The 144179-nt window shown below is 33.2% G+C and overlaps 3 protein-coding genes and 1 long non-coding RNA gene across 15 annotated transcripts in view; 2 read left to right on the forward strand and 2 right to left on the reverse strand.

Annotated features, from left to right (window-relative positions):
* Nucleotides 1-17546: 17546 nt before the first annotated feature.
* Nucleotides 17547-23081, reverse strand: LOC148600354 (uncharacterized). Its single transcript, XM_088558687.1, has 4 exons — nucleotides 22410-23081; nucleotides 21908-21973; nucleotides 19947-20119; nucleotides 17547-17864 (listed from the first exon to the last, which is right to left on the reverse strand). Exons 1-4 carry the CDS (start codon nucleotides 22543-22545, stop codon nucleotides 17757-17759), a joined length of 483 nt encoding a protein of 160 aa, XP_088414813.1. The 5' UTR covers nucleotides 22546-23081; the 3' UTR covers nucleotides 17547-17756.
* Nucleotides 23082-30895: 7814 nt separating this feature from the next.
* Nucleotides 30896-43252, reverse strand: LOC148600355 (uncharacterized). The gene is made up of 4 exons (XR_015917844.1): nucleotides 43162-43252; nucleotides 33402-33470; nucleotides 31582-31810; nucleotides 30896-31413 (listed from the first exon to the last, which is right to left on the reverse strand). It is a non-coding gene; the product is annotated as an uncharacterized LOC148600355 (long non-coding RNA).
* Nucleotides 36565-108839, forward strand: LOC148600356 (uncharacterized). 10 transcript variants are annotated; one of them, XM_088558002.1, is made up of 36 exons: nucleotides 36565-36883; nucleotides 38068-38112; nucleotides 43522-44687; nucleotides 57559-57777; nucleotides 58785-59073; nucleotides 62235-62383; nucleotides 64566-65192; nucleotides 66357-67004; nucleotides 67386-68024; nucleotides 72403-73014; nucleotides 73563-73988; nucleotides 76849-77256; nucleotides 79592-79875; nucleotides 81088-81219; nucleotides 81927-82079; nucleotides 82675-83377; nucleotides 85522-85710; nucleotides 86181-86401; nucleotides 87395-87427; nucleotides 88600-88623; nucleotides 89773-89881; nucleotides 90241-91011; nucleotides 91518-91634; nucleotides 92351-92707; nucleotides 94430-94528; nucleotides 95803-95923; nucleotides 97238-97446; nucleotides 98150-98448; nucleotides 99218-99229; nucleotides 100029-100061; nucleotides 101810-102074; nucleotides 103271-103461; nucleotides 104579-104773; nucleotides 105209-105364; nucleotides 106515-107135; nucleotides 107584-108839. In XM_088558002.1, the coding sequence occupies exons 3-36, from the start codon at nucleotides 43964-43966 to the stop codon at nucleotides 107830-107832; spliced, it is 10284 nt and encodes a 3427-aa protein (XP_088414128.1). In that variant the 5' UTR covers nucleotides 36565-36883; nucleotides 38068-38112; nucleotides 43522-43963; the 3' UTR covers nucleotides 107833-108839. The 10 variants fall into 10 exon arrangements, with proteins under 10 accessions (XP_088414128.1, XP_088414129.1, XP_088414127.1 ...); XM_088558003.1 differs by lacking the exon at nucleotides 38068-38112; XM_088558001.1 differs by lacking the exons at nucleotides 36565-36883; nucleotides 38068-38112 and adding an exon at nucleotides 40735-40872.
* Nucleotides 108840-113020: 4181 nt separating this feature from the next.
* LOC148600357 (neurexin-3-like) overlaps nucleotides 113021-144179 on the forward strand; it is a 55482-nt gene continuing 24323 nt past the window's right edge. For 2 of the 3 annotated variants that reach the window (XM_088558012.1, XM_088558013.1), the window contains exons 1-12: nucleotides 113021-113541; nucleotides 118305-118606; nucleotides 120588-120611; nucleotides 125860-125991; nucleotides 126326-126478; nucleotides 130920-131640; nucleotides 132523-132714; nucleotides 133879-134099; nucleotides 138791-138899; nucleotides 139565-140335; nucleotides 142024-142140; nucleotides 143166-143519. In XM_088558012.1, coding sequence (XP_088414138.1) covers nucleotides 113490-113541; nucleotides 118305-118606; nucleotides 120588-120611; nucleotides 125860-125991; nucleotides 126326-126478; nucleotides 130920-131640; nucleotides 132523-132714; nucleotides 133879-134099; nucleotides 138791-138899; nucleotides 139565-140335; nucleotides 142024-142140; nucleotides 143166-143519 — 3148 coding nt within the window. In that variant the 5' untranslated portion in view covers nucleotides 113021-113489. The remainder of the gene's footprint in view (nucleotides 113542-118304; nucleotides 118607-120587; nucleotides 120612-125859; nucleotides 125992-126325; nucleotides 126479-130919; nucleotides 131641-132522; nucleotides 132715-133878; nucleotides 134100-138790; nucleotides 138900-139564; nucleotides 140336-142023; nucleotides 142141-143165; nucleotides 143520-144179) is intronic. The other variant, XM_088558015.1, reaches the window with a different exon arrangement.

Raw genomic sequence — 144179 nt, forward strand, 5'->3', positions numbered from 1 at the left:
TTCAAGAATAAAAAAATAACAAGAGAGAAACATCAAATTCGTGAGAAAAATAATACCCATAATACAAAAAGTACAAGAGACGAAGAACGATTTGTACTAGTACGTGGATAAATACCCAACGGGCATCCCATCAACTTCATTATTATTTCCAGGTACCCTTATACTTCCTGCTTACGGACAATTTTGTCAAAAACAATCAAAATAAAATATTTCATGTATATCTATTCACTTTTATTCACCTAATTGAGCCAAAAATCTAATTTTTATTTTGCCTCATCAAACTTCTACTTTTTACAGAACAAATTAAATAGACATATAGTTGTCATCAGGCAGTCACGTGTCTTAGCTGATAAAAGCTTATACAAGTTCTAGAAATTAATAGCATGGGTTTATTTAAAAACATACTGTATTATATAAAAACTTGTTTGAACAAAGGTAAAAAAGTACAAATAACGGATGAAATATATGAAAATCTGAAAATCTCAAAATTCCCTAACGATTATACAACAGCAAAACAGAGCGTCTGAATGAAGTAGACGTGTTGACATAATTATAAATGCCAAAAGTATTGTCATGATGTAGAAATTAAATTATCTGTCGAATGATACCAAAATTCGAAACGTTTCCTTCATGCAATAATTTTTTATTCGAATTTATTCGACCCTTTATGGAAAATGCAAACATTTTTGATAAATTCGTCTACCCCGGATTTTTTTATGAGAAAATCTGCAGGGCTTCCTAGAAAATCAGAAAATGTTTACGATTCCCGTGCACTTGCTCAATGCCCCCAGTTTTTAGTGGAGTCCGAGTTGCTCATTTACATTTATTTTTTTTTTTTGTACGTATTATTTTGGTCATTTCATGTTCTTTGGTATGTCTGTTTTCCGTGTCTAATCTTCATCCCTGAATTGTATTTTTTTTTGTGATTTCCGCTAGAATTTTGGTTCCCTTGATTATTTTCCAGAAGAATCCGAGATGTACCAATTGAGATAGGACTAAAATTAAAAAACAAAATTAGGCATTTTTAGTAAAGCATGAATACCATAGGGATTTTAACATTGACATATATGTCAATTCAAGCGATTTTTTCCGTGGGGTAAAGGTACATTATTCCGAATTTTACTCAAAACCCATCAGTATTACCAGCAATTCATGGTATCATTGGAAAACTGAGAACATGATGATTTATTTTCTTATTTAGTGTTTTCATTAATCATGTGCCAGGAAGACTTATCCGAGAATATCATTTAGCGACAAAGACATTCGAAAATACGTGTTACAAAGGTACATGAAAAGCATGAAATTGATGATTATGAGATACACGGTAGATTCTCCCAGTCCGTAGCCTATAAGATACAGTAAACAAACAGCGTGAACAGTACTAAAATCCAAGGGTAAACTAAAGTGTTTCGACAGGGTGTGCGGCTTTCAAGACTCCTACCATGCTGCCCGATTAAGATTGAGTCCGATAATTTTTGTAAATTTGATTGAGAATCAACATACCAAACAAAAGAAAATGAATACATACAATTCTTTTAAGCTGCTGAGGATTTCACCGAGACGCCTGGGTATAACTTTCAAAGGATTATAGTTTAGTGTCCTAAAATGTATTATTAAAAGTTAAGTATTAAAAGTTTCGCTTAAATAGTTTATTACAGATTTATTATTCTGATTGTATAATGCTTAATGATTTCATATGTCTAGAGCGACCCAGTCAGATGAGCATGCATGTTCTTGTATCATATTCGTCATGCAGTTTTAGATACCCTCCTATCTTTGTGGTAGTGTGATATTTTGGAATTCACTACTGTTTGTAAGTTTGCTTGTGTATTTTTATAGAAGTGATTATGTTAAATTTTCAGTACAAACAATATTTATATTGTTGTTTTTTTTTCATTTTATCATTGATGGTATCATCAAACTTACAAATTTGGCAAATGCAAATGATCAATTCATTTACGATGAGTACAAACCAGAGATCATCCCTTGACTTTGTATGATAGCACTAATTTCTGAATCTTAGTAGGAAGTTTTATTTAAAAACTTGTCAAAGCTATTAATATAATTGATGACTTAAGTGTCAGTCATTGTAAGAATCAGGCAGTGTGTGAAACATGGTATTAAAAACACAGTTATGAAAGTTTAATTTTACTATTTTCCCCATCGGAATCGAGGAAAAGGGTCAAGAATTTTCATACTAGTATCATTTGGTTAATTGAGTTTTATTTTCACAATAACATTGAACATCTCAAGAGCAGATAACTCTGTAAAAAACTCATTTTCTTATATTATATTGAACATTTTCTGAGCAAATCCATTGGTGAAGGGGTCAAATAATGGTCTTTTCAAATGAGAATTCATCCTTTAGTGAAATTATATTGCCAGATCTGTGGGTTTCTGACATGCATGTTTCTGGTTTTCCTATTTTGCCCGATTCTTACATAAACTTACACTTAGTTAAGTTCTTACAATCCTTCAGGTGTGGTTTTCACTCCATATGACCCAAATGTTTCTTGAAAGCTAGGCAACAATTTGTCTTCAGTAAAGTCAAATTTGTTGTTATCTAAATTGCTGAAAAACACACATTCTCAAATCTGCATTTTCTGAATGATGTATCAGTATAATCTAACAATTGTTATGTTAGCCATTAAATTGTTTGTTTGTTGGAGTTTAACGTCCGAGCAGCAATATTTCAGCTATATTCAGACGATGAACATGAAATTGATAAAATGAACATGAAATGATGATGAAATAAAAAAGGGATGAGACACAAGGACAATTGGGTCGACAAATTTTGATTGCCACCGGAAATAGGGAGAGGTGGGTAGGGTCGGGCAATTTAGCCTCCTGTGACGGAGCCCTATGGTTCCTACTCCGGGAGAATACCACAGTAGGGTTTTTTAACGTGCGAGGAACGTGGCATCTTTCCCAACACGGTGCACCACTATAGTTTGCGGTCGGATTTTCCGTATTATAGCCTGACAACCCCAGCATGTAACACACCAGGGGTACCCCATTCCACCACCTGGGGCACACATCCCTGTTGCTCTGTGGGCAGAGCGCCCTAGCCCCCGGCTACGGTTCTGAGCACTATTTAGTCGCCTTTTACGACAAGCTTAACGCTGCTGCAGGCCTACTCTTTTAACACCCGGACTTGCACGGGGCGCCATTAAATTGTGATGTCAATCATTTGACTTTTAAATTTACGTAATCAATTACAGTTGACCAAGTGTGAGATGAATTAGTAAATTAATGTTAATATTTTCAGATAGCCATCAAATTTTGCAATAGGGGATTGATATTCCAAATTATCATCAAACAGAATTAACGTCGTAAGGAAAATGTTTTGACGTCTTGACGGAAGGAAGTTAGAGAGTAAAATCAAATGATTTATAACCATTTGAATATCGACTTAACAACAAAGTGGCAATTTTATGAGGCTCATTTGTGTTAAGTATGCAGTAATGAATGCGGGAGGTTAAGCGCAACAAAACCTGGTTTAACCCACCTTTCCTATTGGAAATACCTGTAGAAAATCAGGATCGTTATGGTGGTTTTCAACTTTCCGGTTGATACCCTGATATTGCCATTTGTTATACGGACTTTCCTTTTATCTATTCCTTTTGAACATTGTCTCGGATTTATCAGTTCGGTAATGATGTTATTACTCTTCATATTGAGCATCTATATAATAATGTAAAAATATCTTACTCACTATAGTGTTCTGTCTGATGGCATGCCTCTCGGTAGCTCAGTTAACTCAAGTCTCTCACAGTTTACTTCTGTTGTTTTTTCATGCGACGAATAATCATAGTTTATGTTGCAAATACATTGTTTGTTAAAGTCACAAGGCTTGTCATGCGAAATCCCCAGGAAATAACATATCGGTGTCTGTATCAGTAGTAACAAAATAACCCGTTGCATTCTTGACAAGTGTCTAAAAACCGGTTCAGTAATAAATGTAAGTATAATCATAAACTTGTGGAAGATTCTTAACAAAAACATGTGCTGTCTGGATCATGAAAATCATTTAATCCCTAGACACTTAAGATTATTTCAGCTTTTTTTATCTTTCCTATTTTATATTAGCCCAAAACCTCTTTTCAATTCGAATATGACCATCGTTCATTCTCTTTCTATAACAATTCCTAGCATTCTATGTTAGGCGCAGATGTTTGAAATACAAGCAACATGGAATTCTGCAAATTAGCCTTTTTAATTATAGAACATTTGTAACCTCAAGACACTATGTTAAATATATCGCTATCTTAATTATAATTGCCCAAAATGTGATTTAAACATTTGATATCCAGACAATGAGCAATTCTCTCCAGGGATGGGGGTGATATTTTAATTTTTATGTGGAAAATGTTAAGTTCAAAATTAGTTGATAATGGTTAAGTGATGAAAATAATTTTTAAAAAATGATTAAAAATTGAGATTGTCGCGCAATAATGCGAAGGATCGAATTCCTGCGATTTTTAATGGAAAACATCGATGATCCCATTAGTAGCAATTTATTGTAAATATTGACTATGAAAATATCTACTAGTCATCGAAAGAGCCAACAACGTATCAATTGTGTTACTACAGAACATACAAAATACTCCTTTTTTAACTCAATACTATGGAGGATATCACATTGATTAATGATTAATATTTCAATTTAAACGATTTGTTTTCGTTGGGGTAGGGTTACATATTTTTACATATTTTTAGTGGAGTCCGAGTTGCTCATTTGCTTTTTTACTTTGTATGTATGATTTTAGTTACTTAATGTTCTTTGTTGTGTATGTCTGTTTTCCATGTCTGGTCTTTGTCCCTGGATTACATTATTTTCATTATCGATATAACCTTGGTTCCCTTGATTACTCTTTAATTAACTACAAAATGTGCTACTACAGAACTTCAAAATAAGCCGTTTTTTACTCAGTACTATGGAGGATTTCACATTGATTAATATGTTAATTAGGCGATTTTTTTCGTTGGGGTAGGAGTCCATATTTTTAATTTAGCTACAAAACAGTGCTCTCAGCCTCGATAATGCTATTTCAAATCTGAGGCATTGGCTTATATACGGATATATATCTATGTTAATTTACCTTACATGTTACTTTAGGACGACTGGACGTTCGAATAATAAAGACTCAAATATCTAGGCTTTTTGCCAGTACCTGAATATCATCATGAAGTTGATAAGTGGGGATTGCACGGTGGACCAATGAACTATTTACATGGTGATACAAATATGATTACATACGGTGTGTCCATAGATTTTAGATTTCTCTGATCCAAAAACTTTGGGCGTTAAGATGGACAAAGTATGTCTAAATAAAGTGTGTATATGGACATTTTGTCTACATCGAACCAAAAGGCTTTGGTGTAGACATGTTTTATCGCTCGATATAACCAATGATTGTCTAACTAAACACGTTTCCGTTAAGATGGACAAGATGACTGATATTTTACATTTATACGAATTTGGTAGACAATGTGTTTCTCATACACAGGTAAAGTGTTTCTTGAGACACTACATTTCTGTTTCAGTCTTAAAATGACTGTGAAAGGTCATATTAGTAACTATTAGAAGATGATCTGCTTTGAAAGAAATACCAATGTAATCAGTCAGCTCAGATTTTAAACTGCTGACAATCCATTCCAGTACAACAATTCGGACTATTCAAACTAATAAAACTATATTTTATCACTTTAAATGGTATTTTACTACAACGATGACGAGCCACATTGCACTGTATCAAAATGTGGAATAACAAATTGCAAAACATGCAACATTCTAATAACCGACTCTTTCTTAACTAGTACCCTTACGAACAAAACCTTCCACACAAGAAGTCATGATGACTTAAGTTGCAATTCGACGAACTTAATTTACCGATTAGAATGCAACTTATGTGGTGAAGTATATGTCTTTGAAACTCAATAACGATAAAACAAAGGAATGTGGGTTCATTGATCGGGAATTCAAACCACCAAATTACCGACGGTTTATGAACATTTTAATCAACAGAGTCATTGAATCTTCTCAAAGAAAGTTCGCTTTCTTGAAAAAATATACTATCAAACGAACTGTTCTATCCTAAGTAAAAACTATCGAACAGAAAGAGGTGAATACTGGATATGCAGACTTGGTACTGCAATAACTTACAGATGCAATGACAAAATCAAAAGTATAGGCAACCTTTCAAGCCAGAATAACAATAACGTAAATGTGATTAGTGTATTTGATAAAAATCTTAGACTAATAAGGAGCCATGGCCATCGCCGTTATACATCACTTAAGATGCATAATGTCTTCACAGATGGTCTTCTTTCTTTTACCGAGGATACTCACCAACCCAGTAGTCAGACTTGTCTGACCACGAATAATATCATATTCTATCTATCCTATTTATGAAATTTTGCAGTATTCCAAATTTCAAAACACGTAAAACACCGAGGCTTCATTCCTTGCATTGTATATGGTAGAATCTCTCGGTGATGGATTTGGCTTCCTCTTACGATAGTTTTGGTTATGAGTACTTCTAGTATACAACTAATATTTTGATTATGATCTTCCTAGATATTTGATTTTAATGCTGCCGATGAGAGGTTACTCCTTGAAACACGTGTACAGCATATCGAAATTAACAATATATAAAACTGGTATTTTTTTTTATTTTCTTTCATACAGAAACCTCTCAGCACATTCGAACTAACCCTTATTCTATATTGCTTACTTTACTACATTTCCTTAAAAACATGTCTTGACACTCCTGTTTCTGAACCTACCTAATCATTATACTGAGTTGTGGCCATCAATTTGGATGTTAGTCTCCTTAAACTAGTTTTTGTTAAAGGTCAAGATAAAGAAAAACTCATTTTTTTTCACTACCGTTTGTCAACAAAGGTATACATGCAACTACTAGTAGGTTGACTAACATCCTTCATCACAAAATGTCATGAACACGTTTCCCCCATATTTCAAAGAACAACCAATACCGATTATTTCATATTCCAATACGTAGCTATTGCATTAAAAATTTTCAATTATAAAAGACTATTGCAGGACCAATACATTGAGTACTTCAAGACTAAACATCCTGGCTGTTCTTCCAAAATAACTCCATTCAAATATTGCCCTTCTGGTCACGTCAATTCGGGAGATTTAAACATCATCGAAAACGGATATCTCCGTAAGGGCCTTTCTAAAGGTCCGATGTACCGTGAACCATGCTCCATGAATTGGAATTATAATTTTAAAATTGTTATTGGTGCCGTGAGTACAATTCAAGAAAATGGATAAAACGAGAACAAGAAGACATTGATTCTCTGCCAGATTGGGTAAATGCTGTGGGGTCTTTAGTTTTAAATATATGAACGGTTTAAGTAGGTCAATGAGGGTCATGCTACATCAGTTTTCAAAGACCCCGATGTAGCAAAAACATTGTCTACTACACTAGTTTCCGGGATGTTATACATCGCATCTGCCCCCAAACAAATTGAGATTACAGACACTGTGAAGTCAGCCTCATATCTTGACCTACACTTAGACATCGTTAATAAAGGAAAACTATTTACCAACCTATACGACAAAGGCGATGACATTTAATTCGTATTGTAAACGTTCCTTTCATCTGTAGCAATATCCCATAACACCTACGTTTGAAGTTTTCATATCAAAACTCATACCTTATGCCAAGCCTGCCTTAACTACGCAGACTCGTTGTACCGCGCTAGACTTCTTACAATTAGGCCTCTGGAACAAGGTTATGATACCACAAGACTGATGGTTTTATGGTCGCCATCGTGAACTCGTGAATCGTTACGATGTATCCATCTGCACCACAGGAACGAAACAATTTGTCCAAAGTTTTCCTTTCCTCTTTCTACTACCCAAGACTTGACTTTATATAAGCAACTCGGCGAGTGTTTTTAGAAAAGCAGAGGAGGCTTACCCCTCCGGTGCACCTGGTCCATGCTCTCAGTTTCAGTGGAGTCCGAGTTGTTCATTTACATTTGTTACTTTGTATGTAGTATTTTGGTTATTTTATGTTCTTTGTTGTGTGTGTCTGTTTTCCATGTCTGGTGGTTGTCCCTTGAGTACTCTTCAAAAACTGTGAACAAAGCTCGCTAACAGTTACCTTTCTTCCCCACATATGCCACCGTATCATTGAAATATAAACAAAGTCGTTAAACAGGGATTTGTAATTCAGTCTAAAATCGAATCTCACGATTTTGAACACCTACATACTATCAAGTAGCTGTGATAATTACTACGATCGGACGAAAAGAGAGTGAGTGGTATAAAGGGCATAACATCAAAACTTACCATTCATTAACACCTAGGAAACTTCAGCAGTTTTTATGACGTATAATTTAAACAGGAAAATTTCCGACTTTATTACGAATTAAATTATTCTATAGGGGCTTCCTTGTCGACGAATAAAATAATCTATAAGATATATGAGCATGGCTGCATGAAGTGTGTTTCCTGTTTCCCTGAATCATATTTCATATATTTTCGAAATATTTTCCCTGCAAATATATAGAATTTCTTCTATATAAATACACGATATCGAATAAACAGTTGCTGCAGTATGTTTAGTTTTATCGTCTTTTGTAACATGACTAATAAACAGTAAGAGCAGTGAGAAATTTTAATAATTTACATGTCAAGTCCAATCTTTTCATCTACAGAAAACTCAATTTGCACGTGAGTTAAAGTTGTGGGATATTTCGCTACGTTTGATCTGACAACACAAAGCACGACTACAAAAGTTTAATTTGACTCTGCTAGTCATATGTATGCTTGAAAGCTTTCCCCATTCTGAAGTAAAAGTGTTTGTACATTTGCTTTTTCAACACATATCTGATATCAAAACCAAACAAAATAACAATAAGGCTTATTTGGTAAAAAAAAAAAGCAATATCCTGATTTTAACCATATACTCAAAATCTCATTTTTATCATTTCTATCTTATATATCCATCTAGTAAATCTAAGCAATCCGATATGACATCATTCTATAAATAAAACAATAATTAATATCATGTTGGAGGTGAAGAAAGAATTCTCAACATAACTTTCATGATTTAAGTTTTGGTGTTATAGAGTGAAATCTAATTTCAATTTGTTTTTACTGAGGAAAGCTTACCTTAAAAAGATTAAAATAACACATTACCGAAGGTCGAACGACTAATTACATAATCAAAAACAATACCAAGACAAGATAAACAAGACGTGTACAACCAACGAAATACAAACACAAACAGTCTATAGCAAAAAGGGTAAATATAAAATCTATCAAGCGTTTCACTATACAATACAATGTCACATGACTTTCAGGACGCATACCCTTACTCTACCTGTGCACCTGGTCCATGCTCCCAGTTTTAGTAGAGTCGGAGTTACTCATTTGCTTTTGTTTCTTTGTATGTATGATTATAGTTACTTTATGTTCTTTGTTGTGTATGTCTGTTTTCTATATCTGGTCTTTGTCCCTGGAATACATTATTTTGATTATCGCTATAACATTGGTTCCCTTGATTACTCATTCATATGTGTAATCACGTGGTTTGATTAAACAGTAATTCATATTATGTAAGTACAAACGTTTTGACTACTATATAGTTTACATTGCAGTAAGATAGCATGTATTTCATTATTTTACTGTTGGATATATACTATAACATCTAGGGATTAATTCATTTCTCAAAACTATCTCCATAGAGTTTTGCAGGCATAAGAGTAATGGAATTCATCTCCGAATGTTTTACAATAATCACACTCTTTCATGGTTTGGGATACTTAACCACCTTCCTATTTCAACAGGAAATTTTATATTTGAACAACGGAACTTACACATAAAAATCTATTTGCTTTGTTAAGCCTAGTAAGCAAGGCTCCAGACAATGTTCATTTCTTAAAAAACTATAAAATACCCAACTAGAGGAGTTACACATATTTGAAACCATTATAGTATAAATTAACCAATTAAAGGTAAAAAAGGTTTAAACTTGATTCATAAAAGATATATTTTACATATGACAACCACTTGAAATTTACACAGTTGAAATTTTAGGATAAGTCTAGAAATTAAGCTAGATAGCTTGTTATCATGTTCTACGAGGCTGTTCCAAAAAGTTCTCAATAAATATATTTCGGTGTATTGTTCTTCAAGCCAAGTATATTTTTCCAAAAATATAAGTACTGTTTTCTATCCCCTCTTTGTTTTCAAATCCCCAGACTTCACAAGAGTGATTAGGTATTATTTAAACATCGAAAAGTTTCAATTGTATAGAAAAATGTATTGCAATATTTTGCAGCTTATGGGTTAATGCATAAAAAGCTTGTTTACCTGATCAAGTTTTCTTTCTACCAGCACAAAAATACCATTAAAGTTAAATAACAATCCTAAATAAGAGTAACAATCTACAGTTTCTAATTCTACTCCGCACAACTTTATTGGTTATATTTCCTTTTACTTAAATTTCCAATCATTACAATACTCTTGATATTTTGATGACAGTTAAAATTCATTTTCTGATTCAGTCATAATAATCATATCATCTGCTTACAATACCATAAAATAGGTAATAGACGATTAAAATAGGGCAAATACTCAATACCTTGTTCGCACACATGATTTACTATTTTGATACATGCAATAGATAACTTTAAAAATCTTTCCTTGTATATTTGACTAGCAATATGGTTTGGATGCCATTTTTTTTATCGATCTCGTTGGTGGTTTATACTTTGTCAAACAAAATTTTGTTGTATCAGATGGATTTACGTGTTTCCAAGTTTCCCTTTTTTAAGCGAGCTACCATTAAATAAAATCAGTTAAGAATTCAAAACACCAAAATCATTCTATACCTCCCGGATATATTAAAGAGTAATCAAAGGAATTTAGATTCTAGAGTAAATCAAAAGAATTTAATCCAGGGACAAAGACCGGACAGGGAAAACAGACACACACCACAAAGTACATAAAATAACCAAAATACTAAATACGAAGTAACAAAGTAAATGAGCAACTCGGACTCCACTAAAAACTGGGGGAATGGGCAAGGTTTATGATGACGAACATAAAAATTTTTGTAGTGATGACTTCAATCTTGTAGCAATATAACCCTGTTCCAGAAGACTATTTGTAAGAAGTCTTACGCGATACAAAAAGTCTGCGTAGTTACTGCAAGCTCTGGCATAATGTATGGGTTATGATATGAAAACTCCATACGCAGGTGCTGAAGGCATGTTGCCGCAGATGAAAGGAAAGTTGACAATACGGAATGAAAAGTCATCAAAAACAGAGGACACTTACATGTACCAACCGGTAAACCTGGTCCGTGCTCTCAGGTTTTTTTTTTTTGTGGAGTCCGAGTTGCTCATTTACTTTTGTTACTTAGTATGTATTATTTTGGTTATTAAATGTTCTTTGTAGTTTGTGTCTGCTTTCCCTGTCTGGTCATTTGTCTCTGGATTACTTTCTTTTGATTTCCGCTAGAATCTTGGTGATGTAATATTTACGTTATGTAGGAACATCTTTACATTATGTCGTTTTGTCTTTACGTTCTGTCATTTCGTCTTTACGTTCTGTAATTTTCGTTCTGTCGTTTTATGATTACGTTATGACGACATACATTTACGTTATGTGGATTTATCTTTACGTGTAGTGGTTTTCTTATAACATAAGGTCGTTTCATCTTTACGTTATGTCGCTCTCTAAATACTTTATGCGCATTTTCTTTTCTTTACGTACAGTGATTTCTTCTTTACGTGATGTGGTTTCTTCTTTACGTGATGTGGACAAAAATTTCATGATGACGTGTGACCCCGAAACTTTTTGATCGTGTAAACTTCAAATCAGTCCGGAAAAATAGACGTCACAACGCCAATTAGAAAAATGCTGAACGAAATACACTTGGGTAGTCTACCCAGTCACCCTAGAGTGTTTATTTCATAGTAAAAATTAGCTTATTTGTTATTTATGTTCAATATTATAACAATTGATACACCAGGGACTGTGTTGATGACTTGTGGCGATTTTCGTAGTCAGAATATATTTGTTTTAAATTCCAAAACCACAACAAAAAATTATAATAAAAATAAAAAATGCAAAAATTTTGAATCATTCGATAGAAATTAAATTTCTTGAATTAATAAACCACCATTAACTGATTTTCAAGAAAGACTTTTTTAAATGTTTAAAAAATTAACCAATTCTTTTTTTTCAGAATACCGTAGTTTAAACAAGCTTTTTTGTAATACAATAGATTTGTATAGTGTCTAAGCTTTCAAATCGGCCAGGTAATTAATATTTGAACTTTTCCAAGTCAAGTTGGTGCAAAAATTACCACCCTTACCCATGAAAAAATACCCAACAAGAACCAAAATATTAATTTTTAACATATAAACGGCGTACACTGGGCATGTTGCGGGCGATTGCTTTCATTATCGATGCATCCAACATATTTGCTTATTTCAGGGGCGTAGTCGACAACAATGTGTTTTTTTTTCATAAAAATGGATTTTTTTTCTTCCATTTCACCGTTAATGGAGTATTTTATTTCAAATACCGTAATTCAGAAGAGCTTTTGTAAATTACAATACAACTATATAGTGTAGTAGCTTTGTGATGAGCTCAAGATGTATAAGTACTTGAACTTTTCCTAGCCAAGTTAGTGCAAAAATTGCCCCTACCCATCATAAAAATACCTTAATACGACCCATCGCCTATGATTATTAGAAAGCTAAGATGCTATATAAATATGTTTAGATATGCAAAGGCATGTTCGAAGTACGGTAGTTAAAAAAATTGAACATACAAGGTTTTAAAATGAAAGAAAATATGAAATTTTAAAAAAAATCCACTCTTTACTATGAAAAACACAATATTTTCACATTGAAACTGGAAACAATACGCTCCTGAAATGAGTAGATATGTTGAATACGTCGATAATTAAAACACTAGTACCCAGCATGTCTTGTTAACATCGATTATATGCTAAATATAACATTTTGGTTCATGTTTAGGTATTTTTCTTTGGTAGGGGGTACTTCTTGCACTAACTTGACTTGGGAAAGTTCAAATATTTATAACTTGGGCTCACAAGAAAGCTAGTAAACTATATAGTAGTATTTATTTATAAATGCTTTTTTGAAGTACGGTATTTTAAAAAATATGCCAATTAAAAGTGAAATAGAAGAAAAATGATTTTCAGAAAATTCCCCTTTTTACGAAAACACATTATTGTCGCCTTGAAACTAAAATAATACGCTCATGAATTGAGCAGTGATGTTGGATATATCAATGATGAAAACTGTAGCACCCACCATGCCTATTGTACACCGTTAATAAATTTAAAATTTTGGTTCATGTTGAGGTTTTTTTTTCATGGGTAGGGGTGGTTATTTCTCACATTATTTGACTTGGAAAAGTTAAGTTATTAATTACACGGGCTCATTTGAAAGTTTAGGCACTATTTAGTCACTATATACATGCACTGTATCACACAAACACTTGTTTAAACTACGGTATTCTGAAGAAAGATAATAACGGGTGATAAAGAAATTCTGTAAAATCCCCTTTTCTTGATTTTATAGTAAATGCAATCCTGTAAAGAAATTCAAACGCCTGAACTGATCAGTTATGTTGAGTAAATCATTATCATTATGAATGCCTAAAATATGAGTTTCACTGTGTCGGTATGCTGTGAATGAGAATTTGGCTTGAAACTGATACCAGTTTTCTAGGGGGTAGGGATAATATTTTTAACATTTTTTGAAAATTCTTTCTTGAAAATTAGTTTTGGTAGTTTATTAATGTACAAAATTAAATTTAGTCACGCAATAACTTGTAGAGTCGAATTTATACAAATTTTCGCGGGAGTCGAAATTCCCATGTTTTTAGAATTCAAGAAATACATGTATATTCTGACTACAAAAATCGCCACAAGTCATCAACACAGTCCCAGATGTATCAATTGTTATAACATTGGACATAAATAACAAATAAGCTAATTTTTACTATAGAAATACTCTAGGGTGACCGGATAGACTACAGTGTTGTATTTCGTTCAGCATTTTTCTAATCGGCGTTGTGGCGTCTATTTTGCCTTTTACGGACTGATTTGAAGTTTATACGATCAAAAAGTTCCGGGGTCACACGTCATCATGAATTTTTTGTCCACATCACGTAAAGAAGAAACCACATCACGTAAAGAAGAAATCACTGCACGTAAAGAAAAGAAAACGCACATAAAGTATTTAGAGATCGACATAACGTAAAGATGAAACGACCTCACTTATAAGAAATCCACTGCACGTAAAGATAAATTCACATAACGTAAGTATATGTTGACATAACGTAATTATAAAAAAAAACGACAGAACGTAAAGACAAAATTACAGAACGTAAAGACGAAATGACAGAACGTAAAGACAAAACGACATAATTTAAAGATGTTCCTACATAACGTAAATACAAAACGACAACTTGTAATTATAAAACCACAGCAAGTAATATAAAATTGACAATACATAAACAATCGTGTATCTCATCAGACCATTTATGCGTTCCATATAAGTGTGCATGAAGGAAGTTGATACACCCAATGTTAGAAAAGATATCAAGCATCAACAATTGGACAATTCAAATACGTCACAATCCAATTGCATGGGCTGAATGTGAAAACAGGAAACAAGGAAGATCTACATATACAATGTAGCAAACTGAATAAAATAGATACATGTACATGTACCATATAAAACTGACGATAAGGAATTAAATATGTCACACAAGAATCTAAAGCACTAACAATATGAACTCCCACAAAAAAAGGAAGTGACATCAGTTGCTCCGGCAGGGTAAATATGGGTGAGCATGGTAAGCATGTCCAGCCAGTGGAATCTGTCATATTGCAAGTGTGTGTATTCTAGTATTAGTCTATCAACAAGAATGCAGCCTATGACAAGAGTGTTACAAAAACATCCAATAAAAAATCTAATGTTCAGTTTGACCTAAAAGGGATCAGTGAAATATTTTTACATTTATTTCATGGAAACTGTATTTTTGTTCCTCATTCTATCATACGTAATAAATGTATTATGAAATATCTAGATGAGAAGGAGCATTAGGACCTTTTGGTACCTGTCTGTAAACGTTTCGCATGAGTAAAAGAAAATTGAATTTATTCCACATAATTTGCATTGCAGGAGGGAATATTTATGCTCAGTTGAATACATTATTTTGTACAATATCATGAATTGAATTTAACACAAAATTATCTTGGTTGTTCTGACATTTCAAATTATGTTTTGAGGAGCTTATGGTAATTTTTGAGGAGGTTGTGATAATTTTTGAGGAGCTTATGGTGATTTTTGAGGAGGTTATGATAATTTTTGAGGAGCTTATGGTGATTTTTGAGGAGCTTATGATGATTTATTTTTGAGGAGCTTATGGTAATTTTTCTACTATTACTATTGCAGGAACACAAACAAATTTGGTGGATAAGTCATGTTTTGATATAAACGTATGAGATCTAAAGTAACTGGAGAACACGACAATATTTGCTGAATATGCAAATGCAGTCACACATCCATATAAAATTTGTGTAATTGTTCATGGAGCCAAGGTTAACCATTGTTAAATGTGGTATTGATTTAAGGGGTTATAGTCCACACTGTAAAAGTGTCTGCATCTTTAATTTGCCACATTTGCAGAAGGTTCTACTCCACAAAGGAAGATGTTGAGATTGATTTTGATTGATGCAGTCCACAATGTTTATGACTTAGGGCCCACAAGCAGTCATATTATAGAACTTAAGTACATGTATATTACATTGTCAGTGTACGTGGATGGATCTTCAAATTGTCACACTAGGTTCCACACTATAGAAGTCAAGCTTGGGTTATAACTTTCACCGTAAAAGAACTATGGACATAGACCAAAGGGCTAAAAGAACATTTTTCTGGTTTGTGTGCAATAGATTGAGTAAAAGTTGATTAAATCTCTGTGTAATGGTACTACAAGGTTCCATACCACAAAGAAGGAGGTTGTGATTGATGTCAGGGGTTCTGACCATATAGGATCTGATGGTCATTGGAAAGCATTTATTTATACTTTGTAAAAGTTAATATCCTTTGTGTTGTTTTATATTCCTTTGACTATCTAACTTGTGTGTGTGTGTGTGTGTAATACATTAAATTACTATCAGAATTTAGAGTTGTATCAATTAAGCTTAGTCTTAGTCTGTAATAATCATGCAAATTCTGAAATATGTGATACACCACTAAAAGGCTACATATTTTTATTTTTTAAATTATGTTGCTTTGTAGGTCTATATGATGAAATGAATAATTATTCATTCCAGTCTGTCTGCTCTTAGGAGAAACTCTATGTTGAAAATCAACAGTATTGTATTTTGGTGCCTTTATAGAGTTATCGCCTTAATTTTGTATTCTACAATGCAATCTATATATTGTTTGTCTCGTAAGAACAAGGGTTTGAAAAGTCACGTTAACTTCTGTTTTGCAGTGACATTTTAAACAAAATATCAAAAATAAAAATATGTAGGATTTCCAACTACGAATTACATTTTGCAGGATTCCTAGCTGGAGTTCTGTTCTGTTCTGTTCTGGTTTTAATCCATATGGGTTAAATTACAGATCTAATTACGACGGTAAAATAGGCAACGATTGTTAGTGTTCGAAAGTTCAATTGAAAACCATAGTAATTGGTCGTTAACAAAAATCTCTAATCCAAATCTGATGTTGAAAATATGATGTTTACTTATTTTTGTCATCGCATTGTGGTATCTGGAAGTAGCAGTAGTAAATGGAATTGGACTTCAGAATCGAATATTTTTATCAGTAGGAATTCTGTACTGATAACACTCGTTAGCGGGCCTTACAAAAGCCCTATTGCAAACTTATTAAAGCAATGACCCCCTACTTCTTTGTCTTCCCCCGTCCGCAGGTAAATATTGACCGGTCCCTAACTTCTGTTTTTCGTATGTGTAACCAAATTACTTTTAATGACTTTGTTCATTCCGATAAACAACAGAATGTTATGCAATGTCGTCAATAATGATTTTAATGCCATTTTGGCCTATTGAATAGTAATATATGTTTCTAATATTCATTACGAAAAAATATATTCATGTTTAACATAAAGTTTTGATCTATTGTCAAAGAGTAATCAAGGGAACCAAATTATTGAATAATAGAATAACTATTGTCATCAATGACGTATGAATTTTCTATGTATCATCTTCATTTGCATATTGCTGCTTTGATTATTTGGACGAACGATTTTATCCAATCACGAGTGGTCAATACAACGCAAAATCGTACAATAATTTTTGCATAGCAAAACATAAATTTCGTCATTGCCCGACCAGGGAAAGCTGAGAGTATCAATATAGTAAGCATTGTTCACAGTTTTTTCTTGTCATAATTATTATTGTATATTTTTTATCATTAGAAACAGAATCATTAATGAATCAACTATACTTTCCTAATCAAGGAAATGAAATCAAAGATAAAATGTTGCAAAACAAAGGTACTTTATTTGTGGTACATATGCGTAAAATGTTTGCTTAAATGCAAACAATATTCAGATCTACAAGTCATTTCCTATACATAATGTCAAATACAACTCATCAGAAAAATAAAACAACTGAATAATTTTTTATAAATGTTGTTTTTCCTAGTTACATGTCAATGTAGTATAGGTACAATGTACATTATTGCTAGTTTAATTCGTCGTTGTCTTGTGCTCCTCGTACGGTTATGGTCATGACATTGTCATCCTTTTCTTCCGATTTTGCCTTCTTAGATCGACATTTTTCTTTCTGTAACTGTGTTAGATATGTAAAGAGAAAACGCTTAAAAACCGTAAATTATCCTTCACCGAGAAAGTGGATTATATTAGCCAAATCCGTCTGTCCGTACAATAATTTCTACACTATTGCCACCATCGTGATGCTGTCGCCAGGGCTGATCCAAAAATGAATAAACGGGTGATGGCTTCAAGTAAGAATTTTTAAAGGGAGTTCCAGGCTATTATTTGTTCCCTTTTCCTACAAGTTTGCAAGTTAATAACGAACTTCTAACGAAAGGGGTCCAACCCTCAGACACCCACCCAACACCCTATCTCCTACCACGGTTTTGCCACTGGCATGTCGATTTCCATCATGAGGCAAATGTATTCTATTTGTCATAGTTTTCATTTTTCTCTACATGATATGAGCAACTTGTTGGGTATTTCTAGAAGCTCAAAGGACGATTAACCTACCCGTGAAAATACCCCACCTATATTCCGCTGTCATATAGACATTTTAGCACCATGTTGATAAGTGTGTAAGAATCAGGCAATTGATTTCTTATCATTTTCCTAAATTTTGTCTTTTTTCTCAGGAGGCTGGGATTTTATGTTGAGTTACAATTTTTTTAGCAGCCAAAGCTATACATTTTTTTTAAATCTACATTGTTAAGTAATGGGAAAAAATTGAATCATTTATTTTTTTAGTTTTCTGAAAAACAACCCAAAAATCAATTAAAATTTATTCTAAAGCATTCGTGACGTAGATAGTTTTGAACTTCATATACAGGGAAAAAGTGCAGGAAAATTTTCCGGACAAATTTCAACTAAATGACCTATCAATATCTTTAACAAGTACTATTTTATAAAAAAAAAAAAAAAAAAAAAAAAGACAGCCGACGCGGTAAAATTTTGTTCTTTTTAGTTCAATTTTCTACATTTCATTCAGGAAATAACACATAGCATGCATTTTCAATTTTCGATACAGATTTTTCGAACGTCACTAAGTTATCAGTATTTGGCCAATCGGGAAACAGAATTGCGATCAGGTGACTTGCGTTTCCATATAAGAGCATCTTTAAGGTCAAAGGGAAAAAAGCGAAACTATACCGACTGCTTCGGAAAAAGGTTAACTTTACATAAACTTTGATGGTTATTTCTGGAGGTTTTGAGATATAATACATAGATGATACAATTAAATATTTTCATGCGCCACACTGCATGATCATACAAATGCTTTTTAGACAGAGCAGTTCTTAAGGGCTTTGATATTAAGTATAATACATAAACATGATTTACAATATACCATGTCTTGTCAGACACTCTCATTATACAGGAAAAATTCAAACATGTTTTCATGTGTTTTTAAAAAGCATATGGAATATGTTGAGGACTGATGTGGAAATATATGTTTTTGGAAATTAAAGGTTTCTTTCTAAATTAAGGAGGTAGACCTAGGGTAAGGGACACAACTGTTACAAACCATTGTAACGTTTGTATTCACAACTTTACATCAATCTTATGTAAGCATCAAAGTAACTTGGACTGATTTCATCCTGGTTCAAAGGAAAGCTTGAAAGTCTTTAGTGAAATTGAATATGATACAAACATATCACTGATTGAAAGAGTTATTTCCCTTACCCTAGGTCTACCTCCTTAAATAAAAACCATACTTTTTCATACATTATAAAGTCCAGTGAAAGTCATATAATTACAGCACGATATTTGTTTAATTGTGTTCCATGAATTGATTTGTGAGTCTTGCACATGTTTTCCAAATGATTTTTATGACGGAACTAAATATCAAAAACATAGGAGAAACATAAGATGTTCAACTGTTCTCAAAACATATGAAAAGGCTATGCAAAATATTTCTCACTGATTTCTGATTAAAAGGAAAATTTACCTATTCTTCATATATTGACTATATATTATATTGTCTAAATCAATGACTTCTGAGGTTGATTTTTCATCATTTTCAATACCTGAACTTTTTTTTATTTAAAAATAACTAATACAGATTGAAAATTTAGAACATTGGATAATTACTGGCTCAAAGCAACGGTGCTGCTACAATTATATCACTTATTGCTGCTAACGTATCTGTAAATAAGCTTACATCATCTGAGAATTTCGTCAGCATATCCGCGACTGCATTGATGTTCATTTTATCCTCAATAGAACTGATTTCTGATTTAGACTTGGTTTGCATTATCAACTTGGCAATGGTATAGACGGTCATACCTCCAACGACACTTCCGGTTATCGCCATGACGCTAGATGCAGCAATACCTTAATGGATTCAAAAATTCTATACTCTCAAAATTTGGTTATCTGCCTAAATATTAAACATTATTTTCATATAATAACGAAAATGATCTGCACATGAATTGGCCAACTGTTTCTCCAGTAAATTGTCCAGAAAATCTGAATTTAGGTCAGACTTGAAAGAAGTAAATTAAGGTACATTTACGGATAAAATTGGCCCCCTTATTTTCCTGAATAATTGATGTTTGAATCACAGCAAACTTCTACTTCCTGAGCAAAAGTGTTAAACCCAAAGTTTAATTGTCAATATTTATATCTACACTGTACATTTAAGTCATATAGCTGATTTTCTTAAAATTTTACAAAACCGGTGAAGTACTAATTCAACATGAAATACAAGCGTCTGCGCCCATGTAGACCCATATAATATTTTGATATTCTGAAGCTTCTTGTCCATTTTATCAAATTTCCTGAATATTTGGTGGGTCTTCGTTGGCACAGACATCACATTAAAAAAAATGACTAATTTTGTACCAAATTTAAGATATTTTTGCAAAAAAATGAGTTTTTAACTACGTTCGACTTATCATTACTCTACAAGAAGTATCTGAAAAATTCTAATATGGTAATGTTGTTGTACTACATTAAGTCCGTAAGAAACATGCAGATTGGTAACATTAATTAACCATGTTTAGCCTAGAAGGGGACAAAAACACCCCTTAGTGTACCTTGTCCAATTTTTTAAAACAAATGTGAAACTTATCCTACAATGATTGAACTATGATTTGAGAAGTTATTAACACACTTTCCGTTAATTTGGAATGACTGAAACGTGTCGGGGGATTCCATTATTGTTGCTAGATAGTACCGGATTATATGCTCACTTTCATTATGGCGGGTGTGGCTGGCGGAGCTGGACATGCTTACGCTTCCGGAGCACCTGGTGTCACTGCTGTAGTTTTAATGTGAATTAATCATTTATTGTGTTTCCATTATCTTCAGTTTTTTATGTGTAGTGTTCCTTATTCGCTTCGCTACATTATGTGTGTAGATTGTCTAGATCACGTGTTTACGTTTAGGCCATATTTTCGGGGGGCTTTGATGTATTCGAATCATTCCAAACCTGACGCTTCGGTATTTGTTTGCCGATATGAATGAGAATAGAATGTACATTTTCAGCATGAATGACGGACGTCGACAAACTGAATTTATTTATATCAGTAATATACAATTACGGCCCTCTGAGGAGGTGAATATACACAATAGTCAACCCGAAATTGGGGTTCCATGAGGGCTTTAGCCCGAGGGGAATAACCGTAGTGATGTTGACAATTTTGGATATTCACCGAATTAGAGCGCCGTAATTGTTTTATTATACCGAACAAACAAAGGACTGTCAGTGACGAAAAATGATCGGTTATTCACCTGCTCTTATATTTTTGATGAGTTATTCACCAATGAATGATGTTATTAAATGATGGCATGAATATTAAACATTTATTGCGATTAAAACAAAAAAAATATCCAAATTAGTCTATGTCACGCGATTGTATTTCATCCAACAGAGAAAAAAAATATTTTGTAAGGTATAATAACTCTATTTAATAAATTTGTATTTCTCTTTCAATCAGATGAGATGAGCTGTCACGACAGTTATATTATAAGGCACAAAGAACAAAGCCTTTCACTCATGCTTTCGCTGAAAGCCACGATTTTAAACATGGAAGATCTATGTATTATGTAACTATCATTTGTTTTATTGTTACAACAATAATTGTGGAGATATCAGTACTTCTATTTATTTGAACCTACCTGTTGTGGTGACCTCAGCAGATCTGTTTACTTCATTTGCGGCAAGTACTACTTCCGGTTTCTTTTCTAATTGTCAAATGTTATATATAAACAGTATTTGTCGATATAAATGAATATAAACGTAAATGTCTCAGTAAGATGTTTATCAAATGCATACAATGTACATGTAATGATATGTGTTTTAATCAAGAAAAGTATATTGTCCTGTATTCTTAATTTTTTTCAACTTCCGGTACATACAATTTATACATTAAATTTACTTCCACTTTTAGTATGCTTTTCATTTCATCTTAGTAGGCAACGCTAGAAATTTGAATTGAGAAATACTTGCCTGCGTGTTGAAGTTTAAAAAAACATATGAAAAGGGCAACTAAATCTTATAATTAATCTCTCTTTCGGACGCGTCAAGATGTTCCATGTCACATATCACATTACAATTAGGATATTGACCAAATTTAGCAAAATAGGGTTACTCCTTGGATCCATCACTGCCAATATTTACCATCACAGATCAGCATCTGCTCATCCACCAGTTCACAGATATTGAACGTTTCGTTAGATTTTTCTGACATAGTGCATTCCAGGTCATTTATTACATTTTTCGATAGGCAATCAAGATTATATACCATTTTCCTCATTTCTTTTAAGACACAGTCACAAACTAGTGGGTTCCCTTCAAGTTTACTAAAATGATAAAATCAATTATTTATTACATGTATTTAATATAAATATTTATACGGTAATGCCGATCCATTAATATGGTTAAAGGGTTTTTTTGTGTGTTTGTGTTTTTTTTTTATTTTTGCCAAGTTAAGGCAATCAAGGTTGTATCGATATCAGCAGTTCATATTTCAAGGGGTTATATTTTTTATCATACTGCACACACAAGCGAGAAATATTTCCAAAACAATGCCTTAGAAATGTTCAAACAGACTGCCAATGTAAAACCCAGCCTGAGGCAGCTCCTGTGGTATGTGTGATACAGAGAACAGACTGTCCATGTAAAACCCAGGCAGATCCTATGGTATGGGTGACACAGAGAACAGACTGCCCCATCTAAAACCCAGGTAGATCCTATGGTATGGGTGACACAGAGAACAGACTGACCCATCTAAAACCCAGGCAGATCCTATGGTATGGGTGACACAGAGAACAGACTGCCCCATCTAAAACCCAGGCAGATCCTATGGTATGGGTGACACAGAGAACAGACTGCCCCATCTAAAACCCAGGTAGATCCTATGGTATGGGTGACACAGAGGACAGACTGACCCAAGTAAAACCCAGGCAGATCCTATGGTATGGGTGACACAGAGAACAGACTGATCCATCTAAAACCCAGGCAGATCCTATGGTATGGGTGACACAGAGAACAGACTGCCTCATGTAAGACTCGGGTAGATCCTATGGAATATGTGATACAGAGAACAGACTGCCCAATATAAAACCCAGGCAGATCCTATGGTATGGGTGATACAGACAACAGACTGCCCCATGTAAAATCCAAACAGATTCTATGGTATGGGTGACACAGAGAACAGACCGCCCCATGTAAAACCCAGGCAGATTCTATTGTATGGGTGATACAGAGAAAATTTAATCACTACATGTTCTTTGTTCCAATTTTACGTTTAACTAACTATGATGTAAGAAAGAAAGGGATTTTTCCGTATCAAAAGTGGATTGCTCAGAATATATGTTCAAAGTTTTCTTACAAATCAACTAAATTATGCACAGATCAAAGAGTTATTTCTCTTTAATTAAAAGTTTGTAGCGATTTCTATGTAGTTAATTTTATTCTTACTATTGCAGTAAATTAAAAACAAAGATCAGCTTTATAATAAAACAAGATTTTATGATCTGTTTCGGATGAAAATTATGTTAAAGCTGCATTAGCTGTCATATTCGTAAATTTTTTTTCTGTTGAAATATACCTTAACTTCGAATTATTTCAACTAATTTGTACTTTTCCTGTATAATTTCATTTGATATCCACACATAAAATGCATTAAATACATGGAATAGGTGTCTATATATTTATTGTCTTGCAAGACAAAAAATCGACTTAGATAAGTTCGTATGCATGTGATTCCTGGTGACCTTAATAGAAATGTGCTGTAGGGGTCGCTTCTAAAATAACAAATCTGATTGCAAAGCGAAAGTGGTTATTCAACCCCAAGGAAGACCGACGGACTCAAGCCGTAAAAGAAAAAAAGTTCGAATATAACGCAAGGATCCTTTTGAAATGTACGTATTGTGATATAAAGTGGCTCAATTATTCATTTGAGAACTAATCAGAAATAGATTAAATGAAATGAAAACAAAACACGTGCTTACCTGTGTAGCCGTTATTGTTAGTTTTAACGAACTTGAAGGTTAAAGTATTTTTAACCCACGTGTATGTCCTGTCGGCAATCTTCGGAAGTAATGGCGAAAAATAATTAGATCAGAGGTATCGCTCTTCTCTAATTGAAAAAAAACCTTATTTTTACAATATTCTGTAGGTATTATCGACATTGATTGCTCCAATTGCAATACTACAAATTTATTTCATTAAATCAGCAAAATTCAGTAGAATCAAAACTGAACAAATTTGACAGCTAATGCAACTTTAAACAAAAATTTGGCACATGCCATCCAATGCCTAGGTCTCCTATATGGACATCCTCTTAGATAATAAAAAATACTGGAATTTATTTCGCTCGGAAAGCACATTTATATCATTTACTATAAAAAAAAAAAAAGTAATTGAATCGAATTGTGTTAGCCACCAACCTACTTCTCCATGATTTTTTTTTCCTGATTTTTTTTTAATTCTATTTTTGACCGGCTGATATATGAGAATGGCGGCCATTTTTTACTTTTCAATATTGCTGACCGGAAGCCCATATTGTGGCTTATTGATAAGCCAAGTATCAACTCTCTACGATTGATTCCCTTTTTATTGATTTTTTTTTTCATCTTTACATGGCAGCCATTATGAAATGGTGGCCATGTTTGGAATATCAATATGCGCATGCACATATTCGAATAGTGTCCTATTTTTGTGCTGAGTTTAATTGGTTTCATAAGATTCAGCCGTTTTGAGGAGTTGCACAGACAAAGCGTGGCGACAAAGAATTGGAAGTGTCAAAACAATTATAACAACATGCTTCCTACTACGTTTGGGGACAATAACGAAGTATGAATTAGTAGTAAACTGAGATAAAGAGGATGTTAACTACTGACAGGATCTAACGAGGATGGGTAACTACTGACAGGGTCTAACGAGGATGGTAACTACTGACAGGGTCTAACGAAGGTGGTAACTTTTACCTGAAATAACATGGATAGTAACTACTTACAGTGTCTTTTAACTATTTATATAAGTTACTTAAAATAACGTGGACGTTAACTTTCACCCAAGATAACGTGGATGGTAACAATTAACAGGGCTTTTTTGCCTATAATAACGAGGATGGCAACTACTCACATGGCTTTTTTACCTAATATAACGAGGACGATAACTACTTCCACGGTTTTTTACTTCAGTAACGAGGATTGTGAAAATTAACAGGGCTTTTTATCTTAAATAAGGAGGATGGTAACAACTGTCGGGGCCATTTTTATCTGTAATAATGAGAATGGTAACTACTTACAAGGTCTTTTTTACCTGAAATAACGAGGATGGTAACAACTAAACGTGGCCTTTTTGCCTGTAATAAGGTGAGATAGTCTGATAAAATACTAATGTTGCTATTGACATATGAAAAAAATAAAGTTTTATACGTTAAAAAATACTCAAATATTGCATTTTTTTGCATATTGTTACATAACAGATTGATTCAGCTCAGCTGTGAATTATCGAATTATTCGGGACTACTCATGGGGCTTTTTTACCTGAAATAACAAAAATGGTAAATACTTACAGAGCCTTTTTACCTGGTGTACTGAGATTTCTGAATATCTTTCTTGGAAGGTAGGGTAAACGATTTCTCTGAAGCTCTCTATAAATCCATTAGCAGATCAAAGATATATCATGTACATGTAAAGTGAATATGAATAAAATGGGGAGAAATTAGACTCAAAATTTGTTTACAATAAGGTTGGCGACAATTATATCTTTAAATATGTAAGACCCGGACCCGAAATGGGACGTGGGGTACGATGGTCGCTCGGAATTCGATGGTAATACGCACGGTAATACGCTGAAGTGCGATGATTACAAATGATTGTTGACTTGCAATAGCAACGCGGAAATGTGTTTGGCATTATACGGAGGTGCATTATATATATATATTTTTTTGTACTTCACTGAAATGTCTTGACTCTTATGTCGTAAATATATAACATCCTTGAAAAACTTTACTTCGTGGCTATATACTAGTGAGGCTGCATATTTGATAGTACGAGTAAACCCCTGTGTTCTTTCATTAACATACTTCCAATTATTTAAGAAATTATAAAAAGCTATATTTATACTCTTTATTTTACTTCCATTTTTACTATACTATCACTAAGGAATACTAAAACAGTTACTAAAAATCTACAAGATTGAACCATGAGAACCGATCTGGTCACCATGTCATGGTTTTCCTTTCCCCTTTCGTCTACCGTACAATTGACATTTTGACATTTTATCACCAATTCGGCGGGTGTTTCTAGAAAACCAAAGGACGCTTACCCTTCCGGTTGCTAACTTACGTCTATTTCTTTGTACGTGTTATTTTTTTTAATTTATTTATTTTTTTTTTTGTTATTTCATGTTCTTTGTTGTGTGTCTGTTTTCATTGGTTTTTATCCTTGGATTATAGTCATTTGATTTCTGTTCTAATCTTGGTTCCCTTGGTTACTCAAATAGAAACAAAAACAAACAGAGAAATGACAAAAAGCATACAATACTTCCAGGTTCTGGTGGGTGAATGTCTCCTCGTGTATTGTTGTCAGCTGGTTATCATTCAACGTTCTGCGGAATTAAAAGCAAGACGACCATAATTGGAACAAGAAGCTTAGTATTCGTATTCAGGAGACAAAACTAAGACCAAACCTAAAAGGAATACACATAGACACAGAACGTCAAATAAGTGACCTCTAAACACTTGCACCGCTGGTGTACGCGTGTTTTGTTTACCTTTATAGACATCAGCTGTGAGCTGATCTGGTTAATTTTATTCTACTTCTCATTTTTGATTTGGTTTCTAAACTTGTTTTAATGTTTTTGTCCCAGTTTTGTAATGCCCTTAATCATTATAACCGTGGTTAGTCTCGATTTCAGTCATGTTGGGCCAACATACAATACAGATTGACCTACATTGTATTGAGATTTACAAACAGCTCAAACGTGTCTTTGCGTATCTCACTCAGCTTGCACCTGTTAAGGAACCTGGAAATTGAAAAAACCTGCAATCATAGGTTAAGCCTTTGGTTTGTAGGCTACTTTGAAAACTAACTAATAAGTGTCGCTTTAGTAGCTTGTTGGTCTGTCGTTTTTGTTTTGTTTTGTTTTGTTTTGGTTTTGTTTGTTTTTGTTTTGTTTAATTGCACAAATGTATATTTCGTGGTTTTTATACCCTGATCTTAGGCGTCCTTTGTTTTTCTGTCCACCTTTCTGTTACAGTGTTTCTGTGCAGGTATTTATTACAACCACTTGATAACTGACTGAGGGGGTTTACTTATTTGACTACCCTATAGCTTGCGGCACCCACACGAACAAAGTTCCTTGATATTTTGACAAGCTTTATATAGTCAAGGTACAATGTAGGCGTACACAGGCAAATGTGCTACACATGAGAATCATATGGTTTGCATCATATAATTATCATATAAATTTAGCACCATAAGACAATCATATGATTGTCATATGTTTTCAAGCAAAAATTAACATATGAGAGTAATAAGGTGGTGTCCGAGAGTTGTCATTGGTTGTATGGGTCATGAGGTGTGAGAAGCGTTTGTGATTGGTTGAACGTATTGGATGGAATTTCGACTCATAATAAACCATTTGATATTTAGCTAGAAATGAAAACCCTGCAAAATTATAAATAGTCATCATTCATGGAATTGAAATACAAAGAGGAATGCTGAGTACAAATAGGAAGAGCTGTCTCCAGATATTTCATTCAGGCCCTGGTGAATAAAAGGGGCAGCGGTTCCGATCAAAAAACTTATTTAAAGAATGGATTTCGGGCTATTATTTTCCTCTCATCTTTTGGCCAAATGTAGGGTATTATAAGCCCTAAACCAACCTGACGTATTACCCACTGTATCGTGTATTTTTAAGGTTACCGCCTCGTGACATCGAAAGCCCGGAGATGACAAATAAAAATGACACCTTGAATGGGCGATGGCATAGGAATTCTCGGGAATTGTATTAGTCAGTGTTCTTGTGATACATTTGGTTATTTTGGCCATGTGCATGTTATGATAATATAGCTGAAGGTGCTCCAGGGGCTCAGAAGTGCATGGCTAATGCATGTCTCCTGCACCAGCCATGCACAGTCGTTAAAATTATATTCTAATACTTTGGCGTTTATGTTAATGTACATGTCTCTGGTACTACATGTAGGTGTCCAGAAATTAAGCGTTCTTGCATGACACGTATTGGAAAACTTGTAGCACTTGAGCTTGAAAGCTTATCAACAGAGAAAGCAGCTAGTTGAGAGGAAAATGTATCTAAGGATATGATTTATTCACATGATTGCCGCTTACAGGTTAAATGATATAACAGACAGGCTCGACCTGAAAATGTAAAAACTTGGAAAGGGCTAGTAGTTTATAGTTCAATTCAATAAAAGTCAAGAGGGCGACTCATCCTTAAACTCTTATTCGAAAGACGGGAAATCCCTTTTAAAACTTGAACGAAAATACTCTTAGTTGATAACTAAGAGTACTTTCGTTCAAAAGTTAATAATCAAATATCGTCTGAATATAGCTGAAATATTGCTGCTCGGACGTTAAACCCCAACAAACAAATAAAACAATAATAATCAAATAATACATACAAAACAACAAGACTGCTTAAGAATTCTCCGAGTTCACTGGGAAATTCTTTCAATGGATTCTCGTTAAGGCTCCTGGAAGGAGTTTTATAATAAATGTAATGTGTTTATGCATATTTATACTATTAGAGTTGCTACTAGTCCCTCTTTATCATATACACTTCTAACACATCTCCAATTCTGTCAGGGTTTGATATCATAGAATTATAGTTCTAAACTGTTAGAACTGCCCTGACCCGCGACACATCTTGTCAGGATCTGGCAGGTCTTTGGACAAGCTCTGTCATAATTTGTTATGGGTCGTGACACTCCCCTGTCAGAAACTCTTCTAGGAAGAACTATTCTGTTTGACGTCATTCTGAATAGCATTACCTAGCCAAATTGATGAATCATAAGTTCTAAATTACGTGGATTAAAAGACTTCCTGACAGATTCTGACAGTCACCAGCTAGAAAATAATTCTCTGAGAGGATAATAAATGTACATGCAAAATAACCATGTACGTTATTCAGCAAAAAGAGGCGAAGCACCCGAATTTCGATTGGAACGGTGGAAAGGATGGCTTGAACTCTGTTTTTGTTTGTTTGTTTGTTTGTTTGTTTTTTTTTTTTTTTTGTTTTTTTTTTTTTTTGGGGGGGGGGTTGTATGTTTTCTTTTTTAATTTACGTACGGTATGCAGTACCAACAAAAAAATATTGGTACGATCAATGCAACGACTGTGAATAATTCGGACTGAAACTTATGTGTCATAGTAACATATATACCCACATGACATAAATATTGATATTTTTATTTACATTTTACACACAATTTTATACCCTTTTGTAAATCAAATGGGCTCGCACTCGCACATTTTGCCAAAAATGTCTTTTTAAGTCGCTAATATTGTTAGCGACTTTTTGCACTCGTAATTTCAGTTCTTTATATTCGCATAAAATTGCATAATTACATACATACTCGACGTTATGCTGCAGATCTTTGCCGTGTATATACCGCCATAGTGCCATAGTTCTACCTTCAATTTTCGATACAGTTTTTCGAACGCCCCTAAGCTATCAGTATTTGGCAAACCGGAAAACAGAATTGCGATCAGGTGACTTGCGTTTCCATGGAAGAGCGTTTTAAGGTGAAAGGGTAAAATCGAAACAATACTGACAGTGTTGAAAAAAATGAAATTTTATACAATAATTTTAGACCGTCATGGAAATTTAAAGTGCTCAGTCATGAATTTGCAAGAAATACAGTTGCGATCACTTCTAACCTCTCTTAAATTCTGTCAGAATCTGTCAGAAAAACTGCTCAACAGCAGATAGAACAGAAAATCTATGTACATTGTGTGACGTAATTTTTTTTTATGAAACCGGCCCGCGCTCAGAAAAGAAAATATTGTTTTCGATACTTACATTTTATAAATTCTGTCATAGACCTGTGATTAAATTTATTTATTTGATTACCGATCTATTATTCTGTTTTGAGTAAAAACAGTAACCGATAACTGTCAGATCTTTGTTAATTTTCCCGACGTTCGATAAAGTGATTGATAAAGTAATTTTTTATTTGAATTACTAAAGGGTCTTAATTATTATATAAAATGTTAAAATTGACAATTTTAGTTTAAATAGATGACTTCTACCTGTATATGTCTTTCAAAATTCTTTAAATGCTATTTTAGCAAAAAATACGAGAGTAAGCAAGATTCTGGCAGAAATCAGACCAGACATGGAAAACAGACATATACATAAAATAACAATAATGAAACGTTCAAAGCAAAAACGTAAATGAGCAACTCCACTAAAAACTGGGTGCATTGTCCGGGGGTAGACGAAAGAGGAAAGGAAAACTATGACTCGTTGAACGAATCGGTTCTCATTGTGCAGATGAATACACCGTAACGATGCACGAGATCATGATGACGACCATTTAACTTCTGTAGTTATGACTTCAATCTAGTAGCAACATAAGCCAATTGTAAAAAGTCAGAGCCGTACAAAAAGTCTGCGTATTTACAGCAAGCTGTGGTATAACGTATGAGTTGTGATATGAAAACAAAATATCCAGGTATTGAAGGGATGTTGACACAGAAAGGAAAGTTGACAATACAGAATGAAAAGTCACCGTGTTTGTCGTATAGTTTGGTCAATAGTTTTCCTTGACCATCGATCTCGAAGTCAGGATATGAGACTGACTTCACATTGTCTGTAGCATCCTTCATCATAAGAGTATTATATCGTTATTTGAACTGTGAACACGAGAAACATAAGTATCTTAATGATACATACAACTCTTATTTGTATTAATGTCATGTATTTTATTCTCTGAAAGATTTTTGAATGTTTAAGAAGTTTACAGAAATTTTGATATATCACCTGTTTCGATTTTTGAATGAATCTTATGTAAGCCTGTACTAAATAAAAACTATACTCGTACAGTTTCGTTGGTCCAGAATGTGAATCATTTAAAGCAAAGGTTTCCCGAAAGCTGGAGAATAGATTGCCGTCTGTAAAGTCAAAGTTGTTTTTGTCAAATGTGCTGGAAAAAAAAACATAAATAACTCCTTTTCGTAATGATGCATCAAAAAAACTTTTCAATGTGGTTAATATATAAGACCAATAACTTCAATTAACCAAAAGTTGATAGTAATTCAATTTTTCTGAAATAAAAAGGTACTTGTGATAAGCATTACAATGGTTTCCTTACTATTCCGAGTTGTCTCCGGGCAGGTCTTCCGGTAACGCTGTTAACTTTGCGTCTTCGCATGAAATTGTGCCAGGTATGTTATTTTCCCTGTCCAACCATGTTCCACATGTACATAAATGATTAAAGTCACAAGGCATCCGATAATCGCCCATTGATGAACAGAGGGGCGGTTGTTTCCATAACAACAATAACAGGAAGACAGAATACACTGTCGACATCTGGTGGGAAACTAAGACATGAAACCAGAAACAAAAACTCAATTTCAATGTTAATTTATGAATCATAGGGATTCATGAAACGTCTTAAGCATTTAGTTGAGATTTGTAATAGACCTTGACCATCTAAATCCTACTTCCTACTTGTTTTTTTTTTAATTTCGTACTTTTTTGGCGATGAGAAAAACATGTTTGTTTACACGGTCAGTAGAAGTTAATTTCATTAGAAATTGCATTGCAGTAAAAGTAATCATTTTTATTTCTTAAATAATTGATTTACAGTTCATTCACTGATTCCATTTTATAAGTGTAACTTTACATATGTGTTCAATATATGTCGAACTTGCGTTTTTTTTTCCGACGCAGTCGATAAAGTTTCACTTTTTTTACCCTTTGACCTAAAAGACGCTCTTCCATGGAAACCCAAGTCACCTGATCGCAATTCTGTTTCCCGATTGGCCAAATACTGATACCTTGGTGGCGTTCGAAAAAAAAAACTGTATCGAAATTGCTTGCCATGTGTTATTTTCTTGAATGAAATGTCGAAAATTAGTAGTAAAAAGAAAAAATACTGCGTCGGCTATCTTTTAAAGTACTTGTTTATTTTTATATGCGTTTAACGTATGTCTGTACACCATATGGTAGACATATGTTTTTGACATGCGTTTAACAAAAATGTGCACAACATATGTCAGACACACATTTGATGTTCCTTCAAGACACTATGTCGTTCCCTCGATATATTATGTTGTTCCCTCAAGATACTATGTTGTTCCCTCAATATATTATGTTGTTCTCTCGCGATAATATGCCGTTCCCTCAATATAACATGTCGTTCAAACAATACATATGTAGTTAAATGTAGCAGGACGGTCTGCCTGCGTTGTAGTAGGTAGTTAGATTTAAATAGCCAGTTAATTGAAATGGCTAAAGGATTAATTCTTTAGCCGAATCGGTTTGTCGTTGGCTTGTCACCGAGCGGTCTAGGGTTCGATCCTCGGTGGCGGAGTATAATTTTGTGAGTCAAATCATGCTCTCCCGTTATATATATATATATAGTTGCGTAATATCATAAGTGAACAAGACTTATTTCCAGTGGGAACGAAATAGCATCTTGTCGGACACATAGTATCTTGAGGGAACGACATATTATCGCAGGAGAACGACATAATATTTTGAGGGAACAACACAGTATCTTGAGGAAACGACATAATGTCTTGAAGGATCAAGATAATTTTCTTGCGGGAACGACATCTTATCTTGAGGGTACAACATATGTTGAGGAAACGACATTTTTTTTCTCCTGGCTTCATTCTCCCACTGTAGAATACAAATATTTTCATCATTTTTATTTTGCCAGCCAAGGGACAGTTACATTGAGGTATACTTTCAAGCATACTTTCAGTGGTTTTCGTTTAGATGTCACGAATCAGTAACGGTAATTTTATTTCATTATGATTCGGGTAACACAGTAACAAAAATCTAAGTCTCATTAATATTACAGACTACAGTTATTTTGTTTAAAGATTTGACAAATTGTAAAATAACAGACTTAAATCAATGCAATTACAAGAGCATTCACGGAATACGTCTTGTCTATCTTACCTTTCATACAGAAAAGACGTTTGTTCTCTGCCATTTCAATCGATTATTCAACTGCAGTGAACGATGTGACTTGAAATAAAATATAGAGAAATCTCTGTTTTAAAAAAATAGAACATATCAAATCAGTTCCTAATGTCATCTTGTATTATTGATGAATAAGGCATAGCAACATGCTTCTGGCATTTTCATCTTTTTTCATTTTTATTTTATTTTATTAGATTTCTATGTAAAGATGTATTCCTGTCATATATCAAGAACGCGTTCAAAGATTTTAGGACTGCCATCTTTCGGTGCATAAACATGGAAAAAATATATAATGTGATTTTCATCCTAAAATATTTTGATTTGTTTTGAGAGAATAAAGCATGTAACACAGTTCACAAGAAATCCATGATTCATACGATAAAAATCATGTTAATATCAGAGTTGACATGTACACTTACGTGAAAACGGCTAACATAGATGCAGCGAAGATTGTTCTCCATGAACAGTGACGAATCCAGAGAGGTGAAGGGGGTTGGCGCTCCCTTCAAATTTTCATTGGAAAATGTGTAATTCATTTTCATGTGTGTAAAATTGACAAAAAAATGGCACAAAATAAAAGTATCTGGATTTGACCGTGATGAATTTCTCGTAAAATAATGTTACTTCGTAGAGCTCCAGTCATTTGCCATTTTTAAAAAAAAATTCTGTTTTTGATGAGAAATAATGAATTCATCGTCGCGAGTAACAAATACAGGGTAAATCTATATTGTTTACCATGTTCACGTGGGGGGAATCAAATTTAAACCTAAATATGTCGATAAGTTGTCTAGATCAATTACTTTCATTACCCTGACGAAACACAAGTGATAATAGCAGTTTGAAACACATGCCCTTGTGAACAGGATTTTAAAAAAATTCATCACAAAAAATTGTATGAAATAATTTTGTTTCCATATTTGAGTTATTATGTGTGTTCTCTGACATGCCCGCTTGCTATTTAAGTACCATTCTGTGTAAGAATCAAGCAATGGGTGGCACATCATTTTCCCAATTTAGTAATGTTTGCCTAAAATATATTCAGTACATTTAGAAAAAAAAAACAAAAAGTTTTAAAGTTTATTCCGAAGCATTTTGTGACGTAGATATTGTTTACTGCTTATAAGGGGAAAGTATGTGGGAAAATTTTCCCGCCATTTTTCCGTAGCGCATTTCAACTAAATTTGACCTATCAATATCTTAAAAAGACAAGTTTTACAAACACTTTGATGATTATCAGGTATGATTAATTGATTAATGCAATAAAAGCTGTGTGTTTTTTCCTTCATGTGCCACAAATTATATACATTTTGCCCGATTCTTAGACGGAGAAGTACTTAATGCTGTTTATACTGTGCCCAATGTTATCTCCTTCTCTAACAAGGGCTGTAAAAAGGAGATAGATGATAAACTGGGCATAGTATAAACAGCATTAAATAGTAAACGGTCATGTCTTAGAACGACATATTGACTTAAATATGGAAACAAAATGATTTAAAAAAAAATATAATTAAATCCTGGTGTCAAGGGCCTGTGCTTTTAAAATTATAGTTTGTGTTATACAATTAAATTTAGGAGAGTAATCAAAGGACCAAGATTTAAGCGGAAATCAAAACAATACGTTCCAAGGATACAAATGAGAAAACAGACACACACAACAAAGAACATGAAATAACCACAATGACACATACAAAGACACAAAAATAAATGAGCAACCCGGCCACCACTAGAATCTGGGAATATGGATCAGGTGCACCGATAGGATAGGTACTAGTATCGCATTGCATATCCCTGAGCGGGTGTACGTCAAAACATGGACGCTATAAAAATGTAGTGCATTTTCTTTTTGCCTCTCTACAAACTAATGTTTTGTCAAAAGATATGAACAATGACGTATAAAATGGAGCAAACATCATATTGTAAGATGAAAATTTTTTTAAAAGAAAATCTAACATAATAACATAAAAATGTTCCACTGAAAAGGTTGGTTTTATGAGTGCAAAACGAAAGTGAAAGTAGAGAAAATGGCTATTTATAGTTCAAGACTACTTTTCTGTCCGATCTTCGTGGACTCACCCTATTTTCTTTGCGGGAAATCATTTTTCACTTGTCCTTAGAAATGCCACATAAGTGAGAAGTTTTATTGAATCAATTTACATATATTTTTTTTTAAATCCTAAAAATATGCACTTCACTATAGAAGTCTATGGGAAAATTAATACGATACTGAGACCGATGAGCGTCTTCTGCTTTTTTAGAAACACTCGCCATGTCTTTCGTAAAACTTGTTGAGTTGTCTTTCTTTTGATTGAGTGTTTATATGCTTACGAAGAAACTAAATTTTGCCTTGGATATACCGAAGATTCAAATAATTTTAGTGTTTATCAGGAGACAAGCATTACCGAAAATAGCGAAAAAAAATAATGAAAAACAATTTTAAAAAGATAAATAACCAGGGGTTAATATAAACACACAGTTCCTACTAACATCCGGGTTTTTACTTAAAGTGCGGTAATTCCTGTCTCTTTGAACGAACTTAATAAATATTTTCAAAATAAGAGGGCGTGTTCCAGCAGCCGGAACTCCCTCCCCTGATCTGCAAAGGCTATATATACTTGATGCAAAAGTTTAATACACATTATTATCTGTATTATATGCCCTACGTTTATAAAACTAATACATGCATATATGTAGATGTGTATCTTGGATATATCTAATTTGTATTTTGCATGTGATTTTATTTCATAACTTCATTTGTTATCTGTAAATTAGTACTTTACACGTGCATGTAGGTATTAATTTTTCATACAAACATTCTACCAATTTCAATCTCCGAGAATGTGATGAGTTATTTTTCGATAAGTCATTCAGTTCACCTAATCGGGGCATCACTCCATGTTTGTGTCAGGAATCATTGTTAAGGGTCGCTTTACAAAACATACAAAATTATTTCTACTTAAAATATTTGTCAGAATTAAAGTACATTTTCAATACATTATCGGAAGACACTACTTTGATTGACGGACATCTGAAGTGAAACACTTGTTGATACAAATTGCTATATCATTTTTTCATCAAATTTCTTTACATTATCACTCGCTCAAGATAAATATTACAGTCAATTCCCATCTGGAAGTCATTAATACCCCGTTGTGCAAAGTGTTTTACAGAAAATAATGAGATATCCAAACTAACTGATTGAGAAAGAATGTAGCAGACGACTTGTCACAACCCTCACTTGCGGATGTTGTTTGTTGCATTTTCACGTGCAGTTGGTTGCAACAGACGATAGTTTTGTTGCCGAAATATTTGAATAATTTCTTGTGATTAATTCAAGTGAATGGATTTAGTGTTGAAATATTAGTCATGTACATGAATATATGGTGACGAGTAATAAATTGTTCTGTTCTTACTCAAAATTTCAAATTGTAGCCAAACATTTGAAACACAGTGCCAACCCGGTAAGTTTTTTTTTCTGCCATCTTTTTTAATCCAGTTATAGGTACATGTGCACTCTATCAATGTTATAAAACCGCTTTTAAGGAACAACCATTTGATTTCCATGGAGAGGTAGGATAAGATGTTTACTGTTTTTTTTCGGGAGGGGGTAGAATAATTTCTTTTTTCAACCTGTCCCGGATTTACCCAATCGTTCATTACCGTACTGCATGCCTTTTTAATTTAAATTCTATCCTCCGTATTAAAAAAATCAAATGATTGCTCCCTTATATACCTGTATGTATTTTAATTTCATTGGTTGCATTCTAATAATATTTTCTTCTCATCTAAGATCGCATAAATAATATTAAGTCAGATAAAAAACTTTGTAATTAGTGAGATCAATAATAGCATTCCAATACTGGATGCACTATAATTATAATCTCACAATACAAAAAACAAAAACAAAACAAAACAGAAAATCCTAAACGTGAAACAACTGTATATTACAACATCGTGACTCGGGTTGATGAAATAATACAACAATGTGAACAGAAATCTGCAATTTTTTGCTTGTGTACATGTACATGTATGTCAGAAATATCCCTAGCCGTCCTTCAAATCAAGAACTGAATGTTACAGGAGATCATTATTTAATAAAACTGCACCTCAAAATACATCATCTTGCACATCTTATGCACATTTTTTGTGTAAGTATCACCCTGCAGCGTCTAATCATCTATAATTGAACATGTTAGGTTGAGATTATCGCCAATAATTACCCTAATCGTTCTTGGTTATGTAACAAACCACTACGGGACACACTACCCCCGTAGAGGTACACAGATGGTTCAAGTTAATCGACATATTTCATTAATGAGGCGAGTGATATCAGCAATAGGGCATCTCAGGAAGCTGAGCTATTAGATATCCTGTTTATCAATTATTATTTCCGATCCCTTGCATGATTTTTTTCCACACTAATTAAATTGAGTACGAAAGTAAGAGGCTGTAGAACTAAATGTTTTACATTTATTTTATAAAGGTATTAACGACTACAATCAAGTTTGATGTTTCTTAGGGGAGGGGTGGGTGCGACTCTGAATTGATTGCGTCCCGCTCGACCACTTTTTTAAGCTTTTAAATCTAAAATATGAATATTTTATAAAAACACAAATCTTGACTTAGCTTTTCGTTCAAATTTTAGCCACACGAGAATTTAATCCAGGAGGAGAACACCGAACTCCAAATGGTAAGTAATTGATCCCCATACTGACAGCCAATTCATAAATCAGACGTTTTACTGGTACAGAAGGGAGAAACAATTATGGGGCGTTTTCTCGTTACAGGGTTATTTACGATCTTTTTTGACAAAAAAAGATTGTTATTGTTATTGCTCTATGTTCTTTATACATGGCACATTGTCGATAAATTATAGGATGTGCCCGGAAGCTCCAATCAAAGGAACGTTCTCTGATCAAAAGAATAGAAAGGCATATATTTTTCAGTGTTTTCCATGAACGCGATTTTATTGTTTTTAACAATTGTTTTACTCATCAAATACCAAAGAGGTAGCTTTAACATTGTTCTTCAAATGTTCTTTAAAAATGATAAATTTGTGTGAATTAAAAGTAAGTAAGTTGCACTTTGCGCAGAACAGATAAAGCTGTACCCTTCCTCGCATATTTACAAAATGTAAAATCTGCATTTGAAAATTAAACATCAATTTTTGTTTGTTTGTTTGTTTGTTTGTTGGGGTTTAACGTCCAAGCAGCAATATTTCAGCTATATTCAGACGATGAACATGAAATTGATGATAAAATGAATATGAAATAATGATGAAATGGAAAAGGGATGGGACACAAGGGCAAAGGGGTCGACAAATTTTGATTGCCACTGGAAATAGGGAGAGGTGGGTAGGGTCGGGCAATTTAGCCTCCTGTGGCGGAGCCCTATGGTTCCTACTCCGGGAGAATACCACAGTTGGGTTCTTTAACGTGCGAGGAACGTGGCATCTTTCCCAACACGGTGCACCACTGTGGTTTGCGGTCAGGTTTTCCGTATTATAGCCTGACAACCCCATCAAACATCAATTTTTAGATGATTTAAAACTCGAATAGTCCGTCTGTCCGTATTTGCTAATGTTGCGTGATTTTTGTATATTTTTATAGACAATAGACAATTTTATTTGCACAAACACATTTACAGTAAATGGTCATGGCATGAACAAAAAACAGAACAATGTAATATACTTTACATAAACTAAATTTATGACCATGGTGCGACAGTGGTGTAAATCTGATCAAAACTGATCTGATTAATCTATAGTTCTAACATTATATATTAATATAATTTCTGTAAATTGACCTTCGATTCCAACATTCATTCATGAATTTGATAGTTATTTTTAGTATTTCTATAGAGCTACTCTTTAATATCTATGCTATGTCTCTTGGTCTGAGGTGAGGTTTTTATGAAGAGATTAAATTATGGTTGTCCAATTTCATTCTATAGGTGTAAAACCACTATTAAAAGACCCAATCTTTTTCAAAGTTTGTTAAAATGAACTTTAACAGGTTTTATCATAGAGGGGACCCTTTAAAGACTCTCTCTCATAAAATTTGAAGCATACCTTTAATGGCTTCTAAGAAAGAACGGTGAAGTGAAAGCAGACAGGTACTAAAAATACTACTTTCCTTTTAGAAATTTTACAAATCAATAGGCTTAAGATCTAGACTCTGACAAATTGTTCTCTACATCAGAGTTCAAAATTGTGGTATTCAGTGTGTACCTGACATGATAAGCTTTCAGATGATACCCAGTTTGCATATACTGGATAAATCACAAAAAATATACAATGCATCCTAAGAACTACTTTGTTTTTTTACGGACTACTTTCTGGTATGTGCAGGCGACTGGTTCCCATAGATAGACCCTTTTGTGGTAAGTTTGTGAGTATGCTCAATATACACTTCCGCGAGGTAGGGCTTAGGTAGAACAAAAGAATCTTCCTCGCGTAAGTGTATATTGAGCATGCTGTACGCATTCTCATTGACTACCCCAATGTTAGCACAAAAGGGTCTGTAGTGGTATTATACCTATATTGATTTGTTTGCGGTGTGTAGTGGATGCACACAGAGAAGAAATGATATTCATCCTCTATGTTCCCACTATCACATGATTTACAAATACGTTTTTTTCTCTCTATGTTTTTGTACCGGCCCCTTTCTATTTCTAGTGCATGTGCACTCAAACGCAATTTACTGATGATATATAGATCTTTCTATTTTAGATTTACATAAATCAATATATGGGGATCTTTTAGACGGAATAAATATTTTACGGAAAAATTAGTTTTTCACTCCTAGCTAGTGAGCCTACTAAATTTTGCTTAAACTGATCGTGTAGTCTTTGTTCGATTCTTTTGATATAAAATTGAAGGTTATTAAGTTGTAAGTTAAGATGACAGAACCCTAATTTATTTAGTATATTTTTTACATGGGACATCCACAAGTTGTTGTTTTTAACTTCTCTGAACATTTCGTAGACTAGTGTATCAGGGAATAATGGATTTATTTAAAAATTTAATCGTATTCAATTGAACTTTTAGATGTAGAAATGTTCTGTTCAGTTCTGCTAAGCATGCAATGTTTGTAGTTTTACTATTTATATAATAAAAATAAAATGAACCCGCGTTCGAGCATGATAACGAAAAAAAAACGTTTAAAAATGCAGTTTAATGAACAATCATGACACATTTTTTCGATGCTTGCCGCGTCCATTACTTTGCTTTTCTGAATCTACGGTCTGCTGCATTCGTTTAATGTCGAAAATGCAGAATGATTGAAAAATAGATAATTCAATTACGCATGACTTGTATTTTACACTACTCCTGCGTTCGATCAATAAACATTCCACCATGTTTATTTCATATTGATCGTAAATTTTCATTTTCAAAGTGTTACATACACACATGTAAAAAGACAGGTGAAAACGGGACAATCTGACACAGGTAAGACAAACTACGTCAATCAAATTGTCGACTTCTTACGTAATATGACCGTACTTGAACTTTTTTGTCTTCAGGCAAATTTGTTAAAAGTTTAAAGAGGCACTTTTGTTGTAAGTTTCATACAATTCTTTATTAAATGCCCTAACTTTCGTGTCTTATAGTAGGTATATTTACATCTTTAATTATCATGAAAAAGTAAGTGATACGATGCAGTTTCGTATACATGTACACATATTGTCATCGTCATGGTCATTTGAGGAGCAGCTCCGAGAGATGTTCCACGTAAGTGGATACAGTACATGTAAATACAAGAAAACTTGTCGCTTTGAGTGGTGCATAATAACAGAATACATAAAATGCAAAGTTCTTTGGGCAAAAGTTGATAATAATACGAGGTCTTACTTGGAAGAATTTCTACAAATGTACGCCGGATGGAATTTGACGACCAGTTGCTGGTTTACTTTAGGCTCCGTCAAACCGTAAGACCCTTTATCGTCTAGTAGAGAATGGCGTTTCTTGTCTTATAATTTGTAAAATTTAGCTAATTTTTACACACAAAAATATCATGATTTCTAACAAAAGGGGCTTTTCCAGGTACCCCATAACCCACCACTTATTCTAAAATGTGATTTAATCAGAAGTATTTTTTATTTTAATAAAACCATAATAATGATATATATTACTCTTAATAAGAATACAAATAAAAAATATTATATTACTGTTTTTGTTTAAGGGGTTGTTTTATTTATTTTTTTGTTTGTTTTGTTGTTGTTTTTTGACAATGTAAATAATATATGGGTGGTCATATCTTTGCATCTTGTTCTATGTGTATACATGTGTATGGCTGATATCTTGCACCAGCTCAACTTACGTAGCTTTCAACACCCATTCTTAAGAATAAATCAAATAATTCGACATAAATGGCCAGCCCGTGGTAAAACAATGGTAAAACGAAGTTTCCGTGATTAATTTCTTAATGTTAAGCTTCCGAATTTTTTACGCTAACTGTTCCTGCAAACAGTTTTGTTTTCAATACCATCCAAATTCTCCATTTCTCAATCAAAAAGTCTTTTGCATGGGTAAGATCTGGTGGTGTGTAATGAAATATGAAATACACTATAACAATCACGAACGTTTCGACGGAACCATGTTTGCTTAAGCCAGTGGACTTGACCAAGATAAACAAGCATGCCCTTCACGCGAATAACAACGATGTGTACATTTACTTTGGGGTCGAATTGGATACCTGTTAGCCATGTAAAGCATTGAACAAAAGTTCTCACTATTTACGTACATGTATAAAAGTGGTTTTTTTTTATCTATTTTTTTCTTTGTTTTGACGTTTTTTTTGTTTCACCATCATAAATAGAATAGTGTGAATTTACTAATCCGACGGCCTGCATGTTGGATAGTTTGAATAACTACATGTTTTTTTATTTTATATTTTGTTGTTGTTTTTTTGTTTGTTTGTTTACGTTATTGTTGTTGTTTGTTTTGTGAATGTAATATTTTGAGCTTCCTCCTGAGTGTACGCATGTACATGGTCGCTATCTTGACCAAGTCAACCAAGTGAAGGTTTCTATAAATATATAGGCATGCAGTAATAATGCAAAATTTTGTGTCTACAAAACACCAACGATGCATGTTTAATATGATAATTATACAACATTATTTTGACTATAAAATTGTTTCGCAGAACAGGAACATACACCCCTTGTGCAGACTAACCAAAATTCGTCTACCTGCATATAAACTCGGTTTAAACCAAGTACTGCTTGTTTTGAAACTCGGTTATGTTGTAAAAAGTTATGTTAATTTAAACTGATATATTTTGTTTACATACTTGTATTTGCTTACGACATGTAAAACCCACTGAGGTTTTTTCATCCTAAAATTGCATGGGAGAATCTAATCGTACTTTGATAAAGCTATGTTCATTCTTTCAACAACAACAAAAACAGGAAGGTACATGTAGATAGTTTCGGAAATTTCATATTGGTGAAACCATTTGATTTTCTGATAGGGGCAGTTGTTTGTTTTTTTTTTTCTGAGACAAAACCATCTTTTTTTACTTTGAGCAAAAAATTAACATAATTTTTCCAGGGTCAGTCCGAAGCAAACAACTGTTTTCACCTTCTATTGACAAAATTTTTTTTGTCATCTCACTTCTTTTTTTTTTATGTTTTAAATTAAGCAAACATTTATCTATTTATTATTATTTTACGTCCATGGGGAACAACAAATTACATGAAGTACTAACATAATATCTGTTACATAGATGGTACTTACACTGTGAGTAAACTAGTTTCACAACTTCCAAAAACATAACAATAAGATTAAAGCAGACATTATGATAATAATTGCTTGTTATTTATGTAATAGTACTCTAATCATTTCAAAAGTAAGTCAGGCGTAAAATTTAAATTTCTGATTCACAAAACCAGTACCGGTAATAATATAAATAGGAGCAGCTAGCGGAACGAAAAATTATTTATAGTTGTTCAATGGTGGGTGACATTGGTATGACAAACTACCGAAAAGGTGAACATTTTATCGAAAAGGTAAATCCCTAAACTCATCCATACATGAAGCATAGATTTGTTATTACTCTGATTTGTGTACATTCTACTTGATTTTGTGTATTTGCAGCGTGGGTGACGAAAAATAATGAACCACCTTCAAGATGTGCTTGGTTTTTGCAAGTAATGTTGATTTGATGAATTCGCAAGTAGAACTTTTGCTGTAGTGTAGAATTCACTGATTTGGAATTAGTTAACGGGTGTCTATCGTATAAAACAGGTATCTAAATTTCACGAGTGGATTTATGTAAGTGGAGTTAGACAATTAATATAAGGTAACTAAATATTGTGGTTTGTTCTTGTCTTAAGGAGTAGTAGATAATTTAAATTTTAAATATATACGTAAACAGTCGTCTGAAACTGTTTAGACGAGAGATTAATTTGCAACCTTAATTTATCAACACATCTGGCGAGCTAAGAGTTGTTGGTGTTAATTTATAATGAAATCCTTTTGAATAGAGAAATCCAAGAGTAGCTTCCTGAATCTAGACCCTTTTGCATCAAGGGCAAACATGGAAACTTTGCTTTATTGTGTTATCGGTGCCGTGCTCTTCGCGGTTCCAACTGTGTCATTCAGAATGTACGGAACTAAAGGAGCCTATGCTAGGTTTCCTAAATGGAATGCTTGTGTGAATGCCTCTATAAGTTTTGATTTTAAAACAGACCGACCTAATTCTCTTCTAATGTATACAGACGACAACGGAGCCAATATTACAAATAACTTCTTCCTGTTAGCGTTAGAGTCCGGAACAGTGTCCCTTGCATATAAAATCGACGACAAAATGGATGGGAGCGTCAATATAGAACTCGGCAGTCGGTTAAACGACAGTCGATGGCATACCGTAAAACTCCAAAGAAATCGGCTTGAAACGATCCTTCAAGTCGATGACATGACCGATAGCCGTATATCGCTAGACGAGGATATTTACTTCGCTAACATTCCGGAAAACAACGATGTTTTCTTTGGGGGTCTCCCAAACAACAACTTTAAAACAAACTTGCGAAACCTTGCGCTACCATCGGCGATGTTCAAAAATGTGTTCCGTGGAGAATTTAGGAATATCTTATACGTCAACTGTACATGCAAACCAATCAGAGGAAAGATGATAGAAAATCTCTATGTAGATAACAAACAGCCAGAATCTTGCGAGATTCGAAATCCGTGCGGCGAGGACCTGTGTGTTACTTCAGACAGGGGATCCCAGTGCAAGAGAGTCGACACAGGATGTGGAAGTGGTAAGTTTTATTGTGAAATAGCAAGTTCAAGAACAAGGCAATTGACGTAAATGTGCATGTATGTCTAGGGTATTCGGGTACCGCTGACGAAATAGTTGATGTCTAAGTTTGATGGGTCTTTTTCACACATTATGAACCGGTTTTAATGTCACATGTGGTGTTTATAAAAAGTACATTATCTTAATTATGCGCTTATTTGAATTTACATTTACTAGAAATCATTTAGGTGCATTTTTAAGTTACTAAACTCATTTAATAAAATGCGTTATTTCACGTGGCCAAATTAATTACAAATAATATGTTGTGTCATAACATAAATGCCTTTTTTATCGTGTATGTATATAATTTCGTTATTTATAACTATTTGCCGACCTCGACCGTATGGTATGAGAGAAATTTATGTTTATACAGCGGTATTTCGATTGATATGGTGTGCAAAAGCTTATATCCTCCATATCTTCACTAAGCTCGAAATTGTTATTGGTTGTCTGGTGGTGGAATAGCTTCCATGTTAGACATCTGACCGAAGTATTTGACTTTTCAACTTATTGGCATGTAGAAGCAGATTTTCTCTGACTACTTTGTTTAAAATCAGACTTCATTTTCGGTTGGTTGATATGCTTTTAGGACTGTGGACTTTCAGTTTCTTTCGATCATTACAAGGGTTTTAATTGAAATGAAACGTCAAACAGTTTGTGCATTCAAAGTAATTTCCGTTCACTATTCTGGTGATGTGAAGTTGCCCACAGTCCCACGAAAATGATGTCAACACATATTTCCTGTGTTTTTACAAAATCATATATTGCCGTCTAAATGTTCACTCCTTGTTTTTACCCTAATATATACTGCCATGTAATATCCTGTCTAATTACATGTATACATGTACATTTTCTTCCCTATTCCAATTCAAAACAAGAAGTAAATAGAAAGCCTGTATTTTTAAACCATCTTTCATTTCAATAAACAAAGGTCTAGACATGTATTTTAACGGAAGATTAAGTTTACATACAGTCAACATGTATAAAACACACTTATTCCTCGGTTCGCCTGCATTTGGTTTTGTGTACATATGATTCACCAATATTGCGTAGGTTTTGATAATACATGTAAGAATGTAAAAAAACATGTAAGGAGCATTAAAATTTTCTAATCTTTGTTTTTCTTTCATACCTCTAGGGTGTTGTTTGGGAATTTTAAGCTTTCAAAAATTTTGCATTTTCTTAGGGACTATAATCCCTGATTTACATGATGCAACGTCGGTGCACTCTTCCGTTCGTGTCACATGTTGTCCACTCCGATTTTATTTATAAACTAACATGCAATTCTCTGAGTCTCCCCGATATCACTTCTGCTATTCTATCAAGACCTCTTTGAGAACCCACTCCCTGAATCTATCGAGATTCTCCTTATTTTGCAAAAATTCACCAAGACACATCTAGTGAAAACACGGCTCCCAAGTGTTATACATTTATCATACATTTTGTTTCAAATTCTTCTGTCGACGGTTACTTTTCATATACGATTCAAAGTACATGCGCGTATGACAATAATATTGCAAAAGTGAAAGCTATAATCATTCTTTTATTATCTAATACTTTGTTATGCTTACTATCGAAATTAATTGACCCAGGACCACTATCACCGAAGTTTTAGGTTGGGCCTTGCTCATTGTCGTGCCGTTCTATACATGTATTACATGTACTTTAAAATACGTTAATGTACGTCTGTACATATATATAAAGGTCTGAAAAATTCCCAACGATGTTAGAATTGTCAAATTTGCGATGCAAATTTTTTGTCGTTCCCTCCGCGGGACTCGAACTCGTACTGCTGTGACATCTATGTAACACCGCCTGCACAAAGTCCAGCGCCCTAGACCACTCGGCCAGATAAAAATATAGCTTTCGCTGGCCGGGTCATTCCTCCTCGTAGGATTAATCTAGGGTTGTAACTTAGTACACGATCGTCACATACTGAGACGTTGTATATATATATATACAAGGAGCGTGTCGACATGTACATGAAACACATATGCAGTTGGTGAATTGGTTATCAGTGAGGTGACAAATATTGTCGCACCTGTAAACGTAAATGTATCTCCTTAACCTCGGTATCTTGTCAATCAAATAAGGAGGGGACTGAGAGAGATTATATTGGTTTAAAACACCTTTAACAAATTACGAGATTAGGAATTAAGATTCTAAACATTTATTTTTGCTTCTAAATCAGGTTTATCGCCCACCTACGGGAGCTTTATTTTGAGTATTTTTTTAAATCCAGATTATCTTTGAAGGCCAACGACGATACATGTACGAAGAAAGTATAAATACACAATTTGTAAGTGATTCAAGAAGTAAAATCGTCATCGGGTTAAATAGCTTACAAAGTTTAAGTACCGATTTCCTCGGACATAACTGAAAGTGAACTATAAAGAACAGAAAAGCTAGATCCAGAAACAATACTGAGGAACACAAAATAAGACCAGAGTTTGCCTGTCAATTACACTACGATTATGATAGTTAGGAAAAAATTGAAGGTCTACAGTATTGAAAAAAAATCTGCCTCGAGCGCTAAACAAAGCGATCACATACTTATATGGATCATCAGCAGTTTAGTTGCACTCGAAAGAGCTTATAATTTGGTTCCAGTATACTTACCCTGCAAATCAGTGGTCTCGTGCTAGCATGTTCACCTCCAGAACGAGAACGGGGGAGGGTTGTGGTTTGATACCCGAGTAAGTCACAGGGGACATAAAATTGGTAGTCCCCGCTTCTCCACCAAGCACGCGACAATTATCTCTTAATCAGAATATACAAAGTACTGTAGGGTGAAATATGTCAACATAAGAATTTCGACCTGTTGCTTCAACCCGACTCGGCATGTCGGACTACTAGTACAAAGCAAGGCAGTTCGCCTGACAAAAATCGTTCTGGTCCTGAAATGCATTAAACGTTAAACTACAATCAATCAATCAATTTCTGTCAATTAGTCGATTTTCTGTCAAAAGTGCACCATGCACAAATCTCAATATTGCAGTTGTACAAATACCAATATTTGGCCAAATATCGACAACAAAACTACCTTTCAAAAATGGTGTTTTGCTGGAGAGTGCTCGTCAGGTTGGCGTAGCAGTATATGCTTACCATTCCGGAGTACCTGATATCACTCATGAATGTTTTATCGTGGGCGTTCATGTTGTTGGTGCTTTAGTTTTGTGTGTGTGTGCCGTATTGTTTCCCTTGGGACAAAAAATATGTCTGTTTAGGGTGACATTTCTCCCAAAAATAGGGTAGGTCGGTCGGCATTTTCATTTTATTTTTTCTCGATTAAAGTTGAGCCGATATTTGTAAAATAGCATAGTCATGAAAGTGTATGGTAGAAAGTTTAATTTTTAACATACACACCTATTAATCATGTCTTTTATTACAATACACTTATTTTTTGTAGGAATTTTGAACAAAATATAAGTACATTGTATAAACGGGATATAAATAAGTCTCCTATTCAAACGCTACTGTGACCTGGTTTTTAACGTACTTTCGGTTATAGGCTAAAAACCACTAATTCCACTTCCCATAGGCTTCTATACTAATTTCACAATATTCAGTGGCTTCTCTGGACTTTACCTTAACTTTAACCTGCAGAGGACTATATATCAGCATGATTCTACATATGTCAGCTCACAATCCTCAGAATGGCATGTGGGGTTAGCAGACCTGCAGTGCAGTACTGGTCACCGGAAGTGAAGGGTCTATAAATAGCATGGGAAATCCCAGTGTTTTCACAAGATAGGGGTATATTTAAAAATCAATATGGAGATTAGGCTTCACATCACAAGAAGCAAAATGCACCTATAAAATGTACAGAAATGTTTTTCCTTTCAGAAACTGTTTAATTTTTATAAATAAGATGAGAACTTTTTTCACAGCACTATGAGGAACAGGGGTAATTTCTGCGTAGGACTATTTTTGCGTACGTTCCAAATGCTCATTGGTTGAATTGGTGGTCTGTAACCTTATACCGGAAATGATCCGTATTATACCGGAATTTGACGGAAGTTACCGATTTTGTAAATTTTGGAGAAAAAATGTATTAGAGTCGGGAGAAAAAATTAGGATCGGTCGGGAAACCCGAAACAGACATATTTTTTTGTGTAATCTATTTTATTCGGTTTGCTACATTGTATATGTAGATGGTCTTTTTAGTGGAGTCCGAGTTGCTCATTTGCTTTTGTTACTTCGTATGTATGATTTTAGTTACTTTATGTTCTTTGTTGTGTTTGTCTGTTTTCCATGTCTGGTCTTTGTCCCTGGATTACATTCTTTTGATTACCGCTATAACCTTGGTTCCCTTGATTACTCTTTCATGTGTCCAAGTACATACACAATGCGTTTAAGCCATTTTGGGGGGATTTTGACGTATTTGAATCATTCCACTGCTGACACTTCGGTATCAGTTTTTGTCGATATTTTTAGTACTATTATATACAATGTAGTACAGATCAGTATAGTCTTTTAAAATCTTTGAACTATTTATTTGGATTTCCATGGCACATTAAGCGATTTAACCCTTCATCACCCAGTGAATTAGTTCTTTAAGTAGATATGGATATAGATAATTATTCCTGATAACACTCTAACACAAAAGATGGTCGACGATTTAAATGTACAGCTTTTCAAGTTTGTTTTAGTTGATTGCATAACGTCTTTCATATTACATAAAATCAAAAGAAAAATAAATTGTATATTGAGGTAAATATTACAATGTATTTGTTCTCGATGTCTACTAACTGGCTGTCAACGAGTCATATCGTCCCTTTTTAACCACTTAACGTGACACCGGCTAGTGCTCCTAACGGAGTAGTATATAATAAATATAATAATACTAGTCGAGGCATATGTCGAGGCTCTTATGCATCAGGAAACCACTAGATCAATATTGGATGGTCACATTGGTAATAGATGGTATCTAGAGATATTTGATGAATTCACTAAACCTGCGAATTTTATTTAAGACTACAAGCATGCATGTAATCTGCCTCTGTTTCTTTATAGTTTTTACATAAATTCCAGTCATTTTATTACTCGGAAACATGTCTGTATCAAACTGCTTAAAGCTTGTCTTTCGCTTTGTGCAACATGCGCATGTAACCTTTGCCGTTATCTCCGCACTTTTACAAATAAAATCAGGTATCTTGTTTGTATTTTCTTTGATTTAAGCTTTGTAAAACATTAGAGCGGTTTGATTGTATGAAATACAGAGGGGAAGTTTGAAAGCAATCACTGATTACAATCTCAATATGGTTGTTTTTCTTATCTTGCGTCTGTTTCTGAGACGTCCTCCTGACAAAATATGCCCTGAAATTCTTATTTTATGCTGCATAAAGACTAGATTGATACATTGTAGGTTAGGTGAGCCTTCCTGTCAATATCACAATGTACCCGTAAGCTGTTCAAGTATTTATCATTATTTAACATTTTGCATTCGCGAATACTTCCATTTTTGTACATTGTTTCTCCTACTATGGTGGATCATTGAAGTCTACAGTAAAAAAAAAACAACCGGATAAAACACACATGCTGCACACTATGATAAAATCATGCAAACTGGAGAGAGGAAATGCTATCCAAAAATGTGAGTCCTCAAGGGCAGATCTACTGTAACACTAGTCCTCAAGGGCAGATCTACTGTAACACTAGTCCTCAAGGGCAGATGTACTGTAACACTAGTATCATGTTGACTTTCAATACAAGACCCTTTAATCATGGACAAAAACCTACGTAAACCTACGTAAACATTCGAATCAAAATGAAGTTTAGATATCTTAACTTTACTTTTAGCGGGTGTGTGTTTACTTAAATTTAAAAAAATAAAATTAGTATGATAAATAGATTACGTTGTTGCTTTACATGTCATGTTGTATTTAATGCTAGCTTATCTTTCGAATCTTGCTGAAAACGTATTTTTAAAGGGAGGGGCTCTAATTTCAGAGGTGTTTTTAGAAAACGTCATTCATTTGTTATGTTTGATTAAACTCGTGACATTTGTTTCTGACATTTTATGTTTAAAATGGAGGTAATTAAAACATTCATTCTGAAATGAACATCTGTGTTGTGAATTTCACATAGATGTGATACCTTATATACTAATTACGAGCATTCATAAAAAGTTTTACGAATCCCCAACTAGTACATACCTCTTAAAGGACCATTCTTTTTGTTCAGTTAAAGCAGGGTTCGGATTAGAAAGGTTCAAAGTGCAAAAATGCCGATCAGAAAATGCATGCGTTATCCAGGTTACTGGGTTATACAAGTTCGGTTTTAAATGTCGGTTTAATATGTGTCAAATAGCATATTTCACACGAGCATCCTGGCTTAACCTTACATGTTTTTATATTAGCATTATAAAGTTTTACCCATTACATCTTCCCACTTTTAACAATAATCGTCTTTACTACAGGCTAAAATGCATTTAACTTTCATCATTTGAACATAATTGTCCTATCTCATGAACTAGTCATGCCCATCTAGTATAAAAGATTTCTAACACACATAAAAGAGTAGACTCTCATTAAACATCCTTGATTAGCTCATTATTCGGTAGCATAGTCGTTAAACTGTAATAAACATGTAGGTTCCCAAGCTATAGATGGTCGATATAGAGAGAAATAATAGGACAGGGTTAGACATAGTAAAGAATCTGTATTACTCGGCAAAGGCCCAACAATATCCCGTCAATATGGACTAGACAAAGTTTAACCTCGAGATATTAGATGTATTACATAAGACTTGGCTATAACCTCCACTCAGTTGTATATTATCAAAAGTAAGAGATTTAATTGACTGTTTTGTATATTTTAAAACTAACATTCACTGTACTTTTGCACAGCAAGTCATTTTCCCTCTTTTTTTCATCATTATTTTAAATGTCATATTGCATACCAAAAATCTAAGTTTTCATCATAATTTATTTAATTGTTCGTAAATATTATTTGAGTACGAGCATGCACTATTTATACAAATTTGTCATTTAGTTACCTAGGGAACGGATTTATAAAAGCTTAAAGCTTGTTTCCGAATCCTTTGCTTACATTGTATTTATGTTATTATACTATTGTTTGAATCTCTATTTAAAATATGTGTACACTAACGTTTATATGTGCGCTTTTGCCATCACTCAAGCGAAAGGAGCCAATCAGAGGAAGACCATTGTAAACATATCTTAAATATACAAAAACCTGTATAATGCAGACCGTTGTATCAATTAAGTGTATTTTGAACCTGTATAAACTGGACAGATCTCTAATTCGAACAAGTTCTGAAGTATTTTACACTGAAAAAATACAACCACTTTTCATTTGGCGTACATGCGCACCGCTAAGACGCGGTTAGAATAGGCCAGGGGGTCAATAGCACATTCTCTGACCGAGTTTGTTAGTTAGGTAACCGAAAAGCTCGGCTATGATCAATTACTAACGGCCACTGATACAGAATCCTCGTAAGGGCCGGATGTGCGCGACCCAAAAGGGTAATTAAGATTATAAAATCCCCCAAACAATCCAAAATGCAGCCTGTACGTTAAAATGCTGCAACATGCAACAAAAATCTTTTTATTAAATTATTGAACTATCTGGTAAGAATGCATTGTTATACAGTTTATTACTTTTCTTCAAAGAAGTGTTTAATTATTAACAGATAAAGTTATTTGTCTCTGACGACATGCTGCCAACAAAAGCTAAGAAAAGAATAAACCATGTTATTACCACTCGCCGTTTTATGATGCTTTCTGACAGTCTTTAAGTTTTGTGTTTTCGCCGCTAGATTCTACTTCAATGATAAAATAGTACTGGTATATATGCTGTTAAGCTTTGATGTAAAATTAAAGATACTTTACGGATGGTCTGCATATGTTCATTGTATATTGTATTTTGTTAAATCATGTACCCCAAAATCGTAGGCATTACTCACATTCCCCGTCCTCTAGTCTTTTCATGCGATGTCAACCCTAGTTCCAGTGCTGATCGTTGTTTAGTTTTGTTTTGGGTTTATTTATTTATTTTTTGTCAAGTTCTTGTTTCGTATCATGTGTGAATTTGTCAGAGCCGGGGTCAGAGGTGAAAGTGTTACTATGTTTTGCTTGATTTTTTTGTATGCAGACATAAAATATGGTTCATGAAAAAATTACCAAGGTACGTTCTGATCCATTATGCATGCACATGTACATGTATGTTAGTGTATTATTGCGATTTGTAATAATGTAATATTCTCTATCAAATAAAACATTATCATCAGAAAGAGAATAGGACAGAATCAACAGGATGCCAGTTCTTCGCTGTAGTAGCTGGTTTTATTACATGTATTATCAGTTTGTGTCATCATTAAAAGAACGGAAGTAATTATTTACATGTATGTCTATATGGCATTCTATATCATTGATTGCACTCAGAAGACCTTTTGCTACACGTACATTGTACGAGTCCAATTTCACTGTAAAATGTTCTGTATGCGGAGACCAGTGAGTCGTACATGTACAAATGAATGTATGTGTACAGATTTATGCCAGTCATGTACATGTTTTTTTATCTGACGACTTTTTGGTTCTGATAAACTATGAAAAACTCTCGCACCCCCACCCCCTCCATTCTAACTATATGAAAAACTCCCGCCTCCATTTTAACTACATTTTTGTATAACTATATGAAAAACTTGCGTCTTCATTTTAACTAGGTAGGTTCTTCCGAAATTTACAATGCATATCTTAAGCTGAATAGAACTACTTTATTAAATGGCATAGGTTAATAACTTGTTTTAGTAGTTGCATCTCTATACATAGTAACTCCGGATATAATGGTCTCATATTTCTAGTGGAACTTTGACTCATACTTTCAATGTACCAACTATCAACTTTAGGTATAACAACCAACTCAAGATGTTTACTGTGTTTTGATAAACAGGAAGGTTAAAAGTTTGATGTATTCGAGTTGTCCCTTCGCCAAACAGATGATTGTCATTAACTCTCCGTAGTAATGTACATAATATTTTGTTTCAGGAATAATTACTATCATAGGAACGTTTTATCTACATTTATCTAGTCGTTCATTACATCTACAGCCTTTATGCTTTTTTCTTCATTAAGTTCTGTATTTTTCATATGCATGATAATGGTACAAATACTTCTGTTGAAAAGACTTGTTCCTTTTAGGCTAGCTTTAATTGCTGGTGGCAATAGCCGATATCCTTTCGTTAGATCGCTGCCTCTTTTTTGATCCTTTCATTACAACTCTTCTCTTGTAGAGAAAATATAATTTATTTTTTTCCGACGCAGTCGGTATAGTTCCGCTTTGTACCCTATGACCTTAAAATCGCCCTTCCATGGAAACGTAAGTTGTCTGATCCCATTTCTGTTTCTCGATTGGTCAAATACTGATAACTTAGGGGCGTTCGAAAAAAAAAAACTGCATTGAAAGTTGAAATTGCGTGCCATGAATTATTTCCTGAATGAAATGCAGAAAATTATAAGTAAAAAATAACAAATTTAAGTGTGTCGACAATCTTTTTTTAAAGATAGTACTTGTTTCATATCAACCCAGAGAGACTCGTATTAACCCAAGAGCTTGCTTGGCCAGGGGTTATTTATAGGACATTTGATATGTTCTCAATGCAAGACATATTCTATTTGTCATCTGCCCACTATCTGACGTTCAGTCTGTACCGAACGCATATGCAAAAAACACTATATAAACATCCGATAAACTGTATTCACTTAGAAGAGGTCTCTCCTACATTTGTACATATACCCACACATTGCATTTTTTAACGAGATTCCAACTTTACAGTGACTGCACTTGAATAGCTGAGATTTTGTCAAAAGTAACGTGCGGTTTCGATCTTAATATCAAATTATTCGTCAGATATGTAATGGAATCTTGAGGTCACCCAGGTATTATGCATGACATACTTAGTTTTAGTGATTAATTCGACGTATTTTAACTGCATCGGAAACCTAAGCTGATTCATAAACAACTATTATACTGAAAATCTGAAACCTATTCTGTGGGGAATTATTGCGAAAATGCGACCGTTTTAAATCGCAATAATGAAACATAGCATTGCGGAATTCAATTCAATGCAATTCAGTGCAAATCAAATTATAATTTTTATTGCCATATAAAAGCTAAGTTTTCGTGACAAACGTAATCGGTAATGTTTTTTTTCTCGCAAAAAATCGCAATAATTGATGCACTCAATAATTTCTGAATTTATAGTAATGACATAGTCGCACTGGTATAACAAACGGCTTACATAACCAAGTATAAATTTTACCACAGAGGCCAAAGACGGATTGAAAAGCTGTGCTCTTTGTGCTAATCAAGTCCTTGTCCTGAACAAGAAAATGAGTAAGGCTGGTATCAAACGTGAAGTCTCCCAACCTCCATGCCAAACCCTCCCACCAGTCCATTTGAAAATCACCGCACTCGCATTAATGGGATCTACACACCACGAATGTATTCATGAATGTGTAAGAGTAGAAATAATGATGATACTGACATAATTATGACATAAAGTCGTGCAAGTTATCTCCAGAAAGTAATCAATGGAGAAGTTGTTTTCTCTGTTAATTGGCAACTCGTAATGAGAAAGTGTTACAGAAATAATGAAGCAGTAATCTCGAGTGACGGATTCTTTGAACACTGGTTTTGTGCACTGGTTGGTTTTGCTTCCAGACAGTTCTTTTTGTTATAAACTGAATCATGATGTTAATTTCACCAAAATTTGTCTCTGACATCAACAGATATAAAATAAAACATACATGGTTTTTTGATTGAGTCTTTAAGCAATGTTTTTTTTTTGCCCGAGACGTAGTCGAGGGCGATATTCTTTCCTATGTGTGTTGATCCAGTATACCACCCTCAACTGCGGGCAGTATGTTATATTATACTGAATATCTTTTTAACCAGTATACCACCCTTCTATTGATAAACACATATCAAAAGATCCATTGACTTAATATTTCTCATTGTGAAGTGTTATTTTTTTTCTCTGCAAAACCATCTTTAAAAATGTCGTCTGGTGTTTTTGTTTTGGGTGGAAGAGTAATCAAGGGAACCAAGGTTATAGCGGTAATCAAAAGAATGTAATCCAGGGACAAAGATCAGACATGGAAAACAGACATACACAACAAAGAACATAAAATAACAAAAATCATACATACAAAGTAACAAAAGTAAATGAGCAACTCGGACTCCACTAAAAACTGGGAGCATGGACCAGGTGCACCGGTTGGGTAAGCGTGTTCTGCTTTTCTAGAAACACCCGCCGAGTTGCTCATAAAAAGTCAAGTCCGGGGTAGACAAACGAGGAAAGGAAACCATGATCCGTTGAACAAATTAGTCCTCATGGTGCTGACGGACACACCATAACGATCCACGAGTTCATGATGACGACAATAAAACTTCTGTAGTGATGACTTCAATCTTGTAGCAACATAACCCTGTTCCAGAAGCCTATTTGTTAGAGTTCTAGCGCGATACAAAAAGTCAGCGTAGTTTCGGCAAGCTCTGGCATAACGTATGAGTTGTGATATGAACACTCCATACGCAGGAGCCCAAGGGATGTTGCCACAGATGAAAGGGAAATTTGACAATTCTGAATGGAAAGTCATCGCGTTTGTCGTAAAGTTTGGTCAATAGTTTTCCTTTACCATCGATTTCTAAGTGAAATTTCGATTTCGAAATTGGAAAATATACAGTAATAACGGACTGCGCAACGGTAAGGACAAGATACATTTCCGGTCGGAGCGGGTGGTATGCTGGAATGAAGGGTGGTATACTGGAATACCACTTATCCTTTTATCCAATCAAAATTAAAGAATTTAAAATGAAGTATAATATTAACTGTTACTTTTCCCTATCTAAGTTGAACCCATAGAAAACAGGAAGCATTTTAAAAATTATTACTAATATTAAGATATATTTCTCACAAAATTCCTTAAATTATAAGATTTGTCAAAAAGTAGACTGCATGCATCAACATTGGCAGGTTTCATATAACAATAAAAATATTTGTTGATGCTTGTGGAAATAAATTTAAACGTGATTAATTGTGCCATGAGACCACGGATACTTGGGGTCGTTTTTTTAAATGACGAATTTACGACAGTAAATGTTTCTGGTACATGGGGATATACTGGTCCTATATACCAGTTGACCCCATACACCAGAAAACTACATATATATGGATAGTATAAGTGCAATATATTTGCTGATATAATACATGATTTTGCAATTTTTTTCTTTTTTTTTTGCAAAAATCTCAACCCTTAAGTACCTGTGCCAGAAACCTATAATATGATTATAGGTCTATGATTGTGCATTCACACCATTTCTGACAATATTTCTGTCTCATTTTTTTTTATTTACATCATATAATTGTGGCATTAAAAGGTGACCTAGCAGCTCATTCCTATCACGAATATGGTTTTGCAAGTAAGTAAGGTAAGGCGACAACCATTTGATTCTGAGGGGTTCTGTTTAGGGGGCTAGCAGTTTTTGTAAATAAATATTGTGGCTAGGAAAAATTTGGAAGTGAATAATGTGGCCAACACTACCTAGAAAATAGAAAAAATAATTATTTGTATGCCTCCAGATTCTGTTGTACAGTAAAATGAAAATAAATAATCTAGCTGTATAGCATCTGGAGATAAAAGTTTCAGATTAATAATTTTTTAAAAACAATTATTCTGACTGGACCAAAACTGCCACCCCCTTTCGAAGAATCAAATGCTTGTCCCCTATAAACATATTTTTTATAGTATCTTTCTGGGTCACTATACTCTGAGTTCAACAATTTATTTTATTTTGAATTTTTGTCAGATTATGGCTTGGCTTTTTACTACTTGCCAATGGATTCATATAAACAGAACATTATACAGAACCCATCGGGATTGGATTCAACAGTGTATGGTAAACCACGGCTGGTGCAGGGAGCTAAAAATAATGCACTTCTGGTGGATGGACGAAGAGAGTATATCAAAGTTAGTGGTAGAAGGCACCGTAGGGAATGTCTTGGCGACCTTCAACTTTGTTATGAGGGTAGGTTTATAGAAAACCATGGAAAGTTTGCATAAAAATCATTTCTAACGTGTTTGCCAAATGATTTCTTAAATCAAAGATGATTTTTTCTTGTGATTTTGAGGAAATGATGTGTATTTTAATTAATAAGCTTGAAATGCCAAAAAAAACACCCACATAATTCTATACTGATCCTAAACAAAATGTGTTGAACATTTTTGCTGTATAAGTAGTTATAAAAAATTCAAATTGTTTTTTCAATGGAAAAAATATCATAATATCACATTGCATGTAATCCAGTTTTTGGAATTTCATCTTTTAATGCTTAATTCATTAATTATTTACACAGATCAGGAAGAAATGCATTCAAGTTGATCAGTACTGTTTACACAGTAGGAACACCACTATTATTTCTACTTTAATTTCCTTGTTAGATTGCATTCATATATTTTTTGTATGTTATTGGCTGTTTCATGTGGAGCCTCCTTATGCAAAAACGCTTTAGGTCAAGTAAACTTAAATGGTAGGTTATCATTCAACCTTCATAAAAATATGGGGTGGATGGGAGGATTTTATTTTTGACCAGATATTTTCTAGCCTAATTTTAGCTATTTGAAGTAAAGATATGTTCTGAATTTATAGCAACATCAGTTTCTGAGAAGAAACATCATTTAAGTCATAAAGAAATGAAAGACTTGTGTGTAGTTGTATCTCAATACTAGAAACTAAAGCTAAAAAAATCCTGATTTTGAAATTTCTGCCCCATTTTTTTGTCAATTTTTAGGGATGAGAATCTACAAATTTTATTGAAAAAAAAAAAAACGTCTTTTATTGTTAGTTTTTTTAATCAGCTGCTTCATGCATTTTTAATTTTGTTTCTTATTTTAGAACTAAAGATGATTTTAATATTTCTTTTCAGTAATGTAACAAAAGTTTATCATATTTAGTTCCTAAAACCTGCATGCATTTGTACAGAGTTTTGTAATTTTACAGATGATGTTTCAGTGCTTTTTTTATCTGTATTATAGGTTATACCATGGGAATGTGGGTGAAATTCTCAAACCCTGCTCAAACTGAGGGAATTTATCTTTCTAATGGAGGTCATGACCCCATGTTGCATGGTGTAGCAATGACCTATCAGAATGGCCGAATTAAATTTATCTTCCGTAGCAAAGATGGTCGATACTGGACAGTCTCCTACGACAACTTCCTGTCTGATAAATGGTACCATGTAGCTGTTACATGGGAAAGAAACCAGGGCCTATATTTATATGTGAATGGAAACCAACAAGCTCGTATGAGTTTTCCTCAGATAAGGTAAAGTTCAAATTGCAATCCTTACACATACTAACCCTCTCAGAGCACCTGATTACAATCTCCATTCAGTAAGTTTTTCCCTTCCACCAGTTTGCAACTAGATCAAATTTTTCATAATACATTGTAATAAAAGAAACTGACCCAATTTTCAGTGCAAAGTATATCAGTTTTATACAGTGACATCCATCTTGAAAAAGTCTGCCATTTTGAATTTTCTAGGTGGGTCCTTAGGTAATATTGTTTGTGATAACAAATTCTACTTCTTTGACAATTGATATTATGCTTTCATCATCACCCCCCCCCCATTTTTTCCCAAAGTGGACTACAGATATTGTACTATAATTTATTAATTCACATGATATCAAAGCATTGTAAAGTACAAACAGGTGTAATAAAGACTTCAACTATAAACAGTCTTAAAATTAATTTTTTTAATTTAAAATATATTAAATTTGCAAACTTTCATTAAGCTGACTAAGAAATGCTTCACTCATTGTGCTTATCACAGTTATTTATCTAATCCTATATAAAACTGTTCACCAAGTGTCAGAACATGTCCTCAAGCCATACCTTAATCTTCATCAGATGTACATATTTGTCTCTAAGCTACAGTTTTATATATCTACATCATAGACCAGTTAGCCTTTTGTCTTTTGTGAAAATGATATATTAAATGTATAATCTCTGCTGAGAAATTCATCTGATATTTATGTTTTTTTGGATAATCATAGAGATAGCTTGTTTAACAGTGTTTTAGTTGGCCACACATAAAAATGTCATATAGGATTGTGTTTTTTATGAAGACATAATGAATTAAATAGTTCATCTTTTTTTCAAAATTACCCTCACTGCACAATGACAGGGCATCAGAGTGTTCAAATGTTTCAGGAGTAGATGTTCAAAAATCCAAAAGGAGGTGGCTCCCTCTCCATATTATTTTCCAATGAAATATTTGGTAAAGTAGGTTGCCAAAGTTTACATGTAGCAAGTTGAAAATCATTTCCCTAATTTGAAAGCACTTGGGCTTTTGTGTTCATTGGGTCTATTTTACCTTTTCACAGTTGTAGGTAATGCTAGAAATAGTATAGCTATTTGTGCATTTCCTTTTAAATTAGGAGATTCAAGAAATGGAAGCATCAGTTATGAAATAAATCATGGAAACTCCATTGTTTTATTATCATTTTACCATGGTTTGGCCATTTTTAGCTCAGACTTATGATAAAACAGCTAGGTTCTATAATAATGCACTTAGTAAAATTCTGTCTTCAATGTGCCTTCTCATATTACAGGAGTCAATTTTATTCAGTGTTTTGATTAAGTATGTAATTTTCACAGGCGTAAAGCAACCATTTATGTAGTTAAATATACCATGACAAAAATAATTTTTATAAATACAATACACAATAAGGTGATTCATCTAACTGTAGAAAAATTACCATTAAATTTTCAAAATTTCACAGTCTATCCTCTTTCGTTAACCCTTTAAAATAAAAATGTTGACAAGCTAGAGTGTATTTCAGAGATGAATATCTTTGTTATTAAACACTTTTATTAAAACGAACCAAACGCACCCATAATTTGTTAAGTGATGTTATCTTATGCTGTATACTATTATATAATTCTAACATGTAGGAGAGTTAAGAGGCTACTGTCGGTATTAAACAACCTATAGGGTTAAGATAGTTCACTTGAGAGCTTTGAAAGGCAATGCCTGATGCTTGAAGATGTTGATTATGAGGGGAGCGTTTGATTTCTTAATTACCTGTCCTTGGTTCCAGTATTATGACTAATGAGAAAAAGAGTTGCATAGTAGATGACTACATCAATATCTGCATGGTTTCTTTTATCAAGACATTTATACCTCATCTGAAAAAGTGGATGATATCTGTTTGACCATCCGCCCCTGAAATTTGTCATAAAAAAACTCTGTTCCTACTGGACAAATTGATTTCAAATTTTGTTTGTGGGTTTATAGATCTACGAGATATACTTTGTAAGCAATTATGTTTGCAGTCCAATATCACCTTGATGTTTCTATGAACTATCAAATTATTCACTAAATTAGTAATGGCATATAAAGAAAAAATAATGTTGTGGGAATCTCAGCTTCCAGCTCTGAATGGATTGGATTTTAGATTTGTTAGGTGTGTTTATATAGTTGGGCCATACATTCTAAGTGATTTTGGTTGCTTTTTGACATCAACGTCTGGAATGTCAGTAGTATTTTAAGTAGCAGGAAAAAGAAAAAGTGGCAGGCAGACTGTTGAAATTTTTGCAAGAGTTACAACCATTTTTGGAAATAGAATAGTGGTCAAGAGATGAACAGGTAGCCATCCAATCTTGCCTGTTGATGGCTTTTATTGACATTTCTGCAAGTGGGTTCCAAACTTAGAAAATTAACATTTTTATATTTATATGTTGTTATTTATTACATGGGTGTTGGAAATTATTTTTTAGGATCTGAATGTCAATTATTGTTTATAGGATTTTTTTAATTGAGTTCACTTTCCAGCAGTTATTGTCTACATGCCTGAACTTAAATTTTCTTGAAAATTCCAGTCTTCTATAAGCCAAATGGGAAAGTAATGCATAACAAATGACTTTTGCTCATATCAAATTTTCACTTTCTTTGGATTATGGGAATAGGGAATATTAAAATAATGATTAAGTTTTTGAATACTTATGATCTAAAAATCTGAAGATGACCAGAATGTTTACATTTTTTGGCAAGAATAAACTAGTTAAATGAGAGTTACACTGTTATGTAATCTGTGATATTAAAACATTTTTTATCTTCTTTTTTGCAAATTTTTAGCATTTTAACTCAATGCAAAAACAAGTTTTACATTCTTCACCAATATATGAATCAATTGTGTCTATAAAAATGTTTTTATGTTACTGTTAGATAACTTCCATGGAAAAATATTTAAAAAATGTAATTCTTTTTCTGACAAAACAGTGGTAAAATATTGTGTTACAACAGATATTTAAATTATGATGTGTTTGTCTGTCTGTCCTCATTTCTTGTTTGTGTACTGTATCATGTTATGTTTTCTTTGTCTTGTCTTTGTCCCTGAATATCCTGTTTCTTGTTCCAGTCATGGTCTCATTGCTTTGACTTCACATAATGATAAAAATGTTATGTATTTCCTGTATTTTAGGGCAGCTGTTTCTGGCACAGTGAAGTATAATGATTTCATCATCGGCAGATCTAATGATGGACTAGGCCTATACAACCTGGGACAAATCACTGTGGATGAGTTTAGATTTTGGCCCAAACTGTTGTCACAGAAACAGATTCAGGAAAATGGTAGGTTTGATGTATGATAATAAGCACAGTTTCAGGCGCTAATTTGGGTGGGGCACACCTGGCAAACGTCCACCTTAAAGTTAGAAACCATTTATTTTTTGCATGAAATCTTGATTTTTCACATTGTTTCTCTGGTACTTTTTTTTGGCTGGCTTTGTTCAGCATTTTATTCTTTTACCCCCCCCTTCCAACCTGAAATTGTGGATCTACCCTTGAGTTAGAAAAAAATACTGATATGTTTGTATGCAGTGATTTTTTTTTCTACTGTTTTGGGGAAGAGGCCATGAGGAAAAAGAGTGAAAAATTGTGATTTGTGGAAATAATCTATAGACATGGGGCATATTTATGTCTCCCCACATTTTGATGGGGAGACATATTGTTTTGCCCTGTCTGTCTGTCTGTCACAATTCTCCACAGAAACTATATTTGCACACAAAGCATTCCATGTGTTCAACATCCTATGAGTTTTCATTATTATTTAATTTGTTAAATATGTAGGAAAAGATCTATAGATATCAAAAATAGATTAAAACCTCAGAGAAGTTTGTAAGTTATGAATACAAATCTTACTGTATATTTGACATTTTCTTTTAAACATTTTTGTAAAAATTCTTTAGATAGAAGATAAAGTGCCTGTTTTATATTCTTTATTTACTCGTAGGCGTTAACCTTCTCTTAGAAGGGATGTTGTCCTCTCAAAATTTGCAGATTTTTTTCTGTTGACATGTTTTGACTAGGATTAAAGTAATTTATTACAATTTTAAGTAAAACAGGGAAAATAACAAACGAAATCTCCACTTTAACACAAGCACGTAAGTGGGAGATTATTGAATTTTTCATGATTTATCCAAGAGCTCCTATTCTACGCATATAATGAGAATGGATATGGTGAGTATGTCAAAGAGTCAACATTAAACAAAAATACTGTCTCATCTATCAGAAAGTTATTAAGTTTTCTTAAATGAAGAATACAAATCTGTGTAACTTTATCAAGTTGATTGTTATTGTAACAATTAGTGACTGTTATTACCATTTTACATTGTAGTTCAAATTATTTTTTTCCCACCATGTTCATGCATATCATTGATAAAAACACTCAGAGAATAATTATCATCTAGGCTTCCAGAGTTACCTCCCTTTCAATAAGAGCATGTTTATTTGAAAGACAAATGTGATTTGCTGAAAAATATGGGAGTAAACTAACTAAAAAACACATTTTTGTACCCTCTGCTTGGAACCCCACTTTGCAAGTATAGTTGACCCTCTTGTTTAGATTTTGGTCCAATCCATTTGAAGGTCAAAATGTTATCAAATGGGAGAGTGGGATATTAATATAGTGAGCATTGCTCAATATTTTTTAGTTCATTGATGATTTTATTATTTTGGAGCTGAGGATGATAAAATACCCAACAAATTCGTTATTTTTGTAATTTTATTAGGAATAAAATTAAATTCAATACTAGAAAGCCATGAACTGCTAAAACATGTAAAGAGTAAATTTCTTATCACTGCCAAATTGTATTTTGTGTCTACTGTGTAGCAGTAGCCTTTTCTGTATTTTTTTCAATTTAATTCACATCCCAATTAAATCAATCAAAGAATGATAACTCTTGTGAAGTTTTCATATCACAACTCATACGTTATGCCAGAGCTTGCCGTAACTACGCAGACTTTTTGTATCACACTAGACTACTTCTGGAACAGGGTTGTGTTCCTACAAGATTGAAGTCATCACTACGGAAGTTTTATGGTCATCATCACGAACTTGTAGATCATTATTGTGTATCCATCTGCACCATGAAAACTGATTTGTTCAACGTGCCATACTTTTCCTTTCCTCTTTTGTCTACCCCAAACTTTCTATGAGCAATTCGGCAGGTGTTTCTAGAAAAGCAGAGGATGCTTACCCTACTGGTGCACCTGGTTCATGCTCCCAGTTTTTAGTGGAGTCCTAGTTGCTCATTTACTTTTGTTACTTTGTATGTATGATTTTAGTTACTTTATGTTCTTTGTTGTGTATGTCTGTTTTCCATGTCTGGTCTTTGTCCCTGTTTTACATTCTTTTGATTACCGCTATAACCTTGGTTCCCTTGATTCCCCAAAAAGTGAGTTTGGTGTTTGGCTTGTACATATTACTTTATGTCTTATTTATTAATCATTTTTATCTCTTACTCTTTTTCAGGTCCTATGTATTTGTATTATATGAATATGGATCAGATAGCTGGACAAGAACTGATAGTTGATAATGCAGAGACAGAAATTGTTGGAAATCTTAAACTTACTGATGGCAAAATCGGAAAGGCTGTGGAGTTCATTGGACGAGGGGATTATATTGACTTTGGAAACTTGAAAGAAACATGCCTTGGAAACCCAGCTCGATGCTTGTATGGATTTACAATATCATTTTGGCTGAAGCCGACAACTTTGCCAACCAAAACATACTATTTTTCAAGTAGTCCAATTGGATTTACTCTATATTCTGAGCAGTATACAATGTATTCTGAGGTTAGAAGCCAGACAAAGGTGTGGAGGAATAGTTTTTATGGGTTAAAGGTTGATAAGTGGCATTATATTGAATTAAGTTGGCATCCTGATAATGGAACAGAGATGTTTTTGGACTTTGTCAGGGCATCCTATCAAGGTCGTAGTACCCAAGAGGACATTCCATGGTCATCTGATACAAACTTTTTTATTGGTCGTCCCCATGGTGACAGGAAAGGAGTCATTAATCCTTCAGCCATTATTGATGAAGTAGAAATGTATTATGGTGATCGTCAAAGCCTTCTAGACCTAGATATAATTCAGAGAGGTTTGTTTCACTTACAAACTTTTAGTATCTTTCAGTTTTTTTTTAGAATTATGAATCTAGATAATGGTTAACATAATAAGTATATATATATTTTTTTCAAAATATTCAATTATTTTAATTTCTTCTTAAACATAACAGTTGTGCATTAATTATTTCTAGTTTTTTATTGTTTATATTTCAAAACCATACTGAATTATATTTTTTGTCTCCAAAACTAATTTTATCTAATATCTAAGGCAAAGAAAAACGATATGTTTAAGGTTACCCTTCCTACTGTAGCGTACCCTCCCCTTTTTTTGCCTATCCCACAAAAACTTATTTGTATTTATGTTGAAATGTCACTTAAGGATCATATTTTTTGTAAAGCTCTATTAAAGTCATGAAATCCTTGTTTGAGATGAAATGATTTTACCTTCCTACCTACCCTATTTTTTCATCAAATTTAACCTTGAATTGGTATATATAATTGTCTTGGCCTAATTATTTAACCTTGAATAGATATGTATATTTGTTTTGGCCTAATTATTTGTTATTTTTTAAGTACTTGTATATTTGGTTATTAGTGCATGCTCTTTGGTTGAAACATAAGAAGAATGGATATGGTGAATATGTCAAAGAGACAATAACTCCACCAGTATGAAAAATGTCAGGTCAAGGCCATCCATAGGTATACAGACAGTTTGGAAGAATCTTCAAAAGTCACAAAACTTTATATTTTAGGCATTTTTTTAATTTTTGAACAGTTTATACGAAAGAACTTGGTTAGCGGCTGTTTACACTTATAAACTGTGAAGTTGTCTATAAAAGTGTAAACTGGCCCAAAACAGATTATTGAGTATAACCTGTTTACAAATTAGAAACATTTCTTATGAATTTAATTTCTAACAGGTGATAGTCCAAATTTTGATAATTGGTTCATAACCAAAATGGTACTTTGTTTTGGATTTTTTTTAATCGCAGAGTGTGGACCAATCAACATGAATGATGTCATATGTAAAATAATCTGGTTTGCTCAAAGAGAACCAACCAATCATAAAACTTTTTATAAATCACATTTAATTATTTTATCATACAATTACAAGGCACACCTGCCTAATGCAGTCTGATAAAGGTTTCACTGTACATGTTTACTACCATAAAATGGTAACATTTTGTCCACTTCAGGTAAACCCAACAAGTATCAATTTGGCCTTGACATTATGAGGGGAGACATAGTTGATCATCCATCTTTAATCATTGATACATACAACAACCCAAAACTGGTCAAAGGAAAAATTGGTAAGGCTATAAAGGTCAATGGTCAATCCCAGGTTGTTGACCTTGGTGAACATTCTGCTGACTGCTTAGGTAACCTTGACCTTTGTCACCATGGTGCTCTGTTAGGGTTGTGGTTCAAGGTCACAAATTTACGAAATGATATGCATTTCCTGTCTAATGGCCATAATGGTATTAGTATCACCAACCAAGGGAGAGAATTCATCATTACAGCTGCAACTTCAACTAGAAAATGGCAGGTCTCCACAGAAAAATTAGAAACCCATAAATGGTACTTCCTGGAAATAAGCTGGGATCCGGAGACTGGGTTGGAACTTTACATAGACAAAAAATTACAAGCCAGTGATTACAAACCTGACAAAAGGAATGAACCTGTACCAACAGATATCCTCGGAAGATCTATTGCCAACAAGTTTTACCTTGGACGAGGGAATGTGGACATGGAACGTGGTACATATGGCAAGGGTGTCTTTGATGAATTGGAATATTGGTATGGACCAAGGGATTACCTTGAAGCATTTGGATATTTGAATAGAGGTAAGATCCGCAGGCAGGATTGAAAAAATATTGTATGATAGAACTGTTGAAATTTCATGCAAATTTACATAGATTGGTGTTTGAAGGCAAGGGCCTTGGAGCCATTTCACAACCCTACCCCCAAGACAGTGTTGACTTATTCAAGTATTTCAAAAGACGTTTTGAAAAACTAAAAAATGATTTTGGTTTTTGTATGTGTAGATTAATAATTTATGTTAATTCCTAAATAATATATTAATCACAATTAAAGATATAGCTGTATTAAGCTTGAATGTTGAGTGCCTATTTGCCATTACAGTTCAAGCTGTGACCTATGTGGTCTTATCAAGCTGCACCCTGCAAAACATTTTATTGTATAATCATTTACATAATATTTTACAGATAAACCTAAATACTACATGCTGCCTATGGAGAATATGATCAACCAAAACGTCCTTGATCATCCCCAGCTGAATTTGACATTGTATGGCCGACCTCGTTTAGTTGGTGGTCTGATCGGTAATGGTCTTGCCCTTAATGGTAGAGGTCAATATTTAGATCTTGGGGATCTCTCTGATGAGTGTATAGGAAATCTTGCACTTTGTAAAAATGGAATAACTGTATCAACTTGGCTGAAATTTATGGGGAGGGGAGATAACTCTTATATTTTCTCAACTGGAAATAATGGAATACGAATGTATCTCAAGGACAGTTACCTAAATGTAAAGGTCAATCAGAATAATCGTGAATGGAACGTCAGGGTACCGCAACTCGATGAAACAACATGGAATTATGTTGAGGTGTCATGGCACCCAGATTTTGGCCTTGGTATGTATTTGAACAATACTCTGGTGGCTTATTCTGCTTACACTCGTTCAACGCCAACTCTCCCCTTACAATCCAAGCCTCATGTTTTGGTGGGGAAAGCCAATATTGGAGATTCTAACCAGAATGTACGCTATGTTGATGCTGTTTATGATGAAATGGAGATTTGGTATGGCAGGCGGGAAGAGTTATTGGCCTTTGATTATATTCTACGAGGTAAGATATCATATTCTACTTTTAAAATTTTCTATATGAAATTTAATGAAATTATTTTTTCAGCAAATGCTGTTTTTAAATAATTAATTTCTGTTTTTCAATCTCATTTTAATGTTAATATCTAGATGCAAGATTTCATTATTTGAACATCGATATTAGGCCATGCAAAGTTAATTTCTTGGTTTAGCCTTTCAAGAGATAGGAGGACATTAGAACCAAGTATTTACATTAAATTTTGTGTATATTTTTTTTTTTTGTGCTTTATTTTGTGTTTTATATGTTGTACTAACTGTTTGTTAGCTTATCATTAGCACTAGCACATTCTCCTGTAAAATCATAAGTTATTGCACTATTTCAATTTTGAAGATATTGCAGTTGAGTTATTATTGCAATCTTGAACATTGCACTATTTCATTATTGCAGATATTGCAAGTGAGTGTTTATTTTAATTGGGAACACAATATTGCAATTTTACTTTCAATTTTTTGCACAAATTTCTACTTGATATTGCCAAAAGTATTGTTGAAACTTAAAAATTTCAATTTCAATTTGACTTGTAAAAAATATTCCAATAATTTATGATTTTTCAGATGATTCCAAATTAGCTAACTTTCCACTTAGTGTAGTTTCACCTTGAATCAGGAAAAAATGAGCTTTTTGTAAAATTTATACAGTTATATCTGTCTAAACCAAACCCATTCAGTATAGACAGGTGTTTGTTTACCAAGGTTCAAAATATATTTTAACAAACTTTAAAAAGTGTCCGATTTAGAAGGTTTTGAATTATACAGGGATTGGATTAGGCAGGTTTTTGGATTATTCAGGGTTTGGTTTATTCAGATTTTGGATTATTCAGGGATTGGTTTGGACTGGTTTCGAATTATTCAGGGATTCGATAAGACAGATTTTGGATTATTGGGTTTTTTTAATTATTCAGGGATTGGATTAGACAGGATCATTGTATAATGAAGTTTTAACTTGTAAAAGCAAATGATATTTGACATTAGATAATTTAAAATTGAACCTGTAGTTAAGTTTTTTTGTGTGAATATATCTTTATTGATATTTTGAAAAATGCATCTTTGTACTTTCTACATTTAAAATTAAACCTTCCGCTAACTATTTCATTCCGTTCTTTTTATCCTGAGAATGTAGATTTCACTTAAAACTTTTATGTTGTTCCACAGCGCATGTAAAGTTTAGTTCCATGGAAGAGCTTCAATCTTCAATTAATTAAATGATATTTTAACTAATATAATTTGATTGTGCTGAGCTCATTATCTTTAAACTTTTGCTTTATACCAAGGTCATAAATATTTTGCATTTTAAAATTTACATAATTGGCCTTTTCCTTAAAAAATTGTGAAGGAGAATACATTTAAATGTATCTTTCTTTTCAATTATTAGGGGGAAGGTAGGGTAGCTCCTTTTAAGATGAGCTTATAAACCATATTAAAATAACTGAATCGGTTATTTGAGGCCAAATTGAATGATCAAAGTTTTTTTAATCTCAGTAAAATTTACACATCCTAAAAAAAAGAAAGAAAAATCCTTTGTACTGTTTTGTTATTTTTTTATGATAATTGTATCATTGGTGAGGCAGGTGATTGAAGCTTTTCCATATAGTTTTGATAGATTTAGCGGCAAAAATCCAGCTTTAAAGTTTAAATCATATATGCGAAAAAAAGAGTTATACATTTACTAGTATTCATAATTTAACATACATGTACCATGTGTGTGCAGTAGTATTACATGTAATTGGCAAAGAGTTGGTGTCTGTGATGTTTTAATACATGTAGTTTCCAGAGTGTATTGGTAGTCATAACACATGTCCCATAGTGATAGAGCTGCATGAATTTACACATTTATTTTATTTTATCTTTTGGAATTTTTTATTGTTTTGTAGTTTTATGAATTTTTTTATAATTTTCATTTAAAATATTTTTTAAAACAATAGAATTCAGCATTTTATTTAATTTTAATTTTTATGTTTTAGAAATTTGATACCATTTCTTTTCCTTTCCCTTTCTCTTTTTCCTGGGGTTGGTATGGTGCCTATTTCAAGTGTTGAAAATTAAGAAAATTTATTTCAAAATACAGAATTGTTGTAAAATCCATTGCTTTAACTGAACATGCAATTGATAATTAATAAATTAACAACAGCCAAATTAAATTTGCATGTTTTTGTCCTTCTCTATAACAAAGCATGGTGTCCAAAAACTTCATGAATATATATTTGCATACCGATAGGATTTAGCTCATAAATAAATTTACATATTCATAGGGTAGTTGAATATATATGATAACAAATATATGCCACATTTCAGACACCATGTGAGAAACATCTTTTCAGTCGAATGTGTAGAAAAATCACATGCACATGTGTTAGATTGTAAACTAACCACTCCCACCACAAGCGGTTCCCATGGCAACATGGTTTCTAAGGAGATTTGAGTAAGATTTCGGTTGTCAAGGTTCTTTGTAGTCTTCAATGGATTTGTATTCGTTTTTATGGTGTTCAGTTTTTTATTTGCTTTGCTTTTATGCTTTCCCTTCCCATGATGCATTATTACCAGATTTACAACCTCAAATAAAACCTTCTATTCTTAATTTTTTTCCAAAAGATTTGAAAAACCTCTACTTTTGAAGTAATGTTTCCCTTCGTTTGAAGTTGAGGGAGGGTAGGAAATTGTTGGGTTGGGTTTTTCAAAAAGGATTTCAAAAAAAAAGATTATTCTAATTTTTTTCAAACAGATTTTAAAAACCTCTACTTTTTGATGTATTTTATTTTCTTTCTTGGATTGCTGAGTTTGTGGGAATTGGGGTTTCAAAGAATTTCATGACACATTGATTTTGATTTTTAAAAAGGTTTTAAGTGCAGTTTGACAATTGTTAATGATTTTGAGAATTGCTCTCCAACCATGACATCATAGTTGCAAGCACCAGTTTTTCTTTCTGGTATATGTATCATTCAGATTGAAGTGAGTCTTTCCCTTTTTGCTTTATACCAGAGCCTTCTAATCTGCATTATGTTATTTCAGCTTTACTAACACAGCTCAATTTTACACTTACTTGCAATTAAAAATTTATATCATTTTTTGTATTATGAAAATTTTAGGAAAATATTATGATATAATAAAATTATTACAGCGATATTTATTATGTATTACATAAATGGATTACAGAGGTTTATTTATAGTAGTATTTATATTAGGACTAGGTTTTAATATTTTAGCATTTATTTAGATTTGAAGATAAGGGCAATATTTATTATTTTATTGTATTGGGGGAATTGTCCATTGGAAAACTAGTTGCATACATCTGTTAAAGTGAAGAAAAAAAAGATTATGGAGAAAAATGTCCTTGTCAGTGGACACAACAGATTAAGTCTGATTTGAAACATAAAAAAGAAAAGCACCCTCTATTCTTAATACAGACACTTAATCGCTACGGAAACGAACGGAGGAAGTCTTTACTTTGAAAGGCTTTCAACTATGAACTATGAAATATTTTGTAAAATCAATGTTATTAATTTAGATTTCTTTTTAATTTTTTGTTTTAGTTCTATGTTGTTGAAGCCTTTTTTTTTTAGAAACACCTTACTTTTAACCCTGTTTTGTATGCCAATTTCCCTACATTAACATAATTTTTTGAAACTGTTGAAAAAATTAGAATTATCTCCCTTTGTTAAAGCATGAGATGGCAGTATTGTCAGAGTTGCATGAATTGATCTTCTCCAGTGTATTTTTTTATACATGTATTACAGATTTATTTTAAAAAGCCAGTGTTGTATTGAATAGCATGTTTAGATACATGTATGTGTATTTGCTCCAAATTTTTATTTTAGTCAAATGCATGAAATAGTTTGTATTTTTCCCCCAAGTTCTTTAAAATGAAACAACTGATAATTTTTAAATCAAAAAGTTTCTTTTTCAAAGAAAATCAAGAAGGTTGAAATTATTTTTTCATATTGTGACTTAAGAGAAAGAATATAGCATTATTCCTCATAATTATGAAAATGTTAAAGTGTAGAAGGAATACATTTTGCTCCTTATTTTAATCAGAAATTATTAAGGGATACAGAGGGTTTTTTTTTTTGCTTTTTTATTTTCTGTGTTATTTTTATTTTTCTATCTTATTGGATATCTAGAATTATTTTGAATTATATGCATTTATTTCTGAAAATCATTTTGTTTTATTTATTTTGTTTTTGGTATTTATTCTCTGTTCAAATGTAAACAACTTTGATTAGGAGGGAAATTTTCCTTTCTGAAATTTCTCATTTATCCCTTGAATGATTTATAGTATGTTACTCCTGTGTGTATTTTGCATGACTTACCATTGAAGACTTTGTTTTCATTTTTTTCAATTCCAACAGACAACATTCGACATGAGATTTTCTCCATGGAAACACAACGAAACAACAAGGTCAATCACCCAAAATTTAATGTTACTCTAGAAAATGGCGCCAAACTGGTTCCAGGAATTATCGGAAAGGCTGTATCCTTAAATGGATCTGGTCAATATGTGGACATTGGGAAACATAATGATAGATGTCTGGCTAACTCCAAGAAGTGTAAAGATGGAATGACCATTTCTATGTGGATTAAGGCTCGTAGACTGGTCAGCGACACTTACTTCCTGTCTAGCCCATCATATTCACTGTTTTACAAGGATAACAGATTGCATGCAAGATTCAATTTCAAGAATAAGGTATGGGAAGTTTATACACCTGAGTTTAGGCAAGATCGTTGGCACAATGTGGAGATGAGTTGGACCCAGAAAGATGGTCTTGCACTATTTATTGATGGAGAACAAGAAGGAAGAAGCAGTCGACCAAGAGAAAGAATGCAGGGAGACCAACCAGACTCTGAATCTGTACTGCTGGGAAAGTCTGACAAGACTGCAAGAACAGCTGCTGCAGACATTGATGAGGTCCAATTCTGGTATTCTCCAAGGGATAAAGTAATGGCATCTGGACAATTGGGTGGTATGTTATACATTTTATATATTGAAGTTTGTTTTTGGCTTTTAAAAACATGCATAGGTGTAACTGCAAGTACTACATGTAACACTAGTGATGTACCTCTAATTTTTGTTTGTATGGCATGCTATACATTCTTGTCCAATTTTAATTAAAAGGATATTTTATTCAGTAATTATCAGTAATCAAAACAAGTACACCAATATGTAGTTTTCATTTATTAACAGGTTTAAGCACTACAACGTGTAAGAATCAGGCAATTTGGTATTTTTTTGCCTCAAATATATTCATTTCATCTGTATAACAACCAAAACACTATTTAACTGTAACTTGAAGGGTCTTTGACTTATATATTTTTTACTGCTTTTATAGGGAAAGAGTGTGAGATAATGATCTTGCCAGTTTTCCATAGTGCATTTCAACTAAATTACTTATTAATATCTCAAAAAGGCAAACTTTACAAAAACTTTAATGGTATAAGGTATAAAAAATTGGAAAATGCAATTTGCCTGATTCTTAGACAGAGGAGTACTTAACTTGGCTTCTTTTTATAGGGTTTGTGAACCACCAAGCCATCCTGTTTGAAAGGACTGCTCGTCAATATAATAATGGAACTGCTACAATTGTCACACCAATGAGAACAATTTATCTCATCAACGGACCAACTAGAGCTCAAGGTGATCAGCATCCTGCCATAAGAGTCAATGGAAACTCACAATACATCTATGTTGGCGATGATATTATTTGTACTGGTAACCTTGACAACTGCCCTCAAGGATTTACAATGAGGATGGCAATGAGGCCAGAGACTTTAGTTAACAATATGTATTTCCTTGACAGTTTTCCACTGTCAATTTATTACAGAGATGGGAAGTTGTTTGCTACTGTTAGAACCCCAATCAAATCCTGGACAGTCTCAACCCCAGGGATAAAACCTACCGAGTGGCAGGACATTGAAATAACATGGCACCCAGAAGCAGGTGAAACTTTCTTTTATATTTCTTGTCTTTTTAATTTCACATTTAATAAAACAATAGTATATATACTGTCTCTGAACCAATGCCTGCAACAAGTGATGGATTGATGACAAATTGTTGACTGATCAGTGACTAACTGATAACAAATACACGTTGACCATTCTGATTACCGTTTTGTTATGTGAAATGATTAATTATCGTTTTAGGTAAATTTTAGAATTTTCAATTATTTTATGCAGTTGTAAAATTAATTTGAATTTGAAATATCAAATTTGCCTTTTATATTTCATTGCAAAAAAACATATGTAAAAGAAGTGATCATCCATATCATTTTGTAAATTGTGTATAACAGAAAAATTAAACAAACCATTCTGCAATATACTGGAATATGTACTGATCAAGTTAAAAAAAAGTATGAAATGGAAACCATAACCAGTTTAATTGATTGGTTTGACAAATTGATGACAGATTGGAAATTGATAGTTAACTGATGACAGATTACAGTTATAGTGTTGTATGGATCATTTAGGCTACTGTAATAATGTGTACCAATTACCATAGTATATTTGTACATTAGTGGCGGATCCAGGCCCACCCCAGGGTAGGAAACTTTCTCAAATTCTAGCCAGTCCTGAATACAATTTTTCGATATATTTACTATATGGCTTCATAGATTTTTGATAAAACTAGCCAGCCCTACCAAAAAATAACCATTCTCAGGCTGGTGGGCAGTCTACTATTTCGAACTCTGGCCCACCCCCATGTTTTTATTGGAAAATTTGTCTTTTCCATGTGTAAGATTGACCAAAAATTTCAAATAATGTTCTAGCAGACTATTACCCCCTTTTTTCTAAGGAACTCCAGCTGGAAGCCCTCTGTGTGTCTGGATCAGCCCCTGTACAATAAAACCTTCTAGGATAAATGATTGGAAAGAGGGAATAATACAAATATCATTGTGTGCAAGAGTTAAAACATTTTCAACAAGTAATTATTTTTGGTTATTCACTAACTGAAACACAAATTGTCAGTTAAAAAAAATTATATACAAGCTGGCATAAATGGCATAGATGTTAAATTTACATTATACCTTGTGTAGCAAAAAATCTGTTATTTATATCATGTGAAGTATGACCAGAAATCACATGATTTCTTGTTGAACACATGACCAAAAATCAAGACAACTTAACACCGATCTAACCTGATGAGAGAAAAACAAATCTTGTACTGGGGTTCAAGGTTTAACATTCCTCATATGTTTACGGTTAAGTTACAATGAGTTGTCTGGGTAGTCACATTTGGGTCAATTTAGTCTGTCTCTTCCCCCACAGAAATAAACACTTTTTTAAAAGAATGAAAGTTTGTAGGAAATTATTATTATACCCCACACCACGAAGTTGAGAAGGGTATAATGTTTTTGACCGGTCTGTCAGTTCGTCAGTTCATCTTCAGTTTCCTGTTTTTTTTCTAAACGCTTGCAGATATTGACATGATTTTTGGTATATAAGTTTACCATGATTAGTTACATGTCAACTTTAACTTCTGTTCTGCTCCGATGAATTTTACTGAAATTACATGCCTTGAACTTAGCAAATATCACAGAAAAAACAGTTTTCCCGACTTTTTTTCTGAACACTTGCAGATATTGACATGATTTTTAGTATATTAATTCACCATAAGTTACAGGACAAGTTTGTGTTTGGATTTGCTCCGATGATTTTTACTGAAATTATGGACCTTGAACTTTGCTAAATTCACGGGAATATCTGTGTTTCAATTTTTTTTCTAAATGCTTGCAGATTAAAACAGGTCCAGTGTAGGCTTTGTTCCGCTACGATGATACCTACTTTGGATTTATTAAAACACAAAGAAATCACAGTCTGGAGTTCGAAATTGCCATTCTGAGTAAAAGAATTTAGTTAGAAGATAAAGAAAAAATCATTTATAAAAAACTTTTTATAATTTTATTTTGTTGCAATCTTTCTTATGCCTGAAAAAAAACACTGATTCCTTTTTCTTCTACATGTATTTCTCTTAAAAATGTTCTTTAATATTTAACATGAACGTTTTTAAATATAAATTTTGGATTTTTTTATGAATTAAGATAAATCTTAAATTATATTTTATAGTAGCCAACAAATATATCTATGAACAATTTAAAAATGGATTCTCTTTCAAAACTGAGAGATATAAATTATTTCTTCACTCTAAGATATTCTAAAATCTTAGTTTTACCATAGAATGGAGAAATAATTTAAATCAAGAATAGGCTGAAGGAGAATCTGTTCAATTCTCCCAAGAAAGGAGAATCTGTTCAATTCTCCCATGAAAGGAGAATCTGTCCAATTCTACCATGAAAGGAAAATCTGTTCAATTTTCCCATGAAATCTGTAGAAACCTTGGAAAGTTTTAAATGTGAAATGGCAGGAAAACTCTCAGAAATTTGACGACTGTCACATTGTTAATCACTGGCTTATAATTGGAAAAAAATGCTTGAAAAATGACAAAAAAATATTATTTGTAAAACTAACCCTTACTAAATGGGTTAGTCATGCTGGAATGGCTTTGGGGTAAGGTTAGTTAGATAACAAAAAGAAAGGAAAACTCACTAACCCCCCCCCCCCTTTGTAGGGTAAGATTTATAGATCATTTTTTTTTAACTCATTTTCTTAAATCAAAAATAATTCCAAATTCAAATAATACCTTGTTCTTACAATAGAATCTGTCAATTAATTAAAATATTCTACAGTATCGACCCTGTTAATATTTACCATGGATTTTAGAATACTATTAAATGACTTTCAGAAATACACGATTATTCTACTATTTTTTTAGGAATTAAATATCTTTCTGTTCTTAAATCCAGGTCTTACCATAACCCTGAATGGTGCAGATGCTGCCCACCAGACATTTGGGACACCAATGGAGGAGGTTCAAGATTGGGATACAAAAATGTACCTTGGTAGATCTCTCTCTGATATGGTTAGAGAAAGATATGCCAATGCCATTTTTGAAAGACTTGACATTTGGAATGCTAGGAAACAGTATCTAGAAACTCACAGCATCATTCGAACCAATCGTAATGGGGTGACAGAAAGACCAAGGATTATTACTCCCGAACCAAGACCTCAACCTACTATTATCCCTATCACACCAAGGATTGTTACGCCTAGGCCACCAAGGATTATTACGCCTAGGCCATCTATCGACGGAGAAACTATATATATTAAAGGAAGACCTGGTTTATTACCCAGAAGACAAACTTATAAACCAGGTAAGTTGATATTTTCACCCATAGGTGTTACATCTTTTGCTTTCCATGGGAGCCTCCAAATATTTCATAACAAAATCAACAATTTTCAACCTACATGCCTGTGTCAAAGGAGGAGATTTAGCTGTATTTGGCAATTTCTCACATCTTCTTTGAATTTTTAGCTTAAAATCGTAAAAAAAAATATTATTTCAATTTTTGTCAAAACATATTGATTCCAAACCTGCTATACTATTATTATAATGTAGGGAAGGGTTTCAGTGGAGGGAATGTTGCTATACATGTACTATTCTTATAATGTAGGGAAGCATTGGGTTTCAGTGGAGGGAATGTTGCTACACTATTATTATGATGTATGGAAGCATTGGGTTTCAGTGGAGGGAATGTTGCTATACTATTATTATAATGTAGGGAAGCATTGGATTTCAGTGGAGGGAATGTTGCTACACTATTATTATAATGTAGGGAAGCATTGGGTTTCAGTGGAGGGAATGTTGCTATACTATTATTATAATGTAGGGAAGGGTTTCAGTAGAGGGAATGTTGCTATACTATTATTATAATGTAGGGAAGGGTTTCAGTGGAGGGAATGTTGCTACACTATTATTATAATGTAGGGAAGGGTTTCAGTGGAGGGAATGTTGCTATACTATTATAATGTAGGGAAGCATTGGGTTTCAGTGGAGGGAATGTTGCTATACTATTATTATAATGTAGGGAAGCATTGGGTTTCAGTGGAGGGAATGTTGCTATACTATTATTATAATGTAGGGAAGGGTTTCAGTGGAGGGAATGTTGCTACACTATTATTATAATGTAGGGAAGCATTGGGTTTCAGTGGAGGGAATGTTGCTACACTATTATTATAATGTAGGGAAGCATTGGGTTTCAGTGGAGGGAATGTTGCTATACTATTATTATAATGTAGGGAAGGGTGTCAGTGGAGGGAATGTTGCTACACTATTATTATAATGTAGGGAAGCATTGGGTTTCAGTGGAGGGAATGTTGCTATACTATTATTATAATGTAGGGAAGCATTGGGTTTCAGTGGAGGGAATGTTGCTATACTATTATTATAATGTAGGGAAGGGTTTCAGTAGAGGGAATGTTGCTATACTATTATTATAATGTAAGGAAGGGTTTCAGTGGAGGGAATGTTGCTATACTATTATAATGTAGGGAAGCATTGGGTTTCAGTGGAGGGAATGTTGCTATACTATTATAATGTAGGGAAGCATTGGGTTTCAGTGGAGGGAATGTTGCTACACTATTATTATAATGTAGGGAAGGGTTTCAGTGGAGGGAATGTTGCTATACTATTATTATAATGTAGGGAAGGGTTTCAGTGGAGGGAATGTTGCTATACTATTATTATGATGTAGGGAAGCATTGGGTTTCAGTGGAGGGAATGTTGCTATACTATTATTATAATGTAGGGAAGCATTGGGTTTCAGTGGAGGGAATGTTGCTATACTATTATAATGTAGGGAAGCATTGGGTTTCAGTGGAGGGAATGTTGCTACACTATTATTATAATGTAGGGAAGGGTTTCAGTGGAGGGAATGTTGCTATACTATTATTATAATGTAGGGAAGGGTTTCAGTGGAGGGAATGTTGCTATACTATTATTATGATGTAGGGAAGCATTGGGTTTCAGTGGAGGGAATGTTGCTAGAAATTGTTGTAAAGAATTAAGGTATTTAACTAAACCAAAAACTTGGTTAAGAAAACCAAGCCTTGGCAAATCTTTCACTTTGGAAAAATTTTGAGAGGAAGACCAACTGCTTTAGCATTTTTGGGAGCTAGGGAGATCTCCCACTTAAGATTTTTTGAGAGCTAGGAAGACCTCCTGCTTTAGATTTTTTTAAAGCTAGGAAGATCTCCCACTTGAGAATTTTTGAGAGCTAGGAAGATCTCCTGCTTTAGAACTTTTGAGAGCTAGGAAGATCTCCCACTTAAGAATATTTGAAGGTTAACACCTATGTTTACAAAATCAATATATTGACAGTATTTATAACAAAACAAAAGATTTTTTTTGTATAATTTTTGATTTGGCCACATATTTTAAATTGTGTTTAATTTACCCAATCAAATTATATTATACATCAGATGCATAAACATCAATACAACTTTTTTATTTTAATGAAGTCTTATATTTATGATTATGCAATGTTTCAATATGTTTTAAACTTGTTGGGCAGAACTTGGTATTTCTCAAATCTACTCCTTTATTAGATTCTAATGAAGTTATAGTTTTTACAAACTTTTAGAACTTATACTTTGAAATTAGTGCCCAATCTATCTCTGCTTTAAGGACCCCCTCCTTTCTATTTCCAGTGCAACGTGTAACAACCACCCCAAGGACAATTATAACTAGCAATGGAAGAGGAAATTATGGTGGATACTCTGATTTATTTTTCACATACATAATTCGTTTCGACGGAACAGCCTATATAGGCTATGATTTTAATGATATCTTTTCTCAATACCAATACCAAGAGGTTCTAACTCCAGTACAAAACGAGACATTTACATTCAACTTCATAACTAATCAGCCAGATGGATTGATTTGGTTGGATGACAGAAAAGATGAAAATTTGAAAATGTACCTTGCAGTAAGGGTAGGTTTATCCAAAGACCAAAATCCAGATTTATTCTGCCAGTTTATTTTTGGTTTTATTGCCAGTTTCACTCACAAGTAGCTAGTGTGACCAGTAACTTTTAATTTGTCGAATCCTACCTTAATGTAAGTTTGTCAAGATAAAATCAATTGGATGGGTTTCTTTATCATTTTGGCTGATTAAATTTTACTGCTTACATTCATTTCTAATTTAATTTCACAAATTGAAACAGGAATTATGGGGGCTATTTTGTAGAAATTAAGAAAAAATAATCTGGCTCATAGTGTTCTACTGAAATTAAAAAGTTTAGCTGAATTAGAAATTTAAGGTTTAAGGTTTTAAGGTTGACCTACAATAAATGTCAATTTTGCTACAATCTGAGTAAGGTAGATACCCTGTATGTATTCAATCTGAGTAAGTTGGATACCCTGTATGTATTCAATCTGAGTAAGTTGGATTCCCTGTATGTATTCAATCTGAGTAAGTTGGATTCCCTGTATGTATTCAGTCTGAGTAAGTTGTATTCCCTGTATTTAATCAGAGTAAGTTGGATTCCCTGTATGTATTCAATCTGAGTAAGTTGGATACCATGTATGTATTCAATCTGAGTAAGTTGGATTCCCTGTGGGTATTTAATCTGAGTAAGTTAGATACTCTGTATGTATTCAATCTAAGTAAGTTGGATTTCCTGCATGTATTCAATTTTAGTAAGTTGGATTCCCTGTGAGTATTTAATCTGAGTAAGTTGAATACTCTATGTATTCAATCTAAGTAAGTTGGATTCCCTGTATGTATTCAAAAATTCAGAAATAATATTCTGTGGCCTTGGAAATTCTCTTATATAGTGCGATGTAAAATGAACCATATAACACTCCAGAGATACATGTAGGGCCAGAAATGTTGAAAAAAAGGGGTGTCCAGATATTTCCAGAGAAAGGGGATTCCAGGTTATATTCCATTACATTAGGTATGATCTACCTTAAAGCAGAACTCAGCTTTTTCAAATCTTGAATTTACAGCCAGGCCTCTTTTTTTACCGTATATTTATTTGATTCGGCAATTTCCTCTTTTTTGTTGGCTACATAAAACAATGTTGGAAAACAAAAAATCACTTCCCTCATAGTTTTATTTTACAACCGATTAACAATTTACTTGGAAAATGACCTGTAAATAAAAATTTTCATTTAAGTACGGTATGCTTTCTTCTTAAAGGATGGGTACCTAAAATTCATCATTGATGAAGGCAACGGTCGTATACAGGAACGTATTCTGACAAGCAGCAGATTCCCAGCAGCTAATGACTTCAATTGGCATGACATCAGAGTGGACAGATATGGCAGAGTGGTAAATATTTGTAAAAGATGTGTTCTCCAGTTAGAGTTATCTCCCTTTTATCTGTATTGAAGTGATGGAATGTTTTAAAAAGATTTGTTTACCAAATATGAGTTACCTCCCCTTTGAATGAAGTATAAAACTTTTTTTGAGATGTAGAAAGACTAATAGGTGAATAATTGCAACTGACAATATGACTTACGCGAGAAGGGTATGTTGCCCATGGTTTAATTTTTTAAAATTGAACAAGAGCGGTGTTCTAGGGTTCCTCCTCTTTCCCATCAACCAAGTCATGTGAAATTTTGATTAGGGAAAGAAATATTTCAACTGGTAGAAATTTGGGTTTTTTTATACGATATTTTAGCTTGGAGAGCACCTCTTTGAATGAAATAGGGTCGATATGTAGGTTTTATTTTTATTTTTTTCTAAACAATTCATGAGGACGACTTGAAATATCACTAAATCTGCAAGATGATGGCTTTAGTGTTCAGTGAAAATATTGATTACTAATAACTAGACAGTCATCACAAACAGGAATGAAATTTCCTGTTTGTTATATCATAGTTGCATGGTTACTGAGGTTGGAGGGGCATTATCCTTTGATTGCATTCTTTTGATTTCTGCTAGAACCTTGGTTCCTCTTGATTACTCTTTAGTAAGCTTTGCTTGCAATTGTTCCAGTTTATTGTCATGTCAAAACATTTTGCATTCTATTCCAGTTCAGATTTTATGTGGATGATGAATATCTAGGATCACTAACAACTGATCGTGAAGTCCAGCTGATTGGTCGAGGTGATGTGTCCCTTGGTGGTACTCCTGTTGATTACAAGGATGAGGTGACACGATATGGATACAATGGTGGAATTACTAAGGTATAGGATATAAGAATTTACTGTGAAATTTGAATTAAGGAAAACAAAGATAATCAGATATATAAATTGTCTTTGAATTTTTAGAAGCATCAATTGAGGATTTGACAGTGAATTGATTTTACTGATGTTTAATACCTTTTGATCATCATTTGAATTTAACTCTGTGTAATTAACAATTAACATTCATAATTAAGGAATGAAAAGTTTGAGGAACTTTGTAGAAATATTACCCTGAAATTTCTTATGCTATTTCTACAAATTCCCTCAAACTTTTTATTCCTTAGTTATGAATGTGTAAAGTGTTTTTTTTTGGGGCCAGCTGCAACCTGCCCTGTGGTGTGAGGGATTCATCCTAGTGGAGTTAATTATAGTCTCTGACATATTTGCTTAATCCATTCTTATTATATCTATAGGTTTTTTCTATAGATTTCTACTATTTGGTGTATATCCAGTAATTTCAAAAGTGTGATATCTATGGATTTCTATTATAAGGTGTGATATCTATTTCACTATGTATCACAATGTTTATTGCATGTTTGATACAAGTTTTAAATTTGACATCTTAACCATAATGTAAATGAATTTTTTTTTCTAGATTCTTTACCAGAAATATCTGCCGAACCAGAGATATCAAGTAAGCTTGATGAAATATCTTACTCAGATTGGTGGGGATGGTCAAATTTCAGGGATAATTATTCAACGACCCCCAGGACCTCTAACAACCACTACTACTACTACAACAACAACAACAACAACAACAACAACAACAAGAGCTCCAGAACCACCAAGGCCCAAGACAGTTACACTCATCAATTCATTATCATTTGTCAAAACTGGCATGATTAACATCAATGAGCATCAATTTATTGATGTTCGTAGGGGTGGCAAGATATCATTTAAATTTAGAACTTTAGAGCCAAGGGGCATTTTGTGGTTCTTACGCCGAAAAAATGCCAAAAATCAGCATTTTATGGCTTTTGAAATTTTTGATGGGAAGCTCTACTTTATCTCTGACTTTGGTGCAAGAACTCGTCGTTTGCTTGTTTCAAATGCAATGGTTAATGACGGCACTTGGCAGAATGTTGAATTAGAATTTCGTGGTCGGGAAATTAAATTGTATTTGACATTCAATGGCATTCAACAGGAAGTTAACATAACCCCTGAAGAATTTAGGCAGGCCTATTTCAGTGATGGACTCTACCTTGGCGGGCAGCCTGATGATTTTACTTCCTGGTACATCTGGTCAAGAGTCAGTTCATTCCTGGGATGTTTTGGTGATATTGTTCTGAAAGATACAAGTAAGTATGCTTCATATTGTGTTGAGAAAAAAACTTCAATATTGTTCTGTCTAAAAATCAGGCTGCTTAGGGAGCAATACATCACATATTTAAGTAGCAGTCTTTATAAAAAAATCAGACAGGAGGGGATTCATGCATGTTAAAATCCCAACAAATTTGCTTTTATTTCTAATTCAGAAGCAGATACAGACCATATAAACAGTCTTTATTTGTCATTTCATTGTTGTAATTTTAAGATAAAAGTGATGAAATTGGTAATTGTTATTGTTGTTGTTTTGGATTGTTTTCAGTGAAAGATCAATGAATTATTTTCTGAAAAGTACGTAGACGTGATTACAGAAAGGACTATTATAACGTAAAAAAATGGCATATGTAGAATTAAAAAAATCTTGTGTGTTCAGTGGGGTTTTCTACATTATGAATCACCTCTTCCATGATCATTGTCTGAATATCATGTAGGTTGGTACTTGTGTTTTAGGAATGATGTTGATGAAGGGATTTTTGACTGTGTATAGTGTAAAATAATGTTGTGAATGTTATTGGGAAATTCCCCTCCTGGTTTTTCATGGTAGAATACACACAGGGTATATACTGGTCAAAATGTAAAAGAGTATCTCGGGAAAGCTTTTGGATGAAGAAATTGCAAACAACTCCTCCAGATGGAATTAATGAGAAAAAATAATTCATTTTTAGGTCTTGGATCTAAGGCTGGTACAGCACTACTTGCTATACATCAATACGCCGTACTACTATATTTGGACTTTTAATTTTTTTAAATTGTTTTCCACAGTTAATTGTAACTTTGATGAAAAGACCCTCTTTGTTATTTTCATCTAGGCTCCTCATCAGTTGCTTATGTGAGCCTTTGATAAAGGTACAATCACCCACAGTGTACGCGATTCAGCTTCTGAATCTGTTTTGATCTTGAACTTTGTGAGTTTTATGCTCGTCAAGTTTTGTGAGTTTTATGCTCATATAGTTTTATGAGTTTTATGCTGAGGAAGGATATCTGTTATCCGAAATATTCAGTTTAAATTTTACCATCTTCTGGTGATGTTAAACATATTTAGACGTTTATATATATGTATGTATATATTTACCATAACTTTCACTAGCAGTTTTGTGTGAGATTTTGAAGGGTTTCTTATCACAATGAAAATTTTGGTAAACAGTCATGTATAAATAAATCATTTGGGTGATTTCCCTTGATTCTCTGGGAAAACTTTATACTTTTATTACAATAACTGGAAAGTGTGGATACTTTAAATGTAGCAAATTCAGTTGTACATGCATGCATGTACAAGGTACAACTGCACTTTACCTGCATCATCACCATGGTCGTAGCGGGTATAGTAGTCCCTTGACTCTGTCCATTTGTAATGCTTACTGATACTTACTTTGTGTAATGTATAAAAGCAGAATTATTCAAAATTTGCACAGCTGTTATAAACATATTAAAATTGTGCACATCCAATTATGGAGAAGTTGGATAAATTATTTCCTACATTTTTAGCAAAAATGAGTCAAGCAATCAGAGAGATATGAAAAGTATTTTTGCCTTTTTTGTAAAGGCATTATTTACTTATGACTTAAAGAAAAATCATAAACAAGGTAGGGAAATGAAGAAATTATTTTTAACAATAACTGCTCTCCATACATGTGGCAAACAAGAAACAAAATAAGGACTGGCTGGTTGGAATGGATCAGTAGAATGTGCCTATTTAAAGTTAAGCTCAGCAAGTTATTCCAGTACAAAGTAGAACGAGAATAGGTATGGTGAATGTGTCGAAGAGACAACAGCCCCACTAGGATGAAAGTGTCAGCACAAGGTCACCCATTGGTCTTTATTGAACGACAACGAAACTAAGTCCTAGAGTCTATTCAATTGATCAACTGTTCTTGCCCTAAAATGTGTGAAAAAAGATAGATAAAGGAGTTTAGACAACCTTCCCAATCCCCTCCTGCATACTTAAAAAGTTTGGTTGATATTAAAGTAAATATTGAAAAATCATTGGTATTAAACCTTTTACCCTAGCCAGCTATCCTTCTTTTTTGGAATTTGTGGATCCACCAATGAACTTATTTATCTAACCAAATATGGATTGATCATGATCAACCACTGATGGATAATTTTTCTTCTTCAGACACCAACATGGTTGGCCCTATTACAAGGTTACCCTTCCAAAACACAATGGCAAGATTAGACTGCATTGACATGAACAAACAATGTAATCTTCAAACGCCTTGCAGGAACGGCATGTGTTATAATGGCATGTCACGTTATTACTGCGATTGCACTGGTACTGGATGGACAGGAACCCAGTGTGAGAAATGTAAGTGTATTGATAAATAATGGTTTGGCAGGAACCAGCATTATAAATGCAAAATTAGATTTTATTTTAAACAACTGAGATAGTACATGTAGTTGCAGGGTCACAATGAATTTCTTTGTACATTCTGCTTATGAAAGTTATATAGTTCAAGACAATACTTTTCTTAAATAACTTCCTGGAAACTCATTATTTATTTCTCCCTGCAGACTGTTGCTACTGTGAGCTAGCACAATAAAGATTTTGCTCAGCAGGGTCTGTTTGATTGGTCAATCTTTCTCATCCTGAAATGCCTAAGTAATCAATCAATCTATTGTTTTGCAGAAAATTTACGTTCTACATGTTTATAAGTAGTGCTTCATAAGTGAAAGTTTTATTGAAATTTAAAAATATGAGGTTTTATAGAAGTCAATTGGGAAATTGATATAACTTAAGATTCAGCTGTTTATTTATTTTATTTTTATTCATTTTAGTTGCTGAAATTGCTGGTTTCCAAGGTGATGACTATTTTATATACCCTTATCTAACACCACAAGAAACTCACACAAATGATATTGCTGTGAGATTCAAGACATTTCTTAAGGATGCCTTGCTCTTTACAACTGTGTCCAGAAATAGTAATGACTTCCTCAGAGCTGAACTAGAAAATGGACAGGCCAAGGTCACAGTCAATTTTGAAGGTCAAGCTCCACAGGTGAGAATTTAGGGACATTGTTATTTGATTGTATTTTTCTGCTTAAAGCTAGGGTTAAAAAGTTCAATAATTTTCTAACACTAACTGAGTGATTATGCTGGCAAAATATTGGAAAAAATAATATGGGCTTGCCTGCTTAACATTTTGCATGAGATTCACTAAGACTGCAGGATAATAGCATGAGTTTTTTGTATCCAATGACTGTCTGATGCATACATGTAGATAGTAGGAAAATTTTGTTAGTTGAATTCTTGTTATTGTGACAAGGTTGGGGATAGTTTCTGGATAAAGTGTTAGATATTTGGAGATGTTACTCTCCGATGTTGGAATAAATTTTGCAGGTGTTTTAATTTTGTTATTTTTGTGGTAACAACTCTAGCATGAAAATCAAATTTTCTTGAATTTCACAAATTTAAGATCATGTGAAAGTAGATTAATCACAACAACTGCTAGGGAAAAAAAGACAGCACTGAAATTTCTCAGTTTGTAGTACACAAGGCAACATATTCTATTTCTCTTTGTGTCATTTCCATAAACTTGTGGGTAATTCTGAGGAATGCCTTTTACAATATGAATTTTTCAGATTGTTGATTCAAAGAGTGCTTACATAAAACTGCATGAAATTTAGTATTTCACATGGCTATTAGTCCATGTAATGTTCAGAAACATGCATGCAATTATTCAAGCACCACACAGCATTTCTTTCCTCTCTTAGTAACCTCAGCAGACATGCCTTCTGAAACTCATGGTAAGAATTCAAATCCAATATTGTTTGACTATCTCATTATCTATCACTTTTTCTTGACATTTTTAAATTGATGAAATTTTGGAGAGAGGGCTGTCTGCATGTAGTGTCTATAGTGAGTATGGAATGTCAGATGCTGTTCTGAGCTTGGAAGTTCTTTGTTTATGGTATAAATAGTATATCAGTAAATTCTACCTTCAGTAAGGCATGCTTTTGAATGATATATTTCTTCTCATTAACACTCACAGAGGAGTAAAAGGGATGTAACCCCAAATGACCAAGTAAGTATCAAGATCCCTTGTCACAAAGAGTTGTCTCTCTTGGAACTGGTTTTTCAGATACCCTGTTTAGCAGTTGATATTAAATTTTTATTTTGAAAAAAGAGTTACTGCCTTTGAGATTAAGTTTCTGTTAGTATTTTTAATTTCTAAATAATTTTATAAAATATGACATTAATAAGCTTATGTCAAACCAATTAAATTTATTTAAGTTTGAAGAACCAAAAGTGAAAAGAAAAGATAGAATTCACAAGGGAGATAACTCTTTACAATTTTATTTTATGCATGTTAACTGCTAAATTGGGTTGTGATACTATTAACAATAACAATATGCTTGTGAAATAGCATAGAAAACTTATACATATTAACATGTAAAAATGTATTAATTCTAAGTTTTTATCCCATATGATTCTAACCATGGAATGAGGATGGTCAAAAGTGCTACACATGAAAATCATATGGAGTGCTACACAAGAGAATCAGTAGGAGTGCCACAAATGAGTATGATATGAAATACAACATATGATTATCAATGCCAAGTCATTATTTACATATGATTTTCATATGAATTTAGTGATTTGTGATGATCACATGTGGCATTTTTGGCTGTTAAGCCCTTCTTCCACCTCTACATTAAAATGTTATGAATATGATTGTGCACTTGAATGTTTATATTTTTATTAAACATTGTCATATTTTGATAATCATGTCAGTTTTTGTATTAACCTTTCAACATTATATGATTAATATCACCCTTTTTGTCTTTCATGTCTCTCACAGATGTTAAAGGTACTTATAACTGTTTAATTTACATATGTACGACTCCTCCTCTCATTTGCTAATGTTTTACTTATCAATTAAACCAACTTTAATTTGACCACTTCCTGTTGATTAGAGCTTCCAACGGAGCATTTTATTTTGCATCATTTGCTTACACACATTTGAAAGAATATTTATTTCACAATGTCTCCATATTTAATTAAAAACATTAAAGCATATTGGTGTATTCCATTGCCTATATTTTTTATTTTTGTGAATTGAATTAATTTTGATTTGACCTGTAACCCATTGCATATGATAAGGGCTTCAAACAATTGTTTTCTGCTTAAAATGTAAATACAAGTACACTGAAATCTGTTTTAACCAAACCACTTTTATATGATTGTATGGTTTAGACAGGTGTTCTGTTTACCAAAGTTGTAAGTAAATACACTTTATTTTACATGACAGGACTTCTTTAAAGTGTCTGGTTCAGACAGGTTTTTGGATTATTTAGAGTTCATTTTATACAGGTTTTACTGTGCATTCTTATAATTCAGTTGCAATGCATGTCTGTGCTTAGTTTTGGTGATCTGAACCTTTATTTATAAAGGTACCAGTATCGTATTGCATATCCCTGAGCAGGTGTACGTCAAAACATGGATGCTATAAAAATATAGTGCATTTTCTTTCTGCCTCTCTACAAACTAATATTTTGTCAAAAGATATGAACAATGACTTATAAAATAGAGCAAACATCACACTGTAAGATGAAGAACTTTTTTAAAAGAAAATCTAACATAATATCATAAAAATGTTTCACTGAAAAGGTTGGTTTGGTGAGTGCAAAACGAAAGTGAAAGTAGGGAAAATGGCTATTTATAGTTCGAGACTACTTTTCTGTCCGATCTTCGTGGACTCACCCTATTTTCTTTGCGGGAAATTATTTTTTCACATGTCCTTAGAAATGCTACATAAGTGAAAGTTTTATTGAATCAATTTACATATTTTTTAAAAAATCCTAAAAATATGCACTTCACTATAGAAGTCTATGGGAAAATTAATACGATACTGAGACCTAAATGTTTTCATGTTATATCCTATGATTTAAGAGTTATCTTTCTTTTGCTAGAAGATAGCAGTACCATGTTTTAATATATCATACCCTAATCATGACGTAAGAAATCTGCTAATGTATTGTCTATCTGTCTGAATTAAATGTGCAACTTTGATTATACCCCATTCAATGGGTCATTCTGTCCCCAATGCAAATTTCAGAAAGAAATAATGTGAATGTTGTGAGGAAACTTTGATATACAACCTTTTGATTAGCTTTGAAAAACTTGATATAAACCCAATTTTAGAATAAGGCTCAGGTACCAAGATTTTGAAGAAAAAAATGGATGCTTTCAGACTACCAGGCTTTTTTTCTTTTCTACAATGTAGTGCATGGATTTAACAAATTTTGAGGAAAAGAGGATGTTTTAATCTCCTGTCCCTGGATTCTCAAATGACAATGCTGCACCAGATTCCATATAGGGGTTTAAATAAAAAAGTGGAAATATTTAACAGTATTATTTATTTTGTAGGAATTTTATGTCGGCTCTAATTTGAATGACAATAGATGGCATACTCTTTATGTAAAACGACGTGGTAACCAAATAGAACTTACTGTTGATTCAGAAAGTCCAGTCAAAGGTACACTTATGTTAAAGTGTGAGATTACTTACTGAAGTATCAGTACAATGTGTGTATGTGTCTACATATTGAATATTTTTAGGGGAGGGGTGTTGGCATCTGGGAAACATTATTTACTACAATGGCATATTCTTTGATGATTAAGCCTTTAATTGTAATACAGGGAATTATTTGCCCTGAATCTGCCTCCAGGCCTGATTTCCTTTTGCTTTAAAGCAGAATTTCACTTTTAAAACCAGATTTTACCGTTATGTTTCTCTTACTGCTGTATATTTCCTTCAGATTTGCCCATTTCCATGTTGCTTGTTGGCCATGTAAAATCAGGGTTGTACTTTATTTCTAGTTTTTTATTTTTTTAGATACAATTGATGGAGAAAACTTCTACTTGAAATACGACAGAATATACTTTGGTGGAGTTGGGGACTCTGGTCTATCTAAAGAAGACCATCCAAATCTTCTTGGTATCATGCAAAATGTGTATTGGGACAAAACTGACCTATTTACTGACCTGAGAAGCAGACGCCCTGATTCATATTTTAAAGTAATTTGGATCACAACCCCTGGTGATATGAAAAAGTTTATTTACCGTCCTGTCACTTATGCAACTAGAGAAGTCTTCTCTCAGCTTAGTCCAATATTTGTGGGCAAGAAGTTCGGAACTTCCTTTAATTTCAAGACAAAAGAAGATAATGGAGCCATTTTGTACAGTAAGGGACCAGGAAGTAAATTTGTTGCTATAGAAATTGTTGATGGCTTCTTGAACTTTGTTCATGACAATGGTTTCGGTACAAAAAGAACTGTTGTACCAACCCCTGAAAAAATCTCTGATAATAAATGGCACATGTTTGATGTCAGAGAAATTCAACAGGGTGGAAAACGTAACTATCATGTGACAGTCGACGGTACTTCACGTAATACTGAAATACCTAGCAACCAGGGACTTGATCTGACTGGTTACCTGTACTTTGGAGGGCTACCTTCTAGTATGTTTAAGGATCCGATTGTGAAAACAAAGATCCAGTCTACCCATGGATTCATGGGATGCCTGGCTTCTGTCGATATGAATGGACAGTCACCTGACCTGATAGCTAGTGCTGATAACAAAGATTCTATTATCAATCAATGTACAGGTAAGTTGATTCTGTTTAATTTGACACACCTTGAAACCAGAAAATATAGGGTGAAATATAATATAATTTATTTACCCAGTCTTTGAGTTTTATTTGAATATCTCTTTTAATAATATTAATATTCTAACTTGAAGAAAGTATTGAGTTGTAATAAAGTAGGACACATTGATATAAAAGAAGGCAGAATTCTGCCTAGAGTTCTTGCTATTTAAATCACACAGGGGCCTCTCTAGGTCTTTATCAAAAGTTGAACCAATTCTGTATGAATTTCCATAATAACCATTGAAATAAATACAATAACCATAAAATACCACCAATATATAATATGTTATCAAAGGTACTGATATTGGTATCAGTTCAATTTAAATGGCAATAATCAATGACAAAATGTGTTGGGTCTGATATAGAATATTTTAGATATTTCAGTTTGCCACCAGCAGCATTAAAATAGAATTGAAGTCATAAACTACAGCTAATAATTCATGTATTTTTATTTATTTTTACAGAGATTCAAGCTTGTGCTTCAGAATTATGTGCAAATGGTGGAATATGTTTACCACAAGTTAACTCCCCTAAGTGTATGTGTGACTTTACTGGTTACTATGGACCAAGGTGTCTGGATTGTAAGTCATTTAGTCTGAAATGATATGATTTTACGCTTTTCTTTAGAGGTACAGAGCTATTTGTACTTACTGTGGATGATGTCTCAAACGAAAAAGAAATGTGAAACATTCTATGACACAGGCTGTGTGTCTGCTTCAAAGGCTTGAACAATCACTTCCTAACTGCATATGTCACTTTCGACAGAATGATTTTGAGCTGTTCATGTTTCAGAGCATCTACATCTATAAGACTTCACTGAAGCTTCATCCCTTATAATGACTTAGATATCATGTTTTAAAAGTGTTTAGATTTCATAACAAAAATTTCATTTAAATTTCTTATAATTAAACTTGTATACAACACATAATAACAAAACCTATGGGCACTTTGTTACTATGTATATACCAAAGCATTCTCCCGTATGTCTAACAATGCCTAAAACAATAGGGGATGTGTGTAAAATTTGGCAATTTTTAGGCAAAAAAAGGTAGGCGAAAATTATGGCAGATGTTTAGAGGTGCAAAAAGTACTTAAACCTTAAGTAAGTAAACTTTTGTGGAATTTATTTAAACAAGCTGCTAAAATATGACAAAATTAATAAGCACCCTGCAAAAATTACCCAATATAAGGATGATGACCAAGTGTCTTCGTAGTACATTTTGTTCTTTGCTCACATACTCAGGAAATTTCTAGATATGTTTAGTTTTCTAACAGCTAACATTTTTTATTTGTTTAGATCCAGTTGGAGTTTACTTCAATAAGCAGTTAGTAAACAAGAAATACGGGGTCATTAAATATGACCTAATCAACGCTCAAAACTCTGCGGAAGACAATATAGCCTTTGGTTTTATGACAGAAGAACCCAATGGTATCCTTGTGAGAATTGATAGTGGTGGTGCTAATGAGTTTATCGAACTGCGGCTAGAAAATGGGTATATGGTGGGTGTATACAATACAGGAAGTGGTGAGACCAAGATTAGATTTGATGATGCCAGATTGAATGATGGGAGATATCATGTGGTGAAGTTTACCAGGACAGCCGATGGAGGTTTTCTGACAGTTGATGGAGAACAGGTCACCAAGGCTCATCAAGGTTTCTTTTGATATTTTTTTATACTCCTACTTTGTGGGAGGTATATAGTGATCAAGGTGTCTGTCTACATCTTTTTCTTTACAAATTTAACTTCATCTGCTTATTATAGCCATATATAAAGTTTGGTCGGAAACTCTATGTAGGTACACTAGATCAAGGGATTTCAGACTGAAGCAACATCAGCTTCCTGTTTGATGACTTTGTTTATATTTTGACCAATGGGTTACTGGGGAGGGGGGGTGGTATTCAATTACAGTTAGGATAAATACTCAATTAAAATAGTTTTGAATGTAGATACAAATTAATATTTGGACCGATTTAAAAATTTGTGAAAAAGATGAAGTGGAACACTTTGTAAATGTGTGTGATACTGTTTAATTACTGATTTACTGATTACAGTAAATGCTTCATCAAATCAGTAATCAGTAATAAAGATTGACATTCAGTTTCTGCAAATCAAGAAGAAACAGTTCTAAATAATATTGGAAACACAATGTATGATTACAGTTTTATTATACATCGTGTAATCTTTGAAAGTTTGTCCATCCTCAAAATCAAAAACCTTGAGTTCTAGCAGCACTTTGATTTTTCTTAATAATTTTTTTTTTCCCAGTTTTTACACAACAAGGTAGGCTTTATTTATATATATTGCTAATTCATGTTGTCAATTTAGGAAAAGGAACATATTTTTTTTGTTTTTACAGTTTCTTAATATTCAGTTTTTGTTTTTGCATGTAGATTAAGTTTTATCACTATTTATTATTCATTGGTTACTACCTTAGTTTTTGTATGATTGTCGTCAATTTGAAGTAAAAACAGTGGAAAATAAAAGTGGTTAAACATGCTAAAAAACTTCTCCATATCAATTTTTTTTAAATTTTAGTCGCAGAGGGGCCAAAAATGTGCCTTATTGTACTTTTTCCTATTTACTAACCATGAAAATTGATATCCTCAGATACATGTACCTTTACATAATCATTATAATTTATTTTTTTTCTTTTTTTTTTTTTTTTTTTTTGGTGTTTGAAAATTACCGACAATCACATCTTCTGTTACATTTTGTACTTTTTAGTCACTTTCTGGTTATATTTGGCAAGGAAATGGTGTCCACACCCAAGAATCAACTTCATATTTAGTGAATACATATGTTATTACATATTTTATCATTTGTGAAAATGTAAAGTTGTTTCTTGGGTGTGAACATAGTTTTCTGGATGTAAATATGTCTGAAAAAAAAACAACAAAATTGACAATTCTAAGCAGTTTTTGCTAATTTGCTAAATAACATAAAATTATGGCACCATTATGATGTCATTACAGTGAACTAATGCCAAAAAATATTACTTTTCCTTTTATTTATATACTTTACTATGTTATGAACTTTTTTATGTTATCACAACAGAGTTGATATTTTAAGGCAATATTCATGGCTTAATGCCCCTATACCTTTGATTGTGGTTTTATGTACATATAAGTGAGGTGGTTTTAATAATCATTTTAGGGCCAGCCAAAACCATAGGTATTACATCAGTCTGTATTTACCTTACCAATACAGTATGATATTAAAAATGCATGCTGTACTCAACACTTTAAAAAAACGATAAAGATAAGCCAATCAGTCTTGACTCGCTAACAATTTTAAGATGGCATAGCTTGCCAGACAACCTCTAGAATTGCTGAAATATCTCCTCACCATAATTATGATATTATTGTATATTATAGCAAGTCATTCAGTGTTTAATGAAGTGAAGTATGTGTACATTGGTGGACACCTTGATGCCAGTAACAATGTTATGAATCCATTCACTGGAATTATTGGAGGTTTGTTAATGCAAAAAAAATACAGTAATAGAACATAAATCCTGTGTGAATTACTGTATATTTATGAATTATTGCATCCATTAGTTATTGCAATTTTGGTTTCCTCCATTTTTTTCCTTGAGACTGCCATTTTTTTTATTATTCCTTTTTTAATGTTATTTCTTTCAAAACTCTTCTCCTCTGACACCACATGACCAATTGGAACCAAACTTACTTTGAATGTTCCTTGGGGTATTGTGCATAGAACTGATGTGGGGATTTTTGATCCGTTGAAAAGCATGGCCACTGTTACTAAAAATAGAACACAAGGGTCAGACAGTAGTTTTTCGCATATATCACCTAAATTGTTAGGTTTAGTATTTTAAAAAATCTTCTCCTAATAAACTACTTTACAGAATTCAATGAAAGTTGGTATTTTTATTGTAAAGGGCATCCTTAACAAAATGATTGTTTGGATTTTTGATCTGTTATAAAGCATGGCCACTGTTACTAAAAATTGAACATTGGGGTCAGACAGCAGATTTTTGCATGTATCTCTAAATCGGTTAGGTTTAACCAAAATTTGACATGGGGTTGAATTATTCAGCATGAAGAGATCTATCTATGGTCAAATTTTGGTGAAAATTTGTTGACCCATGTTGGAGTTATTGTCCTTTTTGGATGTTTTTTCATGTTAATGATGTTATTACATTAAAAAATATTCTCCTCAGAAACTGCTCTACAGAATGCAATGAAAATTGACATTTTTGTTTTATAGGGTATCCTTAACGAAATGAAAGATTTTTGATCGCTGAAAAAACATGGCTGTAGTTTCTAAAAATAGAACAATGGGGTCAGACAGCAGATTTTTGCATACATCTCTGTTAGGTTTAGCCAATAGCTTTCAATTGCTGAAATGATCCTTTTTATAAGGCTTACAAATGTGTCCAATAAATCAAATGAAGTCAAAATTGTCTGACAACTCTTTGTTAGGGATATTGCCCTAAAAAGGCAAAAATTTTCCCCTATGAAGTGGTGTAAATGGCAAAAAACACATGAGCTGTAATGTAACTGTAGCGTTCCCCTTTTTGAACAATGATGATCACTCAGTCCTTAGTCTTTTTACAATGGACCTACATTTTAATGTGAAAAAAACTGATTTTTAGCCCTTCAATGGGACACTATAGAAATATTTAACGAAAAAAGACATGGGTCCACAGAATTGGTAAAGTGGCAATTTCTTGTATTGGGATATCAAAATACAGATTTAATCTGAAACCACTGACTATTTACAGGTGCCTTCTACAAGAACAACAGGTTTATTGATCTTGGAAACTCTGCTGCTGGAGCTTCGTGGAAGGGAAGTTATAATGTTATCACAAATGGAAAACCTGGTTATGTTCTTGTCCAAAAAGTGTATGTATATGTAGGCAATATCTTTAATTCTCCATTTACTTGTAGTAAACATCTCTTAATATTTATTATGTTAAATGTTTATAGTGTACAGTGCTTTGTTTATAAATAGAGCGCTTTATGAGAAATGTAGATAATAGAAAAATTATAAATAATAATAATTATCCATGTACATGGAGGGAATATCTTTTATGGTTTGATTATCAGTGACTGTTTTGCCCTTTTTATATCCCTCTGCAAACAAAGTTTGCTGGGGGGGTATATAGAAATCACCTCACAGTAATTTTTGTATATATGAATTAAAGTGGAAATAAGACAATGTCATAAACATAATTATTTTCCCAAATGTTCCCCTTAAATTCACAAAACCTGCTATTGATTATTTTAATTTAACATGACCAGCCAAGGCTCACCATAAAAAGTTGGAAATTTTTCTATTTTAGCTTTTCATGATTTGTTTAGAAAGATGTCAATTTTGGGACTCATGTAACCAGATCTATCATGAAATATAATTGTCTTATAAATTTCCTAGTTTTTTTCCCAGATTGAAAGGCACGGGCCCTTTTAGAAAGTGTTGAAAAATCACTGGGACCCTTCTGTCTGTTTGTCTGTCTGTCCATCTGTACATGTGTCTACATTTCCTGTCAATGCAACTCCTCCTAAACCTCTCAAGGGATTTTGAAGAAATTTTACAGAAAGTTAGGGCTTCATATATTGATATGTATAAATGAATAAGTTCTCAGAGGACACCAAAGGGAGATCATTCAACGTACGGGTTTTACATGTGTTAAACTTGTCAGCACAACTCCTTCTAAACCCCACAAGTGATTTTGATAAAATTTAAAAGGAAGGTTGGGCATCATTTGTAGGTATGCATTAAGGAATATGATAACTGTATGAGGACTCCAAAGGGAGAAAATCCAAGTTAAGGGTTTTACATGTTAAAACCTCTTCAGCACAACTCCCCCTAAACCACCCACAGGATTTTCATGAAATTTCCAGAGAAGTTATGGATAAAAGTCCATGTTTTGCTACGTATACTAATTATTGTGGGGAGCAGCTAGAAGTTGCATTATCAGAGAGGATAATTACATAGATTTTCTGTGTCATATATATAATAAAGAAGGACTTGTAACAAGTCTACATGAAGATGTACATATTTAAAAGATCTGGACAAACTTAAAAAGAGTGAATTGGAAGTAGGTGAGCAATTCCTGTGTCTTTCATTACAAGACACCTGTCATGCTACTCATTGAAGGGATAAATGAGAGAGAAACATATCAGACAAATTGATGTAATAATATATTTTTTATTTAGGAAACCAACAGCGCCACCAAGAATTCCTCTCCCTCCTAATGGTGGACCTTATATCATTCCTGGGGATATCGGAGGAGGTGGAGTGGTAGTCCCTGGAGGTTTTGGTGCCGGGGGACCCAGTGGAGGTAGTGGAACTGGAGTTGGCGGAGGAGGTGGCCTTTCTGGTGGAGGAGGGTCATTACAAGGGTCTGGTGGACCTGTTTCTTCAGGTAAATAGAGATATAATAATGGGAGATGTGGTATGATTGCCATTGAGATAGTCAGATAGTCATCCATCAAAAGTCAAGTAATCAACAATTAAACTTCTACAGGTCACCACACAAGTCTTCAAACTTCTACAGGTCACCACACAAGTTTTCAAACTTCTACAGGTCACCACACAAGTCTTCAAACTTCTACAGGTCACCACACAAGTCTTCAAACTTCTACAGGTCACCACACAAGACTTCAATGATGGACAAAACCCAATCTGTAAAAGGCCCTAAAATAAATGAAGTGACACTATTCATAAAAGATAACCTAATCTACAGACAAAATGTAAAACAAATAACAAGGAGCATAAAAAACAACAATCATTGTACTACAGGCACTAAAAGTAAATAGTGGGGTTCAATCCTCTCCTTAACCTTGGACAGTGGTGGGAAAATACAACAATAAACAAACTGGAAAAAATAGAGGTAGAGGTCATTACCAGGATTTAGTGGGTGGACCTGTTGTATAAGGTAAATAAAGGAATTATCTGTTTAAAAGGAGATTAATACTGGAGTCTTTTGCAGAGTATAAAAACTATTCTTACATGAAACAAATGTGGATATGCTGTATAGGTACATTGAAACTTATCTAAAGTAAGCCCAATGACTGATAACTGTTCAGTTTACATAAAAATGAATTATGAGTATAATATGATTGTAGGTCTGACAGGAAGTGGAATCGGTACGATCCCTGTCGGTGTTGGAGGGGCAGGAAGTGCCCGTGCTGGTGCTGTCATGGGAGCGATCCTTGGTACTTTGGCATTTTTAGCCAGTCTGATATGGGCATTCAATGGCTTGAAGCCTGGTACTCCTGTTTGTGGTGGTGGAGGTGGAGCCAAAATGTCAATATCATCTCCCACAGCAACCAACGTTTCTGTAACTCAGGCATTGATAGGTAGTGGAGGTGGAAGTTCGGCTGCTGCTGGTTCTGGTGCAGGAGGAGGTGGTGGAGGAGCTAAGGTAAGCAGGAAAGTTTAAATAGAGGGGACCAGTCCTAAAAATTTTAGAATTTATGAATATACATTAAATGTACTGTTAACAATTTCCAACCAATAACAGCAAACCAATATAAATGCCTTTCCCTTAACAGAGCTTATAAGACAGGTTTTCTGTTTAGAGACTGTATAGGTAAAAAGTCAAAAAATAATTTAAGCAGGTTTTCTATAAGTGTAACTTACTTTTCAGTAACTTGAACTAGATTTATCTATACCTGTTAACCTTTGGAACAGTTAATGTGGGAGAATTTCCTTCATTGACACTGTTGCATGTGGTAGTTTTTTACTTATAGGCATAATTTTTTTATGTAATTATTCAAAAAACCTTTAACAATTCTTACACTTTTATTTTGGAGATTATAAACTTTTCATAAATTTTATGGGAGTGTCTCCCCAATACGAAAATCAATCAATCAATCAACCTTTAAAAGCATAAAGCTGTTGTAATCACATCAACAAATTTGTGGCAGGTGTATCTAGAAAAGCAGAGGACACTTACCTTACTGGTGCACCTAGTCCATGCTCCCAGTTTTTAGTGGAGTCCGAGTTGCTCATTTGCTTTTGTTACTTTGTATGTATTAATTTAGTTACTTTATGTTCTTTGTTGTGTATGTCTGTTTTCCATGTCTGGTCTTTGTCCCTGGATTGCATTCTTTTGACTACCGCTATAACCTTGGTTCCCTTGATTACTCTTTGAAGTGTTTTAAGATTTTTTTTTCTTCACTCTCAAACAGTTGGACACAGAAGTAAGTATATGTTTGATTTGCTTGCTAATAAGTGTTTAATTGTGCACCAGTCTGCCCGAACAACTTTCAGCAGACATTCTCTTTTTTGCCTACCTTACCAGAAAAATTCAATAGCCATTGTCATTTTTTGCCTGTTTTGCCAGAACAAATTCAACAGATATTGCTATTTTGCCTACCTTGCCAGTAAAAATTCAGTAAATATTGTCATTTATTGCCTACCTTGCCAGTAAAAAATCAATAAACATTGTTATTTATTGCCTACCTTGCTCAGTTGCTTTGTTTTGATTGTTATTACTGCTAAAAAATCAATTTTAGTTGATCTTGCTCATATTTTGCTTTAAATTTAAATGTTTTGCTTTTTTCTGCTTTCACAGATAATTTTCAATTATCATCTCAATTATTCCATTCAAATTTTTGTTATGCATGTGCTTTTTATGGAGATACCGGTATAAGAAATTATACTAGTGTTCCCAGTTAAGAATGAGTAAGCATTTCATGAAGAGATAATGGTTTTGAATGTAATGCTAAGATTTTACAACTTGGGGAGTAACAATTTGTTTTTAGCAGGGATGGAGGGGGCATTTATTTTATGAAAGAATTGATTCCACAGTGGAAAAAGGTTCCAAGTAATGAAAATGGAGAATTCAGAGAATAAATCATAAAAGAACTATATAATCAAGCTAGAAATTATAAAGAAAGCCAATCTGATATAACCTTTAAGCCTCTAAAAAAAGTAACCAAATTGTTACTCCCAACAGATTGAAATGGCCATAATGGATTTTTGTTTGTTTCTTCCCAGTCTGAATTTTTCTTTATCTACCCTGAAACAGAGGTATGAACCTTATTACAATTTTTCAGAATTAAGCATGTACTTTTTTTGCATGTCTCATTGAATTTTGATGACATTTTCAATTTAAACCCCCCTTGGATTGTTTAACTCTGTGTAGTAGAGTTTGGAGGGGTACACAAGTAAAATTATTTCACATGATTTTCACCTGTGCAAGTAATCTGTGAATGAATTCACATAAATTTCACGACATTCATGTATTAAAAGTGAATTTCACTTTAAAAGCATATTTGAATTTATTGTGTTAAGTTTGCATGATTTCTTCTCAAGGTGGATTCAAATTCTGGGGAACTGTATATTCCTCTGTTAAAAGGAATCCATCACTTGTCTTGAACAAGCATCTTGTAAGCCCAACTTCTCTTGTATTTAATGGACATTCATAGAACTTCATGAGAATTTTGATGTGCATGACAAAATTATACATGAATGCTTGCAAATAAAGATACCTTACTTCAAGGTATAACATACTCAGAATTGTCTTACTTTTTCTGACAGTATTATTAGTTTTAATACTCCACTTAAGGAAGTTACAAGGGGTATAATGTTTTGACCTGTGTCACAATTTCTTGTCACCTCAATAGGCCTCCATTTTTATCGATTTCCTTCAAACTTTGGTGAATGGTTAGTACTAATTAAATCTTGGATGGTAATGATTTTCACAAAAATCAGTCTAGGGGAACATTTTATTGTGGGGAAAGGAGACTTAAGTAAAAAATAAATGATTTTGGTTTGTCAAAACTTTAATGAATGGTTCAATTACACATAAATTGGTCAAGGGTACAATTTTTTGTAAGGGGAACATAGTACAAAAATGTTAGAAACAGCTACTGAATCCTGGCAAGATTAAATAGGAACAATAGTAACTCCTCCATTATTAGACAAAAACCAATACTGTTTGTATGAAACCTTAATAATACTCCTTAGTATCAACCACTCTGCTCTCACACCCCTCATTTTTTTAAATTCTAGTTCTATCCCTGCTAAAACAATCCCTGAAAGTACATGCTTTAATCAGACTGATTGTAATCTTGGCTGATTATCAAATTAATCAATTTACTGCTTTTTAACATGCACTTTTTTAGTTTCAATCAAGGTTAATTCACTTGTTTGGTGGATAGTGGAAAGGCCAAATATTCTTTTTCTGATCTCCACATTTCAAACTATCTTTTGACTGCTTTTGCATTTGAAATGAATAAAGCACTTCTTTTACTTTGGAAAAGGGAGCTGTTTGAAAAAAAGATATCTTTACAAAATAATGCTTCATTTTCTTTTGAAAAATAGCAACTACTTCACTAATGTCACCATGCCATATATGTAAATAATCATTTTAAACTGTAATCCGTATTTACATAAAAAGAAATGCATGGTGATTTATTTATTTTACTCAATAAATGTACACTGTACATATATATGGAATAACAGTACCATCTTAATACTGTTTATAACATTTTTTATACCTGATTTACATAGGTCATAGGGCAACATGTTGTATTATATACTGGAAACTGTGTTTAAAAAACTAATATGATTATGATTAGCTACATCTTAATGGCCTTCGGTTGTTCAAACCTATATTCAAGTATGCATTTTTTTTAAATAAAAATTCAATAATATAAAAAGATTGTAGAATAATTTCAGTTTATTTACTGCAATGGCACAAACTTCTTGAAATCTGAAATTTCCCTTTTTTTTTCAGCACAAATTATTTCCTACATTTACATCCTTTATTTCAGCTTACTGTTATGAATGGTGGTGCTGGAGGTGCTGGCGGAGGAGGAAGTTCTGCATTCACTTCCTACCAACAAACTTCAACCTTAACAGCCGATGGTAGTTACGTTGGTGGTGGATATACCATGGGTAGTTCATCAGCTGCTGGTATTGGAGGTGGTACTGGTGGCGGTTATGGTGTTGTTGGTGAATACACATCTACAACTACCAGGACGATGGGAGGAGGTGGCAGCGTCTCTGGATATGGAACTGGGACTGGTTATGGTACAGGTTGGTAAAATCATACCTTAAATTGGAAAATTTTTTAAGTATTTTTATTTTGGCCTGTTTGGCACCTGTCTTTAAAGTGCCAAAATTGAACACCCCAAAAATGGTGACTGCTAGAATTGTCAATGAAAATGTTTATTAACTACCAAACCTAAACACATCAAAATAAAACATACCTGTTTTGGGAGAAAACCACCAAAATAACCAGACACCAAAAAAATTCACATTTTTGCAATTTAATCCTTACACAGGTGAAAATAGGTCACACTAAATTTATGTGAATCAAGATTTATATGAAATTCATGTGATTTTCACATGAAATTTCACCTTACATTTATTTATATCAAATGAAATATCGGCCAAAAAAAATACCAAAGCGACAGCAGTGAGATGATTCAAATACATCAAAACCCCAAAAAACATGACCTAAATATGAACACTTGTAACAGAGACAATCTACATACACAATGTAACAAACTGAATAAAAAAAAAGTCATCTTAAATTCATTTAAACATTGTGTGAACATACAAAGTTGTATGTATTTGAATCAAGCCATTTGTATTGTGTCTGTATGACTTCCAGTATGTAGGATAGATTTAATCTACAAATTTTTCTAGCTGTCTTTTGATGGACATATGGTATTTTGCTGTCCGTTTGTCTGTCACACATTATAATAAAGCTGTAAGTGGGAGTTAATTTTTTTTCTTTAGGGGAGGGGAAACAAGTTTATCTTCCTTTATGTAGTAAACTTTTTTTCAGTGTTGTCAAGTATGGTAAATGATAAACCCACTCCCCCATTTTTTTTGTTTTACATCCCATAAATCTTGACAACATTGAAAAAAAGTTTACTACATAAAGGAAGATAAACTTGTCCCCCCCCCCCCACACACACAAAGAAAAAAAGTTAAGTCATAAGTACAAGGGTAAATAAACTTTACTTTAAGCCGGTTTAGTTTTAGCCGGCTCGACAAGCTGGACAAATTTTCTTACTTTGAACCTGACTTCAGTAATAATTTTCTAGTTTAACTTTATGAATTTACTAGTATACTACAGTATCAAAGATTTTTAAAATTTAAAAAAAAAGTAATATAATATAATTTTTCTTAAATTTTAAAAATCTTTTTATACTGTAGTATACTAGTGGTGGACCAAGAGTGCTTTTTTTCACCCCTGTCTAAATGGTGTGAATACTTTGTAGGTGGATCTTACACTCACAACAGAATGTATAGTACAAGCACAATGGGTGGAGGTTCTGTTATGGATGGAGAATCTACAACAGCTGACTATGACATTGCTACTGGAACCGGTACCATGATGGGTGTAGGAGCAACCAGTACAATGAACAGATATAACACCATGAATACAATGCAAAGTCAATCCAATTATCAGGTAAAATGCCAAACATGTTTCTCCCATTCACAGCCTGTGATTAAAAATGCATGTAACTTTTTAACCACTGAGTGTCTAAAATTAAATTTCTGCTAGAATTTTTCTACCATTTTAATCTTTACAAGGTTTCTATCAGATTTCATGGAAGAAACCCCTTCTCCTTGAGCCTATTCTTGATTTAAATTATTTTAAAGTATGATTTTCACCTGAACTGAGCAAATAAACTTTGTGACAGAGTTCATCTGAAATTCATGTGTATCAAGCCTTCACTTGAAATTCGCACGAGTTGTTCGCATGCAATTCATGTTCAGTGAATTTCACATGAAAATCATGTAAATTTCATGTGAAGTTCATGTTAATTTCATGTGAAGCTCAATTAACATGAATTTCATGTGAAAAATATCTGCCTGTGTAAAGCTTGCATGTTGAAAATTTAGATTTTACCATCTTGAATGGAGAAATGAAACCATTGGTGAAGGAGAATCTATATTTATTTGTGGAAAATGGAAGACTTTGTGTGCAAGAAATGTTTTATGATTTTAAAAAAGGGAAATGGAGCATATAGGCCCAGTGGAACATACAAATGTAAATTAATAAAAGTTGATGTGTAGCTTTTATATTTTTGAAGATATTTTGTCAGCAATCTTGATTTGACAGTCACAAAAAATTATTTACTGGCTCTGCTAAGATGTTGCAAGTAAATTCAATTTGTGACTGTCCATGATTAACACCTCCAAATCTTCAAGGATGGTATAGTTTTCTACTAAACACATTTTTGTAGGTCCTGAAAACGATAATTCAATTTTTGCATTTTATTTCTTTTATCCATGATTACCTTTCATTAGATGTACCATAGTAAAAACATGTCTATTTTTGGCCCAAAAATTTGTAAGTTAAATGATTTTGAAGACAAATATTGATATCACTTATCTTTAACCGTTTTGAAGTTAAAGGGGTACTAAATTGGGCCGCACCTAAGAAAATCTATTTTTTTATTATTTTTGGTGACTAATTCATGTAGTGATATTCCTAGAACTAACCAGCATTTTGTTATCATTAAAAAGCCCAAAATTTGCAAAATAAAGAGATAAGCAATATTTTATATCTTGTACTCTAGGTCCAGAATGTAAGAACCGTTTTGATTAACAACCAAGGTATCCAACAGCTGGTGACATATCACTCAACAGGTGGAGCTGTCACACCAGGAGCTGCTGGTGATGAAGTCCGTGTAGATTGCTGTTTGATGAATGAGGATGGTAAAACTGTAGTCACTGGATCAACACTAGGACCACCACAAGTCTGGAATATGCAGGTAAAAGTCAATTTCAATCTCTTTGGGAACAAAACTTTGTGCATGAAAAAAAACGGATATTATGAAAATTACAAATGCCTCAGTGTATTTTTTAAGGCTGACAACAAAAGTAATAAAATTCATGGTTTATAGTACATGCTTTGCAAATTTTAGGAAAAGTGCACTCATTTTTAGGTAATAAATAACCAATGCTTTGCAAATATTAGAAGTGCACAAAAACAAACTTATGAATTAGATTTTTATTACATGTTGTATGTGTTGCATGATTAATTTCTTTTTCAGATGATTACTCAATCCTTGAATTTAGTTGGAAATAGTCACATGACGACTTTTCTTGATTTTTTTTTACTGTTCTTTTTTTGAAATCTGCAGTCCTATCAAGCTGCATCCTGTGAAACATTTTATGTTTTATTAACATCCTTTAACTTCTTTCAGACTGGAGAGTTATTGAGAATCATGAAGGGTGACACCATTGGTTCAACCAATCTTCATTTGGCTTGTAATGAGCGGTTGCTTGTTGGTGCTGTACATGCTGACCTTGAAATTAATGAATATTCCACGAGGAAAGGTGTCACAGTGAAAAAATTACAGGTCAGTATTCTTTGTTGTGGGGGAATGGGTAGAAGTTGCTGTGGTAGATAGTTTACCATATAGCAGGTAATTGTCACAGGGTTGCTATTTTTTGCACATTTTAATGGTCTGTCTAAAAAAATCAAAAATAAATTCACTTAAAAAATTATCCCTGGGCTAAAAGGGATACTTCTCAATTTTTACTAACCCTAGTCTGAAAATGCTCCAACTACATTGAATCTCAAGTTGGCAAAGTTCATTCAGTGTATCTAGTTTCATAACAGAGAAATCAGCTCTTTTATTTTATATATTAACCTACTCATTATTTGTGCACCACTAAGCATCCACCAAAATAAGAAACCCTCAACAAGTTTTGCCTTAAAATAACCTAAATAACCCTCTATACAGTATTGTTAACCAACCTACATCAGAATTTTCAACAAAATTTTGATGGAGATGAATGTTAGGTTTGCATAAATTCAATATATATTGAATCTGTTATGAAGTGGGTTGTCTTGTTAGACTGGTTTCACGCTACTATGCTGTTGTCTGTAAAAAGTCCTTAATTGACTGTTTTAAAATTCATGAAGTTTCATGTGTTGGCAACTTTAACCCAGGCTCGATGACTACTACATTCAAATTTGGCTTAAATAAAATTAAATTACATTCCACAAATTTATAGCTATATCTTTTCTTAATGCTGCTTTCATAGAAAGCTCATTCAACTTATAGTGTAAATGCAAGCAAATACATCAAGGAAGCATTTCCATTTAATACACATTGAATTTGCATAATACATGTATTAGAGGCTACATGTTCTATTATTGATATTTTTGTGGTAGTTAACTCCAGTGCTGAAGGTTTAGGTTCCATTTTTTGCTGTGTCACACCATAGACTTTAAAATTGGTAGTAACTGCTTCTTCACAAAACATGTGGCATTTAGGAGATGGAGTAATGACTTTCTTACTCAAAGTGAGAATAATGTGTCCAAGTGGTACAATATGCCTACCTGTGGCCTGTTGTTTCTGTTAGCACATCAAAGACATGACTAAGCTTGTTAGATTAGTACATAGCAGGGTCTATTCTATTGAGTAAAACGTTTTTGCCCTGAAATGCATGAAATATCTGCATTGGACTTTATCTACAGTGAATCAATCAATTTATTTTCAGATATGGGACTTTGTAACAGGAAAGCCTTTAGATATGAGTCTGGATGAGGCCTGTTCAGCATTGTGTGTCATGTCAGATCCAGATAAAGTGGTGTTTGGACGGTCAGATAAATTTGGTAATGCTTCAAGTATAGTTGTGTGGGACTTACTTGGAAATCAACCAATTAAAGAAATGAGATATGATGCCCCTGTAGGAAACAACGATTATATGAACTACTTAGCTTTATCACAGAATGATCGCTACTGTGTAGCAGGGTTTTCAAATTCTTTTGAAAACTGTGCAGAATTTGTTGTTTTTGACATGACATTAACCAGTTACAATATAAATGATGCAAACATTCTACAATTAGATGCTAATCCAGAATGTACTGCCATTTTGCCTCATGAAGAAGCCTGCACAGGTTTACGTAATGGTGATCTGGTAGTCTGGAATTTGAAGACAGGACAGCCTGAGAGGCAGCTGCTTGATGCAGGACGCCACGCCCACAGTGGTGAGATTAAAGCCGTTACTCTCTCACAGGACAATAATTTTCTGGTGTCTGCGTCTGCTGATCACTCAATGAAACTCTGGGATATGTCAACAGAAAAACCTACAAGGACTCTTAGAGGTCACACTGATGAGGTCAGTGTTTATGATGTTAATACTGTAGTTATTTGTTACAATAAAAAAGAATGATGTTTTTTTTTTAAAGCGTGTTCTGTGCATTAGCATTCTCAGTTCAGATTTTGGTTATTCACAATAATCAAATGGTTATCCTATTTATTAATGAAGATTTTTTTCAATAATTGATGATTATTTGCTAATAATTTAATTTCAGATGTAACACTCTTTCTTATTGGATAAGAAATTTTTACCTCATCTCATAGACCAAATTCTGTCATGTGACTGTGATGTCATCAACCTTTTCTGCTGATTTATTCCTTGAATTTTGATACTAAAATTAAATTATAAGGAATGACTTTATAAAATTTATAAATAAACACAGAATTTTGATCACATTTTGGCAGGAGATAGCCTGAAAGTTATGATCAAATACATCGCAAATTTAATGATAATATTCCTTTTTCAGGTTTGGTGTTCAGCTATATCAGCAGATAATGAGATTATAGTTTCTGGCGGCAAGGACGGCACCATTCGTCTTTGGCGAACAAAGAATGGAAGTGAGATTTGTGCCTTCAATACAGGTGTTGATGTTTTCAATGTGACCTTGAGCCAGGATAAAGGCACCATTGTTGCCCTTGGTGACAAGTTTGGAGCACGTAAACTCATCATGTTGCAGGTTGTGAGAACCAAAGTGCGTCGTCAAACGACATCATAAAATTGACATTTATTGCCATGCTATGCTTGCTGTATGTCACAGGGTTTTGCAGTTTATTCATAATTTTTCATATATTTTGAAAATGTTAAACATTTTTTCTATATTTGTGTTACATCCATTCCCATTGTTTACATGTATTACACTGTATTACACTGTAGTACTATGCCTTGATTTTTTTTAATTTAAAGGAAAAAAAATTCCTTGTACAGCTATTTATTTTTCATCATATGAAACAATATCTCTCAAAAATGGTAATTTGCAAATAAAAAGCATTAGATGTATTTTTTGTACTCTGTTTGATAGACCATAACAAAAAAGAGGAAGAGATAAAAAGTATACTATTTTTAGAGTTTTTTTTATTTAAAAACTAAGACAGAATTTTTGGAAAAAATTGTAGTTAGTCAAAGTTTCATTTTTTTTTTTTTTTGCTTCATATTTTTATTTACAAAGGTCAGAGGTCAAAGTACAAACATGTGATCTTGTAGCTTTCAAATTGCATGATACTTAATGCATTGTCTTTTTTCACTCTTCAAACAAAATATATATTATACACATATCAACATTTAAATACTTGTATATTTGTATTCAACTTTACTGAAAGGAAAAATACATCAAGTTTAGGAAGATGTTTTTTAAAAGAAAGGTTATGACATTGAAATATTGGTTGTTAATCTGTCAATATAAAAATTAATTATAATTAGTTTATATGAATTATTGCTTTTGTCATTTAAAAATATTTAGTGTAAAAAATTAGCATGAAAAGAATAGTTTATGAAAAACTTTGTGTCATGTAGTTTTTTTGTTTTATTTATTTTGAATCAAGTCTTCCAATGTAATAAAAATATGTTTTGTGAATCATAGCAATTATTAGTCATAATCATAAAAAAGACTGATACAATGAAGAATCCCAATACTGGATCTCCTGAATGAATACATAGTGTGTTTGATATACATTTTTATAATTATTTATTGACATATTATTGCTTGAATAAACATTAATGCATTAAGTTCTTTTTGTTCCTTGGTATCACTGGTGGTGAAACTGAACACAGCATTCTTTAATTTTTTTTACAGTGTAGGATTTCAGTTCAGATGAGTCATGAAGAAAAAAATATTTGTTTAGTGTAGAGAAAGTGAATTTCTTTCTTTTTTTTTCTTTTCTTGTTTGTTTTTTTTTGTTTTTGTTTTTGTTTTTTATTTGCGGGGGGGGGGGGTAAATTATAGAAAGATCAAGATTTCAAGCAAAAAAACTAGTTTTTTTCTTGGAGGTGATGGTAAATTCACCCATCAAAATTAGATACATCAAATAGTCATAGTGTGACATACATGTATTGGGTGTATATTGGAATCATCTTGTCCCTCCACTATTACATCCATCTGTCCAAATTTTGTGGTAATGGTATCAGCTCTCAATGGATGGATTGATTTCGAATTTGGTGTATGGCTTCATATGGATGGGGCATATGCTGTAAACAATTTTTGATGCTTTCTAATGTCAACTACTTGCAAGAGTCAAGGTATGCCTAGCTCAGTTATGCATTTAACGTTACATTTCTGAAGGAGAAGATATACCTAACTTCAAAGCATAAATTTGCATAAAACCCATGGTGTAGTACATGTATTAGTATACTTGCTGCAGGACAAAACGACCAAAATTATAAGATAAAAAGAGAAATATCTTCTAGTGATTTGACAGGAATCTTTCTTTTATAATTCTAATGTTCCGAGATACAATGTTGAATCAAGAGATTAAAGATGATCAGAATTTATTCCTGTACGTGAAATTTTACAGAACTTTGAATTTATTATACCTGCCACAGGAAGTGGCCAGGTATTACGTGATACCATTCTTAAATGTACATGTCCATCCGTCTGTCCATTCCCCAACAATTTCCAGATGATAACTTGAGAACGAATCAATGATTCAAACTTTGCTTAATTGTTAAGTACCACAAAATGCAAATTAAGTTAAATTTTCAGCAAAATCCGAAATGTAGTTTGTTTTTAGCTAGGCCAATTTGAATATTTTGCCATCCCCCTTTTTTCACCATTACATGAAGTGGTATCACTAATACCCCATTTTTTTGGATGCAGAGATGTTGACCCAATTTTGATAATGTAACACCTTTCCAGATAAAATGTCTCCAGCAGCTGACTTGCCATACCATTTCTGGGGCAGATCCAGAGATTTTGAAAAGGGAGTTTCACACTATTATTTCTCCTTTTTGCCCAAATTTTACACAAAACTAACAAACTTTCCAACAAAAGGGGTGGCTGACCCTTGATACCCTTCCCATGTGTCCAGCCATGGTTAGAGTGTAACAAAATTTGAAAAAGGCTGATATAAGGAATTGACCATTGAGACATACTTAGAATACTACCCCCCGCCCCCCACCACCAAAAAAAAAAATCCATAGAATTTACTATGTATATTAATTTATTATAATTGTTTAAGGTTGTCATCTTCAAATGTGTATGTCATCTATAGAAAAAAAACATATCCAATCTTAGAAGTAACCTTAACCCCCCCCCCCCCCCCCATTTAAAAAACCTCCCTTGTAACAGTGATTTTTATTGGAGTATTTTACCGGTCTTTCAGCATCAGTAGCTTCCCCCCCCCCACGGTGAGCCCCAAAAACCATTATACATTTTTGATCTTTTATCTGCACCTGGTAGCTGCATTTACACAAGGGATGTGTATTGGGTTTACCTGTAGAAAGGTGATTCATTCAATGTCGGGAAGATTAATTTAATATATACCTCTTTTACCCTGGAGTCAAAATGAAGACAGATTTGACAAAATAATGGTGTATTGTTATTGAAGTTGGATGGTTTGGGGCAGTTTGCGAAACGGAAAAATGTTTTGTGAAAGATAGTATTTCATCGGATTGTATAAAATGCTTTTTCACAATATCTTGAAAATAGTATTATGAGCTTCTATAGCATGTTCAACGGTAGTCGGAGTTCAGAGTTGACGAAATTTATGTTCAATTTGAGTCATTTAAAGCCTTGGAGTTAAAAGGGATTTGTAACATAAAGTCTTGCTCCACTTGCAGCAAGGGCAAAATCTATCATTCTATTTAGTGACTAACGCGCCACTAGCGTATCAACCCTTTTATCCTAGAGCAAGAAACTTTCCTATCTATTCCAATGGGAGACAATTCAAATTCATCTTTTTTTAATCTTCATGCAAATTATTCATAATACCAACGTCAAATTATAAATCAGTTTTATTGTATGCTGAAAGTTAATACTCATAGCCCGGGTCAAAAGCTAAAGAGAGCTAAAATGGGCAAAACAAGATAGCTAAGACAAATCCACTAAGACATATATAAATGAGCAACCCAGACTGAAGTATGGACCAAGTGCACCGGTAGGGTAAGCATTCGAAATAAAATGGTAAACTCTACGTGCTCTTAAGATGAAATGTCTTTTCTATAAAAAAAAAAAAGAGTATATTTTTCAACTTAATTTGACATCATATGGAAAATTATACACTTTATGTTACATTTTGATGCAAAAATGGTTTATTCTGGCTATTCCAACATTCTAAAATTTATAGGTAAAAATTATAAAATCCATGTAGGAATACCCAGAACGGTTGTATAAACAAGGGATTAAGTTTGTGTATACTGTAAAACAAAACTTTAATTGGAATTCTAAATGTGTTGGAGTTACCTGTCACATTTTTGCTGTATGTATGAAATTTTATTTGGGATCTGTAAAGGTTTCATGTGAAAATTCTTATGAATTTTAGACTTGCAGGTGTCATTTAAAGTTTCCTTTTTTTAACAAATAAAAAAATAAGATTTTTTTCACAATTTTATTAAATATTCAATATTCATGATGACAATAAGTCATTGATAATACACACTTTATAAGTACATAATATTCAAACACTGATAACATTGTAAATAAATGAAAAAGCAGTAAATAAAGTTAAAGTACACATGATTCGTTTAAAAGAATCATACAATAAATGCATAAATAAAACATACAAAGCGCAACAGCCCAAGCACTAGTCAAAAGTTCACAAGTCTAGTCTAGATGCAAAAGACGAGAAGCAGCGTAAGCAAACGACTAATGTGAGTTCCTGGTTCTGTAGACGAATCTTTAGTGTTGTCAGTCGATCTCTCGGTATTTGCGTTTTCTTGGGACACGTTTACCATCGGCTTGGTACTGGAGTAAGGTGAAGGCATGGACGGCTTCTTCGTTTGTTTATTAATTAACTGAATTTAATTTTCAGTCTCTATCTTCTTTCCAATATTTCAACATTTTAAGTCTATATTTTATATGTTTATTACCATGAAAAAAGATATAAATTTGGCAAAAAAATAGCCCCACATTTCTCTAAAACACATTATAATTTTGCTAATAAAATGTTTAAATCCAATGTTGAATCCCAAATTTACCTGTAAAATTAATTAGGCAATAATTACTAAAACAACAAAACCTACTAAAACAACATCCATTGTTCTCTGCATGTAGGAATATCCAGAATATATATTTTTAAAGTGTTGGAATAGCTAGAAGACACCGCAAAAATCAATCCAAATAAAAACTGCTAATCTACTTGAGAAAGACTTATGACATCCTTGAATACGTAATATAGTTGTACATTGAAATACAATAAAAGCATGCCATATCAAGTGAAAATACATAAAATTTTCGATCTATTTATGCATACATGTAGTTTTCTTTCTTATTTCACCCGTTCTTGGGTTTAAAAAGCGTCAGGATCTGCAATGACTGTTGGAACAATTCTATTGGGAATCTTGAAACCACAAAACATGTACCTCTGGACAGACACATTTTTTTTTATCCTACAGGATAACTTCAGTCCCCTTTATTCTTAAAACCCATTTTAAATCATATTTTAGTCTTGTAATGATCTTGTTGCATAATTTTGATCGGGAATTTTGAAATAAGAAAACAACGCCAGATAAAACTGCAGAGTCCCTTTTATTCACGATGATCAAGCGCACCAATTCGACGAAGAATTTTGAAACCCAGTAAAGCACGAACAGGTAAACACATTAATTGACTATCCTTATTGAAACCTCATTGATGAGTGAGTGAATGGAGGCGATTCATCAGAAGAAATATTTTCTCTACTATTTTTGGCTTACAGCAACATGAACAACTGTCTATCAAAATCAGTTGCGACGTCTATTTATTTCATCGCATATCCACCGCTAGGGGCACAAGGGAGGGTGACAAGTAAAGTACCACAGCATTAATTATCTACAAATAAAAAAGACCCTGAGGTAAATCTGGAGATAATAATCTACGATTAAAGGATGAGAAGACTAACAAAGATATAAGTCATAAATCACCATACCAAAGCTGTACATTTTCTATCCTTAGCAACTTTGCGCTTTGAGATCGTATCAGAAGCCATCATATTTCGTTTATGAGTGAGGTGCGTTGTGGGGATTGACGTCACTAACCAGCTTCTGCAACTTCATTGGAACATATCAGTGCAACACTTTTCAAAGGGAAGTGGATCATATTCTTAAGAATTTTCATCAAGTGGTGTTACGGAAATACTTTAGATATTTAATTTTTGACACAGTGTTAGATTCAGTTGACGGAAATTTACTTTAAAAATACTTGGACCGTACACAAGAAATGAAGTAAAAAGTTTATTTGAAAAGATGAAAGTTTTCATAGAATTATTATTAGTGGTGTATGTTACGACCTGTGTAGGTGAGTAGATATTTTGATCTATTTAAGACTGAAAAAAAAAAACATTTTATTTACATGTTCCGTCACAAGCAGTCGATGAACACACAATTTGATTGCTTCATAATTTTATTTATTTATGAAACCCAAACTTATAATAAAATCCTTGTTCAGTAGCATTGGAAGGTGATTTTATCCGGATTTGTTTGGTTCAGGCTTTGATTTACTTCTTTTTGTCAACAATTAACAAAATTATCCAATAAAAGGGGGTCTATCACCCGGACCCCCTCCCTTGGTCTCCATGGGGTCCGTTTTACCTTTAAAACTCGCATGTTTAAGTTTAACATAATGTTACGAAGTCAAATATATTTGGTAAGGGACCCTGAGGGTCTGCCCGGGTCGGGTTTGTGAGGGAATCGGCGACATTTAACTTTCAGGAACGAATCCAGAGATTTTTAGAGGGGGTTCCAGAGGAGCGCCAGGCTATCTGGTCATTTTTGCCACTCAAAAATGCACATAATTAACATTATTTTAACCTAAAAAGAGGGGTCCTATCCCCGGACCCCGCCCCCTGTTTAACCACGATTACTTTGTTTTGAAAAGAATCCTTGATCTACAATATATATATATATATATATATATATATATATATATATATATATATATATATATATATATATATATATATATATATCTAGGTGATTTGTGGTGTACATGTAAAATTTGTTTATAGTTCTAAGACATACATTATAAGTGTATGTACTAGTACAATTGGCGCTGTTGGTTGTTCTTATTTGGTTGTGTTCGATTTTCTTGGTTCATATGTGTTTTATTTGTTTTTCTTCGAAGTTATAGTTTTCAAGTATCTGTAGCGGTTTTCTTTGAGCCCCTTTTCCTTTATATCGCTTAATATCTACAATTGATTTATTCGTCACCCGGGTACATCTGACAGCCTCGACATAGGCGGATCTAGAGGGGTGCAAGGGTTGACACCCCCTTTTTATTGGAAAATTTGCCATTTTCATGTGTAAAATTGACAAAAACGGGCAAATAATGTCCTAGCATCCCCTTTTTGGAGACTGGCACCCCATTTCTGAAGTGGCTGGATCCGGCCCTGCTCGAACAGACGTCACTATAAAGCTGTAAACGTTGATAATCATAACTCCCTTTGATGTCTTGATTAATAAACATGCTCCATTTATGTGAGAATGGATTTTTGTAGACAATTAACATGCAAAATTTATATCTCTGCATCTTCGTGTATGTACAAAAAAAGTTGTGGTCTTCTTAGGTGGTTATTATACAAAAAAGGCTTTAATCAACCGCGTTTAAAATGTGTAAATAAAACTCTTTAACATTCAAGGACTACTAAGCAGTTGCAACTAGGCATGTGTATATATTTAAGATTAGTTGGTATTGCTTTCAGGAAAGTTTTCAACGCCTGTTAGGGGGTCAAGCTATCGTGTGCTCATTTTCTCAAATTTTGCAAAAAATAAACCAAGTTTTCCTAAAATACCTCCCCACCGCCATGTCATAACAAGAAACATAGCGGCAACTTTTAAAGTTAAAATATGGGATGTTGGAAAGTATCAAAATTAGTGCAATCGTTAAAGAAAAACAAATTAGAAGTTCTAGCCGTGTATACCTGTAATGCAGAGTTTTCAATATTGAACCATGACTTTAATTTTCGTACTGAAAACGCGAACCCTCTCGGTGGTTCATGATCAGAGCTTAGAATTGGCATGAATGGAAAATTCTGTGTGTATATGGGTTATTATCTTGAAACAGACGCAACAAAGTTAATCCATGTTGATTTTATCTCCATCCTGGATATGCACAAGTGATCATCCCTGTAAAAGATTGCTTAAACTAATGAAAACAAAACTGAACGTTTATCATATTAGAACTTTGAGATCTAGAATCTATAACATCGGTTTTATTTAATAAATTATGTACAAATATATAATCTTTTCTCATGTTTCGGCAAATGTGACCGCCCAAAATATCAATTGGATCTCAGATTATCAAATTTGGTCTTGCTAAAACAAAATCAAGAAATCATCATTCCGCATCTATTAAGAATCACCTATTGCAAATTTGAACTAGATTTGGGTTCCATGGAGAGAGAAAAAAGCCACACTTCAACTATACTTCGGAAACAATGTGAATTATCGCAAAAAATATACATTGTATTACTAGAATGCATGATAATTTCTGTTGCGCTTAAGTAACCGAGGAGTGCTGTAATCAGAAGGTGAGTAATCGCTATAAGATAATCAATTTATATATGTTGGATAATCTCTATTAATGTCTGCTTGTTTTCATGTCGTCTGCTTTATCTGTTTGTCTATATTCATTACTTTTGAACTCCTCTTATAAAATTGGGGTGCAATGGGGGTCAGAAAAAATATCTCAGTAACTCTACAGAACTAAACGAAGCAGTATTTTTCTTTATATACCAGTAATATTTATATAAGAAAACATTTATCTCATGGCTAGCTACATTTGACTAGATATGATTTCGCCACTGGCTTATATGGTCAATTACATGTAGTAAATTAGTATGAACAAAAAATAGTACATGTAGTTTCGTTTTCCAGCACCATTATGTCCCACACCTTTCTACATGATCGTTTCATTCCCCTTGCCGTAAAAGTCTCTCACAAAAGAACAAAAGTACACACAAATTGTGTGGTAAGGTATACACAGGAGCGGATCCAGGATTTGAGTTTAGGGGGCGTTAATTGAATTAAATGCAGTGCAAAGCAAGGCAAAACATATTATGGGGCGAAACTTTTGTTAAAAAAAATTTTCCTGCCGATTTAGGGGGGGGGGATGGGGGTACACCCGGTACGCCAGTCCTTGGTCTTGGATCCGCGCCTGATACATTTTGATGAATCCAAATATATAATAAGGATGGAGTACTAGATTTTGGCAGCTGCTCACCCCTAACTGATACCATATGAAATGGTCCCCAGAGATCTTTTGGAAAAAAACGATTTTGAAAGAGTAATCAAGGGAACCAAGGTTATAGCGGTAGTCAAAAGAATGCAATCCAGGGACAAAGACCAGACATGGAAAACAGACATACACAACAAAGAACATAAAGTAACTAAAATCATACATGCAAAGTAACAAAAGCAAATGAGCAACTCGGACTCCACTAAAAACTAGGAGCATGGACCAGGTGCACCGGTAGGGTAAGCTTCCTCTGCTTTTCTAGAAACACCTGCCGAGTTGCTCATAGTAAGTCAAGTCCGGGTTAGACAAACGAGGAAAGGAATTATGACCCGTTGAATAAATCATGGTGCAGATGGATACACCATAACGATCCAAGAGTTCATGATGACGACCATAAAACTTCTGTAGTGATGACTTCAATCTTGTAGCAACATAACCCTGTTCCAGAAGCCTATTTTTTAGAGTTCTAGCGTGATACAAAAAGTCTGTGTAGTTTCGTCAAGCTCTGGCATAATGTATGAGTTGTGCTATATGCAGATGCTGAAGGGATGTTGCCACAGATGGAAGGAAAGTTGACAATTCTGAATGAAAAGTCATATAGTTTGGTCAGTAGTTTTCCTTTACCATCGATTTTTAAGTGTAGGTCATGATATGAGGTAGACCTTACAGTGTCTGTAGTATCCTTTATCTCAAGTTCTTTGGGGTAGATGCGATGTATCAAATCCCCGAAATTAGGATTGTTTAAAGATAATACGTCATCTATATGGCAGAAACTGAGATTAAAGGATCTAGCCAAATGATATTCTTTCTTTCTGATCAAATCAGCTATAAAGTCAGCCTCTTAAGAGTGAAGGAATAGGTCAACAAATAAATGAGCACAATTTGTTCCCATTGGAATGCCAACCGTTTGTCGAAAAACACGTCCACCACACTGGACAAATATGTTGTCGATTAAAAATTCAAGAATTTTGTAAACATCTTCCTCTGTATATTTGGAAGATGACTTGGAATTATTTCTTACAAAGTATGTGGAATCTCTACCAAAAAGTATTTATTTTTAGACTCACTTGGCCTTGGTTCAGGCGGATCCAAGGAGGGGGAGGGCATGGAGTGGGAAGAGTGGTGTTGATTGATTGATTCTATAGGAAATCACTGACACATACCTCCCCTTAGGCTAGTTTTGTCCCCATTTTAATGACCCCATCCTCCCGACTATTCCCCAGTTGAATCTACCACTGCATGTAAAATCAGGACCATTGTTAGATTAACAATTAGGACCTTAACCTTAATTTCATTCTTTTGTATATTTATCCATTAAAGGCATATTTAAGAATAAGCATAAATTTTTGCCTGCAGAAAGAATTTGATAAATCCCAATGATTGGATTAAGTTAAATTAACAAATATATGCAAATTTTAGGACGGGTGAGTTGTGTCTGGTGGAGAGAGTTACTGCCCGCTCATTACATTCTTAATCTTAAGTGCTAGAATCTCTAAGAATCAGAATAAATTGAAAAATAATGAATTTGCTCAGAAAAAAAACGCACAAATTTGATAATTTGGTCACATATTATTTATGGTCTATTAGAGGTGACAAAAAGAGTTCAAAGTTCCAGTAGAATGATAGGGGGAAATTGAGTTATCTTTTCATTGCATTTTATATAATTTAATTATACTGTGAATTACTGACACTTAAAAAAAAAAATGAATACCATTTCTTCATTTCAGATAACACGTGGAAAGACTTGTGTTTTTTTTTCCATTATGATTCACCCACGGCCTGATTCTTACAGAGAATAACACCTAAAAAATAACTCACTTTTTCAGGTCATGTGTCATCACAAGGTACCATTATCCAACCTCAAGGTGGACAGATTGACAGATCCAGAACTTATTTTAGCGGATACGATGTCACGGACATGGATAAATACTTCTCCAATATTGTTCGTTTCCATGGCAATGCCTACATTCATTACGACTTCGACAAAGTTTTCTATGAGCAGAAGGACATCTTTACACCTTCCGTAAATGAGACTTTCACCTTCCAGTTCATAACCAATGAAAACAATGGTTTGATTTGGTTGGATGACAGAGAGAATGAAGATCTTAGAATGTGGCTTGCTATCAGGGTAGGTTTTACTCAAGTTAAAAATGCAGGGCGATGGGCACCTTAAATCAGTTCATCTCCTATGTAAAATGTATTCGCTTCTTTTCTTGATAGTTTTCATCATGTAAATTATTTCTTCTTAAATTTATTCATCAGTTATGAAGTATTTTATTAAAGTTCAGTCTTCAAGCTGTATGAACATTGTGTACATGTTTAATATATAATAAAAAAAATATCAAATGACTATTTTTCAAGTATGTATTACTGTAAACTGATTTTATAGACTTTCTCATGACACAATATTATGTGTTTTATAAATGTTTTAAGTAGTCAAAATGCATTGATGATATATTTATCAGTAATATGCAGTCATTGACTGAATGATATTATGTTGTGGAATCAGAATGGTGTGTGTATCAAAACACTAACGTGTCTTTTCTAATTAAAAATGCTATTTTTATTTAATTTTGTTTTGGCATAAGACAATGAGAATGCATTAACTTAGATACATTAATTTGGACTAGAGAAAATGCTTACCAAAATTTTCCCTCATCCATCATCAATTTTTTTTTTCATATCAATGCCTCTCTTGATTTTTTTTTTATTTTTATATTTTTTTTGTATAACAGAGTATTATAAATGAGAAATTATGTGTAAGTATTTGTATAAGGTCAAGGTTGTGTAAAGGTGAAGGTCACAAGATCAGCAAAATAGCATGTATACTATGTATAATTTTGATTATACAGTATGTAATCCAGACATAATTTAAAAATTATTCTTCAATAGTATACAAGTGTAAGTTGAAATATTTTGAGTAGGTCCTCCTCCCTTAGGTCAAGAAGAATTCCTTGGTTCTCGGGCTCATGAAAACATGAATAGAGAGATTTTTTTCCATTAATATGTCCAACAAAGTGATGACAGTAACTATCACATTGTTTTTTTTTTTGTTTTTTTTTTATTGTTATTATTTTTATTTTATGGAAATCGTCATTAAAAAGGCTAAATAATCCCTTTGAAAGAAGTCAAGCTGAGAACCAAGAACAATTTGACCTTAGGTGTTAAGTCTCTCACTTTTGTTGGCAGCTTCCTGACATTTCAATAAAAAAGTTAGACCATCTGCTCACATACCCTTGTCAGTGTGGGAGATTTAGCTGCTTTTGGAAATTTCTCTCATCTTAGTTGAATTTTATCTCAAATAGAACAAAAACTACTTAATGTCTAAACAACTTAACCTCAAACCTGTGATAAAGATCATCAATTTACTATCAGAAATTTTCACAGTTAACTTTGACACAGACTTTTTATATCGTGCTAGAATTCTAACAAATAGGCTTCTGGTACAGGGTTATGTTGCTACAAGTGTAGTCATCACTACAGAAGTGTTATGGTCGTCATCATGAACTCATGGATCGTTACGGTGTATCCATCTGCACCATGAAAACTGATTTATTCAACGTGTCATAGTTTTCCTTCCCTCTTTTGTCTACCCCAGACTTGACTTTTTATGAGCAACTTGGCAGGTATTTCAAGAAAAGCAGAGGACACTTACCCTTACTGGTGCACCTGGTCCATGCTTCCAGTTTTTAGTGGAGTCCGAGTTGCTCATTTGCTTTTGTTACTTTGTATGTATGATTTTGGTTACTTTGTGTTCTGTGTTGTGTATGTCTGTTTTCCATCTCTGGTCTTTGTCCCTGGATTGCATTCTTTTGATTACCACTATAACCTTGGTTCCTTTGATTGCTCTTTGAAGTAATTAAGTTCAAATAAGGTCAGTTGCTGAACATTAAACAAGTCACGAAAACAAAACCTCAGAAAATCTCCCACTTTGAGAGCAAGACCTCCCGCTTTATAAATATTGGAAGGTTAACATCAATGCCTTTAGAGTTTAATTCTAATCTTCAAGTGTTGTTGTGGGTGTTGACCTAGCTCTAACTTTTGTATATAATTATGTATATATTATATATTGGGTGAGACATATATAAGTATTTAAACAATATCTGCAGAATACAGTGAATGGGAAAGAATGTGTAAGTCTAAAATTTGTTGCATGAATCTGTCAAATTTAATATGATTCTTTTTCTAATTATTTTGGGTGTGCTTAATTACTGTGACAAAAAAAAAAAATATCAGAAAATTATTATCCTCAAAATCATGTATACAAAATCATGCATTTTGTATTGTTTTTTCATTTGAGATTTTTTTAAAAAGAACTAATTGAATTTCTTTGTAATGTTGATACATACAAAAACAAATATATACATGTATTTTTTTTTAAGTATTTAGAAATCTACCAAAACTTATTTGTTAATATGATTTGAATATGGTATTGTTATCTTCTTTGAAATTTTAGAATAATAGAAAAGGAATCCTCTGACAGATATTTGTTGATTAGTGTCTTTTTTCTATATTTTCTATAATACACTTCTCTTTCAGAATGTTTATTCTAAAACAAGTTCTGAATATCTTTTCCAAAGGATGTTATTTCAGATTTCATAGAGGCAACTGTCACATCTATGATTTACAGTGACCAGTTAACTCATGTAGGCTTAGAAATTAAAGGAAAAAGATTTTGTGTCATTGAACTGTTGAAATGGCAAATGAGCTGTACATGTATTGTGGGAATTTTATAACTGATCTTTTGTAAATATGAGAAAAATGTCCTTTGGTAAATTATTGAAGATATTCAGAAACAAGCTCTTCTGAATGGAGTTAGAAAAGTAGACTGCTTTGCTCCATTTTATCACCAGATATAATGCACAAAATATCATTGTCATCATCATTTAACTGATTTGGTGTGCCTTTTCAATGGCAGAGGGATCATAAATCCATTTTGACCATAAGCTCATAACCATTTGACCATACATTCATAGCAATCTTTCCATTCCTCATCATTTCACTCAAGGTTATTTCAGGGTGGTTAAGTATACATTCATGGCAGGTCACAGTTGTGTTTATATATCAGAGTGGTTATGTATACATTAATGGCAGGTCACAGTTGTGTATACATTTCAGGGTGGTTATGTATACATTTCAGAGTGGTTATGTATACATTTCAGGATGGTTATGTATACATACATTTCAGGATGGTTATGTATATGTTTCAGGGTTGGTATGTATACATTTCAGGATGGCTTTATATACATTTCAGAGTGGTTATTTATACATTTCAGGATGGTAATGTATACATTTCAGGGTGTTTTTTTTTATTTCAGGATGGTAATGTATACATTTCAGAGTGGTTATTTATACATTTCAGGATGGTTATGTATACATTTAAGAGTGGTTATGTATACATTTCAGGATGGTTATGTATACATTTCAGGGTGGTTGTGTATATATTTCAGAGTGGTTATGTATACATTTCAGAGTGGTTATGTATATATTTCAGGATGGTTATGTATACATTTCAGAGTCGTTATGTATACATTTCAGTATGGTTATGTATACATTTCAGGGTTTCAGGCTGGTTATGTATACACTTCACGGTGGTTATGTATACATTTCAGAGTGGTTGTGTATACATTTCAGGCTGGTTATGTATACATTTCAAAGTGGTTATGTATACATTTCAGAGTTGTTATGTATACATTTCAGGGTGGTAATGTATACATTTCAAGGTGGTTATATATACATTCCAGGATGGTTATTTATACATTGTAGGGTGATTATGTATACATTTCATGGTGGTTATGCACATATTTTTAAAGAAGCCTGAGGATTCCTTGAACAAACTTTTTGATATTAAACCATTATTTTGAGTTTTCACTAATGATTAAACTCTGCAACACTCTTAACTATTAAACTTCATAGAGTAATTCTTACACTTCATAACCACACATCAGTGGTTGATTCACAGAGATTGTCCTCAAGTTCAAACCCCCCTCACCCATGCATTTGTTTGTAAATTTTGTTATTTTTGTTCAAAATTAATATAAAAATGAACAAAGGATGGGCTTGAATTTCTTTACTATAATTTTTTTTTAGAACAGAACCCATTTATTTATAAATTTTGGATCTGTGCCTGATATCAACATTATTATTAATGTATTTTTAGACCAGAAAGTGTATTATTTTACTGTAGGGTATGAATTCATCATAAGTAACCATCACATTGTGCATGAGTAAAAATATCAATTTAACATCATATAAATGAAAGAACAAAAGTTTATTATTTAACGTACTTTTCCAGTTGAATCAGAGTTGGCTGTGATACAGTTTTGTTTCTATCTTTGTTAATTTTGCTGGCAGCTCACCAATATTACATATACATCTGTAAATATGGGATGAGGAAGTTGGCAGTTTTGCAAAAATCAGAACTGTCAATTCTACACAACTTGGGTTTTGAGAGTTAATCTTTTCTCCAAGACAGTGTCAGTGATGGTACATACATAGAGTTAAGCAAAAAAGCAATGATAGCTTAAAGTCTTATGAAATAAAGAAAAATTGGTGTTTATTTATGATGCAAAAAATCAGAAGTCATATGCAGTAATTGATATAAATCATCATATTTAAGTGTAAGTATTTGTAAAAATCAGGCAAAATGGGAAAAATTAGAAACATGCATGTTAAAAATTCACCAATATTATTTCACTTAAGGATTATTTCTCACTACTGTAAACATAGTTAACTTTTGGCAGGTGCTAATTTTCTTTGATTCTGTTATGTAAACATTTTAGCAGGTATCAATATTTGTGGTTTCAAACAAAATGACTAGCATATTAAAGAGTGAAAGATTAAAATTTCGCAGTTTCCATTTTCATGCAGTTTTTCTGTTCTCTGTGAAAATAGCAAAAATTAGTACACCATGAAAATTAATACATTTAAAGTACTTTATCTCTGCAATGCTTCAGTAGAATGTTAGGTCTTTGTCAGAGTTTTCTGCCCTTGAAATGTTCATTTTAATGCATTTCTATGAAATTATCTCAATTTACCAAAATGATATGGAAAACTGTGCCTTGATTCATTCTGATGGTGTAAATGGTCAAATAACACTTACATGTTTTTTTTATACCATGTTTCACTCTCTGCCTGATTCATACCAAGACTGACATTTAATACTGATATTTAATTAGGTAAAAAGTACAGTCATGCCATAATGGATTTTATAGAAGAGACAGAAAAAAATAAAGGGTATACATTGTACTAATAAGGTTCACCAGTTGTTTTCAGGGTAGGCTGTTCCTGCTTTGATTAAGACAAAATTACATATTTTGTTCCTAGTCAGATCTTCCCAGCTTTGATTGAAACACTGTCACAGTTCAATGAAATACATGTTTCATATTTCTGTTAGTTCATGTTATAACCTCAGAATATGCTTCATTAATGACAGCTTACTAGTAGATACCCTTTTGGTTTATCAAAGCCATGTCAGCTTTTTTTGTTGTTTATTTTTTAATCATTAAAGCACATTTTCCATTGTACCTGTCTGTGTCAACAACATCATTCATTGTCTTATTGCATTGTCATATCACATTTACCATATCACATTGTCATGTCACATTGTCATATCACATTTACCATATCACATTGTCATATCACATTGTCAAATCACATTTTCCATATCAAATTGTCATATCACAATGTCACATCACATTGTCATAACACGTTTTCCATATCACAATGTCAAATCACATTTTCCATATCACATTGTCATAACACATTTTCCATATCACATTATCATATCACATTTGCAATATCATATTGTCATACTAGTATCGCATTGTAATACCTTATTGTCATATAATATTGAGGATGTCATGGACGGAAAATGGCTATAATTTCCACCCTGAGAGATTCCAAATGTCAAGCGGCCAAAATATTCCAATCAAACCATAGAGAAAAAAGCTGAAGAACTTAAAGTTAAATATCACAAAATATGAAACCTGTAATTGTCAAATCACATTTGCCATATCACATTGTCATGTCATTGTCATGTCATATTCATTTACATATTTTGTTTGATTTGCTATAATCCACCACTTTAATTCCCTAATACCTATTTTTATTTGTAGTGGACTTTTATTTTATTAAGTTTTCTAGTACATGTATATGACTGTGTAGTGCTTCTATATTTATCAGTCACATGTTATTCCCCATTTCATACTGTCCTAATTATCATGAGTTATTCCCCTTTTGCTAAATCTTCACAATTTATTCCTTCTTGGTTTGTGAATCTTCATGAGTTATTCCCCTTATTCAAACATTCTATGGATTCTTGTATTTGACTTAGTATTTTAATGAAATATTTTTTCTTCCCAAAATTATTTTGTACCAACTCCCTTCTTTCCTTAAACTTAAAATAAATAAAGACTTAATTGTTGAAATCTTAGTAAGTATCATGCAAATTCTGTAATATGTGATATAAAAAAGCCAAAAGGCTACACATTTTTGTCTGTAAATTTAAAAAAAAAATGTTCATTCTAATCTTTATATGGTCTTAGGAGATAATTCCAGAAACCAATAGTTTCTATTGTATTTCAGTCATTTACAGAATTATCTCCATTAATTTTGAAATTTATAATACATTCTATTTAATTTATATCTCCAAAGACCAAAGGTTATATAAATGTTTGTTTCCTATAACACTTTAAACAAAATATAAAAATTTAAAAATATGTAGCGTTTCCAACCATGTAACACATTTTGCATGATTCTTAGATGAAGTGGTACTTCATATTTCAAAATATCTTATTAATTATCATTGCATAATTAATCAGTTTTTCTTTTTAAATTCATTCATAATCTTTGCATTGTATAAAGCAACAACAGGCTGGTTTCATAAAAATCTCAAATTAAGATTTTCCTCAACATGCTCAAATTCTTCCCCTATTCAAATTTTAACCAATTAGATCACTTGAAATTAAAAATTTGAGGAAAACCACAACTTGAGACTGTTTTATGAAAGCCAAATCATCTTCTTCAAATTATTTATAGAATTTTTTTCCTATTAATTAGATATAATTTTATGTTGCTAACGAGAGCTGTTGTCTACTTTAGCTTAATTGTTGATTTTTCACTTACAATACTACAATTCTAATATAATTCTTAGAATTTAACACATAAAAATGTCTCATATAAAGTTAAAAGGCCTCTCTTCATAAATTGATACATGCACTTAATTTTTTGTCTTTATAAAAGAATATACAAAGTTGATGCATATTTTGTTGTTGTATATTACTTTGTTTGTCCCTTTGACTTGATTTGTTTTTTTCTTTAATAAAAAGTTTTGAAAGGTTGTGTGTACTTTTATATGAGGTCTAATGTACTTTTTCCTAGGATGGTTACCTCATGTTCCACATTGATGAAGGAAATAATCGAATTCAAGAAATTAAACTAAGTTCACGTAAAATTAAGGACCTGAACGATTGGTCATGGCACACCTTCAGGATGGAGAGAATCGGCAAAGTGGTAAATATATATGTAACCATGGTTATAAAGTATCAAAAAATTTATATTTAATTTGTTGATTCGATAATAGAATCTTGTAGAAGATTTTAATTTTGTCCTTCATGTTATTTTCCTTGGTGTGGTATAGCAGTAAAGTGTTCATTTCAACCTCTGTTTGTAACTTAGAACTGTTCATTACATTTAGAACAAATGTTTAAAGATAAACAGTTTGTTTAAGTGGTAAAAATTCTCCAATGCTTGATAACATAAGAATTTGGACAGTGGATACATTATTTTCTGAACTGAGGAGAATCCCGTAAATTATAGGTAATATGAAAAAATCATCAATTTTCAGATTCGTTTCTATATTGACGATGAATTTGTTGGTTCCATTACAACACACCGTGAGATCCAGCTGATTGGACGTGGAGATATCTATCTTGGAGGTACTCCAATTGACTACACAGACTCTGTTATTACACAGAGCTACAATGGTGGAATTACCAAGGTAATAGCACCATTTATATTTAGAAAATCTAGTGCACAAATTTTCTTCACAGTGGTATTTACTGTTTCAAAGATTTTATAACTGTAAGGGAGCAATGATTTGTTTTTAATGGAAGGGGGAGGTGTTTATATATTACAGCACATTTGAAGTAGCTTCTTGAACATTTTCTCAAAATTTGGAAATCACACAAGTGGAGATGGAGATGGAAAAATTGTAATAATCAATGCATGCAATAATTTCAGAACATATTTATTGCAAAGCTCTTCACTCTTTTAAAATCCAATATTTCTTTCTATTAGTGGTTCCACCCTGATATAGATGCTTTGATTAAAAGAAGTTATACAGGTGGATTAACTAAGGTTTTTTTTCTTTGCCTATACCTTGTATGCAGCTGTAGTAACTGTATTCAATCCAAGGATCTGGCAGAATAAAAATGTTTTTAAAAAAATAACCACACTATTGAATTACGAACTAAAGTCTCATTCAATTTTTGAAATTTATATATCATATAGTTTTACTTTTCAATGCATTAATTGAAAATTTTACTTATTTATTATCCCCCTTTTTTATGGAGTTTTATAGTTCTTCCCTTTCTTTCATCCTTCTTTCTGTCTGTCTGAACTATTTCTGAATTATTTAGAGGACTACCAGCACCAATTCTTGATAATCAGAAACTTGGAATTTTTTCTGTGCATGTAAATGATTGAAAAATTTCTTTCACAAAAATCTTAACATTAATAAATTGTTGTTAATAATCATTTAAATATTGCAAATTGAAAACTAATTTTATAAGGCCTTAACCACCCCTATTAATGTAAGGCAAAAATTGAACAAGTATTCTTGGCACACCAACATTGGAAACTTAATGTTTAAACTTAATTTTACAATTTGATTTTGATTTTCCAAATTATTGTTTAAACTTCATGATTCATTTTTTATAGCAGCTTAAAATCTATTTTAAAAGCACTGAAGATATGTACATATTTTTCAGTGTTGTGTCACTCAAAACAAAACTATTTTTGTATTTATTGTATTAACTTCCATTTGGTTCTTAGATAGATATTTTCCTCCTAAGTTCTTTATGCTAGATTAGATTACAGTATCATTCTATGTAAGAATCAGGCAATGGTTTGCAAATTGTTTTTCTCAGTTTTTGTCTTTTTGCCTCAGATTTATACAATGCATCTAGAAAACAGCCAAAATTCTATTTAAATTTATCTTGAAGCATCTTTGACTTTTATGTAGATAACTTTGAACTGCTTTTTTAGCTCACCTGGCCGTAGGCAACATGAGCTATTGTCATCACTTAGGGTCCATCATCATTGTTGTCATCAACAATGCTTCAAACATCTTTACCACTGAAACTACTGAACGGATTTGGATGAAAGTTATCTTATTGTTTTTTAGAGTATCCTGCACAAAAGGACCATTTGTATTTTTGATCTGTTAAAAAACATGTCCGCTGTTACTAAAAATAGAATATAGGGGTCAGACAGCAGTTTTTTGCATATATCTCCAAAACCATTAGGTTTAACCAATTTCTGGCATGGAAAAAGTGTTCAACATAATGAGATCTATCTGTAATGTAATTTTGGTGAAGATCGGTTGACCCAAGTCAGAGTCATTGCCATTTTTGGATGTTTTTTTGCTGTTTTTGATGTTATTACTTTAAAAAATCTTCTCAGAAACTACTTTACAGAATTCAATGAAAGTTGGTATTTTTGTGTTTAAGGGTATCCTTAGCAAAATGACCATTTTGATTTTTGATCGGTTAAAAAAAACAATGCCACTGTTGCTAAAAATAGAACATAGGGTCAGACACTAGTTTTGTGCATATATCTCTAAAACCTTGAGGTTTAGCAAATATCTTTTAATTGCTGAAATGATCCTTATCATAAGGCCTATAAAAGTCTCCGGGGATCAAAGTGGTCAGACGAATCCATGTAAGAGATATTGCCCTTGTAAGGCAAAGAATTGTGTTTTTAGCAGTTTTCAGCCAATATCTTGAAAACTATAATACAAATAGAATGAAACTTTGAAAATTAATGTAATGATCCTTCTGTAAAGTCCTACCAAAATCTTCATGGAGTCAAAATTGTCAGGCAAGTCCTTGTTAGAGTAATTGCTCTTGAAAGGCAAAAATTTAACCAGATGAGCAATATAGGCTCCTGGGCTCTTGTTTAGGGTATCTTACACAAAGTGACCATTTGGATTTTTGATTGATGATAGAACATGGCAGCTGTTACTAAAAATAGAACAAAGGGGTCCAAATACAGTTTTTTTGCAAATAGCTCAAAAAAACGTTGAATTCAGCCAAATGCTGATGGAGAGTAATATTGTTCATCATCAGTAGAACGACCTTTGCCAAAATTTTCAAAATTATTTGTTGCCTGTTGTAGGATTTATGGCCCCTGAAACAGATTTTTTTTGTCATTTTAATGTGTAAAACTCTCTGAAACCAATTGAAACAAAATTTGGCATAATTTTTTTTAGGGTTTCTCCATAAACTGATCATTTAAAATTTTTCATCGGTCAAAAGAACATTACTAAAAATAGAACACAGGGATCAAAATGCATTTTTTGCTTTTTTTCCCTCAACTATAGAAGAATAATGAAAAGGAAAGCTACCCGTAAGATAAACATGATAATCTGAGTTGACCGGCAGTATAGAATTTATTTTTTAGGCAGCCATTTTTTATGACCATTTTCACCAGTTGCTCAGATTCCATCTTCAGGTGTTTTAAGTTGAATGGTGATGACGAAAGATTGTTCTTGGCTGCCATTTTTCTGCTAATTTTTTTTCTTGCTTGATTTCAACGATAATTGGTTTATATGGTAAACATGGTCTCCTGATATGAATGGTGATGATGAAAATTTTGGATAGCCGTGGTTTAACTTCAATTTATGTTCTCTTTCAGCAAATCTATACTGGGCTAATGCCCCTCAAAGCTGGTAGAATACCAGGGCATAGGGGAACCCCTGCCCAAATTTTTTCCAGACATTCTAAAAACACTTTGAAGGCATTTCCAACATTTTACAGTGCCTTGGTACTCTTTTGAACTTACAGCATTCTTCAATATATGCTCTTTTTCAGCAATTTTTTATCAAACATGGTAACAAAACATGATAACTTTACTTACTTAGTTAATAGGATATGGTTTGTCGGGTGAGCAATTCAGGCTCTTCAAGAGCATCTTATTTTAAAAAGTTTTCCTGTCATTTTTCTAAAGTGAATTTCAACTAAATTTGACCTATCAATATCTTAAGGCAGACTGTATAAACTTTGATGATTATTTCTGAAGGTTACAAGGCATGAATACTTTAAACACTTTGATGATTATTTCTGAAGGTTATAAGGCATGAATACTTTAAACACTTTGATGGTTATTTCTGAAGGTTATAAGGCATAAATGCTTTAAACACTTTGATGATTATTTCTGAAGGTTATAAGGCATAAATACTTTAAACACTTTGATGATTATTTCTGAAGGTTATAAGGCATGAATACTTTAAACACTTTGATGATTATTTCTGAAGGTTATAAGGCATGAATACTTTAAACACTTTGATGATTATTTCTGAAGGTTATAAGGCATAAATAGTATAAACACTTTGATGATTATTTCTGAAGGTTATAAGGCATAAATACTTTGATAATGCAATAGCATCTCTGTGTTTTTTTTTCTTTATGTACCATATCTTAAACACATTTTGTCTGATTCTTAGACAGAGAAGTACTTAGACAATTGTTATTGTAGTAACTGAATATGTAGGAATATATAGAACAATACTCAAGGATGAACCATTTGATTTATTATGGAGGGGGAGGGGGGAGATATTGTGAAAGTACTTATATTGGTGGGTTTTAATTTTCGTGGTTTTGGGGAAAAGCACAAGTTCATGGATTCTTGAATTTGTGGTTCGATAATCCTTTCATACAATTTAAAGTTAATCCTTTTCATTGGGAATCCAGTTTCATGCTTTACATTACCCATGAAATCCACGAAAATTGGTACCCCACAAACAATAGTACTTCCACAGTATATTATTGCTTTGGATGCACATGCATTCTTACTTGGATTTATATCTTGGCCAATAATTCTATATCAGATTTGATCCTAGTTTTGTAGAAGTCAAATGGTCGGGGTTTTTTTTTTATTATATTTTGTTGAATTTCAGTCTTTATGTTAGTATGCTCTGTGTTCATCATTGAATCAATCATGCAGAAAAAAGATCAAACTAATTAAAAATGCCACTTTTATTTTTTTGCCTTTTTTTTAATTTATCTCACAAATGTCACTGACAGAATTTTCAATAATTGCTGCTATAATAATATAACATCTTTTATATAGGCAAATACTAATAACAGACAAATAACATCTAATTTTGTTTTGTCTTTGAAATGCTACTCTAGCTACATTATTTTCATTTTATTTTTCAGATTTTGTATGTGAAAAATTTACCAAATCTCCTGCTTCGTATAAGTTTGATGCAGTACATTTCTCAAATCCACGGAGGTTCTGGTGGGAGCACAGGAATAGACATCATTGTCCCAGGCCAGCCAATCACACCAGGACCACCAGTAACCCGCCCACCAGTGACCCGCCCACCTGTGACCCGCCCTCCAATTACACGACCACCAGTCACCCGTCCACCAAGACCAACGGTGATCACACTGATCAATACAATTTCTATTATTAAAACTGGCCTTATGCATATAAATGAGAATTCATTTGTTGATCTTCGTTCTGGTGGAAAAATCTCCTTCCGATTCAGAACTCTTGAATCAAAAGGTATTCTGCTATTCATGAGGAGGAAAGGAGCTACCAATCAACTGTTTATGGCATTTGAAATTTTTGACGGAAAGCTCTACTTCATTTCGGATTTTGCCTCCAAAACTCAACGTGTGCTGATTTCAGATGTAATGGTGAATGACGGCACTTGGCAGAATGTAATTTTAGAAGTTAGAGGTCGCCAATTGTATATTTCATTTAACGGAATTCAACAGGTACTTGATTTGACAAATACTGAAGTAAATGGGGCCTATTTTAATGATGGTATCTATTTAGGAGGAATGCCTTCAGGATTTAAATCTTGGTACATATGGTCGGATGTGAGTACGTTCCTTGGATGCTTCAGTGATTTGAAACTAGAAAATACAAGTAAGTTTAATACTATATATATTATTATCAAATGTTTGTTTACTTCTCGCAGCAGATGACCATAGTAGTAGATCTAGGATGGAAAGTCTGGGGGTTAAAACCAACTCGTTGGAAAATTTTAGTATAATTTCATGCAAATTATAGGAAAAATTAGCAAACACTACCCTGGAACACTTTTTTTTTATAGAACCCCTCTGGAATACACACTCCCTCCTTTTCTAAATAAAGTCTTCATCCCTAAACTCTTTCAAAATGTTCAGGTAATTATTCAAATCACATATTGCATGACAAATAGTGGACATTTTCAGATAAGACTTTCTGCAACATGTGCAATGAGTTTTATGTCAGACATTGTTCCAAGCTTGGAACTGTATAGACCTTAACCCAATAAGACAGCTTTGAAAGTCTAAAAACTTTATTCATATAAATATTTTAAAGTTATTAAAGGCTAATGTTAAAATTTCACATTTCCTTATAATTGATCTGTGGATTTTGTCTGAAATGTGAATTCCAAATACAATGAAACCTGTCTAATCAAATCCCTGAGTAATCTGAAAACCTGTCTAATCAAATCCCTGAGTAATCTGAAAACCTGTCTAATCAAATCCCTGAGTAATCTGAAAACCTGTCTAAACCAAATCCTGAGTAATCTGAAAACATGTCTAAACCAAACCCTGAGTAATCTGAAAACCTGTCTAATCAAATCCCTGACTAATCTTGAAACCTGTCTAAACTGGACACATTTCAAAGTCCTGTATATCAATTGAAATGTACATCAAACTTTTGTTAACTGTACTCCTCTATAAAACAAAACAAGTCCAAAAATGTTTCAACATAGACTGGTTTCACTGTGTTTTTAGTCTCACATGTATTTTATTTCAGACACCAATATGTTTGGACCAATCACAGAACTTCCCAGGATCGCTGCCGACTTTACAAGATTGGGATGTGTAGATATGAACAAACAGTGTGAGATCAGCACCCCATGTCTGAATGGTCTGTGTTACAACGGGGTCGGCAGGTACTACTGTGACTGTGCTGGCACTAATTGGTCTGGGACCAGGTGTGAAAATTGTGAGTAGTAGGCTTTTTCCGACACAGTCGATATAGTTTCGCTTTTTACTGTTTGACCTCAAGGATGCTCTTATATGGAAACGCAAGTCACCTGATCACAACTCTGTTCCCTGATTGCCAAATGCTGATAACTCAGTGGCGTTCGAAAAATCTGTATTTAAAATTGATTTTGCGTGCCATGTTATTTTCTTGAATGAAATGAAACTTTTAAGTAATAAGAACAAAATTTTACTGCATCGGCTATCTTTTTCAACAAGACAATACTTGTTTAGGTTATTAACAACATAAAGTATACATATCAACTGATGCATATACATATAGGTACAACTACATGTACATGTATCATGACAAAACAGGTGTATATAACTGACAAGGTGTGATACATGTAGTTGTTTCTATCTTTGTTTTTTTATGTAATTTATTTTTAATTCAACTGTTAAAACAAGTAATTTTTACTATAGGATTAAACACCTTTTTTCCGAATTTGTCAATGTTTAAAATTGGTCCATTCTCTACAAAACAAATAAAAGTCTGAAGATTTTACAAATCCTTAAACAGTGTAAGTGGTACAGTACCTGAACCAATCTGTGCAACAACAATTGTTATCGATCATCGATCACCGATCAGTCCTTGATCTGTCAAATGGATCCATAAAACTGGTGACCACATCACATGACCACAGAGTGGTCAATATATTTTACAGTTTTTGTTGTTTTCTTTGTCAATTTTACACATATTTACATGATCCAATAGTTTCAAACATCAATTTATACTTTTATTTTTTATTTGTTTTATTTTTAACATATCATCTGTCATTTTACATAAAAAACAGTGATCAGATTGGTCACAGGTCATTGGTTGTCAATCCATCAGCGATCAATTAGTCAGCAGGCATTGATCTGTCAAATTATTGTGCACAGATTGGTTCAAGGACTGTATATTGGAATCACCTTATTGCCATTATGTCAGTTCCATATGGATAGCTTGATTTCAAATTTGCTGTGTGGCTTTATATAAATGGGGCATATAGTTAGAAATTTTTGATGCTATTCAATTCAAACTTCATGCACGAGTGGGGGGTATACCTAGCAAGACAATGTGTACAATTTCGTGTTTGACCTTAAAACCAAATGTTATATTGACAAATTTGATATCTGTTTGCAGTTGCTGTTATTGGTGGTTTCCAAGGCAATGGGTACCTGATTTACAGATATTTAAATCACAGGGAATCCCATACCAATGACATTTCGCTCAGATTTAAAAGTTTCCTGCGTAACGCTTTCCTCTTTCAAACAGTCTCCAGTATTAGTGATGATTATATGCGTGCTGAACTAGTTAATGGACGAATCCAGGTCACGATAAAGGTTGAAGGTCAAGCTCCTCAGGTAAAAAGAATTTTCAATAATACATAAAAATATTTATGAAATTTTTGTTAGTTTTGTTATTGAAATTGAAGCTGCCAATTATCAGTGTCAGTCAACCAATCACTAGAAAGGTAATAACAAAATTACTGATAACGTCTAGACTTTAATCAAAAGAAATAGTATGTATAACAAATAGCAATATCGGGGTAAAAACCAAAAAAATTGAAAACAACCATGATGGTCTATTCAGTTTGTAAAAACTGTTGAGTTGGAAAACGACCATGATGGTCAATTCAGTTTGTAAAAACTGTTGAGTTGGAAAACGACCATGATGGTCAATTCAGTTTGTAAAAACTGTTGAGTTGGAAAACGACCATGATGGTCTATTCAATTTGTAAAAACTGTTGAAAACAACCATAGTGGTCTATAATAAGGATTGTAAGTCTAGTTTTATTCTAGATTTGTTCAGCATTCAAGACCAGTGGCCAATTTATATACCAGTATGATGCATGGTTATCAGAATTTCTTTTTGACACTATTACTAAACTTATCACAGTATAAAAATAGTTAGGCATCATATTTTAACACTGTATTTATGCATAAGGGGTTTTCTTGGATAAGTTTTTAGTTTTTACTACATAAACAAATACTTCCTAGGAATGGAAGTTTTGGACAAATCTCATGAAATCACATGGCCATGTAATGAGACTTGCAAAATATACCAGAATATGTCATTGTTCTCCTCAGGCCCATAAAGTGCTACACATTATAGTGCTATCAGGTTAGAGTGCTGTGCTATTTACCTCATCACTGTGCTATCTTACTACCAGCACTGTGCTATCTTTCTACCAGCACTGTGCTATCTTACTACCAGCACTGTGCTGTAAAGTTTAATATGAGGATTAAAAATCAGTTACATAACATGTAGTTCATTATGATATGTACTGTATTCATTTTAGACATTCAAAATATTTCAGCTTTTACTATTTGCAATGCATGAGCAGGTATAAGTATATTTCAGTGACAGTGTCAATTTTCACTCTTTCCAGTTCAGTTATGGAGTTTAATTTTGTCATTTTAAAATTTATTAAACCTTATTGTTAGGTCCCACTTACGGTAAGAAACTTTGTACGATCAAACCTGTCTAAACTGAACCCTAAAAAAAACTGTCTAAACCAGACACAATCGAAAATGAGTTCAGTTTACCCAGGTTCCACTGTATTTGGGTGTGTATGGGCTGTTAGTGGACAGGAATAGGGTATTGTTTGTCATGGTGATGGTTAGTGGACAGGAAAAGGGTATTGTATGTCATGGTGGTGGTTAGTGGACAGGAATAGGGTATTGTATGTCATGGTGGTGGTTATTTCTTAATCTTTCTTTCTTAGTTATTTCTTCATCATTTCCTTCGTTGATCATGATAAGGCTTAGAAGTACAATAACTTTAGTTTATTCTTAGGGGCAGATTCATAGTGAGTAGAGAGGGAATATCCTCCCCTCACTTCTCCTAAAAGAGGTTGGTTCGGTAAGGACAAAAATTTGGTCTAAAAAACAAAGTCTACATGAGGATAATTTTGTTTTGTATCTCCAGCTCTTTACTGTGTATTATAGTTGATTTGATTAATTTATGGTAAATATTTGACATAAACAGTCATATATGCCCTTCAAACATGGCTGAGATTGGGAAAATCTGTTACAAAGTCCTGAAAACACCAAATTTTGTGCAGTTTTTCACTCATTTAACAATGGCTCATGCTTCATATATTTTGTGTATAATTGTCAGTTACAACTCATGTAAAAATATCTTGAGTCAACAGATGTGTGGCCACTTCCATTCCATAAAAACCATCTTAAAAATGCAGAAATGTAAAAAGTTCAAAGTTTTTGTAAAAGTTACTTAAACGCATACTGTTATTTCTGGAATAACATCATAAATCTCGTCAAAAACATCTTATATTCTGTGTTTGCAACCATATTAGTTTACTACTACTATTTAGAAATCATATTAGTTTACTACTACTATCTAGAAATCAGCCTTAATCAAATTTTCAAAAATGCCCAAATTATGGGGCCAAAAGGGGTCCTATGGAACTTTCTCCTTTCTCCTAGACTTTGTGCAGGCAGTGTTGCCATATATGTTACAGCAGTACGAGTTTTGAGTCCCACAAAGGGATTGATGTAAAGTTTGCTTTGCAGATTGGCAGTTCTACCATCATTGGGAATTTTCAGACCCTTTTGTGCTTACATTCTCTTCTGTATATCAATGTGATCCAATGGAGCTGTGTAGCAAATAGAGTCATCACATTTTGAGATGTCACATTCTGAGACATTTGTATAATATTGATTTGTTGTGACATGCATCATTAATTTATCCTGTATCCTACATAATAACACCTAAATGAACTGTCCTGTACTACCATACATCGTGTACTAAGTTACAGCCCTAGATTATTTCTGTGAAGAAGAATGACCTTACCAGCGGAAGCTTTATATAGCCTAGCTGGCCGAGTGATCTAGGATACTGGACTTTGTACAGGCAATATTGCCATTGATATCACAGCGGTACAAGTTCAAGTCCCATGGAGGGAACGACCAAAAAAATATATGTGTGTATCTTTTGCATGTGTTCTTGGTGTATTACAAGATACCGTACCTGAAATCTTTCATATGCTACTCTTTCAGCAATAGTTACATTTACTCCCTAAACCTCAAATCTTTAATCTATACCAATTTTTTTTACAAAGCTTTTCTAAACTCCATGATAAAAGAAGCCTCATTATGTTTAAATTATTATCAAAAATTGGAAGAGGGAAAATGAAAAATTGCATATTAAGAATGGTAAGGAAGAATACACCTTACTAAAATTTCAACTGTAAAAAAAAACCTACTTAGCATGAAGTGCCACATATGATAATCATATGTTGCTTGATTCATATGATGATTAACATTTGATATGACAGTCTTATAATTATGGAAAAAAACATGATTACCATGTGATTCTTATATGTAACTATTGGCTTGCTAACAAATAATTATCATATGTTTGTAAAAAACATATAATTGTCATGTGATAATCATATGAAATCATAAGTAAACTGAAACATGTTAATCATATCACACTTAATACATATGATAATCCTGTACTTCATACGATACTCATTTGTAGCATTTTTGGCTGCATATGTGAATAATATATAGTTATTGAATTATGGTTTTCTTTGACAAATATTGTATAATTAAGTTCCACATTATAATTGCATGTTATAAAATCATTGTATCCTTCTTATAAATGCTTCATGAAGGAATATTCTCATGTACTGATCTGTACAACTATAATTGTAATTTCAATTGATCACCAGTCAGGTTCCTATTCATCGTTGGTTCATCAAACCAATCATTTAACTTCTATTTTGAATCACATGAATTAATTTAATTAGGTTGTTTTTAGTGGAATGAGAATGTATGGTTTTTTTTTCAAAAATACAGATCTGTATACAGAAGGAACTATCATTGCATAAAAATATAGCATATGTAGACTGAAAAAGTATCATTTGTTGGATGGGTTTTTCTACACCATGAATCACCTCTATAATGGGCAGTGTCTGAATTTCATATTGACTAGTACTTAATTAATGTATAGTTGATAATGCAGTTGGCCATTTCATTTCTTAGGGGGACCAACCTGTCCACATAGTCCAATTTGATCCACAGTATCAGGAACTATTTGTTTTATTATATTTTTCAAATGTAGTTTACTCTGGAGTATTCTTGTGACAGAAATGAGAAAAAGATATATCCCCTTTTAAATGCCATGCAGTTAAGTTCAGAGTGTCAATGAAAAAAATAATCAAACTTTTTGCTTGCATGTTTACATCTATGTTTTACAATGTAAATTCAAATTTTTATCAAAATATGATGTTCTATCGAGACATTCAAAACAGATGTTAATATTGTGTGATACCACAGTATATCTGATGTCATTGGAAATATATTGTATCTTGACAGTAGCCTGAAATAGTAAATCTCAGGCAGTAAGAACAAGTGAAAAATGATAAAGTGGACTGAAAACTGATGATTTGGTTGAGACATATTGTTTTTGCACTATATGTAGACTGAAAAAGTATCATTTGTTGGATGGGTTTTTCTACACCATGAATCACCTCTATAATGGGCAGTGTCTGAATTTCATATTGACTAGTACTTAATTAATGTATAGTTGATAATGCAGTTGGCCATTTCATTTCCTAGGGGGACCAACCTGTCCACATAGTCCAATTTGATCCACAGTATCAGGAACTATTTGTTTTATTATATTTTTCAAATGTAGTTTACTCTGGAGTATTCTTGTGACAGAAATGAGAAAAAGATATATCCCCTTTTAAATGCCATGCAGTTAAGTTCAGAGTGTCAATGAAAAAAATAATCAAACTTTTTGCTTGCATGTTTACATCTATGTTTTACAATGTAAATTCAAATTTTTATCAAAATATGATGTTCTATCGAGACATTCAAAACAGATGTTAATATTGTGTGATACCACAGTATATCTGATGTCATTGGAAATATATTGTATCTTGACAGTAGCCTGAAATAGTAAATCTCAGGCAGTAAGAACAAGTGAAAAATGATAAAGTGGACTGAAAACTGATGATTTGGTTGAGACATATTGTTTTTGCACTATTTCTTCTGTTAACATTATTGTTTTATGTTTGTAGGTATTTTATGTTGGTTCTGAGTTGAACGACAACCAGTGGCATAATCTATTTATAAAAAGACGTGGCAGCCATCTTGAAATGTTTGTTGACTCTGAAAGACCAGTAATTAGTAAGTTCTTTATTGACTTTGAAAATAAAACTTTTTTTTTAATTATTGATGGACAACAGAAAAATTACCCAATCATAATCAAGTCAAGTCCAAAAGTATGACAATTATGAAAATAGCATGCAAATAGTTTGTAATCACCACTAGTATATTCACGCTGCAATGAAAGAGGGAGGTTTAGCACACTGTAAAAACTAGATTAAACCCACCATTTCATTTTAAATGCCTGTACTAAGTCAGCACTATTGTGGTACCAGCTGTGCCACTGGTATAATATCTATTTTGTCAGATTTATTTTGGACTTGACTTGATTATGAATTGGATAAGTCTCTTGTAATTTTGTTGTTACCCTTATTTGGATAGGTGTTTGGTTTACCAAGGTTCAAATTATGGTTAAATTGATCTACAGGACTTTAAAATGCTTCTGGTTTAGACAGGATTTCAGATTTTTCTGGGTTTGGTTTACACTTAATTCAGTGTTGAATATTCATCTATTCAGCTTAGGGGTACACCTTGTTAAGACTATTCAGCTTAGGGGTACACCTTGTTAAGACTATTCAGCTTAGGGGTACATCTTGTTAAGACTATTCAGCTTAGGGGTACACCTTGTTAAGACTATTTTACTGATATTGTATCAATTACAGTTAACATGATATTTTGTTTTTCAGAGACCATCAATGGAGAGAATTTCTACCTACGCTATGATAAGATTTATTTTGGAGGAGTGGGTGACTCTGGAATTTCTGTAGAAAACCACCCTAACTATCTTGGTCTGGCACAGAGTTTCTACTGGGACAGGACAGACCTGTTCTCTGAGCTTCGCACACAGTCTCCAGGATCATCAATCAAAATAATTTGGATCAAGAACCAAGGACAGCTGAATAAGTTTATTTATAGACCAGTTACGTATGCCAGTCGTGAAGTCTACTCCCAACTTAGTCCACTTTACATGGGCCTCAGCTTCCGCCTCACTTTCAATTTTAAGACGAAAGAGGATTCTGGGGTTATCTTGTACAGTAAAGGAACAGGAAATAAATTCATTGCTATAGAAATTGTAGATGGCTACCTCAATTTTGTGTTTAATAATGGTTATGGTGTAAAGAGAGTCATTATTTCCACACCTGAGAAAATCAACGACAATGCTTGGCACATGTTTGAGGTTAGAGAATTTACACAAGGTGGAAAACATTACTACCGAGTCATGGTGGATGGCACATCTCGGGATGTTGAGATTCCTGGTGACCAGAAACTTGAACTGACTGGGTACCTGTACATTGGAGGACTTCCAACAGCCATGTTTAGGGATACAGCTGTACTATCAAACATCAAGTCTCGTTATGGTTTCATGGGATGTATGGCTTCTGTTGATCTGAATGGCCAGTCACCTGATCTGTTCTCTACAGCAAACAACCAGGCTTCAGTGATGTCAGAATGTACAGGTAAGTTCTTAACAGGAAACCAGCAATTGATGGTAAAGTTTTGGAAAATAATTGTTTTGATAAAAGGATTTTAAAAAGAATTGAAAATTTAAGTAAGATGAAGTCATACAAGCTATAGCTTACACTGTTATTATAGTTGATCATTAAGTATCAGTGATTGTAAGAATCAGGCAGTGGATAAAAATGCTTTGATGTAACCCACCACTTTGACTGTATAATTTGACTATTTCTACCATCCAAATCAAGGTACAAAACAAGATTTTCCATGTCTATTTTGGTAAAATGTGTTTAAATTTCTTTGAAATGCTCTGTAAATGAACATTCCAGGGCAGATAAATTTATCGTTTACAATGTACCACTATTTTTATCTCACTTGGCCCTTTGATCGTTGTTGTCATATGTCTTTGTTGTCATTTTTGTCGTTTAACTATTCTTTAGATATCTTCTTCTCTCAAAAAACTACTTTACAGATATTAATGAAAGTTTGCATTAATGTTCCTAAGGATATCCACCACTGAAATTGCATTTGGATGTTTGGTCCATTTAAAAACATAGCTACCATGTCAATTTATAGAACAAAAAGGTAAAGCCAGTTATTTCAAGGTTTATCTCCATTGGTTAAAAGTTGTAAGATGACTCCTTGTAAGAGTTATTGGCCTTGAAGGGCAATCATTGAAATTATTGCTCAGTCATTCGCCACACATAGTTCAATAACTGACCTCTCATCACTTGTTTGCTTATCACTTACTACTCTTCACTCAAACACTCTGCTTATTGCTCAATCACTGACCACTCATTACTCATTACTCACTCACTCATCACTCATTCCAAAATAACTCACTTCTCATTGCTATAAACAAAAAAGTAGTTGCTTACACTGTTATTTAAGTAACTGAAGAGTTTAGTATTGTTTTACATTTTCCCAGTTTTCTACTGGTTAAATTGGAGATGCCGATTCTCCATCAACCTTTTCTTGATTTGAACTATTTCTCCACTTTCGTTCGTAAAATTAAGATTTTAATATGCTCACTGAAGCTAACATGTTGAAAATCTTTATTTAACCATCTAAAGTGATGAAATATTTTGAATGATGGATTGTACCATGTGGTACAGTTCACCAGAACAGCTGATGGAGGCTTTTTGACGGTTGATGGACAACAGATAACCAATGCTCATCAGTGTATGTACATTTTTATCTTAAAATCTAGTGGAAACTTTTGTTGGGATTGTTCTTTTTAGAAAATTAAGAGTTTAAAACAGTAAAAAGATATCCATTTACATACCTTTTAACCCTTCAACATTAGGGGAGAGAGTCCCACAAAATCAATGAAACATTTAGAATCTCCTACATAGAAATGTAAGATATTTGGGAGGTTTTTGGCTAAATTACACCATATTAGTTCTTTTTTCTGCATTTTCTGTAAAAAATTATTACTGAAGGAGAATCTAATGTGACAGTATTTCCATTGGTGGGTACCAGTTTTCGTGGTTAAGGGGAAAATGATCCATTCCTAGATTCTTGAATTTGTGGATTTGACAACTCTGTATCATACAAACAAATGCGAAATTCCTTTTTCGTCTGGAACCAAATTTTCTTGGTTTACCGTACACACAAAATCTACTAAAATTGACACCCCATGGACATAAAACCTTGTTAGTATATAACAATCTTTGTTTTATTTCCACAGAAATTAAAGCTTGTGCTGCCGATTTGTGTGCAAATGGAGGATTATGTATACCAGGTTTTGATTCACCACGATGTATGTGTGATTTGACTGGTTACTTTGGACCCAGATGTCTTGATTGTAAGTTGGTCTATTAATATGAATTGACTTTACGGCAAAACACATTTCACTTCAGTTAATTTAATTTTTTTTCTTCTGTTCAATCACATTTAACAGTGAAACCAAACTTAACAGAACCCAAATATACTACTGTTATATCTAAACTTCAAGCTTTTGCAGATCAATGGGTCTTCTAAACTCTTTTCCTCTGACACTACTTGACCAATTGGAACCAAACTTATTATGAATGTTCCTTAGGGTATCCTGCATTGAACTCCTTTCGAAATTTTTTATCCATCTAAAAACATGGTCGTTGTTACTAAAAATAGAACAAAGGATTCAGACAGTAGTTTTTCGCATATATCTCCAAAATCGTTGGGTTAAGCCAGATTTTGGCTTGAGTAAATCATCAACATGATGAGATCTATCTAAGGTCCGTTTTTCGTTTCCATCTGTTAAGCCATGTTGAAGTTATTGCCCTTTTTTTACCTTTTTTTGGCAATTTTTAATGTTATTTCTTTCCATAATCTTCTCCTCTGACACTACTAGACCAGTCGAACCAAACTTGGTAAGAATGTTTCTTGGGATATCCTGCATAGAACTGATGTGGGGATTATTGATTCATCAAAAACCATGGCTGCCATTACTAAAAAAAATAAATAAAGGACAATAGTTTTTCGCACATTATATCTCAAAAACTGTTAGGTTTAGCCAAATTATTTCATTTGCTGAAATGATTCTTATTATAAGGCCTACAAAAGTCTAGAAGGGGTCAATGTTGTTAGACGACTCCTTGTAAGTGTTATTGCCCTTGAAAGGTAAAAAATAACTTTTTTTTTCTTTTTCTTTTCTTTTTGTATACAGTTTTTAGCCAATATCTTGAAAACTATTACAGATAGATAGAAAGAAACCTTCAATTGCTGATAAGTCCTACCAAAGTCTTCATAAGTCGAAATTGTTGGACAACTCCTTGTTAAATTTATTTTTTTTATACTTTCAGACCCAGTTAGTGTGTACTACTTAAAGAACTCTTTTTTTACTTTCAGACCCAGTTGGTGTGTACTTTAATAGAAATCTTGTTAACAAAGAATATGGTATCATCAAGTTTGACTTGATAAATGCACAGAACTCAGCAGAGGACAACCTTGCCTTTGGTTTCATGACGTACGAAAAGGACGGAATCTTGATGAGGATTGATAGCAGTGGTACTAATGAGTATATAGAACTGAGACTAGAAAATGGTTACCTTGTGGCTATTTACAACACCGGTAGTGGTGAGCAGAGGATGAGATTTGATTCCAAGTTGAATGATGGGTTGTACCATGTGGTACAGTTCACCAGAACAGCTGATGGAGGCTTTTTGACAGTTGATGGACAACAGATAACCAATGCTCATCAGCGTATGTACATTTTTATCTTAAAATCTAGTGGAAACTTTTGTTGGGATTGTTCTTTTTAGAAAATTAAGAGTTTAGAACAGTAAAAAGATATCCATTTACATATCTTTTAACCCTTCAACATTAAGGGAGAGAGTCCCACAAAATCAATGAAACATTTAGAATCTCCTACATAGAAATGTAAGATATTTGGGAGGTTTTTGGCTAAATTACACCGTATTAGTTCTTTTTTCTACATTTTCTGTAAAAAAATATAAATGAGTTTTTACACCCAAAATTTGCAATTATGTTAAACTTTCCCACATGAGCTGTTTCAAAGGTTAAAAGGTCATTTACAGTATTCGCTAAATTACATGATGGTATATGTTGCATTTTATATTAATATTGATTGAAAGCTTGTTTTCATGATATATACATGAAATGAAAACTTTAAATTTAGAGGATTTTTAGTTTTATATTGCAAAGATTGAAATATAGCGAACAGTCTCTTGAGATATTTCATCAAAATTTTGCATTCAACTTTTGCATGTTTAGGCCTAAAAAAAATTGTTATATTTCCAGTCACCCTACCAACCCTCCTTCAGACCCCACTTCCCAAAAGTTTGTATTTGTGAATTTTAAAAAAAAATTATTAAAAAGCCTGCCGACTGTATAACAGAAGAA

Source organism: Perna viridis, chromosome 13, assembly GCF_037379345.1.
Source record: "Perna viridis isolate PV_CMFRI_1.1 ecotype Kerala chromosome 13, ASM3737934v1, whole genome shotgun sequence".
NCBI lineage: Eukaryota > Metazoa > Mollusca > Bivalvia > Mytilida > Mytilidae > Perna > Perna viridis.

Bases quoted from the DNA above. Each gene is read 5' to 3' on its own strand.
- LOC148600354 (XM_088558687.1), bottom strand. From the start codon at position 22,545: ATGAGGAAAATGGTATATAATCTTGATTGCCTATCGAAAAATGTAATA. The intron at 21,974-22,409 runs GTAAATATTGGC...TTTGACAATTAG, and splicing joins GCAGATGCTGATCTGTGATG to AAAAGAAACCGGAAGTAGTA. The intron at 17,865-19,946 runs GTAAGCTTATTT...TATCTAACACAG, and splicing joins TGACGAAATTCTCAGATGAT to TTACAGAAAGAAAAATGTCG.
- LOC148600356 (XM_088558002.1), top strand. From the start codon at position 43,964: ATGGAAACTTTGCTTTATTGTGTTATCGGTGCCGTGCTCTTCGCGGTT. The intron at 81,220-81,926 runs GTAAATATTTGT...ATTCTATTCCAG, and splicing joins TGGACAGATATGGCAGAGTG to TTCAGATTTTATGTGGATGA. The intron at 92,708-94,429 runs GTTTCTTTTGAT...TGTATATTATAG, and splicing joins GGTCACCAAGGCTCATCAAG to CAAGTCATTCAGTGTTTAAT.